This window comes from Astatotilapia calliptera, chromosome 17 (assembly GCF_964374335.1).
Source record: "Astatotilapia calliptera chromosome 17, fAstCal68.1, whole genome shotgun sequence".
NCBI classification, from domain to species: domain Eukaryota; kingdom Metazoa; phylum Chordata; class Actinopteri; order Cichliformes; family Cichlidae; genus Astatotilapia; species Astatotilapia calliptera.
This window is the reverse complement of record NC_137438.1, coordinates 14,248,956-14,386,038: the sequence shown is the minus strand read 5'-3', so window position 1 is coordinate 14,386,038 and position 137,083 is coordinate 14,248,956. Positions and strand designations below refer to the sequence as shown.

Sequence of the window (137,083 nt, the reverse complement as noted above, 5' to 3'; positions counted from 1 at the left end):
GCACTGTATACAACCGTGCCTCTAGAAGTACAGCAGGTTGTTTTCTAACTGGACTGATGGGGGTTCCAGCCCTGGATGCTCCAGTCTGCCTGCAAAAGTGCTTCTGTGCATATCAAACTGTTACAGACTGCCAAAATCTCACTGCTTTTATTTTGTTTGTGTTTTGGTTTTTTGCTTTAGCTTGTGAAATGGAACGGTGATCATGTCTGGATTCCATCTGAAATACAGACCTGAAGACAAAAAATTACAGTACAATATTAAATATTAAGTAAAACAGAATAAATACAAAGTGTCTTTGCAGAGTATGAGATGCAAAAAATGTTTGCATGTATCAGTGTTTGGATAGTTTTTTTCGTCTTTTTTTTTAATTTATCGATTTGTTTCATTATTTTGCAGAGATCTAGTTTCTTATTCAGTCTGTTCCTGGTTTCAGTTTATTCCTTATGTCCCCTTGTATTCTTGCTTCCCTTATGTTTCCGTATCTGTCCTTGTCTCATCTGTTTTGTCCTGTAGTCTCATGTGTGTAGTCAGTCTTGTGTGTGTTTACCTTTTGATGTTTAGTCTGTGTTTCTATTTCCCTCAAGTTCAGCCATGGGTCTGGCTTCTGTTATTTTCTGTAGTCATTTGTCCCTCTGTCTCATCTTCCCTGATTTGTTCTCTTCTGTGTTCCCTGATGTCTTAATCTCATCCATACTTGTCTGTCTCCCATTTCCCTTGTCTAGTCCTCCTGTTCTCATCTGTTAAGTTCACCATACTTTCTCATTCAGTCATGTGTTTTCTGTTTCCTCTGTCAGTCATGTCTGTTTTCTTTTTTGTCTATATCAAGTTTGTATGGCTCAGTCTCTGTCTCAGTTTTCTGTATTATTTTAATAGTCCCTCATACTGTGTGCACTGTTTTCAGTTTAACTACCATTGTCTCGCCCCTGCGGTTAGTGTCAGCTGAGCTCCCACCTGTTTCCTCTTCCCTTGTTACCTGTATGTATGTGTCTCAGTCTCCCTTTGTCCTTTGATGTGTTTTCCTTCATACCTATATACTGTGTGTTCCTATATCCTGAGGTTTTTTTTTTCCTTTTTGTTTCTAATTTCTGATTTTTTTCCCCTGTAGTTTCCTAGTTTCTTAGTCCTGGCTTCCTGTCCAGCTTGCATTGTTAGTTGTATAATTCATAGATAGCTAGATAGCTAGAATCTTTATTGATCCCACAAGCAAAAATGTGGTACAGCAGCATGATAAAGAGAAAAAATGTACAGTCTACTAGTACATAACAACACCTGCATTAAGATATAATACAAAAATCTGTTTAGGATCTTGGAAAAAGAAATAGAAGAATGTGATTCTCACAATGCCACCAATACCATCCAGGTGAAGAGTGAGCATGCTGCAACAGGTATATAACAGTATCACCTACCCCCACAAGAGACTGGCAGGCAAACTGAAGACTTCATTTGCGAGCTAGGTCAAGCAATAAACAGTCTCCCCAGCACCTTCATGACATGTGACTTCAAAGCAACTGGTCTGAAGTCATTAAGGCCAGAAGAGGTGGCTTTCTTTGTCTTCCATAGTGCTGGTACTTTTTCCTGCAGTAGACTCAGGTTTGATTGCTCAACAGGTTTTTGAGAAAATGGTGAGAAGCTTATTTATTTATGCCTCCTGGGGTACCGGCTGTAAACAAGGGCCCTCCCAAAGCCTCTGTCTTGAGCCATTCGGTCTCATGCAAGGTGTATCACAGTTGCTCGGTATCCCTTTTGGGGGCATCTTCACCATGCATTCTTTGGCCTTTCTATTTTACTCCTTTCTTTCAGGTTCTATGTTAGGACTTGTCTGGTAATGTTGTTGCCTTGTTTCTTGACTTGTCTTATCCATCTCCATCTTCTTCATCCGATCACTTCCTATGGAAGTACTTTGCTTTCTTTCCCCCTGTGACTGCAGATCTTGAAATGTTTAAATATGAAGCATTTATGTGGAACAACAATTTTGTTAATTTTTTGTTGTTTTCCTCCTGATTACCTTTTGCATGTCCATCTTTATTTTGACTGTCATAAATCACAACATGTTGGCACCCACGCAGAATACATCACAACTCCTGAGTTATATACAGAGTCAAGGCAGACCTTTTTACAGTAAATTATAATATCTGTCATATAGACCTGCATTACTAAATGAAAAAATGACTGGGCCAAAGTTTTTGTCAGCCATGACAGCCATAAGAGGTGTGGCCTCTTTTGGAATCAAGTTAACCAGCAGCGCAGACCGATTACAGTCATTTACCTGCAGTCATTACCTAAATGAATGTTGCCTTTTATTTAATTTGGGTGTTGTTTTGTTTTGCTTTAAGGCCTATTTTCCGATTGTTTAAGGGCTTAAAAATGAAACCCACCTTCCTGGAACTCCAGTGGAACAGAAACAGAAAACAAAAGCTCTGAAGGACTTCAGTGATCTGACAGCAGCAAAAAATAAGAGTCTCACTGTTTTGTTTTGTTTTAAGTTGTTTAAAACTCTATATGCAAATCAAAGAGTGCTAAAATTCATTCTGAGAGATGTGAGTAGACTGGGCGATGTCTTAAGGAGCAGGGTAATGTGATCCTTTTCTGCAGGTTTCTTAGTGACTTTTTATTGAACTACCACTGTCTAAATGGCTTTTGATAAATGTGTGAATAAGTCAATGAAAGAAAAAGAGAAAAACAACTTGTTCTTCGTTGATTCAGAATGTCAACTGAAAGGAGATTTTAACAGAGTTCCAGTGCACAAAGCCTTCTTTGCAAAGATGAATGCACATTTGAGAGTTCAGTGATGTAAAAAGAACAGGCACTGGTCTGCATTGATGTGGAGAGCACATGAGGCAACTCAGTGGTTTGATAAGTGCAAACATAATGCAAATCATATATAGTAGCCTTCAGAATCTAGATCTCACAGATAAAAAAACAAAAATAAAGGGACTGGTTAGATTGTTGTCTCCAACATCATTGGAAGAATGGTGTTTAACTCACTGGGATGGACACTCAGAGAATCAAGGAGGACTGAATCTCTCTTGACTGAGACACTATTTGTATTTTATATATTTATTTTTAAATTGTATTTTGGTTTCTACATGTTGTAATTGAGTCTTATGTTGTCCTTCATCACTGCACAATGAATCCAGTTGGTAGCATAACACAACTCCAGAACAAAACTAAAAACCCTGTGTCAAACAACCAGGACCCTGACAAAATCAGTTACGAAATATGGGAGAAATAAACTTGTCTTATTAATTTTTATCAGAATATTCTTGCAATTCCAAAGCTAAAAACTGAAAAATTGAAAGTGAATTTTCATGACAAATTTTCAAAATACAGTTTGAAAGCAAATAAGTGCGCATATTGCTCCCACAGCATGTTAATGTGGACTTGTCGACTTCTCATGTGGACCGTCATTGTGTATTCAAAGCAATGACTGAATGGAAGCTCAAGCAGTTTAATCAATATGATTAAATGCAGTGTGGCATAAACACACATAGCCCTTTTCCACTAGTACCTACGCGGGTCTCTGTTTTTCGGGTTTTCAATTAGGTGGTAGTACCTGATACCAGCTACTTTTTTAGTGCCTACTCAGCCAGGGTTCCAGTGATCTAAGTGATCTGAAAATTGGGCAACAACAGATTGCATTCTACTGATTGGCTAATCAGTGGCATTACTTGATGAGTCATGAGACAGACTGCTTGACGAAAATAAAAACCATTGTCAATCACTGTCACTGTCAAACCCAGCAACAAGGGAAATGGCTACATAAAAACTGACACCATGATCCCAGAGTCTGACAAAAAGCAAAACACCATGCAGCAGTTACACCATCGTTTTGGTGTCCACCATTGTTGTAGTGTTCAAGTCACATACAAATGAAGCCTCGGGACTTTCGGTCACATTGCTATAATGACCCTACACTCACAGAGTTGAGTCACATTGAGTCAAGCTGAGTAGGGACTAGTGGAAAAGACCAAATAATGAGTGAAAAAAAGTGAGTGAAGAAGAAACACGGGTATCCTGGGAAGCCCCTAGCAGGCTAGGATTATTGCAGCATAACTAATAAAAGATTCAGGGTCACCTGACACAAAAATCAATCCACAAATGTCTCTTCTCTGTGTCTTCTCTGTAGGTATACACAGTACCGTGCCACTACAGCCATACCCATAAGCCTAAGGCTGCTGCAAAGACCAGATTAGCAAAGCTAAAAGCCTTGTTTTAACTGTCAGGTTATATTCAGTGCTTTTTGTTTACTTTTGAGCAGTCACATGAAATGCTTGTGAAAAAAATAATATAATACAACAGATAGTATCTGTTTCTCATGTACACTGTACATTTACTTATAACAGGAAGTGGTTTATGATAGATTTGACGTTCCCGGCAGTGTCTATACATGCTGTGTTCCAGGAGCACAGTAAGAGTGCCTTTTCAAAAATGTTTTGCTGCTCTGGAAACTTTATATAAACAATTCTAGTAAAGTTAAACAGTGCAGGTTGACAGCAGCGCCGTGTCTGTGTGTTTGTATGTGCGCGAGTGTGTGCGTTGGAGGCACCTTGCATATAGGTCGGCGGGTGACAGACGGTGCTTTTGGCTTTGTCACCAGACCACCTTCTCACAGGTGCTGCTGTCTGCGGCACCTGTGACAAGGAGAAGAGTGCCTGAGGGTTCTTATACAGGGATTAGGCTGTACATATGAGTTTACAGTACAGTAGGAGAACAATTGTTAAGTGTACATTCAATGAGTTATATCATGGAGCCAGAACAAAGCTCAAGGTAATGTGATTTTGTACTGTTTTTAGTAGATGTGTGCTATGTCGTTGATGCATTGTCAAGACAAAAATCTGACCAGAACTCACAAGTAAGCAATTTCAACTAGCAAAACAGTTAATTTCAAAGAAACATAACAGACATTCTAACTGTATCAAAAGTACTTCAAATGAACATTTTGGACGCCACCTCTCTAATTACACTCTAGCTCTAGCTTTTGGTGCTCATAGGCAAAAACACAATGACTCCTTGTTATGATGCTACCTGGCATCAACCTTTTGTCATTATTTTAATGATTAGATCACTTACCCTTAATCATTGTTATGGGGAGCTTCATTAGACACAATACTTGTACAATAATAACCACTGCAGCTTCTGGCTACTGAAAATGTGACTTTATGAATGAACTAATCTTAAAATAAAATAAAAATACCTGGGTATCTGTGAACAAAACTCTGCCGTGGGTGATCCCAAGCCCTGATAAGAAAGGAGCCGCAGGTGCACATAGGGCTAGCAACTACACATAAAACCGTAAAACCCAAACTGCTACAGAAACATTGACAAGAGAACATCAAGTAGGCTTGATTTTGGAATGAGGATCTTCAGATCTAAAATTACTGATAAAGTCAAGACTTTTGGAAGCCATGGGACCAAAAATCTTTCTTTAATGCACAAGCATCAATATTCATACATAGACTATGAAGAGTTTACTAATATATATATTTGATACAATCCTGTTTATTATAATATATATGTAATATCTCAAAACAACTTCCCCTCTCACCCATATGGGCAGTGTATCCTTCAAGCTCGGGTCCTCTACCAGAGGCCTGGGAGCTTGAGGGTCCTGTGCAGTATCTTTGCTGTTCCTAGGACTGCGCTCTTCTGAACAGGGATCTGGGATGTTGTTCCTCGGATCTGCTGGAACCAATCGCCTAGCTTGGGGGTCACTGCATCTAGTGCTCCAATTACCACTGGGACTAATGTTGCCTTCACCCTCCACATCTTCTTGAGCTCTTCTCTGAGCCCTTGGTATTTCTCCAGCTTCTCGTGTTCCCTCTTCCTGATGTTGCTGTCATTCCCAAGTACTTGTGGCTGTCTTCAATGTCATTCCCATTTGTTATATTTTGCCACAAAAAACATTAGCCACAACCCATTTTATTCTCTTCGCAACCCAAAAGTGTCTGCCACCAAATTTCTAAAATTTCACGAAATTCCCTGTGGTTATACATGTGTCCTCTTGTAGATGCCGAGACAAGCAGAACACGGAGCCTCGATGACCCCCAGAGTCATTATGAATGCAAATCAATAAGGTGTTCTTGTACATATAGTTTCAGTCATGTTTTACATATGATGTCCCAGTTCATCTCTGTAAAACACACAAAGTTCATTTTTTTAACACTAAACCACCAGGGACTCTGTGTACATAAGAAGCACATATATGAAGCTCAAACACATACACACGTGTGCACACACATCTTTCTAATGCACTCATCCTGAAGTACAGATGAGTCATTTTCTGTTTTCTCAGTCTGCCTGTTGAGTAGAATCCCAGTTGGCTTGCACTGTACAAAGTAATAGCTATATCAACAGTATGTGAAAAACAACATTCATGTGACAAAAACTACCATAATTACATTTTGGATTACTAATGAATGTTAGCTAGGATCTGAACTGTGTGTGAATCCCACCCAGAAGGTTAGTGCCTATATTACTGTCAGATTTCAGCAGTTCATTTGGTGTGTACAAAAAAATGTTCTTTAACCTTTAGCTTAGGGCTGACCTCTTTTCTGTTTGTCCAGATTTGTTCCTTTGTGTACTGGTGGTGACTTTCAAACAACCTTCCTGTGTACAGTGTGTGTTTTCATTGCTAGACACATGCTGTTTGCAGCTGCATGGGGGCATGCAGCTCAAAGAGACACTACAAGGCTGTGAACCCTGAACGGAAACTGATGGGACTAGCTCATTCAGATGTGTCACGTATCCGCTCATCACCTCAGGACTTCATCGTCGCCCATATGTGACACTTACTTCCTCCTAAAATTCAAAATAAAAACCTCAGGATGATGTCGACCCATATGCGGGGGAAGGTTTTATGAAGATAAGTAAGGTGATTTAAGGGTTGAAACAGAGACAAAGTATTTATTTTATTATTGCTGTTAGACCAGACAGGCTTTGCTGGAAGGCACTGCTCTAATTTTTGCCTTTTCATCCTTATGTTGCCCGATATTTAATTCCTGTCTTCATGTTTTACTGTTTTACTCCACTGATGCCTCCTAATCAGTTAAAAGTGCTTTCAACAATTTCTGAAGCACTGTTATTAATATCAAATAAAAATATGTTGTAAATGAACAGATACTGACAAAAATAAAGACAGCTACTGACATTTACTGACATTTCCCCCACATTAAACAATTGTGCGTGTGTGAGTGTGCACACATGTGAGTAAGGCTCGCCCCAAACATAGCAAGGTACCGTCAATGTGGAGGAGTGTGCTCACTCCAAATTTGTGTTCAATTGAGTTGGGGTTTAGATGTTCAGCTGATATGTGGAGTGTTTTACAAATGATTTCACAGAGCTATTTGAAGGCTGGATTTAATTGTACTGCTGAGAGAGGTGTCCAGCTAGAAACACATTTAAAGATGTTAAAGAGGGTAAAGTGGTTGCAAGGCTGATTTGCAGGAAGAGAGGTGCAACACATTTACACCAGAGGAATAATAATGCAATGGTTTATCTGAAAATCACATTATTCTCTATTAGTTTTGTGTGCTGTTTGTCACTAGAAATTGAACTGAAGGCTAAAAAGTGACCATTTTCTGCTACTTTAAACAGCACTGTGTAAACGATTTGAGATGCCCTTCATATTTTTATAATTCGATAGGAAAATGGGAAAAGAGGGGAGCAATTTATTCAAACATGTAGAAGCATACATGTTAATACAATATATAGTGCAAAAACTGATTTTCTTTATTACTGCTTGAAAGTCATTATTTAGCAGGACCACTTTTATTCTTCACAGTTGGTACTCTCTTAGGCAAGATTTCTTGTAATTCCTTTAAGTAGTCAGGAATAGTTCGCCAGACTACTTTAAGGACATTCCAAAGCTCTCCTTAAGATCTTGTCTTACTTTTTTGTTCCATTCTCTGTCAAGATGATGCCGCTCTGTTTCACTAATCTTGGGCAGGCTATTCAATGCCTTTCCCTTTCACGTTTTATGTGACACAACACTGGTTCATGCCTTGAGTTGAGTGCCTTTTTATGCTTGAATTTTTGTATGTACGTACGCACACACACACACACACACACACACACACACACACACACACACTTGACTTAGCTTGTTACTGACTTACTTATCATTCTCCTGTGACCTCTGGCATAAGATGGCAACAGCAACAAACCATTTTTGCTCAGAGAACTGCAGCTCAATGAATAACTTATCTTTTTCAGATCATTCTATGTAAACCATAGAGATGGTTAACAAGCACTTGAACTTTTGCCTAATGAAGTGGCCAGTGAGTGTATTTCTGATATATTGTATTACAACTATTTCCTTGGCTAAAGTTGTGTGTGTTAGCATTAACAAATCTCACTGTGTTAATATGAGTTGTGTACCTATCATGTTACAGATGAATTAACAACATGTCACAGAAGTTCATGAGTATTAAAGCTCCAATAAAACTCTCTGCCAACACATTAGCGTCAGTGCACTCACACAGCTGCTGCATGTAGTTTCATTTTAAACTAATGTGTTCTAGCCACATTAACTGGTACAGCGAGATCCCCTGGCCTCAGTCATAATCACCACTACAGTCTGTCTCAATCAGCTTCTGCAGCTGCCAGTGAATGAGAAGATAAAATCAATGTTTTAGCGTTTTTCTGCCTGAGCAGCAGCACCTGAGGGTGTAGTGACTCACACTGTGGTCTCAATCACAACATCTCACAGTCAATCCAAGCATCAGATTAAAAAGGTACCAGCTGTGACCCTTAATGTGGTGTAGTAACATACCCACTATTTTTTTAACTGGCTACAAATCTGTTTAAGACAGCAAACTGAAAAAAACGTATTATTTTGATTTGGTCAGGATCACTTGTCTCAGTAACAATGAAAAGCTTAATACTTTTGTGTATCACTGATAAGAACTGCAGCACTCTCCAGTATCAGTACCTCTTCTCAAAGCCCTAACCCTAACCACATTGGAACTGCTCTCACAACAAAAACATCATTAAAAAGAAACATGATCAGCATTATTTTCACAAGGACCGACAGCAACAACAGCAGCTGTCCCCACTGACTGAGAGTAACCCTTCAGAATGAAAACTCTGTTTTCTTGTTTTTCATTAGACTGAGGTCAGCAGTCACAATGAATCACAAAAACTGAAGTGCAGGTAAAACAAAAAAAAAAAAAAAGAAGAGAAGAAAAAGGACAGAACAAAAATGAAAAAAGAGAAAATATGTAAAAATCCATCCATTTACTAACACTGAAGACAAGGGTTGTTGGCCTTAAGAAATATGAATGGAAATGTGAAAATTTAGGGCATTCAAGTGAGAGTTCTGTCTTAAAAGATTTGCACATTTTGTTTGTTTTTAAACATAATTTTAAACAATGAAATTCAAACTTTTCTTTTTTTCTTAAGTGTCTGTCAGGGCTGGAAGGCTGGTGCAGGGTGTGGACCCAAATGCAGATACAAAACGAGGCGTGAAACCAAAAGGGATGGTGTTTTACTTAGGCTGCAATGAACAGTAAAGAAAAAAAATGGGAGGGAGCTAAACTATAACTAAACTGGGAGAAGCTAAACTAAACCAAATTATACACTAAACACAGAGAACACAGAACATGATAACAGGAACATGGTGCATGGTGAACAGACTACCTGACAAAAAACAAAGGGACACTGACACAATATATATACAGAGAGATGACGAGGGAAGTGGGAACACATGGAGAACACAGCTGGAATGAATTGACATAATAACACAGGTGAAGCAAAACTAAACACAGGAGGAGAGACTGCCAAAATAACACAGGAAAAATGCAGACTAAGACATATGGGCTTGACACTGGGGCTGGGGTAAGAACAGACATGGGGACAAAAAGACTGAGGAGATAGGGAGGGTGAGAGAGCCAGGGACACAGACGGGTGAGAGAAAGATAGCTGGGGAAAACACACATGGATGCACATGTGGTAGACAGGGGAGGCATAGAATGGAAGCCTTGCATTTACAAATTAAAAATTATATCAAGAAATTTTAGAAATGAAATATCGGGGCTGCTGCTCTTGATCTGAAACTAAGATGAGTAATGCAATTGCACCCAAGCACACAAGTAAACTAATAGCCAAAAAATAAGTTTTGTGAATGTCAGAGTTTTGACATTAAATTAGTTCAGATGCTGCATGGTATGAGGGATAGGATTAAGGGAACCTTTAAAAACTTTGACATGAATACATCTAATAACAATAAATACATCAGTCCTACAAACAACTATAGGAAACATTTGATATGGGTTGTTAGTGTTAAGTTGTCCACTGTCCTGCTCTTTAACTGATTGTTTGGGGTGTTTCATAAATAAAAGACATGAAGAAGTCCATCTGTCCCTATGTTACTGTGTGTTATATGTAGAGTTTGCATGTTCTTCTTGTGCATGCAGGGGACTTAGTGGAAAAGGTTCACAATCTCTGATCTGGGCTCATTATGGCTTTAGGTCCACTTCCTGAGCAAAAAGCAGGTTTACTCAGCTAAAGTTCTCCCTACATTCCTATCTATGTGCAGGATTACTGTGACTGGACTTGGCTTCCATAAGCCAGAGGATTTTCCCTCAAGAAAACAGGAGAGTGTAAATTGATGGGCTCCAGGAGGGTTCTCCAGAGGTGTTGTGAACAGAACTGAACAGGCCTTTAAAGGTGAGTGAGTTATTCACAGAAAACTGAACCTGAACCTGAACACAGAAAACCTGAACAACACTACCACAAGAGCAGGTTAACAATCTGGCAGTGTACAGTGGTAAAGCCAGAGTTCAAATACTGAGCTTGATTGTTGATGGACGACAGACAGGCCTACCAAGAGTTTCCAAAGACCATGCCCACTGATGGAAGAAATTGGTTAATGACCATTCATGGTCACACTTGCTCAGACGGGGAAAAGGGATGGAGTAGCAAAAAGTAGAGGGAGAGTGAGAGAGATAGCGAGAGAAAGCAGGTGCCACCACAGGAGGACTCATACGACAATGACACAGCCAGGTGTTGCTGATCAAATGTACTTGATTAAATGATGTCAGCAAGTGTGACTGCCTCTATAAAAACACAAATTCTGGCAGTTTTCTGGTCTGGACCATTCAGCTGTGTGTGAACACAAGGCCACAATCTTCTCAGGAGTGGACATTTGTGCAAAGTCACCCCAAGGTCACACTGTGCAGTGCTCAAAGTAAACTAACAAAGACAAGCTCTGGAAAATTAATTTATCACCCCTGCTTGTTTAGATGGGTTTCCAGGATAAAGCTTCTTCTATTAAAAATAAATAAAATAAAAAAAGAAAGAAAGGAAGAAAGAAACATGGCAGCACAGCTTAGGTTTGTAAGTTGCATATGAAGAAATGACAAGAGTTTTAGGGTACTGACACCCAGACATATGAGACAAGAGCCGAGTGTTTGGCCATAATACACAGCATCATGTTTGGGGACAAAGAGAGGTGTGATGATTCTGCCTTGTTTTGCAGCCACAGGACCTAGACACCTTGAAGTCATTGAGTTGACCGTGAACTCCTCTTTATACAAAGTATTCTAGCATCAAAGGTGAAAAGGAAAAAGTCTTGGTACTGCAATGGCCCCATCAAAGTCCAGACCTCAACCCAAGTAAACTGCTGTGGTGGGACTTAAAGAAAGCTGTACATGAAAAAACTTCATTGAGCTGAAGAAATGTGGCAGAGAAGAGTTGGACAAGATTTCCACATAACAATGTGAAAAACTAATAAAGTCTATAGAAAACCATTACTTTAAGTTATTGCTGCTAAAGGTGATTTTACAACCTATTAAATCATAGGGTGTACTGTTTTCCACAGGACTTTGTGTAGTCCTGTGCGTAGTCTTTTTCACATGACTGTATTACAGGAATTCATAGAGGAAATTTCTTCAAATTTACATCCAAGAAGCATTACTTATCTGAAAGAGATTTGTACATGAAAGCAGCCAAAATTCCACCCTGTTGTTACATTGTCTTATAAACAACTAGGAAACATCTGATATGAGTTGTTAGTGATAAAAGAAGTTAAAGCAAAGGCAATTGTCCACTGTCCTGCTCTTTAACTGATTGTTTGGGGTGTTTCATAAATAAAAGACATGAAGAAGTCCATCTGTCCCTATGTTGCTGTGTGTTATTATATGTAGAGTTTGCATGTTCTTCTTGTGCGTGCAGGGGACTTAGTGGAAAAGGTTCACAATCTCTGATCTGGGCTCATTATGGCTTTAGGTCTGCTTCCTGAGCAAAAAGCAGGTTTACTCAGCTAGTTCTCCCTACTTCCCTATCTATGTGCAGGATTACTGTGACAGGACTTCGCTTTTCCCTCAAGGAAACGGGAGAGTGTAATTTAATGGGCTCCAGGAGGGTTCTCCAGAGGTGTTGTGAACAGAACTGAACGGGGCTTTAAAGGTGAGTGAGTTATTCACAGAAAACGGACCTGAACACAGAAAACCTGAACAACACTACCACAAGAGCAGGTTAACAATTTGGCAGTGTACAGTGGTAAAGCCAGAGTTCAAATACTGAGCTTGATTGTTGATGGACGACAGACGGGCCTACCAAGAGTTTCCAAAGACCATGCCCACTGATGGAAGAAATTGGTTAATGACCATTCATGGTCACACTTGCTCAGACGGGGAAAAGGGATGGAGTAGCAAAAAGTAGAGGGAGAGCGAGAGAGATAGCGAGAGAAAGCAGGTGCCACCACAGGAGGACTCAGACGACAATGACACAGCCAGGTGTTGCTGATCAAATGTACTTGATTAAATGATGTCAGCAAGTGTGACTGCCTCTATAAAAACACAAATTCTGGCAGTTTTCTGGTCTGGACCATTCAGCTGTGTGTGAACACAAGGCCACAATCTTCTCAGGAGTGGACATTTGTGCAAAGTCACCCCAAGGTCACACTGTGCAGTGCTCAAAGTAAACTAACAAAGACAAGCTCTGGAAAATTAATTTATCACCCCTGCTTGTTTAGATGGGTTTCCAGGATAAAGCTTCTTCTATTAAAAAATAAATTAAAAAAAAAAGAAAGAAAGGAAGAAAGAAACATGGCAGCACAAATGAGGTTTTTATGGTGATTCTGCCTTGTATTGCAGCCACAGGACCTGGACACCTTGCTGTCATTTGGCTGACAGTAACCAATGAGTAATTGAGTATGTTTGTTTTTGCATTTTCACATGATATTTTGATGAAGTTTGAAGTCCCTTCACTGTCCTTTTACTAGGTCTGTTCTTATGTGTACTTTGGATTTATTTCCAGCTCAGCTAAGCATGAAGTGTGTTGTGATCTTTCTGAAAGAGCTATTTTAAAATATAATATTATTTTAAAAACAAATGACAGGTTCAGTTTCTGAAAGTAGGTTTACAAAAAGTTCCCAAAACTTCACTACTGTCCATAAGGAAGTTTATTTTAAGCCAGTTTATTTTCTAAACACAGACTGACTGATGTCATAAACATAAACCTTTCTGCTGTGTTGTACCTTTTGGCACTACCGTGTTACAGTTCAGAAACCTCATTACATCTCCTCTTTGGGCTTAATGAGGATATCAGGTTGGCTCCCAATTGTGGTCTCATCCAAAGTCTGACTCATATACCTTTTAGAGAGGATGCACTGAGCTCCTCTGTTTAGATGTTGTTTCTCTAAAGAATTGAGCTTTCTGTTTTGTCACTGTTGCTATAGAGTTTCAGAGGTCTTGGTTTAATCAAATGAATGAGTCAAACCATACACATTTCCTCCCTTTCTAATGGTGTCTCTTAATTGAACACTCAAAGCCATGCATTCATCATCATTATCGCTGAAGGAGATAAACACATTCATTCCATTAGAATGGCTGCCATTAATTACCACTGCTTTAAGGTGCAGCATTACCTGGAATTGTCTGTCATGTGCATACAAGCTCACCGCATCAGCATTAACAATAGAGCAATGAAGCTGATGAACTACAGTGAAGTTGTAGAAAGTTATGAAGAGAGGTAAAGATTAGTGAGCAGAGTATGGATTCTGGCCACAAATAAGCAATACAATGTTTGTAAAGATTGCAGTTTCATATGTAGTAAAATCGTATTTATATAGCACACAATCTGGGGGCCACAGTTACAAAAGCTTTGTCTCCTAAAAGTGTGCCCACTTTAGGCTGACTCTGAAAACTACAGCTTCATCTCAGCTAAGTCCAGTCACTGCACTATACCCCTCATCCCTGCTAGTGCTGTTGGTACCATTTGGAGCATTTCATTGAGATATTGGTCCAATTTGTGCAAGAAGCACGTAGAACTCCTCTTGAAGCAGGAACTGTTCCTTAGGCAAGAAAGTTTTTTATAATACAGTTCAGAATAATATCATAGTAAATATTGACTTTCATGCACACTAAAGTTCTACAAACTTTTTTTTTTTTAATTATACACTGTATTGTCATATATGTTTGGACATGTTTCAAGACTGTTGTACACTACTGCATGTGTAGATGCTGCTTGCAATCTACCCTTTCATCCAAATATGAACCCTTGTAGTTAAAAACAACAACAACAACAACAACAACAACAACAACAACAACAACAACAACAACAACAACAAAATCCCACAACTTTAAAAATATCTTTGTAGGTTCTCAGTCATTCAGGTCATGGTAGCAGCAACTGGACTTCTTTAAGGTTTTTTTTTAATCCATTTCACATTGCAGAATCCAGTGACTGATGTCAGAATGACTGTCCAGCCTTAGTACTTAGAGATGAGGAGTAGTGTCGCATTAGGAAGTTGGCAGGAAACTTTCCCTTTTTCTGTTTGCATTGGTGATAGGCAGGCTGACTGAAAAGATCAGGCGAGTGTCTCTGTGGATGATGACTGCAGATGACATTTTACTCTGTAGAGAGAGCAGGGAGCAGGAATGGTGAGCATGTGAATGTGGATTCGTTTCAATTAAAGATCCACTTTTCAGTCAGCCAGTGACTTGATTCAGATGTGACCTGCTCATCGGCCTTGTATATACCTTATCTGAGTTCTAAGCCATTGCTGACCACCCCACGCCAAACTCTAGAAAAACATACAGTGTGGGGTTGACATGTTCTCCCTATGTTTGTATGGGTTCTCTCCAGGCTTCCTCCCAGAGTCTGAAGACAGGAGATTAGTGAGGTTAGGCTAATTGGTGATTCTATATAGCCCATAATGAATGTAAGTGCAAATGGTTGTCTGTCGTTCTGCGTTATTCCTGCAACAGACTGGTGACAAGTCCAGGGCACACCCTGCCCCTCACCCCATGTAAGCTGGGACTGGCTTTGACCCCCCTTCGACCCTAAATTGGATAAGAAATTGGAAGGATGTATGTTTTTCTAAGTCCTAGCAATATAGAAAGTAATAATTCTAACTGAAACAAATAGAAAAAATGCATAGGGGCTAGGGTTTGGGTTACCACCTATGATGGTTTAGCTCTCAGAGAGCTAATTTACTTTTGCTGTATCTTGATGTGTTGGTTTTAAGAAAGCAATAATACACTTTATTCTTTACAGTTGCCCAAAGTACTTTAGAAAGGCTGTAGCAAATTGATCCCGATTTAGGGAAAAGTCTGGGCAATGTTTTATTAGAAATATAAAATGAAATTGAAATTGAAAACAAAAGAAAAAGAAAAATATTATTAGTGAAAGGAATGTTTGGTGAGAGCTGGAAGTATCTCAGTTAAAGATGCCGAGATTAGTGTTGTGAGTGCCAAGCCTGGACTGAATTAGAAGTGAACATATAGGAAGGCCGTGGCCATTTGGAGGGACAAGGACAAGAGAAAGAGTCAAATGTCCCCAGGTGGTGATCCTTAATGCAAAGCAGAAGATCGTGTATACACCTGCACCACAACGGTGCACCAGCTAACATTACCACGGGCAAACTAATGTCACTAGAATGACTAAAAGCCTCCCAAAATGTACTCAAGTACAATAACATTTTGAGATGATTCTACAGTGTTGGTAGAGGTTAGTGCTTTCTGATTGTTTTCTTCAATTTTATTTCTTCATTTGGCAGATGTAACAGATCAGTCAGGAGAGTCTTTTTCATTCCAGACCTAATTCACAGAGATTTTCATGGTTCTGCCTTTGAAACAAGAATGCACCTTTGACTAAATGCATGTCCCTCAAAGCAGCAATATTAAGGTTGCAAATCAGTGGCTGCGTTATTCGCATGACACATTAAGTAGGAAATTACCAGTAAGCCACCAGTTGCATCGAGGATCTGCAGTCTGTGGGGGATCGATCTTTGGTGTCTCACTAAAAGCCACATCCCTTGGTCCCATTATGGTTAAACTCATCTCTGGGTTTATTGTGATGGATAAATCAGCTACAGCCCCACTGGGAAGGTTCTCCCTGAGTATGATATACACACAACATGCTTCCTTTATCAGATTTCACGCACCAACTTTCTACAGCCTGTTTTCAATCTTCTGCATCACACACAGTTCACTCCCCTCACAAATCTCAGCTGTCATGGGTGTTTGCTGAAGACTAAAGGCGAACAGAGACATATAAACCACTCAGGGGAAAGAAAAATTGAAGCTGCAAATTACAGGGCTAGAGTTAACCTTTCCATCGTTAAATTATGCAGATGTAACATCGCCAGCCAATAGTGTTTATAGATGGATGCAGATCAGAGTCCCACAGGAGCTGACATACAAATTAAAAAAATTATCTAAAGATCATCACATCCACTGTTGCGGATGAATGTCAGGCTGGGATGACAGCCAAAACCTTCCCAACCCATAAAGAACACTGTATTAGGCCAGCATGTGTGCTCTAATGACACATTTATGAATGTTAATACTGATAAGTAATTGGAAGAGCATATGGGTATGAAAGCCATAACTGACGTGCTATGGAGACAGGGAGCAATAAAAGCCTTTTTCTCATGGGTGAAGAGGAACTTTTTGTATTAAATGTGGGACTCACAGCCGAATGCTGATGTACGTAAAGCCTTTAATGCAGGTGTTAAGTAAGTGATTTATTTAAAGAAAAGTGGCCAAAAACTGGCATAATCAGAATTTGAAAAACTCTAATGTATAAAATAAAATAAAAAATATTACAGTTTAATAAAAAATAAAAATACATTAAGACAGAATGAAGCTGAAATGACACAGTAAGTCCTTCATGATGTGACTCTCGCTGATTCGTCATATCCTGCTGTCAAGAGGCTCAGGAGAAAGACATCACAGCGATTTCCAGTCAATTAAGAAGGATATTTGGTGTTCTTCCTGTTGGAAGCTTCCTGACTAAACACAGAGAAGATGAATGTGTTCAGATCGGAAAAGGATAACCAGTAAACACCATGTTTTACAGAGTGTAGTGCTATATTAGTAATGGTGGACAGTGTTTGTCTACTCAGGCTTGCATGGCAGCCACTGAAGATTCAAAGCGTTTATTGTTATGTGTACCAAGAAAAAGCATTTCTCTGTACAATGAAATTCTTTCTCTGCTGTCCACACACAGATGCCGGTTAATATGTACAATAGATAAAATACTGAAGAAGAATCTCATTTAACCACCACTGAATGTAGCGCGAGGTGAGATCTGGCCCTGTCTTTTCTAGGTATCAGCAAAGAAGAGAATGTCATCCAGCTGATAAATTTAAACCATTTATTAAAATAAAACAAAAAGGACGCATCAATTTCAGTAGTCCTTGTTTGTCCATACAGTGATGTGAATAAAGTGTTTGCCCCCTTCCTGATTTCCTGTTTTTGTATGTTTGTCACACTTTCAGATCATCAAACAAATTTAAATATTAGACAAACATAGCACGAATAAACAAAAAATGCAATTTCTAAATGAAGGTGTTTATTATTAAGGGGGGGAAAATCCAAACAAACATGACTCTGTGTGAAAAATTGACCCCTAAACCTAATAATAGGTTGGGCCACCTTTTGCAGCAACAACTGTAATCAAGCATTTGCAATAACTGGCAAGAGTCGTTTACAGCCCTGTGAAAGAATTTTGGCCCACTCATCTTTGCAGATTTGTTATAATTCAACCACATTGGAGTGTTTCTGAGCATAAACCACCTTTTTAAGGTTATGTCACAGCATCTCAATTGGATTCAGGTCAGGACTTTGACTTGGCCCCTCCAAAGTCTTCATTTTGTTTCTCTTAAGCCATTCAAAGGTGGACGTTCTGATGTGTATTTGGGATCATTGTCCTGCTGCAGACCTGAGGTGTGCTTCAGCTTGAGGTCACAAACAGATCGCTGGACATTCTCCTTCAGGATGTTTTGGTAGACAGTAGAATTCATGGTGCATTTACCACAGCAAACATTCAGCAAAAGGTTTGGTGTGGTTTAGTGTGATGGGTTAGGGCAAAATAGCCCTAGCCCATCACACTATCACCACCATATTTTACTGTTGGTATGTTCCCTTGCTGAAATGCTATGTTACTTTTAGCCACATGTTATGGGACACACACCTTCCAAACGTCATCAATCCACAGAGTATTTTCCCAAACATCCTTGGGATCAGCAAAATGTTTTCTGGCAAAACTGAGATGAGCCTTTACGTTCCTTTTGCTGGGCAGTAGTTTTTTTTTTATCTTGGAACTCTGCCATACAGGCCATTTTTGCCTAATCTTATGGTGGAGTCATGAACACTGACCTTAACTGAGGCAAGTGAGTCCTGCAGTCCACTCCTAGGAAGGTTCACCACTGTTCCACTTTTCTGTCAGTCGTTGCTGAGTCGTTGTTTTTTCACACAGGGCCATGTAGGTTTGGATTTTTCCCCCTTAATAATTCACACCACCTATATATACAGTAAATTCCCCTTTCGCCCCTGCAGGCGGACTTTATCCTTCAAGCTCGGGTCCTCTACCAGAGGCCTGGGAGGGTTCTTGCGCAGTATCTTTCCCAAGATCTGCTGGAGCCAATCACCTAGCTTGGGGGTCACTGCACCAAGTGCTCCAATTACAACTTGGAACACTGTTAACTTCAGCCTGCACAACTTCTCCAGCTCTTCTCTGAGCCCTTGGTTCTTCTCCAGCTTCTCCTGTTCCTTTTTCCTGATGTTGCTGTCATTCGGTATTACTACATCTATCATTACAGACCTTTTCCTCTGCTTGTCCACCACTACTATGTCCAGTTAATTAGCCATCACCATTTTGTCCACCTGTATCTGGAAGTCCCACAGGATCTTAGCTTGGTCATTCTCGACCACCCTAGGGGGCGTCTCCCATTTAGACCTCAGGACAATTACTCTGTTCCGTAGTAGGGATACATAGTCAGTCTTGCCAATGATCTCACTGAGGGGCTTCAGGCAGAACATCAGTGGGACAGCACATCTCCTTGGCAGATCCTGCACTGGCTTGTGCTATGGGCTTGAAGTTGGCCTCTAGTGTTGTCTGCCACATCCTCATTGAGTTCCTGAAGAAGGCTCTTAGGGTCCTGTTGATGTTGGGTCCTTGTTATCTGCAGGAAGCTCCTGAGGATGTTTTACCAGTCGGTGGTTGCTGGAGTACTTTTCTATGCTGTGGTGTGCTGGGGGAGCAGCACAGCAAAGAGGGACTCATCCAGGCTGGAGAAACTGATCAGGAAGGCTAGCTCTGTGGTCGGCATGAAGCTGGACACTCTGGTGACAGTGGCAGAGAAAAGGACATTAAAGAAACTGCTGGACATTATGAACAATGCTGGGCATGCACACGGCCATAAACAATCAGAAGAGTCTGTTCAGTGACAGGTTGCTTCTCCCCAAGACAAGAACTAACAGACTTAAAAACTCCTTTGTCCCACACGCCATCAAACTGTTTAACTCCTCTCTGGAGGGGAGAGGGAGGGGAAACAGGAGGACAAAGGAGGGGGGAACAACTAAGCTGTAGTGCCTCTTCACCTCACTGTGCAATACCTTTTGTGCAATACTTTTGTAAATAGTCAACGGTGCAATAGACTCAATACTTGAAATGTGCAATTCACTTGTATTTTTATTTTTTATTCCTATTTATTCTATTTATCCCCTTTGTATATTTTATTTATATTTGTCTCTGTATTTATATGTGTGTGTGTGTGTGTGTGTGTGTGTGTGTGTGTGTGTGTGTGTGTGTGTGTGTATATATATATATATATATATATATATATATATATATATATATATATATATAACAATTCTGTAACTGTAACTTCGGTCGTTGCTGTGCTTTTTGGAAGTCGAATTTCCCAGAGGAACCCACCCGAGGGATTAATAAAGTTCTATCTTATCTTATCTCTTACAATTCTAGGCATTCCAGGATCCAGGTATGGGGCAATAGAGTCATAGGCCTTCTTGTAATCAATCCAGGCAGTGCACAGGTTAGTTAGACTAGTCTTGCAGTCTCAGCTGACTGCTCTGTCTACCAGTAGCTGGCGTTTACTCGTTTCCTTATATAAAACTTGGTCAAGAAACCATATGGCAATTGATAAAAAAAATAATTGAATCAATAAGCATATTCGATAATGGCATTAGTATCATTAAACCCCTATCAATTACCATCCCTAGCAAGCGCATAACTCGAGATTGTCTGATCATTGTTTTTCTCCAGCATAGCATGACTAGAAATGTTATGCTGGCTTTGATAGGAAAAAGGTCTGCTGCTTTAGGTTCTGTGTGTTTTATTATGCAGTCAATAGCTTCTTTCAAAAAGCCTAGGAACAGTTCAACTATGCTGCTCAGACAAGCACAACTGTCTCCTTTATGTAAACACACACTTGCAGAATCTATACTTTTTTGCATAATAGCAAATATGCTTGAATATGCTGAGTATGTTTGACTATAAGGAGCCTGTGCTGTTGAGTTGCAGGGCCATGTATTAGGACTCAAGGCTGCCCTAACTGCTGCAGCCATCCGTGCCCTCGAGTATACCAAAGAATCCGACTCATCACAAAGCACAGCTCAGCGCAGCACTCCTAACTAATGTAGAGGTCATTCAGAGAGCTGATCACAGCAAGATGAAGGGGAAGCACGGTAGGCAGCAGGATCAAAAGCATCCGGAACGAAGACAAATATCCAGTTAGGCACCGACTGAAAGAAAGATGAGATAGGAGTCAGAGCTGAGGAGACGCTTGCACTTTAATGGAAGAAAACTTGCGTGTATTCACATCACAGCAAGTAGTAGTACGCGCAGAGTTGGACTGATGAACTGAGTGAAGCGGCGGTTGTTGGACTGCCAAGTACACCTCAAGGTCAACAATAGCAGTATTTTGTTGTCCATGTAGTTACAACAGGCATTTTAGATTCCAGCTAGGATCTGACTGTAAGACTCTGAGGTGTTATTTCCCTGCTCGTTCTGCGTTCCACTATTTTTTTTATTCACTAAAAGAAACACTAACATCAATGAAGTCAGAAAGAAAAGCATTGTTAATGAGAGCACTGACAGTGAAGGAAACGTGAATAACAGTATGGCTATTTATTGTGTGAAAAGAACAATATGAAAGGAATAATTTAAAGAGATAACACAAGTTAACCTTTTGAACATGCTGTGTGATATTAAAAAAAATATTTTACATCCTGTGAGACTATGTTCAGGCTCAAAGTGGAAAAAAAGAAAAGAAACAAAAATGTGTCAAGACTTATGCATGCAAGCTTACTCTTGGGAGAAAGAAACAGAGGTGGAAATGTTTTTAAATGGTAAATGGCCTGTATTTGTATAGCGCTTTACTTAGTCCCTAAGGACCACAAAGTGCTTTACACGACATTCAATCATCCACTCATTCACACACACATTCACACACTGGTGATGGCAAGCTACATTGTAGCCACAGCTGCCCTGGGGCGCACTGACAGAGGCGAGGCTGCTGGACACTGGCGCCACCGGGCCCTCTGACCACCACCAGTAGGCAACGGGTGAAGTGTCTTGCCCAAGGACACAACGACCAAGACTGTCAGAGCCAGGGCTCGAACTGGCAACCTTCCGATTACAAGACAAACCGCCAACTCTTGAGGCATAGCAGTTTGTTCATCAAGGAAGAACACACTTCCCTGCACTCTTGAAAACCAAAACATGACAACAGAAAATACACGAAGTGGCAACAACTGAAGCTTAAAATGAAGTACCAAAAAGTGAATCTCCTCTAATGGATAGTTGAGGCTGGTTCCAAAAGGAAATCAGTCCTCATGGACTCACATGTTAAAATTCCTGAATACGGTGTCAGTTGAACAGGCCTAGACACTAGTCAGAAAATGCCTGGAAATCACCGGTCACTGGGGTAAAATGGTTGATGCGTGGTTGGTGGAGTTTGCATAGTTGTGAAGCTGTATGTGTATCAGCACACTGTATGTCCAACTCTTTTAGTAAAGACAGATGATGAAAGGTTTTATTGATTGCATTTATTTATTTATGACATCTATTTTACTGAATATCAGAAGTAGTAATAGTAAAAAATAGAAAAAGGTCACAAGTTCAACCAGGACTCCCAAGCAGCCAGTCAAGCACAGTTTTCCACTGTGATATTATTCCCAACATCTTTTCGTCTCTTAGGTTGCTCACAGAAACATCTTTGTCAAGAATAAAATCATTGTTTCATTTTCAGGTGTGAAATTTAAATACCAGAAGATAAAAAAAATAAATCTAAATATATAAAGAAATCCAGCCAACATCCAAATCTGATGCCAAAATAACAGCAGCATATAACATAAGCTTTTAAAATAGAGCTGGTTAGATGGTATTCTTAATGAACCGTACTGAATCATCACTACTGTCTACTTTGAAGGGTTTTTCATCAGCAAAACTCATTTACTTTCACTATACAAGTTGTAAATAAAATTTAAAGTAATTACAAACATCAGCAGTAAACTGTAAAACTATTTTTACAGTGCAATATGTAATTTATGCCCAACACATGCTGCAAGCCAGTAATTATTTTCTTCAGATTATAGTGCAAATTACTTAGAAAGCAATGTCAGTTTATCCTCTACTTCATGCCATATTAGAAAATTATTGTCGCTATAATTTTTTTCCAGCACCCAAGCACCACACACACACATTTAAGATATTTGCATGTTAACAAAAGAAAAAAAAAAACAATGCAGCAAAAAGAAATTACACAAATAGCAAAACGTCCAGTGTGCTCAAGTTCCATCAGCGATAGAGGCACATAGTGGTGCTTTGGTACAGGTACATGTAGGCATCACAGAAGAGACGCTTTGCTACACCTTTCATATCTCGAGGTGCCTGGTTGGCCAGCTCGGAGGGGGACATTTCCAGGTATTCACCAACCTCGGGGCAGGGCTGCACCTCTGGAATGTTGTAGCCATCCATCTCTCCTGAACGCAATACACACAAGTGAGCCAAAATGCACTCAGAGCTAACTTGTGTATGCATATTAAATATCCCGCTTACCCTGTCTGTCTGCCATGCTGTCGAAGAAGATCCAGTCCTCAGTGTTTGGTCCATATTTGACGAAGGACACATAGTGGCTTGTCTCGATGCAGAGCACAGCGAACAGCTCCATTTTGTCTCTGATCATAGTGTGAGGGTTTTTACGTCCAACATAACCCTTTGGGATTTCCAGGGATGCTGGTTTATGGCTGCGACGCTGAGGATGGGAGTGCACCTGAAAACACATACACACTATTAGACCTGTAAATAGTCACTATTTTATATCTATGTAGCCACTGTTAAATTTCACATTAGTAACTTTAGTTCATTGTCTATAAATGATCCCTAAACCAAAGGAGATATTTGAGACAACTCTATAATGTTGTAAATAAAGATCCTATAATAGTATAGACACAATCCCTACAATCAATCACCGATGAGCAAGCATTTGGTGACAACATGAGGGAAATAAAGTTTTTTGTTAAAACAGGAAGAGACCTCCACCAGAACCAGGGTGAATGATGGAAGGAATGAGAAGAGAGAAAAGAGGAGCACAGAGAGACTACCAACACGAAACAGGACAAAACACATCTCCCCAAACAGCTTTAGCCTAGCTAAAGTATGACATTATTAGCTATCTCTGCGTCCAAATGCTCCTTTAGTTCCCAAAACCAAACAAGCACTGGGGCACCATTAAAAGTTTAAAGCCTCAGATTCTTTCAATTCCAATGAAATACCCAGTGGGACATTTTCCTAGGCTGGAGGATCAGGGGAAAGAGAAGACAGAAAAGAGAAACACTGGAGAGGCCACTAACAACAACTGGGAAAAAAAAAATACGCATTACAGGTCCCAAAGCACATCAGCCCTGTGCAAAAATGTAGCATGAGGGCTAAATTGGTCTCAATAAAAATATATGTTGATGGTTTATTGGCAGAGACAAATTAGACCATCTGGGAAGAAGAAGAAGACGGCGAAAATGGATAAAACATGAGCTGAAGCAGTGTTTTAAGAGAGACTGCAAAGCCTGAACCTTCTAATATATGCTGAAAAATTCAAAATTTTTGAAAGTGGTGTGTTTAGCGAAACTTCTAACAAATAAAAAATATATATAATTTTTTATTTATGAGTTTTGATTTGTATCAAATTTGATTCAAATAACATGTTTGCAATTTATTGCTTAAAAGTGTATTGTTAGATGTATTTAGGTTTTTCTGGCAAAAACTATGACACCGATGTTGCTGAAGTCACAAAAACTCATTTACCAAATATCATCCACTTGATGTTACAGAGCTAATTGAAAATACAACAAATAAATTCAATAATAAAATTGAAATTGAGAAATATTTTTCCTTGATCAGCTGCTTACAGCATTCGTTTACCACCATCCAGTTTGCTCTTCCTGAATGGAGTGCTAGCAGGTGCTCCAGAAGAGCTTTCTTGCACATTTTGCAGAGCATTGTGCTTTTTACTAAATCATCATCAGAGCCTCACACTCAGCTCTCACTGTTAAATATGTTTGGGCTTCAGTCATTGTAGTCATGGTGTTGCTATATCACAGATATTGTGATGTGACATTTTTATATCATGTAAAAATGTATGTATTCAACAACATGACAAGGCACAGCTCTAGTCACGCACTACTTAAGTGGATGACCTAGTTATCTGTGTACGTCCTTCATTTGCTATCTGTATGTATAAGAGGAAAGGAGGAAGACTTCACATACACTAGCCTACACTAGTTGATGTCTGACAAAAATTAATTTAAATATTTCATAAAATATTCAAATTTTCGCACAGTGTTTCATTTAGAGGCTTGATAGTATGCCACTGAACTGATATAGTGTTTCAGCAGTACTTACTAGGACCAACAGTTAAACAGCAGACGGTGAGCAGGTGATGTAATGCACCAAGAGCAGAGTTAATTAGCTGCTGTTCAATTCAGTGCACAAACTGATTCAGAAAGCAGCCAAGCATAGATTTTTATATATAGACAAGCAAAACAACACCATGTGTTGCAAAGCCAGATAAATACACAATATTATACACAATAATTATACAGTAATAATAAAAAAAATCTGAACAGGTAGCTAACAAATATCTCTCAAACCAACTGGGATTTCGGTCTAAAATTTGATGACCTATATTAAGTCAAAGTTCTAGTTTTAGTGCATGTTCAACACTGACAGACCACTTGTTTGCAGTACAGATCAGCCTTGATTGTGATTTAATTTGTTTCCTCTCTATATCTGAGTCCTACCTCCTAATAGCAGCTAAATCTGATGAAACTGTGGTGAGGTGGGAGGTTTCACATGGAGAAATGACGTCAATACATTCCCTCTACCGTGACAAATTAAGCCAAAGACAAACAAAATGATTCAGGTGTTAAAACAATGTGACAAACCTGTTTTGAACACTTCTCGCAGAAGACTTTGAATCCTGTCGGGCTGAAAAGGGGATCTTTAAAACAGTCGACGCACTCAACCTGTGCCAGGGTTCCACACAGCATGCACTGCTGGGGACCTGAAAAACACACCGTGCGTTGTATTCACTGTGTTAAATTTAGTCGCTGTGAGTTTGTATTCTTAATCTGACCTTCAGAGAGGAGGTCAGTGACATCCAGCTCCAGAGAGGGGATGATTTTGTCAAACATCTTGAATTTCTTCCCAAAGCGAGGCATCTGGAGGATGAGGCAGGACGGCACCTGGAGTGATGGTACGATGAAATAAGATGAAAGACCACACAGACTGAATACGCTCAAGTGATCAGATTCCAGGTGGTCTGCTCAGAAAGCTTCCCCACAGAGCCATCTACTGGAGAACCAACCATTACAAGTCTGTCTATTACATGTCTGTGAGAAAACAGCTAAATCATTTTTGGATTAATCTGTGGGGGGAAAAAAACAGTTTCCATTTTTTTGGTAACTGAAATATTATAATACAGGATTGTCCTATTCTGATAAATATCGTTATATTTTTAATTTGTTAAGCAATAAAACAAAAGTGAAAGTGGGACTTTAAAGTTTGTGCCTAACAATGAAGTGCTCTCACCTCTGCCAGCTTAAGACCTGCACTGTGGAAGGAATGTTCTAGTAGCTGCTGCACTGTTGGCAGAACTAGTCTGTGGTTCTGGTCCAGGAAAATCTGATAGCAGTAACTCTCCTGCACTTTACCTGCAGCTGATCTAAAATGGGAGAACACACAAGAATAGTCTGCATTCCAGGTATGAGTCTCAAAATGCATTATACTATACAGTACAGCAGGAGACAGTAATTTAGCTATAGTAAGTGTACAGTTTTAGCAGAGGATCCAGGGCGAGGATGTGGTGCATGATGACACTGAGGAACTCCTCTGGATCTGAAAGACAAAAGTAACATGAATACTTCAAACTCAACCACTTAAGACAAAACAAATGCCTTCCAGAAAAGCTTTCCCAAATAAGCAGACCCTTCTCATCTGTGGTGAATGATTGGCTGTAGCCATGTTTCTGCAGCTGCTGTCGTAGCTTCATGATGTGTCTTCCTTCCACAAAGCCGTTACTGCAAACGGCACACACAGAACTTTCATAACAGCAAAAATAAAATGCAATCCATGTGATGATTTGATCAAAACACAGACCTGCGGAGGGGGTTGACTATGTCATTGAGCAGTGTTCTCTGAATTGGGGCATCTTGAGGTGTTGTTGATTTGAACAACATGGAGTCCAACACGGAAGAGCAGGAAAACAAACTGAAAGCAAAGAAAGAAACTAAGTTAACATAAAGAACTGTACATTCCCTAACATTATGGATTTTTAAAAATATAATAAAAAGTCAGACTGGAATCCTTTCAGTATGCTTTGAAAATGCAGTTTTTTGCTATGTTAAATGCACAACTGGTTTCATCTCTGTACCCACACATTGAATGTACAGTACAGCATTCAATTGCAGTAGCTGGTATACCAACAATATAGTAGAAATGGAGACACCATCAAACAATTTCTAACCAGTAGAAGCAGGACAAGGCATCTGCACTGATGATGATGTCAACGCTAGCTAGCTAGTTAGCTAAAAGCCATTACAGGTAAATTCGTTTGTTGGGGAAGCTGTGCATTATTTAAAACTGTAAAACCACAGGATAATAATTTATTATGCTGACCTGAAGAGGGCAGCGTCCATGTAGCAAGAGTTACAGTGTCCTTGAATCCCCTTCATTCGTCCAGTCAGAAGCTGCTTAACCTGCTCTGTGCTCATAGGCGGAACAGTCTGCAACTCAGCTGTACAGTGGTCTGTTTGATCCACTAAATCAAAACATAAACAGCAAATATGTGGTTATGTATATAAACAGATAACAGATATAGATGTCCAAATGGCTGTTGTAAAGTGTATGCTACAGTCAGCTGTTGGACAAATGTGCAACTGGAGCACTGCATTTGATGCTGCTGCTAAAAATGCTTCAAAAATACAAACAGTAAACACTACTGATACTTTATATTAAAAAAAGACAAGTATAGAGAAAGACAAAATAGAAATGCATGTTTCAAGTAAGTAAAAGGAAACAAAGCTTAATTTTTGCAAATTAATTCTCCCTCTGCTGCCAGAAAAGTTCAAACTCAACCAAAATGTAGTTTGTTTTGTTTTGTTTTTTGCTGTTTTCAGTATAAAATAATCCTTTGTGAACAAGGGGTCACTCACGGCCAGTTGGATGTAAACTACATTGAAGAAAGCACCGGGACACTAATTACATCTACAGGAGCTCAGCTGTGGAGCTCCTGGCACAGTTTTTGTGCTGATGTTAATGCCAGAAGAACTTTGAAACAACAGAGCCACTTCATTGCTGTGGTTCCTAAACACATGCTCTTTGCAACAATAACACTTCTAGTAGATCATGGAACATCTGAGAGAGGAAGAAGTTCACAAACTTGCTGGAGTGGTGGCATCCTATTACAGTACTACACTCAAGTTCAGTGAGAGCTTTAGACCAACAAATTATTTCACAAATGTTTGGAAAAACGGACTGCGTGGCTAGGTGCTCGAGTCTTATATACCTGTGGCCTCTTGAATTCAAAGGATTAAGCTTAAGAGGTGTGGCCTAATACATTTTTCCATAGAGTGTAGGTTTGTCCATCCTGTACTAACCAGTGTCCTCAGGCTGCATTTTCTCATTGTGATTGGATGATGTGCTCTGAAAGCGTGAGTCAGGCCGGCATGAGCTCAGCTTCACAAACAGGGCTCTCTTCACAGGACATTTGAAATAACGCTGACCTTTAAAAGTACCATCACTCACTCCTTTGTTCTCATCCTGCAGATCAGAATACAGACTGATTATACCAATGTCTGAAATTTAACCCAACATTAAACGCAAACTAAAACATAAATATGCAAAACAGTTTTAAATGATGATGAGTAAAGACTTACCAGTTCCAAGCCAACCATAGTTTCACTTCGATCAGGCAGCTTGCCTATCCAGCGAATAATTCCATATGTGTTGCCTTCACCCAGAGTCACTTCTACCATAGAGTTCAAACTCAGACCCATATAGAGATAATCTGTATCAGCTTCTGGGGGTGTGTCGACATCCATGCTCTCTCCCTCTGCAATGAAAAATGTGTTTGGCTGAGGCATGATGCAAATGTAAAACAAACAAACAAATGTAAAAAGACCTCAAACCTGCAATCAGCTCTCCTTTGATAACCGCTTCTAATGGAACTCTAACTTCACCCCCCGTCTTCCCAGATTCATCTTTGTCCTGAAAACACCAACAGACAAAGGAAATATTACTGTCCTATACTCCACTACTACTGCTGAAGCAGTTTTAGAGAGTCTTAACAAAGTTTGGTTGTAACTGTAAACTCAAAGAAAAGCAGGAGCACGTAAATGACAGAATATCATCAGACAGGATAATTATCAGTGCACTGCTATTTTCAATTGGATTCAGATCCAGACTTTTACAGGACCATTCTGGGACAATGGCATGATTTAAATTACTCACTCCAGTGAGTTCTGAATCCCCATCTCCGATCAAACATTAAGCTATTATGAATCTAGCTATGACAATGTTAGCATTAGCATTTAGTAAACACTAGTCAGTCTGATGAATGTAACTTAAGACTGTGGTCTTTGTATTTGTGTTCTGCCACATGGATGTATTTTGTAGAGTGAATATCCTAAATGTGATTTTTTTTTTTATTAATCATTATAAAAATAAGGCATTATTTTATAAAAGTCATTTTCACACACAGAGCAGCTGTCAGTCGAGTGACCTGCACAGAATGTGAAGCTGGGTTTCAGCCAGTTAGACCCATTTTACAGCGAGATCTGTAAACAAAACAAAATCCACCAATCCAGTAGTACATCATACTGTATGGCACAACTGAAGCAGTAAAGTCATATACATGTAGCTCATGCTGGTTTATGTTCAGACACACAGCTGCTGATGCCAGGATGGAAAGGTAAATGCTTTAGCTCCTCTAAATTGTCAACAGAAATGTAATTAAGTGATTACTTTTACTAGATGAAATGATGATGCTGTAAATCTCAGGTGTGTTTCATAACAAAGAGTTTGCTTACAATTTAAACAGGTAATTATTTAGTCCCTATTATTTGTTATTATTTCTTTGAAAACATAAAAATCTGATTTTGTAGAATAAGCTTTGTGGATTTATGGCACAAAATTACATTTGATATGATTTTGGAATTAAAAAAAATGGAATATTACTTACCGTGGAAATCTGAACGAAACATTGTCCACCTATTTCCAGTAAATCCAGCACCATTCCATAGCGAAATTTATCATCGATGAAGCAAGTAACTCTGTCTCCCAACTCTAGCCTTTCTGACTGTAGGGATGGCTTATGGACAGGGGGTAATAAAGAGCTGACTCTGTTGAATGGGGTAAAAACGCCACAGTTTTTGTCACACTTGAAATATCTTTCACCCCCATAGGTCCCATCCCAGTAGCCCTTTCCTCTGTCTGGTCCCTGGAGAAAAAGAAGCAGAGCAGATTAAAACTGATGTCACACAAGACCTCAGTTAAATTTCTCTACCAGTTGTTCTGCTTTGCAAACTGCAATCATGCTGTGCAGTTGTGGAGTTGAATGGCTCCACCTGGCTTCAGCTTGTGAGGTTTTTACATTTATACGATTTCAATTAGTGTACTGTTTTACAAGACATTTTGAAACTTATTCAAAATAGTGACCTTACAAAGAAATTGATGCTTTTTCAAGCATGAAGCAGTGCACCCTTTCAACTTTGGATTGCTTGTGTTGTCTCCATACACCACTCCACAATGACAAAGCAAGTTAAAATACTCCCAAAACAAATTTGAGGGTATTTTAATGATTTATTCAAAAATAAATGGTTGAAGTATCATCTTTAGAGACATTTTTACAATACAGACATTTTTATGGTTCATACTGGCTCTGTCAGTTGTCCTTGATATGTTTCCACAACTTAAATTTGTCTGTGAGACAGGATTGTATCTGACAATCTCTGTGGCAATTTAAGTGCCCAAAAAGATGGCAACCCCCATTACTCACAGCTGGATACATTTCAAAATCTTTGTAGCTCTGCTTGACCAGCCAAGCTAAACCGGGACATCAATAATGTGGCAGCTCATCCAGCTCATGATCTATCACAATTCATCAGGTTATTGCCCATGAGATGACAATCGTGACCTTGACCCATAGTACGTTTGAGTTAACACCCATTAGGTGCTCAGGATCTTGATGCACATTGCCATGAAAACTTCTCCGGATCTGAATCCAAACGAGGTTCTCAGAAAATATATATATATATTTTAAATGACTGTGCATTCATGCTTTCTGAAGAACTGGGCTGAGCTTGAAAGAAAAATACAAGGGAGAGTTGAGGAAAATGTGCCAAGCTTGTAAGATTATTCTCAAAAGACTTACTCCTTTCAAAGGAACTTTAATCCAGTCCTGACCAATGGGTCTAAATATTTATGAATCTGGTAATGATTCAGTCTTATTTACTTATGTTTATAAATGTTCAAATCACTTCAAAAACCTGCTCTTGCCATTTAATTGTAGAGTAGTATGGTGTGTATATTAACAAACCCAGTTTGAAACACTACCACTTGTCTTTGCTTGGAGGCAGAAATCTCAAACCAAAATGAAACCTATAATATGTGTATATCTTCTGGATATGCCAGAAGGAGTAAGAAAAAAAACATCAAACCTGTAGTTCGATTCCAAAAAAGTATCCTGGTATGGGACAAGAAATAGATGCCTTTTTTAATGGTCCAATGTAGTGAATGATGCCTCTGAGCTTCTTCCCAGCTTCCTCCACAGTCACTTCAGTACCTATAGCAAGTTGCATTGCTGCTTGCAGATCATGTCGCTCTCTGAAACACCTCAGCCTCTCAGCTTCATCAGGCAGTGCCTGCAGCAGCTCAACTTCCTCTACACACAGCTGCTCCATGTCGTTGGCCTCCAAGTCATAGTCTATTCTAGAGTAGTTCATTAAACACATTCGTAGCTTTAATGGAGGGGGGGATTTTTTCATTTCTGAGATGTACTTATTTTCAGGCATGTAAACAATACTTCCAGCTTTTGCAAAACTGATCCTTTCTGGCTTTTTTGTTAAGATGAAGTACACATTTTCTGTTGATGCCATGTTGCCGAGCCAGGAGATGTAAAGGGGTACCTACTGTACAGAGACACACAGAAAACACACACAGCACAAATGTGTTGTTCAGACAGGTGTGAAAACAAAACAAAAAAACAATATACCTATTATCAATTTTGACACCAGCACTCAAGCTAGCTGGCTAACGAGCTACAATGTCAACTCTACAAATAAGCAGAGTTCAAACTGAAAACGGAGTCAACATTGTTTATAATTCTAAACCTTCAGACCGTCTGCATCAGTCTCTCCAGCGAGTATTTATTTATAAAGAAACCTCCGTTAGCTTTACCTTCAATTATTCAGCAACTTTAGAGATTGCTTTCCTTTCTGTCTTCTCTCTTCGTTTTACGTCCAATCAGCTGCCTTAACTTTCACTTCCTCTTTCATTTCATTTCGCAGCAGCGTCACTGGTACTTTGTTCATGACAGTTCATAGAAACATTTTTGGACCAGACGAATAAACTTTTGGCCCAAAACTACTTCCCCGAAGGGAATTCTAAACTTTATAAAGCGCAAATACAGAGACGCTTCCCGAAATGACGGTAATGTTTTCAAATCGGTTGTCAGCCAGCTGCGCATCAACGATAGCGAGGTTACGAAATGAAGCCCTTAGTACTGTCTTACAGACAGCTAACGGCTTTGTCAGTTGAATCTGACAATCCAGCCTCAAGAATGCTGACTGCATGTAGTACATGAAAATTGAAGCTTGGTTTTTTTTTATACATGTGTGCATATCAGATAAATTCTGGGCAATTAATTACCTTGTGGTGTGTGATCTGCCTTTGGAGCTTCCTTTTATTGTTGTTTGTTTTTGTAGCTGAAAGTCGGTTCATAGTTTGTTCAGTCATTGTGTTTGTTCTCACTGTGATTTCCATACAAGAATCAATACAGAAAAGTGGTCTCTTAGTTGTATTGTATTTAAAAATATCTTACAATTAACGTGTCTGAATAAGCCTGGTTAATCCAGGCACAGTAATGGGAGTCCTTTGCACGGAAAGTAGTTTCTGGAAAGGAGGCAGCTGGTTCTTCTTGCTCAAAGCACGCATCATGCATTGCCTTAACCAGGCAAAGTCATTTAGACATATGGCCTTACACATCTACATATACATGCAAAGAGAAACCACAGCCTTGATAAAGCTGAAGACATTTATCTTTGTTTATTGTGTTTTAGTAACATTTTAAGTCTCCAATAAAATTAACTCTGCTCACCACAACAGTAAATTAAATAAATAAATAAATAAATAAATAAGAAAATTCTACTCATTCTTACGGCCCACTTTGAGTTAAATGTCAAGCCTGTAAGTCAATACTGAGGATAAACATCGATGACTTTCTTCAGACTGTGATTGGCCAACATGAAATACGTCATTCTTAAGGGCGTCGCCATTTAATGACGAAAGGTTGTGGTCGTAAACATGGAGGAGAGAGAAGCACTTAAGAGACAAATTGACCTTTTACAAAGTAAGTCTCTCCCGGTAAATGTTGACAATTGTAGTTGTTACAGGCGGGTTAACAAAGGCTGTTTTGCACAACACGGCTGCTTGAAGCTTGTCGGTCGTACGCGTTTTGTTGAAGGATAACAGTTAGCGTTGTGCCACCTCTACGCAGTAACATACTTTTTAACGATATTCACGTGTCTTAACAGAGCCGTTAGTGTCCTTTGAAGAATGCTTCCTGTTTGCCTTTGGAAGCAAGTAAATGGCTGTTTATGTCGGTGTCAGCTCCCTGTAACAGCATAAAGGTTCAGTCCTGTTTATAGTCCCCCGCACTAGTGATGACAGCACAGCGCCATAACAAACCTGGTTTTAATTACTTAACTTTAAGGCATAGTCGTACATTTATTTACATAAAGTACTAAAATAGTTACCGGTATTAAAAATTTGCTAGATAGCATAGCGACAGAGCGGAAAACAAGTGTATAATCTTCCAGAAAAGCATAAAAAAACTCACTGCTACAGATTTTTCAAGTCTCTTACTCGAAGGAAGTAATGAGAGTTATTTGAAAGATGTTCTTTCCTTCCTGACACTGGTCAGTCTCCAGGATTTCCTATAGGGATCTGTAGAGTAAACTCAGCGAGTAAAGGATGGAGTATTATGAGCCTGTTCCGTTGTCAGTATGCTCTGACGCTGATTTGCATAGTGTTCCACTGTTATATTACAATTAACTGGGGAAGTAAACGGTCACCAGGACCTAAAATCTGAATGTTTCCAGTCATGTTTCCAGTCATCAGTCATATTTAGCTTAAATGAGTAAAAAGTGTTATGATATTTCCTTAAATCCTTAAATTACGTTTTGGGAAAAAAAAAAAGCCCAAAAGATTTCTTCTCCCTTAAAATAATTATACTAATATCACCGGCTCTGGTACTGTAGAAATTTCTGACTGGTTTCGATTCATGATATTTTAGGTATAGCACTCAAAATATCATGTTCCTTGTTCCTTTTGTATGCTTTCTTTGTGTTATGGTTACTATCTGACTACCTCTGTATTTGTATTTTGAGTTGATGATTAAGAGTGATAGATGGTCTCAGGACACAGTCAACCGCAGATAGACTGACAGACGTTGTTGTCAGTCCAGATTGGAGGGCATACATTTTAAGAATTCAGTGTGTGGAAATCCTGCCAGCTTAACCTGGAAAAGTGAAGTGATGTCATTGACTAAAGAAGATATATATTTTTCCCAGTTATTTTCTCTTAAATTCGTTTCATTTCGTTTTGTTTTTATTGACAAATTGGCTGTTTTTCATTTTTTGGAAATTTACAACTTTAACATTGTCAATTGTATTTTTCAGAACATTAACTCGCCTCTCACCCATTATTATTTTTCTTCAGTGTCACTAATATGTGATTGTTCTAAACAATAATAAAGTGAGGAATTTTTTTTTTAAAAGCATAAAAACAAATAAAAAATACTTTCTCCTTATCAGTGCCTGTGTCTCTCTAACCAGTCAAAGAGCTCCAGACTGCGTTCCTTACTTACATTGCTTTTTCACCAGAGACCAAAAGAGTTATGGAAATGCTAATTGAAGAAGCTAATCAAGTAGTTAATGTAATAGTTAATTAAGCAGCTAGTAAGAAATGGAAATTGAAATTGAGGAGCAGAGTCATTATTTAAATGTCAGAAAAAACACATTTGTATTCCTAATTTGCTTTTTTTAATCCATTTACTTTATTTGAAAGTCATTTTTTACATTTGTTTTGAATTCAAAAATGTTTTTAGTGAGATTTTTATTGAAAATTATTTTTTTCCGTTTAAAGCGTTCATCAATGGATTGATAATTAATTCAGAAATACTAATTTATAATTCCTCCTTCTATTTTATTCTATTAAGTTAACAATATTATGAACTTTATTAATGTCTAATTACATAATAGAAGTTCACGTTGTTGTTTTTTTAAGATTTGCTAATTCATGTTTGATTGTACAATTAATTATTAAATCACAAAATGCTTTGTTTTGATGTCTGTGACACTTGTGGTGCTCCATAGCTGCTGCTGTGTTGGTGGATTATCAGTATCTGCTGTTATTGATCCAGTTGATTGGTATTGGCCTGATTAAGTTTGTCAGTTGTGGATATTTAGCTTTTTTTCTTTTCTTTTTGATTTAGTTTGAAAAGAATGAGTAATACAATACATTAGGTTAAATAAAATGCACCTGGGTTCCAGCAGGTTCTTACAAAGTTGTCAAACATTTAACAATGAAATCAAGAATATGGAGGTCATAAAATGTGTTTTATTATATAGAGATTTTCTTTAGGTGTTACATTTTCAGATGTTGGCCACTGTAGGCTAAGCAGCCTGATGGTAGCCCTATACAGTAAATGGTGAAAACTACAAATCAAATTCAAATTAAATTCTTAAAAACATAACTTAGAATTGAGAAATGGGGCATAAATTGTGTTGTAGAGCTAATTTTAACGATTATTTGTTTGCATATTTTTGTTGGACTTTTTAAAATACTTTTGCCTGTTTTCAAATTTCCAGATCTCATCAACAAACATAAAAGTACCCATGGCGATACACCATTTACAGGAACTGAGCAGAGCCACACACAATCTTCAGTGCCAGCCAGGGGCCGAGGTCAAAGTGCATCTATGATCTACCCTCCCAGCTCCAGAGGAAGACTCTATGCTCCTCAGAGCTGTGGAAGTTGGAGGAAAACGTACTCTCTGAGAAACAAGAACCCTGAATCCTCTGCTGGACATCCCTCAGCTTCTGCCTCCTCCACTGTCCATCACTCTCATAGCATGTCACTGCCCAGCCTCAGCACGGGAAGCAGGACTGCCACTTTATCATCAGGGATATCTCAGCTGAAGAAAAAAGAACATATAAACAGCACAACGGAGAGTAGAGTTGTAGCAACAGAGAGAAAAAACAGTGATGCTCTTGGAAAAATGGGGTCAGCAGCAGAGTTTACGCAGAGGGTTGACAGCAGGAACACAGGCCTGCAGGGAAAGAAAATTGGTGTTTCTTTTGAAGTGGCCTCTTCAGCCACAGCCAGTACCTCAGCCATTCAGCAGAGCAGCTCCCAAGTAAAGATTGGACCTTCCCTGAAAAGCATAACCAGTACAGACACTCAACAGATTGTTGCTAAAACATCTCAGGTAACTCTCACTGCTGGTCTCTCTACTGCATTACAACAAGCTTCCTCTAACTCATCTTTGCAAAGCAGCAAAGCCCAGGTCAATACTTCATATTCAAATAAATCAAAGTTCACTTGGGTAAAGGGTCAGAGTGCTGCAGGAGCAGAGCTCAAACCACTGAGCTCTGTTTCAACACCGTCAGCAGTTGTTGCCCCAACATCTGTCTTGAAATCTGGAGTTGCCATTGAAAGCCCCCCTTCATTTGTAGTTGCTAAGAGAACCGCTGCTAAGAAGTTACCTCGAAAGCTTAGCCAGCCCACTGTAGCTGCCAAGACCTCAAAGTACCGCTGGGTGTCCTCTGCAGGAGCCCAAGCTAAGACATCTCGTAAGCCTCCATCTCCCAAACCCTTGACTCTCACACAGAGAAGTCTGGACAAAGGAGAGGCCACAAGGAAACTTAAACCAGGTTCTTCTCCTTCTGTAAAATTGAAAAAAGGTATTGCAGTGTCCTCTGCTGGCACCTCACAGAGTAGCCGCTATCGCTGGAAAGCAGGGGGCCAGAGTACATCTGTGGCAGGGACAGCAGGAGCAACAGCAAACCGCCGTAGATCTGCTTTCCACTGGACAGCTGAGAAAAGTAACAAAGGATTGAAAGGAGGGATTTCTGTGCCCCTAAGTTTACCTCAGCGCACTTCCATGTTGTCATCCTCCTCGCCTGGAGGGTTCAAGCTCCGCAGCAGGATGAAGATTATTAGAAGGTCTACTATCAGGTGAATAATGCACATGACATGATGGCTCTTGTTAAGGCTTTTTACTGCCCTACCCCCTAATATATACTGCATCCTTGTCAGTAGGGATCAGCCAAGCGTTCAGTGTGTCTTTGCTCATGTTTGGAGGATGTTTACACCGATAAGGTGAAAATGATTTACCTAATACTAACCTCTGGTTTCTGTTTGAGAAGGAGGGTTTAGTGAAAGCCCTGGATTTGTTAAGTCCAACATGAGATTTCTGTTCTAGAGCATTAATTTAAACTCTGGTTCAGTTATTGGGGTAACTGACATTCATCTTATTATCAATCAGATTCATGGTTACTAGGATATTTTTGGATAGCTTCACTTACCTTAACACCGGCTAATCCTACTTGGTAGTCACTTGAAGGTGGGTATCAGATGCAGATGCAGAAAGACCTCACATTATGCCTCGAGGGTTGCAGGGCATAAAACTCTTATTGATTGTGTGCTGTTAGAAATGACCGTGGTGATGTGCCCCAAGAAGAGGTGGTTCTGTGATAAACTTTGTGTTACTGTAGTAATCACTGTTTAAATATATGAATCTAGACCTGCATGGTATATTCCACTGATGTTTTTCTTGTTCCCAGTAAATGGGCACATGCATGTCTCAGAGTGAACATACTCGGAGTTGATATAAGGAACTTTGAACAGCTTTTTTTGGAACTAAACATTCAATTTCCCATCTCAGAGTTCATTAACTCAAAGTTTAGGATTTCTTATGTTTAATAGTTTTTTACTCCTCCTGACTGTCCTGTGTGTCTGCCTTCTGTATTGTGACCACAGTGGCAGTGGATCAGAGAAGGTGAGCCCACCAGCTGTGAAGCACTCTCCCCAGGGCAGAATCTATACTTTGGTCAGGACTCCCACAGGAGTTAGGAGGACACCCACCAGGGAGCTTGTGTCGTTTGGTAGACACAAGTTGAGGCGGCTTTCCCCTGTCTCATCAAAGACAAGTAAGAAGCACACACTACAGACCAAAGTAGAAAGTTGTTATTTTGCTCTGCTGTAAAGTTTGCTTTGACTAATTGCTGACGTGTCAACCATACATGGATGTTTACGCAGAAAATCCTATAGCTGTGGGTGATAAATCTTCTTTTAAACACGTGCGTGTCCTCACCCATTATTTGGTTGAGAGCAGTAATATTCTACAGCCATTTGGTGGTGCTGTAACAACTCCAAGCCGCAAAGTCACCAGCTGCATATCAAGCAAGCATACCTGTTTTGCTTCCTGGAGTTATTCATTATGCTTATGTTTTGTGTGCACTTTGGTCATGGTTAGGCATATGCTTAGTTTTAGAAAAACATGGAAAAATAGGGAAAGATGTAATTTATATGAAGATATAATAACAGGATAGAGTCCAAATAGAAATGCATTATGTACTGCTGTCTACCACACCTGCAAGAAAAACAAACATACACGACCTCGAACACAAAAATTTGAAAATGCTGATTTATATATCTGTGTAATCTTCTTGTGGGGTGTGTGAATGTGAGAGAGAGAGAGAAAGAGAGTGTGGAGTGTAAATGTGTATGTGTCTTTGCCACAAAATGTACTTGAAAATGAGGGTGGGAAGCCGCAATAACGTCTCCCAGGAGTCAGAGGCAGGCAGAGATGGATCCTGGAGAACTGGGCTATTTGCCCCCTCGAGAGTACTGAAGACCTAAGGCCACACATCCCAGCTAGCGAAGGAAGCTGCCCCTAGATGGGGTGCCCACGGCCAAGAGGTGGGAGTCCCAGAGGACAAGAGGCGATGGGCAGAATTCTCACCCCGCTAGAATTCTCACCCAGGACATGGCAGACCTCCCCTCAGACAGGGAAGAAGTCCAAGCCACCCCAGACCACCAAGAGAGTGGGTCCATACCAGAACATCCTGTCAAGCATCCTGGAACCAACTAGTACCCTCATCCCAGGAAGGGGGAGCTGATCCCCTCCCTCTATGACCATGTCCTACAAGGCCAAGGATCAGCAAGTCCCAGACCCAGGCCCAGCCATCCACGCATCCACCCTTCCACCCATTAATGATACACAGAGATACAAAATCAACATATTGATCAACATAGAAGTGCCAAAAACTGCAGACAGTCCCCAGACATCCATGCTTGAAGGCCAGCATGTGAGGTGAATTTAGCATGTTTACACCCTGCTGCTGCTGGAAAAAGAAAAAGATGGAAAAAAAAGTTTGTGGTCTCTACAGCTAATTTGCCCTTCTGTTAGACAGAGGGTGATTTAATTATTTATTTTTATTACAACTCACCTCTTTGTGACTCTACAATGTAGTAGTGCCTGAGCCAGGAAGGGTGTCCGGTTCAAAAATCTGCTAAATCAAATATGCAGAGACACTTGGTGTAATGACCCCCTGTGAAGCAGGGAGGAGCATTTTGTTAAGGCTCTATGTTGATTGACTGATTAATCAGCCGGGCTTGATAGCAGTAATAGCAGCGGTAATTTACAGATGTGGAGGCAGGCAGCACCACTGATTGGCTGATTAATCAGTCAATCAAGGTAGGTGTCTGTGCCTCGCACCAGTGCACTTCATGACTTAGTTCATCACCTTGGCAATCCATGTTCCTGTCTAAACTTTGTAACTGCTGTCTCCGAAAACACAACATCATGGTGGTGGCTACATCTATAAATTGTATATAGTATCTCACAGTTATTGTTAATAGCCAGTCTTTTTATGGTTCATTTTGAGAACCTGTCAGTAGCTAACCACAGAGCAGGTGCTCCAGAGGTTCTAACAGTAAGAGGAAAACATCAGTTTATCATGTTTGCATCGTTGATATGTAGGATAATAGAAATAATGGGCAAAACCAAGCTTCTTTCTGCTTGCTGTTTTAGTTTTTGTTCCACATACTTCTAATTGATCCAGTGTGAACACAATACATACTCTACCAGCCAGTGTCTGCTTTGTAATGTATGTAGAACTGGTACAAAGCTGCTAGTTAATTGAAGCCATGTCCAGCAGAGGGCAGCAGTTTCCATCCATGTCATCCTTGTAGGGGCTTTGTGTTGCAAGCTGTCACAGGGAGGTGTACAGGCAGACTATAAGAGGGGGTGGGTTAATTGATTGCCCAATTCAGCGGTGATGGCGAACAAGTGCCGATAGCGGGTAATTTGCAGAGGTGGAGGCAGGCAGCACCACTGCTATCAAGCCCTGGCACCACTCTCCTTCCAGTAGATAAAAAGGAGCTAATGCATAATTATCCTTTTGCAAATTGGATTGTTTTAACGAACTGTAGAATATAGGCCTAACCTGATGGAAAGCAATCATTGTTTTTACAGCCCCAACCCCGCTCTCCCTCCATTCCCCCCTTCCTGCTTCCACTTGCCCCTCGAACCCTCCGGTCATTTTGTGTGTACCCTACACGGCTCATGGCCATCTTCGTGTAATCTCCCATACTCAATGGAGTCAGAAGACATTAGAAAAACCATCACTATTAACATTAGGCTTTATTCGTCCCCATGGCTCTGCATCTTAAATTCTGTTCCTCTTTTTCTGATGCTTTAACACAACTTTATGCTCTTTTTCCCACACCTCCTAAATCATTTTGTCTTTTCCTTATCTTCATCTTTGCCCTCAGTTTTTTATATCATGTGATACAACAACAGGAACACATGCATCTCTAATTAAAGATGGACATTAGAGACTGAGGAAAGGTGGAATGTGGATGAGTGTGGAAGAAGATGGAGTGAGGAATGCTGCTCTTAGCCGTCTGTGCTTCTGATAAGAGCTGCTAATAAAGCGCAAATTGAATTACTAATGATGGGAAGCACATTCCCTATAGATGAGCCTGTTTAAAACCGACCTCATGACCACTCACACATGCATGATAATATACTCACAAACAATGTTTCTTAATTTCCTGCTCGGTATGCTAGTTTCAGCTTCCTGTCCACGTTCAGGGGACCGTGTTTTCTGAGGTGCGTGGTTATCTGAGGTTTAATTTAAAGAGGGCATAAACCTAAGTAAGCAGTTAGGACTGTAATGAATTGAGAGGTGTGTGTGTGTGTGTGTGTGTGTGTGTGTGTGTGTGTGTGTGTGTGTGTGTGTGTGTGTGTGTGTGTGTGTGCTTGCATGCAGTCAGAGACAGCCATGTAGCCCAGATAATCTAATAAAGCAGATAAATGTCAGGAGCGGACAGAACACAGAGAGGAAGAGTGCTGAGGCGTGCGTCTTCAGGCCCCATGTGACAGGCTTCTGGAGCGCTTTAGGTCTCTATCTCACTCCAGTTTCTTCCCTCTCTCACCATCTCTCATCCAGTCTTGCTCAGTCGTTCCCCTCGTTTTGGCTGTCTTCACTGCTCTTTTAAAATACCTTGTGATTTTATTTTATTTTTTTAAATCCCAGCGCAGTGGAGCATTTTTGCAGACTACAGGCGTTTTAGGTCTGAACTGTCCAATAAAGCCTTGAGTAAAAGAAACTTTTGAACTTTAATTTTCTAAAAATAAAACGACACTTATAGATCAACAATTTGGCATAGAAACTATTTTTGACATAATATTTATACTTGTACTTTTTCAAAACAAAAAACAAAATGACTGTTCCTCCCAGTCCACACACAATTCACTTCAAGCAAACACATAAAGAAATTTTCATAAATACAAAATGTTCAATGGTAATTGTCCTTGTGGAAGGTTTGAACGGAGGTTTGCCTGATTGTGATCTAACTTTCTTTTTTTTTTTGTTCCAAAACGGGGTCATTAACTTTTGGGCAGGTTCATTAATGTTCATTTTAGTTGTTCATCCTGTTACAAACTAAGTAGAAACTGCTTCAGTTCTAATGAGAAAATAAGCAATTTTCTACATCACTGTGAACGCTTCCCAAAATGTTGCAATCTGCCACATCCAGTGAAAAGGTGTGCGTTTAACCTCTGTGCATTTAGTGACACAAATGTTTTTGTTGTATGCAACAATTGGGTGCTTTTGTGTACAGAGCGGGTTTTGCTGCTTTCTTATTAAAACGCTCAACTATTTTCTTGAAGCATTCCCTACTCACTGTATTTATTGGACATGTTGGCCAAACAGAATGTGATTGGGTTAATGATTTCAGTGTGTCTTTGTGAGCTGGATGGATATACAGCCATGCTGTCCAGCCTCGATCTCATGGATGACTAAGCTGGATTTTTTATTTTTTTTTTTAATGATTCACGTTACAAGGTTCTTCTTAGCCTTCATGGTTTTCCTGCAGTTTGTGGTGCATTTTCAAGTGGTTGAACAAGTTAGTTGTTATTTCACAATACACACAGAATTCCACACTTCTCTTCACATATGATTTCTTCTTGGTTAGCGCAATTTTGAGCTAAATCTTAAGTATTTCCAGACCCATGCTGTCAGATTGGTGACCTGTTTGTGTGTTGTAATTGGAATGTCTCTCTTACATGCCTCTTTTGCTCTCTCACACAACATAGAGGCCATTATCGCCGCAAAAGAATCCTCTTTTCACACCCCCTGCTCCTGCAGAGATCCAGTCACTGTGCCAACACTGATGCCATTTGTTTTGTCCATAAATAACATGCACAGCTCTGCATTGAGACCCTGCTTTCTTGGACCTTTTCTACTTTATGCATACATCTCATTCCATTTACTTTATGTGGACACATGCAAACAGAAAGTATTAAAGTTCCTCAAAGAGATGCTCAGCCCTTGAAGAGTAGAGCATGACTGATCCATTCTATCCAGGTATAATCTTTTCATTGGCAGTGTGTTTGGGGAAATGTGGGTGGGAAATGCTTTCCAAGTGGTATTGCATGGTGGATAAAAAATCGGGTGCTACATATCTGTATTCATAACTCATCAGTTAGTTAGCTAAAATACAGTCCCAGACCGTGACAGAGCCTCCACCATGTTTTTCAGGTGGCCGTAGATCATAGGTGTCAAACTCTGGCCCGCGGGCCAAATTTGGCCCGCAGCCTAATTACATTTGGCCCGCGAAGCCATACCAAAAATACTATCAGAGCTAGCCTACTGGTATTATACAGCTAATATATATATTGTTTAGTATTAAGCTTTGCTTGCTCCATATTCAGTTTTTCAGCAAAACGTGTTTGAGTCCATAAGAAAAGATTCATTCTTATATCTGGAGGAATAAATATATTTCAATAAATATATTTCAATAAATATTAACGTTAGCCTGCGACTTTGTTCTAGTTTTGAATTTTGGCCCACTGTGTATTTGAGTTTGACACCCCTGCCGTAGATGGTCACTGTTGTGCCTCTCCCCAGACCTGTTCTGTATGTTATACAGACATACTGTCATACTGACAATGATTTAAACCAACAATATCAAATCTGGACTCCTTGCTCCATAAGACCTGTTGCCACTGAGCTTTAGCATAGTTCTTGCGTAATTTAGCACACCTCCGCCATTTTTCCCTGTTTCCCTTTCTTAAGATTAAGTTAAAGGGCTGTCTCTCTTCGTAAGGACATGACTTCCAGATACTGTTAATATGTTGTAGATAGTTCTTTAGGCCTCTGCTTGTTTGGGTTTCAGTTAATGTCTTTGAAATTCACCTTGGTGGTGCAAAATTCCTATTTTATAGCTATTCAAATACGTTATCTTTGACATTTTCTGTTCCTTCTGTTTTTAGAATTGTCTGTTATGTGTATACACGATATTGGTTCTTCCATTTGTGTGATGTATTCCAACGAAGTTGAAACTAGCTAGTCTGCAAGGAAAACACCAGACTTGATTGGTGTGGTGTTTTTCTTGCTGTGCTACAAACAAGCTAGAAGGCCACCCTAACCAGATAGAGATGTGGTTCATGGGCGAGTTGGGAGATTCAATACAGGGACTGCTTGTACTGCTTAGTTATTTATCATGTACTTAGCAAAGTAATTAGCAAATAAAATATATGCAGAGAATAAATTTAATGATCACCAAGCCCTCCATCTTCTGTTGCTGAAGTACTCCACTTCTTTTGGACTAAAACTGCACAGTAATCACACAAATATAGAAACCTTTTTGGGTCCTGACACATGTACACGCTATCTGCCTGTCTTTTTTTTTTTTTTTTTTTTAAACCTTGTTTATTTTTGCTTGTTTATTTGCATCACTCTCTGGTTCACACGTGCTCCAGTTTCTCCCACTTTTCCTTCACACCATGGCCACTTGTCCTGCGATCTTCTCACACTGACTCACTTTCCTGCATTTGCACACACAGCAGCAGCTTATAGAGGGCAAGAGATCACCGCTTGTTTGGAACTGAAAGCTGTGTGCTCTCTGTCACTCCATATAACATGTAAAGTAACATGTGTTTTGCACACTGTTTCTCTGAACTCTATTCTTTAAATGATTTTAATAGTTTGTGTGCGTTTATGTGTGTGCATTGTTGTGTAGGTCCCCCCAAACAGCTGCCTACATACCGCTCTCTAAATGCCATTTCCCTGTGCTCCTGTAGTATTATCAGTTGGCCCAAAGTATGGACATTAAACTAATGTGCGCGCACACACACACACACACACACACACACACACACACACACACACACACACACACACACACACACACACACACACACATGCTCATTCTGCTCATTCCTCTTCACTTTCTCAGGCTCTCTGTGTCAAACAGGTGGACCTCTGTCCTCTTTCTGTCTGTGCTGAACTGTCTGTGGCCTTCTCTCTCTCTCTCTTAATGCCTGTCACCATTTGTCTCACTCACACACATTCTCTGTAAGACATGTGCGCCCACACACACAAACAAAACACATGTCCACAACTGTAATGTTGCCTTAATGATTTAGACACAGGCTCATGCAGTTGTTGCAGACAGAAAAGAAGAATAAACCAACAAGAATGTCAGTGTAACTTCCACTTGTTACGTCTGGCTAAACAGAAGCAGTGCCATGAGACCTCTTTGTGGACTTTTGTAATCTTCACACTTTTCTGTGCATACACATAAAAGGCAGAATTGACATCTGCGTCTGCATGCATGCATATATATATATATATATATATATATATATATATATATATAAGTAGTATAGCTATTCAATTGCATGAATGGTCCAGTTTCTCATGTAAGATTGCATCCTGCACATTACTGGCTTAGTATAGCTCTGTACCATGGTGCACTGTAACATTTGGCATTTTGATTAACCTCCCAGTGCCCAGAGAGCTGTACATGCCAATGATCTGTCTGATCCCTGAACGTACGGTATGCCCACATGAGTAACTTCACCCTAACTTTGCTGTAAGGCCTCTCCTTCTCCCCTCTCTTGGACTCTCATCAAACTGTCAGCTGGCAATAATTAAAATTTTCACTCATTTGAGTTTAACATGCCTCTCTGGCCTTCTTGAGGACACTGACATGGTTGAGAATACTTGGTCTTTGCTAAACCTGCTAAATGACAACAGATTCAAATTGCTTAAGGCGTGCTCCAGATAATCCAATCATTGAATCAATATTCTGTTATTATTTATATTTTTTATAACAAGTTCTAAGATTATTTGTGTGGTGTTGTGAAGGGGTGTCTTATTTTTTGTCGGGTGGGGTGGTGGGGGCGCAGCGGGTGTTGAAAAGTGTCATCAATGCTACCAAGTCCAGAAACTTTATCCTGAGATGATTGTGACTCCTTTCCAGTTAAGGAGGTAAATGTTTTCTTGGTATCCAGAGGAGTGGCCCATGTGCTGGGCTGTCTGAATAAATCACAAACCCAACAGGAGGCACACAGCGCACTGCTAATTATTTGAGAACACGTGGCAGGCTATATGGGTGTCGCTTATTGGTAAATGGGTTGGCTGGACCAATGGGTGTTGCCATATTTAGCTATGACAGTATAGACTTAAAATCCTGCCAATAGTAATGTGTACTAGTAATAGTAATTGTGACAATGATAATAATATTGATGTAATTATAACAATGGTGGCAGTAACTAAATAGTCGATACATTAGCAGGAATATTTAAATGTAAGGACAGATTTTCAGGAAAACTTTACCAGATGTGCAAAATAGAAACAGATTTTTGAAATTGTCCGGTGTATAGATTGGGATCCATGTACTTTTGGAAGGATTAAAATCAGACATTTGTCATTATATTTTCACAAATACATTTGACACTCAAATGAGAAAAATAAGGAGATAACATCTCGATGCTGTCAAGAAAATATCACAAACTGATCTAGATATTCTTCTTGGATGGTTTAGAGGGAAAATTTCAGCACTGGTGAAACTTCAGAAATTGGAACTGGCAGTATTTTTTTTTCTTTATTATTTACCATTTAAAATTTTCAAGGGACTACTTGAGGGTTTCAGCCAGTATGCTACAAACCTAAGAGGCCTGATTAGCCCACATGGATGCATTTTGTTCAAATTAATGGCCTGGAAAACTGTTTTTATTTCCCAACCAGCAAACTGGCCAACCACAACTTTAAACCACCATCCAAATATTGTGTAGGTTCCCATCCTGCCAAAATAGTTTTGACCATCCTGACATGGACACGGGACCTCTGAGAGGATCTTTTAGTGTCTGCCACATGGATGTTGGGTAAAATGCTTTGGCTCCTGCTGGGTGCAGGTTAGAGGTTCTTTGGATCAGACTTGTTCCAGTGCATCCCGTGGACGCGGCATCAGAATCCTTGAGCCCTTTCCAGGAGAACTTTACATTGAAAAGATCAATGTTATTTCCTCCACCATTCAGGGGTTTGTGTTCTGGCTGCTAATTGTTTCACAGCTATCATTACAAATCAGTATTTGGATGTACTTCTCACTTTAATACTTTAAAATATCTGAATTTGTCATGCCATTCTTAAAAACAAAAACAAAGGGTGAAACTAGAACTCCGGCAAGAAAAATCCGTTTATTATCAGAATACTGAAATACTGCAACAAAGTTTGCAGACTCATATAACAAATACTAAATAAAACAAACTGACAGAAGTAACTAGGTCTCCATTCATTCTTTAACTTCAACTGATTAATCAGTCCGAGTTATTCCTGTGCAGTTAGGGGTGCTGTTGTGTTACATAAAGATGTATTTGTCATCGTAACAGGGAGGGGAAAGTCTGGGGCTGTTAAGAGCTGCTCCATAAATCTTCACCTTTTGTTAGTTGGTAAAGTTGGCCGGCCACTCGCCCTGCTGTACCCTGACCCTATGACAGTAACATTATCCGGCCCCGCTCCCCTCCATATGTCTGCACACACTGACACATTGCCTCAGTAAGTGCAGGAGGTTTGCTTGGGAGGACGAGAAAAGATTCTGAAGTGTGCTTGGCACGTTATGTCCACCAACTCAGACACAGTATTAGCAGATGTAAGCGCACAAGACAGGAAAAAAAAAACCCCCAATGTTAAACAAACATTATGTTGCTAATTTTAGACTTTCTGAATTGTTTTATCATGATATTCTCTACTGGATCAAACTTGGCAGTTATATTTTATCTTGTACTCTGCAGAACTTTTCATTTAATCAGGATGTAGACCACACGAGATAGCTTAAAATGGGGTTTCCACTGGATAAAAACAACAGAAAAGATGCTTTGAAATCCAAGGAACTAGTTAGGGCCTTGTCCCCTGATTTGAAGCAGGGGCACAAGTTCTGGGGACTGTAGGGACTTCTTTCGCCACCCAGGTTTTCTTATTAGAAGAGACTCAGATCCATTTACTCACAGTGAAATTACCAGCACAGGTCAAGATGTAGCACAAGGCTATATGTGTGACTTCCTCTAAGTCCCAATGTACAAATAAATCTAATTATTTGGTGCAAAGCAGTGTTTTAGTGTCGCGAGAGCTCCCTCGGCCCAGGTTTTAATAGTCAATTTAATTAATTTAATTTTTTTTTTTTTTTTTTTTTGTGTAGTGCCAGATGACAGCAACAGTCGCCTCAAGGCGCTCTATATTGTAAGGTAAAGACCATACAAGATCTTGAAGATCAGCCTTGTTTTTGTGCTGAGGGAGGTGTAAGCAGGGACAGGTATCAAGACGGGGGGGGGGGGGGGGCAACTGTGTAGGAATGCTTAATGCTTGAATAAACATGGTTGAGTGCATTACTTTTCCTTGTAGTACATGCCAAATGTTGGTTGATTGGTAGTATTGTTTCAATGCCTGAGGAAAGTCCAGCTTTGTTCTTAGTGTGTTGTTTCACCCAGCTCTGGTTCGGCCCCCAGTCTTTTCACTACCAACTAGATGCATGATTCCCACACTGTGTGAATCAGCAATGTTGTACTGTGCAATAGTATCATTCTAAGTTACAAATCTTTGATGGAACTATATCTGAGTCTCAGCTCATAAAGGCTTGCACATGAAAACTGAGGTAATCCTAATCAAGGCTGGAGTATTTCTGTGTGGAGTTTGCATGTTCTACTTGTGCTTGCATGAGCTCTGTGGTTCTCTACGGCTGTCTTCCTCCCACAGTCCAAAGGAAGGTTAGGCTAATTTGTGAGTTGTGAATCTAAGTGTGAATGGGACACAGAATCTGTCTCTGTGTTTACCCTGTGACAAACCAACAACCTGTCCAGCATGTGTCCCCCCTCTCGACCTGTGCCAACTGGGATAAGCTTCCGCTGTCACAGAGGGATAAGCATAAGAAATGGATAGATGGATGTCATATATAGTAGATTGTTAGCTCTGGGTATCAAATGTACTAAAACCTGGTATCATTTTATTTCTTTACATTATAGTCTACTAGTTTTAGACTTTTTATTCAGACATAATAATTACAAAATATTTTAGGCATTTAACATTAGGAGAGGTGTTGGACCAGTAACAGTGAAATTTTCTGTTGAACCTGTTACTGCAACTACCATCTAAATTCTTATAGGCACTATCACTGCAGAGGTTAACCACATCTTTACTCCATTTATCTACTTATTTCTATTTCTCTACTTCTCTCTACCCTACAGTGGAATAAAGCTGTTTCCCATATTGATGGGGCTTGACTGTATGTCTTAGTAGGCTGGTAGAGCTAAGTAGAGATTTAGTTCTTCTTCTACTTCTTCTACTTCTACTTCTACTTCTTCTACTTCTACTTCTTCTACAATTTCATCCATATGCCCTTCTCAAATCTGTCTGCTCTACCTGAGTCTCCATACAAGACTCAAAGCTAAGCATCAGGTTCTCAAGTTCAGGGTCCAAGCTGAGGAGAAACCTGACCCCTCATCTTGAAGATGTTTTTTTTTTTTCTCCTTCATCCAAGCTTTCCAACTTTCCATTTCCATCCACCTACTGGCCTGGACATCTGAACCCCTGCAACTCTATTCTGGTCTGAGTGAGGTATTCACTGGCCGTCTACTGTCTAGCCCACCAGTCCCTAATGCTTTTTTTCTGTCCATTTAAATATCCACATTACTCTCTCTCTCTTCACCTACCTTTTGATCAGTTTTTGGTGTCTTTTTAATTTCACCAGTGCTGCTTTGTCTGATGGATAGATTGAGGGGCTGAACTGAAACTCAGTTCTAATGATGTAATCTGCCAAATGTAACCCTAACCCTGCTCAAACAATTAGAGGAACATTTGAATCACACATCAGATAGTAATGAATGAATCATAAAAGTTGAAACTGTTGATAAACTTTGTGTGGAGAATAAAATTACTTAATGGCCATTACACACCAAAAACATTAACCCTTTTGATGGCTAGATTCAAAGTGACACTGCAAGTCAAAATTTACCATTAAACTCACAGGCTGATCCAACTTGAATCATAATGTGGCTCATGCATTCCTACCTGGGTATGCTCCTGATGAGATGGCAGATGGTGTCCCAGAAGATCTCCTATCAGGGCATCAATAAGCTCATAGGCAGCCTGTGGTGCTATTTCTCAGTGTTAGCCTTGAGGCAATTCAGTTCAGTTTTATTTATAATATATAGGACCAAATCACAACAGTTACCTCAAGGTGCTTAAACACTGCTTAGCTGTGCACTCACACACAATGTTTCAAAGGTTCTGAATTCATTTCAAGTCTGGAGAAAGTGATGGCCACTCAGTTGCATCAATGCCTGTCATCCTGGAACAATTTACATACTTATCCTCCTGCACCTGGAGCACCCAGGGTCCAGTGCACCAGCATATGTTCTGACAATGGGTTTGAGGATATTGGCCATGTACTTAACAACAGTCAGGGCAGTGTTAGCTAACATTCTTTCACATCTGTCATGTATGGTCAGTGTGAACCTGCTGTCTCAATGGAATAGGGTGCCAGTGGTGGACCTGGCAGGTTTGTTCCTTTTTCTTTTTCTGGCAGGGGCCAATCAATATGCATGATGGTGAGTCTTGAGCACTGGTGCAAGTGAAGGATGTTGGGTTCTGTGCCACCATCATGGAGTCTGAGTCTATCAGTTTGGTCAGAAGTAGTCTACTGAATTCCTGGCAGTGCTCCCCCTTTTCCTCCTTGCATAAAGTAGCAGACACAGGTCCTTCTGCTGGGTTGAGGTCCTTCTGTCATCTTGCTTGTTTAACAGCCTGCTTCCTGGTATCTCCTCCTTACTCTTGCGAGTGTGCTGGAAGGAACTGCAAACATGTGAGGGGTTTGAGGAGTTGGACTACCTGTGCAAGCTGAAGGGGCAGTACCATCTCATGTTACCAGACTAAACCGAAACTAGAGAAAAATCAGTCAGGATGGGTAGGGAAGGGATCAATGGTCTGTGGTACCAGTACTATCAATTTCTGTGTACCCATTGCTGTTCCCGTCCTCCTCCCACAGTCTAGGATGTGGTTTGGTATTTAATAATAGATGATTGTTTTGTGTTTGTCAGTTGCTACACTCTTGTTAAAGTCCTTTAAGATAACTGCTAGGCATGTATTGATTAGCTATGCCTGGGTTGATTGTTTTTATAGCCTGAGAAGACACTGCATTCCCCTCATCACCACCTTCACACACTTCTTCAGTAACTCATCAAGAGTCCCCTACTCTCTGTGTGTTTGAATAATTAATGCTTAAACTCTTTAATTAGGGAGATTTGCTCTGAACAGATGCAATGTAATTAAGTCTTCAACTCTATGTGTGGCTGGAGTGAAAATGTATTTGGTTTTATTTGTTTTTCTTGCCCTATACAAACTGAAGACACAATAAAATATAACTTATCATGTCCTGCTTGTTGAAACATCTCAGATGATTTCCAGTATGTGTTCAGCTTTGGTTTGACTCTCATTGTGTTGGCATTCATGGTAGTAAACGTGCAACTGCTCTGGTATGGCAACTCTGGTAGCTGTAATGGGTGGAAAGACTATGAGCTCCGAGTGTGATATTAATAACCGGCACTACACGCCAGAACAATGATGAAAGATTTGTCAATCATCATTAGTGTAGTAATGACAGCACTCTGACCCTGCATTCTAATGCTAAATGTTTCATTATTCACCATGCATGTTTTCTTCCTTGTCACCTTTATAAGGGGATGTTGTTTAAGGTATTGTGCTGCCACTAACACACCAACACGTGTGGTATTTTATTTTGGGCACTGAACAATGTGATTAACACAGTGTGTGTACAGACGGTGTTTAGCTTAAGGTTGTGGTTAAGGATGTGATCAGTTTTAACAGTTTAACAGTCTAATTTCATACTTGTCAACTAGTCAGACATTTGGTTTTAATTTTGTGTTTTCCTCATGTTAAACTGGTTACCAAATTAGTTCCCAGGACTATCATGGGTAAATGCTACAAAATGCCTCATTCATTTTTACAGTACAATTTCTAGTATTATTTTTATCTTTGTAACATTTTCAACTTGAAAGATTTTTTCAATCATTTCTTTAATTTAATCTTTTATTTAGCCCTTTAAGACCTACCATAGAACCAAGTCCGCCAGAGCTTATATTATATTTTTACATGGTGTGGTGCCATTTTTGGGAGCATTTCAAGTTGCTATACATCAATACAACAATTATAACCCAGATTTTAATAATATGTATTCATTAAGTGCATAGTAATTACATAAATTGCAAAAAAGTGCAATAAACTACAAAAAAATTTAAAATCGTTTTTGCTTTTTTAACATATATTTCTAGTTAGAGAAATTTAAGAGGCTTATCCCTCAAAACTGTAAATACAAAAAAGTTGCACAAAATAGTTTCCTACCACAGGAAATTTATTTTGAGTGTCTTCATAGTTTTATTTTTGAAATACACCAATTTTTATATATTGCAGAAAAAACGAAAATAAATATTATACTGCAAATTTGCATATGCATCAAAATAAACTATTTCCAGCAGTGCAATATGAGTCCTAAGCATCCCAGAAACGATACAGAAAGTCATAAAGTCAAAGATAACTTTTAAAAACACCAGTATAGGCCCTGAGGCCCTGATGGTTAAAAAAAAAAAACTACATTTCCGCGAAAATGATGTCACTTCCTGTTTCGGGCAGGTAATGGCAGACATGCAAAAGTTTGCGCTGACGTCTATTCCAACGTAGGAAGTGTTATGAACAGCTGATCGGATCGGCAAAGCGTGTTTCTGGAATATTATGTTTTTGTTGCTGCAAGTGCTTTTTATGCAGTTTTTGCAAAGCTATATGTGGAAGGAAACTGTGACCTATGACAAGCTGATGGCATAAGATGTAAGTACAACTCCTCCGGTTTCATATGCAAAAAAAACTATTGCGCTAGCTTACGTGGTTGCAGAGCTACCGGGATTTAAAAATAGTTACGCAAAACAGAGCGTGCCCACTCCGACCGGCTTTAAAGGGTTAATTGTTACACAGCTACTGATGCTGCACTTGTAATTTGATAAATTAATTTCACTGTTGCATAGCAGAACAAAAATAAAATTCTCTATAAATATAATAATTTGATGACCTGTTGATGATTAGTTGGTCTGCTCCAAATATGAAATCCGGCCGGTGGTGGGTTATCAGCTGTAGTCTGCTGGCAGTGATGCTGGTTTGACTGGTCAGTGGAAGGCAGCTGGCATGGATTCTGTCATGTCTTTTTGGGCCAGCACAGAATTAGCAGGGACCTGCAGAATTTGGGGTCAGTACTATTTATACTCACCTGTGAGTGGATCAGAGTGTACAGCCAGATTGAGGATTCACTCGTATGCACCACCCATACGCTCACCAGAGTGTCCTCCTTCTGCACTGCTGCCAATGAGCTGCAGAGGGGGCTCTGCACATGTGTGCTGCTGCCTCAGCATGTTAAGCAGCTGATGAACTTGTCCCTCACTCAAGCTGAACCTACAACCTCTAACTACACAGCAAATGTGCTTATGGTTTGACATCTAAAATCACTGGCAACCATGGCAACCATTATAAGGATCCAACTTGACACTCAACTTTATTAATTTTTAGAAGATCATGACCAAAGTATTATTTCTTAATAATTTTCTAACTTTTTTGCCAACACGTAAAACTCATTCTTGCAATACTTCTGGTTCAGCTTCCAGCAGTTATGATTTAGTCACAGATTTATCTCACTCTCATTTGTTTCTCACTGGCAGATGAGAATCCAGAGAGTAGTCTCTTTCTGTTCTCTTCCATGCGAATGGTGGGGGATGACTGCAGCTAGTAAACATTAGGGTGTCGTGGAAGGATGTAGAAAATATAGTAGTGGTGTAGGGTTGTGCGATATGACCAAAATCTCATATCCCAATATAAGATATTTATCGTCCTGACAACGATATGAATCACAAAAATGTAACATTTTCTGTAAATTCTGTGCATCTCGGGCAACTCGACTTGCGTGAAGTGTTTTCAGCTGGGCGTCCTTTACCTGGAGTCGAGTATTTTAACCGATGCATGAAACTATACATTTTTAGACATAAGTAGTAACGGCCACCATTTTCTTTGAAAGTTTGAGTCTAAGGTTTAGTTTTTTAGCACCTGACGTGATTCAGTTTATTTTGAAAAGTCTCAACAGGATCTTGAGCTTTATTGTGAAAGTGTTAACTGAAAAACAAACAAGCAGAGAACTTAAGGAACTACAGTGACCATCAAAAAGATGAAAACATATTGCTGCAAACAGTTTATTTTACGACATCACGAAACAAACGATAGCGTAACAGGAAACGATAGGTGTTTTTATATCGTCATCCGGTATATGTTGTTATATCGAACAGCCCTTTAGCGGTGTGGAATTAACACAGAGCCAGTGTATAAAAGGCTAAGATCTGACCTCAATATAGGACTGCCACAAACGATTATTTTGATAGTTGACTAGTCACCGATTATTTTTGCGATTAGTCGACTAATCAGATCATCATCCATTGGACGTACAGCGTACAGCTTATTGCACCAGCATGCATCTGCTCTTATATAACTATCATTAGCTGACAGCTTTAAGTGTTTCAGGTATGTGCTAACTAAAAATAAAGACAAGATGATAGTTTATTAAATTTTAATGAAATTTGCAGATTGTTTTGGTGAAGTTTAATAAACTCCTTGCTATCTAAAATATAACAGGACACTGGAGTATATTCTCGAGCATCTCACACTTCTGATGATCAGTTGTCTGCTTGAAGTTTATTCAGCTGTATAAAAACTATAACTTTAATCTCAGCCAAACCGATTTACTCAGGAACAAATAAAATACTAAAAAAAGCCAAACAACAACATTCTTAAGTTATCTAAGTGACTTATATTACATGTTTAACCGGAGTAGCGAAAGACATTGGTGGGTTTGAAAACTATTTGCCGGGAGTCCGGTGTTCTCACAGGCTCTAGTGAGCCGTGCCCCCGGCTAGCTATCGAGCTGGTGGGTAACAGACCTCGCCGAAAACGTCGGAGCGCTTTTGAAAATATGTGGTGTCTTGATAAACTGAGCAGATATTTGAAGTTTACACAGCTACATTCTCACCTGAAAATATGTTAAACGTTTATTTTGTGACACAGAAAGAATAATAAGAGTAACATTAAAACTAACTAGCTGCCGCCATTGTTGGAAACTGACCTCGGCTGAGCTATGAATTCTGGGACACAGCTTCTTCTTCTTCTTCTGGGTTTAACGGCAGCTGGCATCCTTGTACATGCAGTGCTGCCATCTTCTGTTTCAGTCCGTTATTACACTCTTAAATCCTACTACTTATTCCTGCGTCTTTTGTGATCTTACAAAGCTTCAAACAACACGTCGCCTATTAAATCAGTCGTCGACGTAATCGTGACTAGTTGACTAATCGTGTCAGCCCTACCTCCATATCAAGTCTTTTTCAATGTTGTGGGACAAAATCTTTGGTACTCAAAGCTTCCTGGTTTATTATTTTGGACCGTGTGCTATTGAGTCATCACATTTGAGCATAATTTAATTAAAAGCAGGTAAACAATCACCTGGAGAACAAGAGGTATTGCTTTTTTCTGAAATAAAATCTCAAAGATAACCAGTTAACATGTCATTTTATTACCTTTTATTTTAAGCACACACTTGAACAGTGATGGTATTTCCCACACATCTACAATCCGGAGGAAGTACACTTATCGCACTTGCATCGCTTGCAAGTATTTGTGCAAATGTTTCTGAGCTCTGTAAAGGGCCTTTGCTGCTTATTGCTTTTTCTTCTGCAAACATGACTTATCATGTCCATTGTGAGTAATAACTGAGCAATATGATCAGCTGCCTCTCAAGTGAGTCTCTGGCACACAAACCTGCGACTGTTCTTTCATGCAGTGTCTGATTTGAGTTGCTCTGCATTGCACAGCAGGAGGAGGTCTGCTGGCTCAGTCCACTACAGAGGACATGTAAGCCAGCTGTGGCTGGCTGATTGAAGAGACTAAATGAGAGCAGAGGCATTGTTTGTATAAGTTAATTTCATTGCAGTTGTTCTCCCAGAATGATTTCAATGAATGAATGTTAAAATAAGTTCCTAGAATATCCTCTGGAAACCTGTCCATGTAAACTCTGTCTTTGGAAAACTAAATTATCAGCAAAGGTCTTGTCCAGATATCTACTGGCCACTCTGAAAGAGGCCCAAGAATTGTCCATTGCCCTCAAAGTTAGTACACTAGATCATGTGTTGCTAGATTGTCGAATTCTATATTACTAGGGCTCGAGTTAATGGCTTGAATTAATGCAACTTGTGACCATCATGATCCTCTAGTTACCACACTAAAGTGTGTTTCAGGAAACATGTTTTCAAAAGAGCATCACTGAGATACATCCATCCCATATCCACATTACCTCCTCCCTTTGTCTCTACTTCTTAAACTTTTTAGGATTTTTCAGAATGATGCAGTTGGTGGAGTTACATTTTTAAGACATGATTTTCCTTTATGCCATCACGATGTGTAATTAGACCCAAAGTTTGTCAAACTGTTGATCATTTCAGTCTGAACAAACAGAAGTTGTCAGGTAAGATGAAATCAACTATTAAGGATTATCTGTGTGAAGAAAAAAATGTGCAGGAGTATAATGCATTGTAAATTCAGTTGGGTCAAAAATGGCTTTATTTCAAGTAAGTCTGTACTACTGTGGGTATATTTCATTTGCAGGCCTTATGATCCAAGTAAATAGTTTTATTTATGAAAGCAGGTATTGAGTTTTATTGTATTGAAGCTGCATGAAAGCAGGCTGACTAACCCAGAGCATGATAAATTACCAGGCTGGATCATGAATGTTAACACAGAGAAACATTTGTACATTGGCTTTATTAGATAATGCAATTCACTTGTTGTGAAAGTCTCAAAAGAAAAGACATGCAGTCTTTTCTTTTTTCTTTTCTTTTATTGTCTTAGGCTTATTCTAGTCAGTGCAAAGAGAGTCAAAGAGAGTCATTTTATTTTCAATTCTGAAATCAAATTAAAGCAGTGTCTTTTTCACAGTGGGACACTTTGCTGAGTGTCTGTGGTGGAGAGAAGCGTGACTGTGTGAAAGAGTGCAGTATTGATCTGGGGCAGTTCATTTTCTGCTGTCCCTGGTGAGTTGCTCTGGGGGAAATGGCTAGTTTGTCTCCTGTCATTATAGCTTCAGAGTTAAAGAGGAGTGAAGAAGGAAAAAAGAAAAAGGGAGTTGGGGGTAGAAAGCCACTTGACTAAAAGAGAGACAAGCATCATGACCTCATAGACCAGCGTTGCCACAGACAAATCAAACTGTCCTCATTTGAGTCTTAAAATGTTGTGTTTACACAGAGAAAATATGGATTATGTCCTCGTAACTTTGTGTAGATACATGGTATATGTATCTAGATGTGGGGGTAATATTGCGTGGGTTCTCCTGAAGAAGGCAGTATTGATCGTTTACCATTAACTGTCCCCTGCTCCCTTGTGAATTGCTCTGGGGGAAGTGGTTAATTTACCTTGTGTCCAGAGGGCTTCTTCTCACCGCGTGTGTGTGTGTGGTTAATTTGTGTCCAGTCTTTGGGTGGCTTAGGTGTTAAATACCTCACTCTGTCTCTGTGGAAGAACACACAGATATCATTGATCATCTTGTTCAATGACAGTAATCCTGGCCAAATGGCCTCCATTAATAGTATAAACCCCGACATAAACACAGAAAGTAAAGAAAGACCCAAGTAAAGAAAGAATTATTCCTAAATTGTCTGTAAGAAAGATTAATCTCTGTGATGACTGTCCTTAAAATCACAAAGTGCAGAACTGACTTGCAGTGCAGAACTCCCAGTTGCTACCATAAACCTGTATTGGGTATCTAACCTAGCAACCAGCTGGCAACAACCAGTTGATAAGAGAAAATCTGTTTACCCTGACCAGTTGGTTGTTGAATGCAGTTGCTGTTAAATTAGTTGCTAAAACCGCAGTCAAGCTGACACAGAGACAGAGTCAATGCCCCTGACATCCACAGGTCGCTAGGGAAATTCCCCAACTGGTTGGCTAATGGTTGCTGGAGGTTCAGTCCAGAATAGTTTGCAAGGAAGATGTGGACTTAACTGCAAATATTTGCACTATTATCTAAGGGTTGTAAAACTCATTCAGGTATGGGTGACTGTTTTCAGTCTGCTAGTGACCAAAACAATCACACGGAGATTTCAGTTCAAAATTCTTACTGTGACCAGTTAACCTGACAACACCCAGCAATATCCAGCCATAGAGATTGACAGACCACGTGACTTTCGCGCATTGCATGCCGTGAACTCGTGGCAAAACAATCCAAGTACCTGCATCAAATGCAAGCATTTGCAGCACCGCAAAACATTCATTCTTGGGTGCGACTGTGGCTCAGGGGTTTGGGAAGCGCATCTGTAACCGGAAGGTCACCGGTTCGATCCTTGGGCTCTCTGTCCTGGTCGTTGTGTCCTTGGGCAAGACACTTTACCCTACCGCCTACTGGTGTTGGCCAGAGGGGCCGATGGCGCGATATGGCAGCCTCGCTTCTGTCAGTCTGCCCCAGGGCAGCTGTGGCTACAACCGTAGCTTGCCTCCACCAGTGTGTGAATGCGTGAATGAATGAATAGTGGCATTGTAAAGCGCTTTGGGTGCCTTGAAAAGCGCTATATAAATCCAAAACATTATTATTATTATTATTATTATTCTTCGGTTCCAATGCTTTTTCTTTGCCCCCCAAAAAGGTATGTACAAAACGAAGGAGAACAGTGCCGGTCCGTACAAAGACAGACTTGATGAAAAGTCAAAGAAAAGATACGAGGAAAAAAATCAAACCAGTGAAAGGGTCAGACCCTTACGAGCACACAGAGGGACAAAATACGTTAGCGTGCTGCCCAACTTTCACCACGCTCATATTTATAATTATACGGTTCTTGGAGTGAGTGCATACACTTGTGAAGTTTAGTAACTTCAGGTCACTGCAACAAGCCCAGGTACAGTTTACCGACGGATGGGTACAGGACCTTGAAATGCACCGTGTAGAAAGTAAAGACCATCGTACGTATCATAAGTTTACCAGTCTCACAAATCGTCTTCATAAATACACATTCGTTAACCGTTTATTAATATAACCTTTGAGCTCAATGGTAATTAATTAGTAGTGGAAATAATTTCTGGTACGCGTTACAGAAATGTAGCAGTGACAATAATATTGTATGCTGTAATCGTACTGGGCAATTAGTGATACAAAACAACTGTTTTATCCTGTGAATAAAAGTATATGTTTTTGTCAGTGTACCATGGTAATAACAGAAGCGAAACACAATATTGTGTCAGGACAATTCACTATTTATGCACAATAAATAAAGGAGCATAGCGCGACAATTTCTGTTCAGCGCCAGACTTGCTTGTAACCTATATCACCAATTATGTTATGAAAAATGACGCATTAACTACAACAGCAGACTGACCTTTGGCAGACTAACCTGTGAGCTGGAGTGTTCTGGGACGTTATATTTTGTCTTTGAATGGCTGCAATCCAGGCCACCCGTTGCCTCTTTGTTACTTCGGAAACATGGCTCGAACAATTTCTCTTCAACGACGTAATCCGATAACAACCGATCTCTTTACCCGTCGGCTTCCCGTGGCTGTCATGCGACCGGCTATTGCAGTTAATAATACAACAGCTTCTTGACATTTTTTGTGTTTCTTTTTATCGCTGTGTAACTGATTTCAATTGAAAGCCAGCGTGCGCTAGTACCTCTTGCCACGAGTTCCCAGAATTCTTTGCGGTTTTACCCCTGAGTGACGTCACATTTTCAATCTCTATTGGCCAATCGGTCAGGAAATAGACAATTTTCCCTAACAACCACAGGTTGCCAGGGGGTCACTGTGAAGTAGTCACACTCGAACGTCAAGGAAGGTGGTAGGGAAGCAGACTATGCAGACATTTTGGGTTTCCAAGGTGAGCAATTTATTTGCAGTTAACTTAATTTAATGTATAACTTAACAAAACTTTCCCCAAATCAATTCATTTAACAAAACTCAACATAACATGGCTCTGGTGACACAGCTCACCTCTCCTCTCTCCTGCATCTGTTAGAGACTGGCTTTAAATAGGGCCATCAATTTCCCTCCAATTGCCCAGCCAGTACCACTCACTCAACTGAGGGATCTAAAACTCTACTCAGGTTATCTAAAAACACAAAACCTCTACACACTTCTAATATGCACATTTACACAACTAAATGGCAGTATTAACAAAAGGAAAAACATTCAACAAATCCCTTTAAACATTAACACAAACAAAAGGAAGCATCTCTCTGGAAAAAGAAACCCCTTCACATGGTTTGACCTGATGATGTCATGTGTGACATGATCAGGACTTTAAAATGAGGAAATGCCAAGCGGGCGTTTCCCCACACCTGACACTCATGATGACTGAAAAGACAAACAGAGTAAGTATGAACAAATGACTTAATCTGTAACATAATAAAGTATAAAGAAACATAACTTAGTATTTGTCTTAATTTGCAGAATGTTTGATTTGCCGGCAACAAAACGCTTACACAAACAAACCCGGGATAGTGAGTGAAGCAATGTTACTTGACAAATAGCAAATCATAGCAAATACATAGAAACAGAATGTGTACAATGTGCAAAAAAAAGGTAAACACATATGGGACAAATGGAGAGAATTACAACTGCTTCTCCACTTTGTCACACTCCCCCCCCCCCTTAAGGCACTCACTCCTCCATGGAACGGGACAGAAAATCGGCCACCACATTCTTGTGCCCTGGTCTATACTGGATCCTGAAGCGAAATGGCTGTAGGGACAGATACCATCTAGTGATTCTGGCATTAGAGTCTTTCATTCTGTTCATCCATTGTAATGCACGATGGTCAGTTTCCAAAACAAACTCATCACCCATTAGATAGTACTTCAATGTATCCAGAGCCCATTTTATTGCCAGTGCCTCTTTCTCAATAGTGGAATATTTCATTTCCCTAGGAAAGAGCTTACGGCTTATATACACCACTGGTCGTTTATCCTCACCCTTACCCTGCAGCAACACTGCTCCAAGTCCTTCTCCGGAAGCGTCCGTCTGCAAAGTAAATGGCCGGGTAAAATCCGGGCACTGCAAAACAGGTTCACTACACAAACAGTTTTTAAGATCAACAAAAGCTGCATCACACTCGGCAGTCCATTTAACCTTTGTGGGGCTAGATTTGCGAGTAAGGTCACTAAGGACTGCTGCTCTAGCAGAGAAGTTGGGAATGAAGCGGCGATACCACCCCGCCAGACCCAAAAACGATTTCACTTTCCGTTTGGTCGTAGGAGGTGGGTAGGCACTCAGGGCTTCAATCTTTGACACCTGAGGGCGGATGACCCCACCCCCGATGACGTAACCCAAGTACTCCACCTCAGACTTAGCAATGTGACATTTGTGTGCATTTATGACAAGCCCGGCTCTCTTAATCCGTTGAAAGACATCAGAAAGATGCTGAACATGATCCTCCCAGGTCTCGCTAAACACCACAATGTCATCAATGTATGCTGCAGCATACCCATCTGCACCTCTCAAAACCTCGTCCACCAACCTCTGAAATGTGGCTGGTGCACCGTGCAGACCAAAAGGCATTGTTCTGAAGCGATAAAGTCCACTGGGAACTCTAAAAGTTGTCAAATCTTTCGAAGACTCAGTCAAAGGTACTTGCCAGTAGCCCTTGCAAAGGTCTAATGTCGTAAGATACTTAGCGTTCCCCAAACGCTCAATCAGTTCCTCTACTCTTGGCATCGGATAAGCATCAAAAGCAGAAACAGCATTGAGTTTAGAGAAATCCACACAAAATCTCTGTTTAGGGTCATTTTTCTTCGGCACTAGAACCACTGGACTACACCACTCACCTCTAGATGGCTCAATGACCCCCATGTCAAGCATGTCTTCCACCTCTTGTTTTAATGCTGGCATCAGCTTCGCAGGAACCCGTGAGGTGGTGTCCCTAATAGGTTTTTGATTGGGACAGTGGAGACGTATCTCATGTTGGATGAGATTGGTGCAACCTGGTTTGGTGCTAAAAAGATCAGCAGGCATAATTGCTTTCACCTCTGTCTGTTGTTTGGAAGTAAGATGACTCACATCAGGAACTAGTTGTTGACCTGCTGGAGAAGGAAAGAACAGCTCCCGTGGTTCCTCCTCTTCGACCACGGCACGAGCCCAACACTCTAGTGAAGATGCTGGCCGATCACACCATTCTTTCAACAAATTGACATGAAATATCTGATGCTTCTTGCGACGCTCAGGCATGTACAGTTCATAGGTAACTGGACCCACTTTCCTACTGATCACATACGGTCCCTGCCACTTGGCAAGGAGACTGTTCTCAGATGATGGAAGAAGCAGCAAAACCTTTTGTCCCTCTTGAAAAATCCTCCTACGAGCTGCTTTGTCATAACTCTGCTTCTGACGTTGTTGGACACCAACCAGATGAGTATTGGCCAGCTCTTGGAGCTCCTCAAGCTTATCTCTCATTTTCAGTACATATGAAAGAACATTGCATTGTTTTCTGGGATTTGGAGCCTCCCAAGCTTCTTTCAACACATCAAGGGGACCCCGGACAGCGTGGCCATACAAGAGCTGGAAAGGAGAAAACCCTGTGGAAGCTTGAGGTACCTCTCTGTAGGCAAAGAGCAAGAAAGGAAGCCACTGGTCCCAATCCGCTCCTGTATCTTTCACAAACTTCCTCAACATAGCTTTAAGGGTTTTGTTGAAACGTTCAACAAGGCCATCTGTTTGTGGGTGGTAGGGAGTTGTCTTAATACCTTTGATCCCCAGCAATCTATAGACTTCTCTCATGAAGTTAGATGTAAAGTTGGACCCTTGATCAGTAATGATTTCTTTTGGGATGCCTACCCTCGAGAACATTTGTATTAAGCAGTTGGCAATCTGACGAGCTTTAACCTTTTTTAAGGGGAAAGCCTCGGGATATCTTGTAGCGTAGTCACACACTACCAAAATATACCTGTGCCCTGCACTGCTCCTCTCTAATGGGCCTATGATGTCCATCGCAACACGAGAGAACGGGGTGTCTATGACTGGCATAGGGATCAGGGGAGCCCTGTCACCTTTCCTTCCGGGTGCTGTTAACTGACACTCGGGACAAGACTTGCAAAACTGCACAGTGTCCGTAAACTGCTGTGGCCAGTAAAATCTAGTTGACATACGAGAGAAGGTTTTGGCTTGACCCAGGTGTCCTGCCCAAGGGACTGAGTGAGCTAACTGCAGTACTGTGGATCTTAAACTCTTAGGCACAACCAACTGGTCTCCAACCCTACTACGGCGATATAATAGCTCGCCCTTTAGGAAAAATAGCTCTCTGCCTCTCTCAGTGACCTCTGTTGCGTTTGTGACACTCTTTAAAAACAGGGGAGCTAGAGATGGATCCTCTCTTTGAAGCTGAGCTATTTCATCAGGTACGACTAGTAATTCATCACATTGTGGCACTGGAACTGGTTCAGTGAACTTTGTCCCCCTGCTTAGCCTGTCGTCTCTGGGCTCTGCTCTTTCTTATGCGACCCTGACTTAATCCTTCAAAATCAGGAACATCACTGTTAGCGAAAGGAAATTCACCCCAACCTAAACCTTCTTCCGCGTGATGCTTATATTTTGACCTGGTGACTGCTACCATAGACTCAGCTGTAACACTTGGGTTGATTTCCTCTCCCCTGGCTATCAGATCTCACAAAATGGGAAGATCACGGCCCAACACAACCTGATATGGCAGTTTACTCATAACTCCCACGGAAAGTAAATACAGCTTGATGTCATGTGTGACATGATCAGGACTTTAAAATGAGGAAATGCCAAGCGGGCGTTTCCCCACACCTGACACTCATGATGACTGAAAAGACAAACAGAGTAAGTATGAACAAATGACTTAATCTGTAACATAATAAAGTATAAAGAAACATAACTTAGTATTTGTCTTAATTTGCAGAATGTTTGATTTGCCGGCAACAAAACGCTTACACAAACAAACCCGGGATAGTGAGTGAAGCAATGTTACTTGACAAATAGCAAATCATAGCAAATACATAGAAACAGAATAATGTGTACAATGTGCAAAAAAAAGGTAAACACATATGGGACAAATGGAGAGAATTACAACTGCTTCTCCACTTTGTCACAGTCACCATATGTTCTCTAGGCCTTAGTCACCTGAAATGGTTTTCCAACAGTCTTGAAGGAGTTCCCAGAGATCCTGAGTACTTGTTGACCCTTTTGCCTCACTCTGCGGTCCATCTCATCCCAAACTATCTTGACTGGGTTTAGGTCAGGTGATTGTGGACGCCAGACCATCTGGTGCAGCACTCCATCATTCTCCTTCTTTATCAAATAGCCCTTACACAGCCTGGAGGTGTGTTTCGGGTCATTGTTCTGTTGAAAAATAAATGATGGACCAACTAAACACAAACCAGATGGGATGACATGTTGCTGCAGAATGCTGTAGTAGACATGCTGGCTCAGTGTGCCTTCACTTTTGAATAAATCAAAGAACACCCCCAGATTTGTTACGAAGGGAGTTCTGGACTTTTCCAGAAGTCCAGTTCTTCTCAGCCCCTAAAGAGAAGAACGAGGGTCCAAATAGTATAACCTCAGTTTTTTTTTTTTTTTTTTTTTATCATTTACATTGAAACATTTTAATGCCAACCATGATTTAATGTCATCAAGGCAGTCTGGCAAAACTTTTAAAGAGGCTGTAGAATTATTTTTAAGAGGAAAGTAGAATCATCTGCATAACAGTGAAATGAGAAATGAGAATATATAAAAAAGTTTTTGAAAAGAAGATGTTGGCAGAGGGAGAAAGCAGATGTTTGTTCCAGAGCAACAGAATGAAGATACACACTACCCGTCAAAAGTTTAGACACACCTTCTCATTGAAGTTTTTCTTTATTTTTATTACTATCGACATTGTAGATGCATACTGAAGATATCAAATATATGAAGCAAGATATATGGAATTTTACAGCAAAGAAAAAAAAGATAAATAACTCTAAATATGTCTTATATTTTAGATTCCTGAAAGTAGCCAGCCTTTGCTTTGTTGACAGTGCTGCAAATCCTTGGCCTTCTCTCAATGAGTTTCATGTAGTCACCTGAAATGGTGTTCACTTCACAGTTGTGCCCTGTCAGGGTTCATTTTTGGAATTTCTTGCTTTCTTAATGGGGTTGGGACCATCAGTTGTGTTGTGCATGTATCACCTGCTTCTGTGCATGTGATACATAATAGCATAGCTGCTCTTCTACAGTTAGGCTTGTATACTTAAATTTCACGACCCCACATCTATTTTAGAGACAGTTATTCTACTGCTGTTCCTCCATTTGTCTGTCTCACACTGGAATATGTCTTTTATTGCATTCCTGTTTTAACGTGTTTGTGTATATATAGTGAAGAGTTTGGAATAACCTGTGTTGATTTACCTCAGTAATGATGTTCACAAAAAACAATTCCCAAAATTGCATGTTTTTTTTTTTTTTTATAATGCTGATTTGCTATTACAGCATGGAGCTTCATGACACAAGGCTTCAGGCCACTGAAACCTGGAATGTCCTCTAGCAACGAACTGTCTGCAACAAAGTGGTGTGCAGTGAGCAAATTGCTTTCTGTGTGGATGCTCTTATGTTACAGATAGCTGGCTTAACCATTGTTAAAAAATGCTAAAGCCAAAACTTACCCTAATTATTGTGATGTCAAACATTGACTTTAGCCAACAATAAATTAGCAGTACAACATAAATGTACATAACTAAGCAATATTTAAAGGTAGAATGGGAGGGAGAGCCTTCAGTTTTCAGGCCCCTCTTCTATGGAACCAGCTTCCAGTGTGGATTTGGGAGACGGACACTACCTCTACTTTTAAGATTAGGCTTAAAACTTTTTTTTTTTTTTTGCTAAAGCATATAGTTAGGGCTGGATCACGTGACCCTGAATTCTCTCTTAGTTATGCTGCAATAGGTGTAGGCTGCTGGGGGATTCCCATGATGCATTGAGTATATCCTCTTCAGTCACATTTCTCACTCAACATGTGTTAATAGACCTCTCTGCATTGAATCACACCTGTTATTAATCTCTGGCTCTCTTCCACAGCATGCCTTTTATCCTGTCTTCCTTCTCTCACCCCAACTGGTTGCAGCTGATGGCCGCCCCTCCCTGAGCCTGGTTCTGCTGGAGGTTTCTTCCTGTTAAAAGGGAGTTTTTCCTTCCCACTGTCAAAGTGCTTACTCATAGGGGGTCATATGATCGTTGGGTTTTTTTTCTGTATGTATTATTGTAGGGTCTACCTTACAATATAAAGCGCCTTGAGGCGACTGTTGTTGTGATTTGGCGCTGTACAAATAAAACTGAATTGCATTTTGTGTAATCGACAAAATTAAAGGAAGATAGAAACGGTTAGCCAGCTAGCAGTAACTTTTGTATGATAATGTTGTAACTTTGTTGACACTGGTATTTAGGTATATGGTAGAATATAGAGTACATAATATGGTATACTGATCCCAAATAATCAGGACAATGCTGTAGTGCAACATAATCGACAGTCATGTAAGTCTTGGCAGTGCTTTTGCTGATGCTACCTCGCACACCGAATGTGAGCAACAGAATGCTTATACAGCATTCTGATGAGGACAGTTAACCTAATTGCTGCAGGCATCATCCGTAACAACACATGCTGTTTGCAGAGAACTTTTCTAGTCTTGTTTTTTTCTGAGTTTTTTTCTCTTTTTTTTTAGTTAAAGACATAACTGACTGAGCTTGTCTTGAGATTTACTGATATTATTAATACTTGACTTAATGACAACTTAAAAATCTGATCAAGTGACTGGAATCTGTTTCTATACAACCTGCTAAATAGTGATGGTTGCAGTATTTATTTTTTATGTTTTTTGGTGTGAAGCATGTCTCATGGATAAAGTAGTTTATTTTTCAGCTGGTCCTGATCATACTCTCTGGTGCTGTGCTCAGTAAGCAATTTTAACATGACGCAAGAATTGAAGCATTTATCTGTGACTTTGAAGGACCTTTAGCAGTGTTTTTGCTGCTGTGTTGTGTATTTGTGAGTGGACCATGCCAGTGGTTTGGTGGCAATCTCTGCTTCTACCAGATGCCAACTTCTTCTGGTTGTGATCAGCATTTTAGCAGGCTGATGCCAGCTCTCCCTTGGCCCAGAGGGACCAATTAGATTCTGGCAGCTGCACCCAGAATGCCACCATGGAATGAAGCAGGGGCTATGGGTGGGTTAGGATGCTGCACACAAAAAGGACAGATAGAGCTGCGGACACCTACGCAGACATGGCGAGGAATGATCCATTAAAACTAAGGAAAGGAAATTTTAGTGATGATTGGTGATGATTACAGGTGGAAAGCATTCAAGAGGGCCAATTTTTTTTTTTTTTTTTTTTTTTTTTCGGGGGAGGGGGGGGGGGTCTTCCATAGAACACATGGTTGTTTTCTCTATAGGATGGGGTAGTGGAATCCTCTCAGGCTCTTCCCCTCACCAAATTGGCAAGCCAATAAGAGACTTGGCTGTGTCTCATCACCCACCCCCACAAACCCTTAGTTTTCACCCTGGTAATGCAGTGCCTTTACTTTACTGAGCTGATCATGGCATGGGGCCAGACTGTACTATCAAATGCAAGTTGTGTATTATCCCAGCAGGCAGTCTTCATGACTTTGACAGTCAGAGGTTGAATATCACTGTCATTGCCCAGGGCCATCTGTAAATCTATAGTCTGTATATTACTGGATACTTAAAACTTTACAGTAACACAAGGACACTTTCTGTTCATGTATGTAGCATCCTTAGTAAAAATAAATAAATTAACAACTTTGATTATTATAGAGGGAGAAGAAGTCCTAAAAGAAGGAGGAAGATTTTAATATAGGAGTGCTTACAGATGTTAATGTAATTGGCATCCTAAGAAAATGCCTATACATTAATTACAAAATCAAACTGTACTACAAATATCTGAAGTTTAGCTAAGGACTAAATGTAATATCCACAGAATAATCACAAACTGCAAAAGTTTCAGTTAATGAAAGAGCCCAAAATGTAAAAGTTTAGTGTCTGTACAATTATCTTTTTTTCTTTTAGCCATACATGGAACATGCAGAAAGGCATCATTTAGTTCTTTCGTAAGTTTCAAACTCTTGCCCACATTGATGTTTGCTGACTTTGAATGAGTGCGAAAAGTGTAAAGCACATCTACTGTAAATGCTCCTTTTTTGCACTGGCATTATCTGTCCTATCCGGGTCCCTTTCGACAGCCTGACCACCTTTTTCCACAGCCTTAGCTCTCTCCCCTTCTCTTTTAACTCTAACACATTCATGATGCTTGTGTGTCTCGCCGTGGGCTTGTACATCACCTCCTTGTCTTTCATTCTGTGGCTGAAACATAAGTTGAGGGCCGGTGTCCAACCGGCTGACTGGGTTCCATCACTCACTGGCCCAAAAGAATCGGCAGCATGATGGATGTGCGTCACGCTGGCATCTGCAACCAGAACCTCAGTACTGCTTTAAATCTCTACCAGTGAGTCACCTCTGCTTCTTGTGTGTGCAGTGACTGACAAACTGCAAGACCCTGCATGTGTCTTTAACCCATCATTCAGTAAGACGAATCAACTAAGTCAAACCAACACACACAAGCTCGTGTCTCTTACAATTCAAGTGCCGGTCCTTCTCCAGATGCGATGTCATAAGAAGCACAAGATATTTGTGGGCACAACAGCAAGACCTTTCAGACTTTTTAGACACCAGGGAGGTGCAGAGCCCCTCTCAGGGAGTCTGAGGTTGGCAGGAAAGAGTGTCTGCCCGTGCCAGATGACCTTCATGGTCAAAAACACCCATTAGTTTGTGTCACCCATGACCTAAGGGATACACTCCTGGTAGTCTTCTTCAAGAGCTAATAGACTTGATGTTAGGGACAAGGATTTAAAGCAAGAATGCTGTTAGATATTGATTGAGAAACACTGCCAGTCTCTGGTTTAAAAGAACAAAGAAAGAAACCAAAAAAAATTGAAAAACATAATAATATAAAATGCAGAGAAACAGTCCGGTTCAGTAAACTGTTTTAAAGTAATCTAATGAAAATTCAAATATTATAGAAGCTTCTCCATCGATTTGTATGGAAGGTTTTGCAGGGTCCCTGTCCACTGCCAAGGTGCCTTCCCATATGGAAAAGATGTATATAAATCTTATAAAGTTTGTATCTGTCTTGTGTGAAACTTGTATGAAAAGCATACAAGAGTAAAAACAGATATAAGATCCCTTGAAAAATTATGTAATGAAACTTGTATGTTTTGGATACTTACTAAAACAATATATGAAAGTAATGAAAAAGTGGCCACTTTCATGAGTAAATCATATAAGTTTTCACTATTTCTTTTCCATATGGGTTGGTTCACCACTCAGGACCTTAACAGTGGTTTTGTCCTGGTGGTCACTCTCTGTGCATCCAGGATCCGACTCCTCACACTTCAGGAAGAACCTGGGGTTATCTTACCATATAATCTTGTCACCATGTTGACAGCTCAGTATTACTGATATAAAATATTTCATTTCCAGACACCTGGAGATGGCTACATCTTGGTTAATGCTGCAATATAAAAATCCAAAACAGAAGAGCATTTGATTAAAAGCCCATTCGCTTTCCCATTCTCATTCTTTTCTTTAACTCAATCACTTTTTTTTCTTCTTCCTGTGCCGTGGGCTTTTTCAGCTGTTGATGTGTGTTGCTCACATGCCTCATTGAATCTTAGGTTGCCCTTGAGAGGTGTTCCGTTTGCACTTCAAAAAGGGTTTTATAAGATACAGTACATTTTAACCTCACTCTTAGTACCCACACAAACACACCTACTCTATACTCACAAAGACATGCACATATAAGATATGGTATAATAGCAGTCCTTAAGTGGACTAAGCCCCAGGCACTTCTTCTTGATGTGTCTAATGGGATATGTTGACTGACAGCCAGACTTTGACCCTTTGACCAAACGTAACATGGTGTGTGTACCTTGGGACACGTATGAAGCGTTTGAAGTGAACCTGACCAAGTCCCAATCACCACTAAAGATTTTGGCAGCTTACGGGTGTGGGGTCAGGGTCAAGGTTGAGTTCACAGGAAATGTATGTTTTCACCATGTTGTATTTACATTATTAATGTTCTTTATGGCCACAAGGGCATACATGTACACTGGAAAAACACACACAGGTGCTATTAACATTTAATTATTCATCAAGGATGTTGTCAAGCCTACTTAAATATTATTCAGCATTTGAAAAAAATACTTAAGGATTGTGCTGTGTTTTCTTCTTCTTGAAGGGTGGCCACAGCAGGTCATCGGCCTCCATGTCACTCTGTCCCTAGCATCCTCTTCTTTCACACCAACCCTCCGATCTTTCACTACATCCATAAACCTCTGAATTCTTCCTCTTTTCCTTCTGAATGGCAGTTCTATCTTTAGATTTTCGACCCCTCTCTCTTCCTCTCTCTTTTCAATATGTCTGCTCTTACATCTTTACTTTTCCACCTGTCTCCCTTTCATTCACACACATGTATTCTGACTTTCATTCACATATCTTCTTCACTACTCAGGAACCTTCTCTCTCTTCAAGATTGTCTTGAACAATCTTGTTAAAAATTCCACTGTCCTCTCTCTAACTATCCTCTGTCCTCATCTCTCGCTCTATTTCATTTTATGCATTCATCAGCCCCTAGTCCTTTTCTCCATCTTTACTCCCCAGCCTCACATACAATTTACTTTAAGCTGTTTCCTTCGTCTTTGCCACCGTAGCTGTATGCCTAGTCTCCCAGAAACTTCCTGACTATCCCCTTTTTTCTTTGCTAAATTCTTCCTTTGAATACTGAATATTTTCATGTTCCTTCTCATTCAATAACCAAGTCTCCTTATCCTCTTCCTCTATCCAAAGGATACGCCAAACAAATTCTTTGGATTTTCCCTCAGAACTACAGCTGTAGTTTTCCAGTCATTTGGTAACTCCACCCTACCACCCAGAGCTTGTCTCAACTCCTTCTTGAACTCTTTGAATGAAGTCTTCTTTCTTCAGCTGCTTCTTCTCTTTTTTTCCGTCTTTCTTGCCTGTCCCGTTTGGTACTTTAGCAATCAGAATTGTTGTCTGAAGGCCAGGAAAGATGCCCAACTGATTTATTTTTTCAAGTGGAGAACATATGGCAACGCCATATTGGTCCACTTGATTGATCTATATTATTATTATTTTTTTTTTTTTAATTTTAAGTTATTACAAATTGGACAGACAATTAGACAGAAAGGGAGAAAGAGAAGGAAAGAAAGGAAGAAAAAAAGAGCGGAACGGGGGACAGTAAGAGAAGACACTGACAGAATCCATTGGATCACCTGTTAAAAGAAGAAAAAAGGAAACAAACAACAAGCGAACAGTTCAAAAGGTTTGTCCATGTAACGATCTGCTAGAGGGTGTGGGGAGCTATAGCCCTGCCCCCCAGAGCATGAAGCAGACATGGAGGAGACTCAGGACCGGACATCCACAGGCCCCCCAGGGTCCGACTGTACAAGGAGGACCACTGGAGAGGCAACCGCATCACCGCGACCCAGTCCCAGACCCCCCCCCCCCCCCCCCCCCCCCCCGAAGGGGCACAACCCTTCAGAAGTGTAAAAATATCACTTCGTACCTTTCTGTTGGGTTTGGGCTGAAATGCTGGAACTAGATAACTGAAACTTTTACATGCACTTTCAAAAACAGTATCAGAAACAGTGTAATGTAGCTGTTCTTGTTTTATACCATCTCATGCATTTGTGCTTGCACTTGGCTGAATGGGAGGATTGCCATTCCTCTGGGCAGCCTGTTTCCCAGGTCAGCTGGATATGTTACAGCTGATAGCACCACTATGATGACGGACGAGGCCACAAGCCAGTAGCCTTCCCCTTTCTCTCCCTCACCACACTCCCTACTCCACAAACCACATTCTCCCCCTTGAACACCCCTCTTTGTGGTGACATCACCAACACGCTGGTTGACAGCATCTGCTAATGGCACTCACCACTAATGGAGCCCATGAGTATTCATCTAAAAAGATTGTAGGTCCATCATACAGAAATACTTTGGTAGATAAAACATTGTACCACTTGTATCCAAGTGTTAATTTGGTCATGAACTGAAGAGCAATTTGTTAACACCATCTGTCTGTCATCACATTTATTGTAGAACTAATTCTTCATCTAGTTTTTTTTTTTTTGCCAATTTAAAAAAAAACAAACTTTTTTAATCTATGGGAATCAATCCCGGGTTATAAAGAGAATAAATTTACATAATTAAAAATACACACATATCCTCGTGAATTCTTAAAATATTTTTTGATCTTTGAATTTAGTTTAAAAAAAGACTGTAAATGATTAAGGTGATGTCCCCACAGCAGAGAGTGAAATAGCTCCTGTCAGCAAGGTTTAAATAAATCTGCCCAAATACTTCTAATTTATTTTCCCAAACCACGCGGAGCCGCACTATAAGGCCCCTGCTCTAAGGGGTGTCCATCCACACAAATGCCAAAAACAGAGGTTTCTTAGCAGTTTGCTGCTCCAAGGTGATCAGTGTTACTTGCTTCAGCAGTAAGTGGTTTTAATAATGTGCCTACTCAATCCATATAAAGCATTAAACAGACGCAAGCACACGGATCACATGTCCTGAAACAGTGGACATAATAGACCCTGTTTATAATTTTGGTTTAAAAACGGATAAAGATAAACTCTGCCTGTCCTGACAGAGAATGCTTCAAGTATTAAGTGTTACATGGAAAAATGTGAACTTTTTATCATCTGTTGGCACATTTCCCCATCCTTCTTGATTTTCCTAAAACAAGATGCTAAACTTGTTCACATGCAACATAACCTACAGGGCTCACATTCTGCTCATACTTTGTGAGCGGATGATACTGCTGTCTTGGGAGTTACGAGATGCTGTAATTCCAAGACCATGGAATGCAGTTCTCTTGGTAGGGCGGGACATCAAACTCTGACGTCTCTGGCTCATCTGTCAGAGAGTGTCGCTGGGTGTCAAACACGCAGAGATCATATTATCATAACTGTGTTGACTTTCAGTGGGTTATTAAATTGTGGTAACTTGCTTGTTAAGTCTGATGTTAGCATGGCACTGCTGTCTTCTTTCAGAGAGATGGAGCTGTGGGAGTCAGAGGATGAGCCCCAGGGGACGGGAACATGTGATGGCAAGGGGAACAGGCACTGTCAATAATAAGATTTATTATCCATCGGTTAGTTCCAGGGAGGGGGCAGAAGGAGACTGCTGTTCTCTGGAATTAGCCGTCAGGTATGGAGAGGCAGACTGCTGGGTGATCCCTAAGAGGATGCAGGATTGGAGGTTCAGAGTGGTGCACTGTCGGGATGCTGAGCTTAGGATAGAGTGTAAAAAAGAGCATGGAAGACAAGTTTTCTTAAAGTCTAGTCTATGATACGGGGCTCAGTCATCTTAAGGATAGAACTTGAGCTCAACACTTTCAGATCCACTTAAGTGATCTGTCTCTTCATGTTGATGAAGTGGGATCTAAAATGAAAAAAGTGAATTTGTCTGCTGGACTGTTATAATCAGAGGGACGAAGTGAAGGGAAAAAAACCTTGATTTCTGGTTTGAGGTGTTGGTTCACTCAAATTTTCAAATTTTAATGCCGTAGATATGCAAATTGTTATGGGTCTATTTAAGATTTATCCCGTTTCTCTCGTAACTGCGTTGCAACAACGAGCCAAATGCCCAAAGAGCAAGAAACACAAAACACCTAAGCAAGAGCTTTTAAAATTAAAAGTAAGTCTGTTTAGCAAGGTTTGGTGTTATTCTAATATTGAATACTAGCCCTCCTCTCTGATGGCTGCTTTTACTCTTAGTTTTTTCAATATGGTATATAGTTCAACTACGAGCATTTCAATTATCCGTTTTGGGATGTGTCTAAATGAGTTATCAGTGTTGTCAAAGGGTCGTAAAATACCTTAATGTCTGAAATGCACAAAACCACATTTAAACTTATTAACATATTTAGTGACAATAAATGACTGAATTTCACCTGAACAACTGAATTGATTGCAAATTCAGTGTAATGGTCTAAAAACCATAACTAAAGCTGCTTGAAAACCACAGACTTTGTGATACCGTTTGCTTGGTTGCTTTAACTGATTGACAGAAAATAAATAAATACAGTAATTGGTCATGTCATGCCTGATGCTCGGTCTACTTAATAGGGATAGAAGTAGCATTGTTATTATACTAGGTAGACATATACTGTCATTAAACAAACTTTCACCTCTGTACTGGGCCAGAAGCACTAAACAAGAGTATTCAAAGGGATAAGTGGAAAACTATGTTATATAGTTAATGTGGCTCTGACTAGAAGGCAAACCACGTGCAAAAGGAGCGATGAGTGCAGCGTGAGGTGACGAGAGTAGATTATCTGTAGATTCACAGCAGCGAGTCAGTGAGAGATGGATGGATGGATGGATACGAGCTGCGTGCGTCTGCAAATGGTGGCTTCACAGTGTAGGGCGCCACTTGCAAGGCAGGCCACTGTCAGAGGTCTATTAAGGGAAGATGGAGACCCCAGGTGTATGTATGTGAGTAAGTGTGTGTTTGTGTGTGCGTGTATGTGTTCACATGCTCATTGGTCATGGTCCTATAGTGGAAGATTGAAACCCCATTGCTCCAAGAGCCACTCAACCAACACAACCTGCAGTGGTTTACAATCAGAGCAACACCGTCCATCCATCCCTGCTGACATGCACACAAACGAAAACACCAACAGCACAACTCACTATAGATGTCATTAAACAACAGCAGGAGTGGAACAGCTGTGCGACAGCATCTTGGACACGGTTGATGTCATGATGTTTGCAATGAGTGCTTAGAGACACATTGAGGTGTTAGTTGGGAGGGAAGGTAGGTGAAAGTGGGTGTATGAGGTTGCAGGGTGGGAATCGTGGCAGCACCTTTGACAAGCCCTATTTGTCATCTCCCAGGATGCCCAAATAGCTCAGACTGGAGTACAGATGGATTGTGGGAGAAAAAGTGACTAGAAGCCAGGCAACTAATCCTGTACAAATGACTACCCCCACCCATATTCCCCCTCTAGGGCTACCTTTTGTACTGTCTTATTTTTAAGCTAGGTCTTTCTCGCTCTCGCTCTCTCTTATTTTAAAGTGACTTAATTTATTTCAGTTTTGTCATGATATTTTAGTTTTTTGACATGACAAAAGTAAATTTAATTCCTGTTTACAACAGGGCAATCACTAATCAGAATGGATCTCTGAGAAGTAACTACACACACAGAAATGATTGGTCTGTGTTGTTTAATTATTGAACATCTTGAATCATTTAATAAAAAAATATATGTATTATGGTCGAAAACCTGTTAAAAGAATATTTTTATTGCATTGCTAACAGTATAATAATACCCATAACACTTTATATTGAAAGACTAAAGACCCTACAATATTGGAGAGAAAAAAAGCCTATGAGCAACCACTTGGTGACAGTGGGAAGGAAAAACTCCCTGTTGACAGGAAGAAAGCCCCAGGAGAGCAATGTTCACACTGGGGCAGCTATCTGCTGCAACTGATTGGGAATGAAAAGCGAAAAGAGGAGAGACAGCAAAGGGAGATGAGACAAAATACAGACTATATTAGAGACATAGTTTAATAATTACTGATACTGGTTTAAGACGGTGAAAAAAAATCACACCCAGTACATCAGGGGAAGCCGCCAGCAGCCATCCGTAACTAGCCCATAAGCATTACCAAAAAGGAAAGATTTAAGTCTGAGCTTTAAAGTAAGATCGTGCTCCATTCCCCAACAGCTTCCGTGACCTCGTCAAAGTCCTTGATCCGAGGTACATAAGCACTTCAGTAAAGTCAAGTTGCCTTGCTTATATGACGCATGCCGGGCCAAAGTAGAGATGGATGTTTGCAGTGTCGTGCATTATGCCTTGATGACTGACTTATGGACGAGCAGAGATACGCCCTACATGAGCGCAACCATCCATTTCATTAACAAAGACTGCACCCTCTATTGTCGCTGTTTACAGACTGCGTACTTTCCAGATGACCACAGGTCAGGTGGTATATCGTGATATATATCGTTATCGTGATATAAAATAATTCATATCATGATAAATCTTTTTTCCATTGCAGTCAGCTGGCACAGAGTGGGTAATGAAATATTTTTCCCACTGAAAACCCTGCATCCAGTTGAACAGAATCACCTTTTTTTTTTTTATTCTTTACATGTATTATTGATACAATTTGATTGTTGATACAGTGTGAAAGCCTTTTTTCTTTTCTTTTTAACACACCAGTCATGTCCCGTTGCACCCTCTAGCAAGGAAAGGGATGGTGAAAAAATGCTACCTTTTAAAAAATAAATAAATAACAAACTTAAACTGCTTGGTGTACTAATGTAGGGTGTGTGCTTGTGTCTATGATCGTGTTGTAAACCTGTTGTCAGTATTTCAGCCCCCTGCCTCCCCCCTTCCTGTGATTTGTTGAACAGTAAATGTGTGTCTGAGATAAATTCTCCAGCTGATCCAGAGCTGCATCATGGCTGACAAATGAAACCAGCATCTCCGAACAGGACGAAGAATGAGGGGGAGGTGTGGCGAGAGGGAGAGAGGGAAGGTTGAATGAGTAGAAGTGGAAATGGAATCATTTCATTATTCTTCACCACAGACCTTGTGACAGTCACGGTTTGTTATTGGGCGCTAATTAAAACAGCAACAATCCTAACAACTGGCAGTTAAAGACTTGTAAAAGAGGTGATGGGAAATGAGTTCTGCACTGAGTGCATAAACTCGTTCCTAATTCCCCCCTCTAACACCTCTCTTCACTCTTTTCTTTACTCATTAGGAAGACTGAGTGCTGTCGCTGACCACTGCATTGAATGATTGGTAGAAGGGGGAAGAGAGTGCAGATAATGACTTCTTTTTTCTTTAATAGTTTGATTGAATACACTGAGCAACTGACTCATGTTGCATTAAACCTTTTTTTTTTCTTGTCTGTGGTAGTGGGAGATTGTTGCTTTTTCTTCAAATATCATTAACATTAGCACCATTAAATCCATGCTTGCTGTCAAATTACTTGACATAATTTGTGAAGAAGAAACAGATTAAAAAAACATTAAAGTTAGAAAATCCTCATTTTCTACAGGCAGTCATGGCTGCACTCAGTGATTAAAACGTAAAGAAAATGGGTGTAGGTAACTGAGTTTTACCAGTTTGACTGAGTTTTATTTATGACCACATGTGGTCATAAATAAAAGTGACTAAAGTGTTTTTGTAGCCTGATAGATGATGGGCTCAAAGAACTTTTGATGAAGGTCAAACAAAGTTTCTTCATGCTGCTTATTGCTATCACAGTGATTTTGGTCAGTATTTAAGCCACTGTCATCCAACCAGTTTGAACACTGAATTTCAAAAAAACTTATTTTGAAAAGTAGATTTCACATGAATGCTAAAATTGAATTCAGCAACAAAAGCCAGGTTCAATCTATTTTTCTTCTCAAATCAAATCAAATCAAGATTTATTTCTATAGCACATTTTAAAAACAACATCAGTGTTGTCGAAAGTGCTTCATAATCATCCAAAAAGAGAATGAAAGGTTAAGAACAAAGCATTAACAAGCAAAACAGATCAACAAATAACACAGTGACAAACATAAAAAGCAAGCCAGATTATAGCCAAACTTGTTTGAATTCACTCTTCTGAATAAAAACAATTGCATAACATATAAATACATAAAGCCACTTTTAGCTGTTCCCAGTTACAAGGGGATACCACAAAGGGTAGCTCTGCATGTCTGAACTGGCAGACTTTTATCCCTTCCTGACGTATTGCCAAAGGGGGATCTGTGTCTCTTGCTAGAATTGAACCAGTGTGATTTGATTAGATTAACTCTATTACAGAGTGATTCAGGTCTATATTCAGTGTAGCTAATTGTACTGAATGAACAGATTTTTTCCATCAGTGGATTACTTTTTCTTTTTTCTTCCCTTGCATATTCCAGGACGACAATGACAGAATTTATTGTGAAAGAATGGTTCAGGGACCATAAAACATCATTTTCACTCAATCCTTGGCCACAATTGACTCCAGACTTCAACGGCATTGAGAATCTTTGAGATATGCTGCAGAAGACATTATGCAGCAGTCCAACTCTCTCATCATGAATACCAGATCTCGGGGTGGTGGTGGGGGGTAGGGTTAGAGTTAGACTGCAGACTGTGATGAGACCATTGACAATGCTGACTGGTTGAAAAGTTGGCTTGAAAAGGAATGTGAACACCAGCACGTTGACCACGTCAAAGACTCACTCGTAATGTACAGACGAGTAACCCAAACAGTGGTTTTAGTCTGCAGGTGGCATTATTTTAACACAGCTTCAGGCTTCTGCAAAGAAGTTCTTTATGTTGTATTTTCTCTCTTCTCAGTGGCAGAGGCTAAAATGAAGAACCAACTACAGCACAACCATGAATTAGAATACACTACTACATTTTTGACACTAACCCCTGCTGTTATTATTCATTATTGGGTTTTCATAATAAAAGGAAAGTAAAAAGTAAGTAGTTTTTCAGAAAAATACATTTTATAGAATAGAATAGAATAGAATTCAACTTTATTGTCATTGCACATGCACAGGTACAGTGCAACGAAATGCAGTTTGCATCCATCCAGAAGTGCTTTAGTGATATAGATATATTACAATATATATTAGCAATAATATAGATATATGAGTATATTACAGAAATGGGTCTATTATGGTATGTTATAATGTACACGGTATGAAGTATGTTGTGAATATTCTATAACTATAAGTATGTACAGGCTGTAGTGAGTACAAGCTATGTACAGGCTATGAACAGGATATAAATATGAAAAACTATACAGAATATGAAATAAATAACTTTATCTGACATATTAGTAACGACTGCCAGTAACTACAGAATACAGAAGTGTGATCAACAAAAAAAAACCTTTTAGAGGTATTCACAATGTCTTTGCAATTTACCTTCAGTGCACAGGCCTTTGTAGTGGCTGATGTTGATGTGAACAGGGACTCCAGCGATCCTCAATGCAAATTCTGTTCTCTGTGCGTCAGCCAGCTTAGGCCATCATAAAATAACTTGATGGATAAACAGTCAAGATAAATAAATAAATAAATAACAACACTAGAGCCCCCCAACCCCCTTTCCGATCTCACTGCTCTTATGCCTCTTCTCTGATGGATTTGTAAAATGATATAACGAATGAGACTTAAAGTGAGAAGGAAGGAGGGAGGCTGGGTAGGAGAAATGATGGCAGCGAGGAAGGAGACAGAGCATATGATTTATTAGACTCATAAAAATTCTGCCTTTGTTATTCCCTCTCATTTTTATATGTGAAGCTTATTAAAGAGCACACCTGCCAGAGTTCTCAGACAAACTTATGTGTGTGTATGCACACATTATGCATTCAGAATGATGTCAATGTGCATTTGTTCACACTCACTACCTGGATGCTTAACTCTGGCTTCTGTTTCTTAATCATCCCTGCCCATAGATGCCAACTCTTCCTCCCATCGTAACCCCGCCTCCCAAAGGGTGTTCAGGACACGCTACAAGATGGTGACCCATCTGGGCTCCAGTGCCATGCAGACCCGCTATTACAACCCAGCCCTTTCCTGGCGTGCCAAGAGGCTCCAGTCTGCCAGGTAATCCACGTTATCAGATACTTCCTCAGGTCTGGCTTTAATGTGATTCAGTCTCTAATATCTTTCAGTGCAGAGTGAATCCCTGTCTTTTATGTTACAGTCATGTGTAGCATGAGTGGTAGGGGTCGAAAATTTATGGTGTTCATTTTTACACAGTAGATAACCCAGAGAATAAACCATTTACAATAGTGTGCTCCTCACATTAATTTATACCAGCAGGGAACACATCAAATCCAAGACGGATACAGAGAGAGAGAGGGAGCTGGGTGGTTGGGTGTTTTTATTTATTTATTTATTTTTTAATGTCATTGCAGCCCTCATCTCTCACTTTTTCTTTATCTTCATTCATCAATCTTTCATCTTTGTCTTAGTACTTCTGAGTTCACAGTGAATGCATGTTAATTGGACTCACTGGTTTTATCATTCATCTTTTTTTGTCCATCAAAATTGTCATTAAAAATGCAAACTGTTTCATTTCCAGAGTCACAAAGAGATCTCTTTATTGGTGTTTTCAAATAGATTCATTGTATACCACATTTGAAAAGTTGGAGCCAGAAAGCTATGTCAGTTAATCAGCTAGTCATTGCAGCACCCATATTTTAAGCCCTCTAACAAAGAGAATGGAGGTTGTTTTGTGTCTTTTTGATATGGTGCTAAGAGGAGGTCAAACTCCTCTTTATGTGATGTGATATCCAAGGTTTTGTCACTGAGAAAAATTCACTCTTGAATAATCTTTTCATAACCGAGACTTGTAAGCTTAGCTTAAACACTGAAATCCCTGAAAACATGGTTGTTCCAAGGTTTTCCACAATTATGTTGTTGCCTTGGTTCCCAGGGCGATGGTGGTTGGGTGAGGTTGTGTATTTTATTCTAAATGCGACTGGGATTTACAAAATTAACATGTTATGTTAAAGAACAAGTGAAACTAGCAGTTCAGAAAAAAATCAAGAAACATTTTCTCATAGACTTCTTCACAGTCAGACCTCGTTTTAAAATTAGTGGGTTCCCCCCTGCTGGCCAGTTTCAAGAATGCATGTTTAAGACGCCTAACACTAAGATCTAAAGAATAAAGAATGTGATATATTTTTTTTATGTGTGTAAGATTATGTCCTATGTTTTTTGTTTGCCAAGACTTGGAAGAACAGTTTAAATATAAACCATAATTCAATTCTCTGGTTTCCTAAGAGTTAGATTAGGGGTGGTTTGAAACCGAGATGACATATCTGCTTCATTTCTTTGTTGCAGTATATGAGATTAACTTGTTTTGTACACATAGAAAGAATAAAGGTTTGGCCCATGCAAAAAGTTTCAGTTTAACATAACAAAGTTTAGAAAGAATCAAGTTCAACTTTATGCCTCTGAATTACATAGTGTGTCACAGACCTTAGTGAACAGATTTCATGCTGCTCTGTAGTGCTAGAAAGGAGTTCGATATGTCTACAGCTGTCACTGTTGGTAAGTTCAACAGTGCTGTCTTTGTCATTTAGATTGTGCGATCTTGTAATTTGTTCGCGTAGCCACTTGTAATGAAATAATTTTGTGTATTTGTTTTGTGTGTTGATGATGAGCAGAGTTAATTTGTGCAATCCAGATTTGGTGAAACAGAAGACCCTGGACTGTGGCTGGACTCAGCGTCTGGTGACTTATTACTATTCATTTAGCTGCTGCAGTAAATATTGATTCATCAAGGGATTTTCAATTTGAGCCCCCTGACATCCTGTGAAATATCACCACATGTGTAGAAATGAGGAAAGAGATAGGGAGGGAGGGGGACCCATCGGGTCCCCAGGGAGACTCGTACCCCCACCCCACCCTCATACCTGCTCCTTTTTTATGCTTTATCTATCTGTTTAACTCCAAAGACCACCACCACTTTTATCAATTTGAAGCTATTGAGTGCAGCATGAGCTCATATTCTTTGCTCTTAACTACTGAGTACTCCTCTTCATCTTTGGCCTATCAGACCCGTTGGTCTCGCTTCATACCTTCTCAACTCTTATCTCTGCCTGCCACAGCTGCATCTTAGAAAACATACCATACATACCGTACCTGACCGCTCAGTAGTCCAGAGGATCCCAATGTGTTCAGATAACCTGTAGAGAAAAGCCATTGATTAGATATTTAAAAGTGATGTGGTACCATTTAATTCATTTTTGACATTCTTGTTAAGACTTAATTCACTGATATGCATATATTAAAAAATATATATATATATTTTTTGTTTTTTAAGAAAAAAATCTAAACACATTTTCCCCTAAAGTTCTGTCTGCATTCAACAAAAATGATTTCAAGGACTGAACATAAAGCTTGCCTAAATAGCATGCACTTGTAGGCGCATTTATCTGTGGTTTGGTAAAAGTCATTGAGAAACATTTCTTATCTTGTCCAACAAAAATAAAATAAAGGTGAACTTTGTGTATCATATATGTTGAGAGTCAAAGTGTCACTGAGTTCCAGGCCGAGATTTGTGAGCAATGTTTTGGTTGCCTTAATTAAAAGCACGGGGATGTCCTGGATACTATTATTGTTCCCACTGGCCTCTGTTCCAATCACCCATCCTAGCATTGACTTGTTTAAACTTTTGAAAATTGTTCTTGGTGACACATTTTAGAATGGGTACTAAGAGTGTTAAAGCTGAAACATGCACCTGCAACACTGAGAATATTCTGCTTCATGGGCATCTTGCATCCCCTAAGGATTTTTTGAGGCTGATGATGGTGCCTCTATTGAGAAGGGGGGGGTTGCTTAAGGAGTTTAATTTAACTAGTTTTACTTAGTTTTTGGTTTTAAAAAACAGTTTATCTGTAAATATGTGACTGGTAAAACTGATTTTATTTTTTTAAACTTGTCCTTCTCGTCCATTTAGTTGCACAGATGTCTTGCTCCCAGGCCCACAGGAAGTGAGGTTGCCTCTGCCCAACATACCGTTCTCTCTCCTAGTTTTAGCCATAACAGGCATGGTGTGTGATTTAGAGCTGGGTGACAGTTTGAAGGGGCGGGGGAATCGGCTGCAGTATTTCAGGCTCCACCACCAGAAAATAGATATAATCTCAACATTAACTCCATTAATAGTATCAGGAGTTGAATTAAGAAAGCTGTAAAGCATGCACTCTGGAGGATAAATTACAGCCCAACCCTCCTTTCATCTCCCTTGCTATTTTTCTCCCCGCGAACCACTCTTTAATTTTCTGTCCCCCTATGTTTGCTCTGTTGCTGTTCTTTCTTGTGTTTTATGTCTTTCTGTTTGATAAAATTTCATGTCAGTCTTGCAAATGCCTCCATCTTTCTCTTCTTTATTTCTGGCATAAATGTTAAGGCCCTCATGCATATACATACATACATACATACTTTTGTGTATATATGTATGTATATATATATATATATATATAATATGTACACACACACATCTGGTCCGGCGCTCATCTCCTTTAGTGCTTCAGTATTGATCAGTACAGGATGTAAGAGACTGGGCAATAAAGTGAAGCAGCGCTCCCTCTTCTTCACTTCTCTCTTCTTTTCCTGCATTCACCACCCCATTCATTCCGCTTTATACCGCAATTCATTCCTTTGCTCATTACTTATCACATTAGTCATCCACCTCCCACCATACAGTTGTGTGTTAAGATTCTCTTCTGCTGCTTTTTAATGCTGAGTTCTCAATAAATATGTTTTATTGTTACTTTCTACACTACAGTCAGTTCCCCTTACGTTGGATTTGAAAGGATCCTGATGCGTAACTCGGCTACTTTGGTTTCCTTTAAAAGTGTGAAGAAGCAATGCTCTCGGTTAGAATTAGCCAGACAACTGTTTTTGCTGTGCTCTGTTTCAAGGGTAACTGTTTCCCAATATGAGCTTACTAATGCTGGGGTTGCAGACAAATAAGACAAGGGCAGCATTATTCTGAGCAGTTGCGCGACCCTCCAAATTCTTCCTTGTCACTAAAACAAAAGTCGGATCATTCATCAACGGCACCGGTAGTGCTGAATCGCGCTCTCCTTTATCTGTGCATTGCATGGTCAGAGCACCGCACATACACACACCTGCATACACATATACAGAGTCAGACATACTGGATGGTCTCAAGAGAGTTTCTTTGTAGCCTTGCCCTGTCCTCTAGTTCTCTTGTTTTTTCACACCATATTTTTTGCAGGTTTTTTTTGATGAGTTTAAGATCTTTTACTGTCTGTGACCTCCAATCTTTATTTTATGCTTTCTAGCACACTTAAAAGTGTAAAGATTACATAAACTGTGCTTCAGGGCTGAACAAATTTGTTAATTTGTAGAACTTCAATCTAAAAGTAAATTTAATTGTCCTATAAATTAATCAAGCAAAAACGCCTCCCCATTCTCTTTGAGCTCCTCTTATGTCTGTGTAATTTTAATTTGTTTGTGGTTTTGACTGTTATTGTTCTGCTAGTTATAAGATATTTAAAGAAAATTTTATTTTCAGTTGGTTTGAGAAATTGATTATCACATTTTTACGCACCCCGGAAAATGATATTTTGAGATTTTAGCAGTTCTGTGCAGAGAGAGAGATGAAAAAGAAATGTAAACTCAAACCACAGTTTGAAATAATTTTTACTAGTCACAGAAAAAACTTGTTGGTATTGCAGGCAGGAAAAAAACTGCAAAGTACAGATTTTTATCTCTATCTAAGCTCTCCCACTAACAAAGGGGCGCTGCTGCTGACACATGGTGAAGTGAACAAAGACCGGCATGGATTATTTCATTGTCACAGTATCTGAGCCGCCTTGTAAGCTGTCATCGGATCTGTGAGCTGCATCAATTGGCTGTATAAGTGCATTGTACAGATGGAGATAGCTGCTAATTATTATGAAGGAAGGACCAATAGAAACAATTTCACTCACCAAAACTGAAGCATAACTTCTTTTTATCGCCTTACCATAGCAAGTCATATTATTTGTCAGAATATGTCATTAAAATGCTCCAAGAAGCACCAACAGCACAAACACAAATTACCAGAGGTGAGACCTAGCAGGCCCTGTGCTGGACCGGCAACATCCCCAGTGACAGCCCTGTGACAAAGCCTTGAGAGCCTCAAGTGGCCATTTAAAGAACTGCAGTTAAATGCTGGCTTCATTTTTTGTGTTCTCTGGAACTTACTATTATGTTATTTGTGTATAAACAAGCCATGTGTGAACCAGTGTGACTCATTATGTGCACTTCCGTGTGTGCATGCAGTTCAGAGCTGCTCTCATTTTGTCTAAGAAAAGACGTTCTTTTGAGATGTTTTGTCTTGGTGTTGCCAGACGGTTTACCAGCCCAGTCTTCAGCTTTGAGAATGGACTACATTACCCCCAAGTGTCCTTAAAGATGAATTATAAAACCCACACAAGATTACGCTCATCAAAAATGAATCTGTTACATCACAGTGCTGCCTACTTAAAAGTAACTCATTAGTTAATATTTTCATCACAAGAAAATGGTATTGCTTTTTCAGAACTTCAGCACCAGCAACATTTTCCTCCTCCAATGTTGTAGATTAATTGAATCTTTTTAAATGGACTCCTGTGAAAAAACTATTCAAATTCAAAAAGCACTTTATTACAGTAGCAACTATTCTATATGCGTAGCCTGACTGCTTTCATAGGAATTAAAAGAAAGAAGAAAAAAAAGAGGATAAATAGCAGCCATATGCTGTGTTATCAAAGGCGGCATGTGTGTTAAGTATCAGTAAATATGGCACCTTTATCTAAAAAGGAAAGAGTTTTTGTAGTTTTCTCATATAGAATATTCAGGTGTGTGTGTTAACACAATGACACAATATTCCCAGGAGTGGACATCCCAGTGTCTTCACCCCAAGTTCAGACCAAGCAGTGCTGAAATAAATTGCAGAAAAACCCAGTATCTAAATCTCTGACTCAGTTAGCACGTTAAGAGTTAAAGTTCATAACTGTTTATAACAATTAGAACAAGACTGAATATGTATGGCTTGTTTGGAAGTGTTTCTAGAACACAACCTCTTCCTTCTAAAGACAACATGGAAGCAGGGCTTAGCTTTGCAGAGTTGCATCCATCTTCCTCCTCTCACCCCTACCCGAGCCTGGCTGAGTTCTGCCATAGGTCTCTTCCTGTTAAAAAGGAGTTTTTCCTTCCCACTGTCCACAAGTGCTTGCTCAGTGGGAGTCATCTGATTGTTGGGGTTCCCTCTTTATTACAATTTATAGACATGACTGTTATTATAATGAACATAAGGATTGAACAAAGCTTGAACAGATCTTAGTTTGCAAGATTAGAGGTGTGTACATCAAACAGTTATAATTTTTGTGCCAAAGGGAAGAACTGCTCTGTGATGGGGATGGCACACATGAAAGTAGTCATGCACAGACATGTGAAATCACTGGGACGATTGCTCTGACACTTAGACTTGTATGAACATATGAACCCGGTGAGAGAACATCCTAACGTCACCCCTTGACTGCAGCCCTGTGTCAGGGTTAACTGCCGTCTGTGTTAACTGTTCATGTCATATCCCCATTAACCTCCATTGTGGCTCCCTAGGCCACCCAGTCCTTGTTTAAGCCTCCCTGGGTGGCAGTCAGTGCTCCAACATTAGCCTCCATTACAGCTCCCCTGGCTGCAGTTGCCCTGTGTAGGGCGTCCACTGATCTTGTATCAGTGAAACTGAGTGTCTGTGCTGCTGAGTTATGGCACACAGTCTAATAGAGCGTGCATGTGAACACAGCTGATGGCTGATATTATTTGCAGCAGTGCAGCAGCTCTGCACGTGTTAAGCATCCATGTCAGTTGTTTTGTGCGCGCCATGCGTTTGGGGTAACCCTCTCTCTCTTTTCTGTAATGGGAGGCATGAACTCTCGCTCTAAACCCATTTCCAGCCCATCTGAAATACGGCAGCAAATTACCTCCAGCGGCGCCCTGCACACTAGCCCAATCCGCCCCAAATAGAAGTGACAGGACAGCGCAATTTATCGCCATAACCCCTGCACCGCCCCACCACCACCCAGAAGCTCCACACACACTGTGGACTCGCACGTACAGATGCCGCACACATACACAGGCCAACCGAGGGACTCCTGAATCTTGAACCTGTGTGCAGAGGCCTGCGATTTTGTGTACTATACATACCATAGTAGGAATGTGTTGTAATTCTGTGTGTGTGTGTGTGTGTGTGTGTGTGTGTGTGTGTGTGTGTGTGTGTGTGTGTGTGTGTGTGTGTGTGTGTGTGTGTGATCTCTACACTCAAGTGTAGGGGCCAACCGTGCTGCTCTGGCCCCCTGCCCTGCCTATTATCTCATTGATTTCCTTCTCTCCTCTTTTCAATTCTCTCCATTTCCACACTACCGTCCTTTCCATTAGAGGAGCAATTTAACAGAGTGCTGTGACATGAGAGAGAGAGAGAGAGAGAGAGCGAGAGAGGGGGGACTACAGGATGGGAAACATAAAGTGAAGAGAGGGGTTATACTGAGAGAGCTGGGGAGAAAGGATGGGTAAAAGAAAGAGGGTGAGCGGAAAGTCTTCTAGCAGATGGTTTTCGCTCAAAGCAATGCATGAATGAAAATTTTACAGTGTATTAACTGGGCTGAGTGGATAATTCCAAGTAGCAATAAACCAGAATTGGGAGTAATTTGATTTCCTCAAATGTTTCCTTATACCATCTATTCTTCTTTTATTTGAATCCCTCTTTCTCTAAGGAGTTTCCTTCAGAGCCGTCTTCGAGCTCCCCACGACAGACACCCGTCATCCACCCAGCAGTGGAGAGGAAGCAGCATGTGTTGGATTCGTGGGTCCTTATACCGTGTGTCAGCCAATAAGCTGTCCCGCACCGTAGCAGCGAACATGTCCATCAATCGAACAGGTATATGTGTTGTGTGTTCAACAACTTCTGAAGTTCAAAGAGGACTAACAATTCACACAACCACCGTGGAAATTTATAATGTGCCTGAATGAGCCTGCCTCAGTGTTTTCCTCTCACAAGCAGATGTCAAATACATTTTCCTAATTAAAATATATTTAAAAGAGACTTAATTTCCACCATTGTAATCTGAGTATAACAAGGGCACAAATGTGACCGCTTGCTTCACATTGTATTTAAATTACCAAAAAATGGCTGGGCCAGTATTAGGCACTATGTTCACATTTTCCCCTCAGTTCTTCCTATGCTGAATGACACTGTTGTCTTTTTTTTTGATTGGTTGCCACTTGCAAAGAAGGTTATAAGGTTATAACAGGAGGTGGGTAAAGCTACTGTTGTTTTGAGAGTGGTCCTCTCCTCAGCCACTTCTCCTACAGAGACATGGAGGCACGCCCACCCAACCCAAGATATAATCTCCTCAGCATATTCTGCGTCTTTCCTCGGGTTCTCTACCAGTTGGACATCCTAAAATGCTTAACGTAGGGGGTGTCTAGGAGGTCTTTCAGTGTGAAGGAGTCCCTCCCAAAGAACCAAGCTCTTCCCCTGATTTCTATGACGGAACCCAGACACCCTTCAGTGTCTGGGGAATGCTCATTTTGTCTGCCTATCTCATTCTTTCAGTCACCGTCTAGAAGATGTGGCCATAGGTGAGGGTAGGAACATAGATTGGCCGGTAAATAAACCGCTTTGTTTCCACACTCAACTCTTCTTGCCTCTCCTCTTCATTTGTTTTGTAGCTGCAGAAAATTTAGTTCTTAAAGTACAACACTTCTCACTGCTATATTCATGGTTTGGACATATTTCAGTTGACATAAAATTATACAGATTAGATACCCTGCATTTAAGACATTTAGTCAAAGAACATGGCAGTAAGTGTACAGAGAGTGTATATTCACATTTGTGGCTGTAGCACCGTTCACATATCCTCTAACAGACTTAGGGGAACTGGCTGGATTTGCCATCTGAAATAATAAAGTTGTCATCTGTCAGAGAGGTGAGGGGGAGGGCCTGGAGAAGTGAATGGGGGAGATTAAAGCCTGGATCTGCCTCCACTTTCTTCCTGCTTCTCTACCTCTCTTTTACACATTCTGCTGTGACTAAAGCTGCAGGTGAAATTGAGAAGCTCCAATCAGTTCAGCTCGTGACCAGCATCACAACACAAATTCATGCATCTAGAGACACGTCTCGGGTGTCTTCCAAGTAGGAGTTGTGATTTCACATCTTTGTAGCAAGCTTCGTATTTGTTCTTGGTACAGAGCCTCCGGACTGTAATCCAGAACACACGCTTGACAAGAGACTTAACAGCCAGAAAAATGCCAAATTTAGAGGTCTGAGTAAGATTAACTGCCGTTTGTAACCACACCCTGCCCATCTCCTTGTCGTCTTATTCATTCCTCATTTTCCTACACTATTTGTGGCGTGCATTGGGTACATAGTGTTTGTAATATTCTCAGACAGAGCTGGATGACGCATTTGGATTTGGCACTAATGCGTCAAACCACCCGAGTATAAATAACCAGTCACATATTTAGTTTTTATTGCTTCTGGCTATGCAAAAGCACATACAGATAGCTTCCTTTCTGTCATATCTATTGTAGATACTTTGAATACTTTAAAATTACTTTAAAATTGTTACATTTAATGCAAGACTTAACATCAGAACAAAGCATTTTATAGAATTATAGTAAACAAAACCAAAAGCTACCCTTAAATCTTCATTTATATATGTGCTGATGTATTTATTACTAGGACGACTAATTGCTTGTAGATGGTAGACATGAAGAGAAATGGATTAGAGACAATCTTGAAGGAAGAATATGTGAATATTGTTGTGGAGGTGAAGCATGTCAGACAAGATCATGAGTTTGAAAGGGTAATGTTGAATGTTGCCACTGCATTGGCACCACAGATTAGATGTCAGTCAGAAGAGAGAAAGGAATTCTAGAGTAAGTTGGATGAAGTGGGAGCGAGTGGTGATTGGAGCAGACTTTAATGGACATAAAGGTTCAGGAAGGAGTTGAAACTGACTCTGGATGGTAGGGAAGACTTACCAGATAGAAAAAGATGGAAATGTGTTAACAAGTGAAGAGAGGTTATTGAAAAATGGAAGGAATGCTTTGGGGAGCTGATGCATGACTAAAATGACAGTGAAGAGGGTGGCTTTTCAACAACAAGGGTGATGTGGAGAACTGTGGTAACTACAGAGTAAAAGGAGTTGCATTATGTCGTTGTGGCTCTCGAGATATGATAGGGTACCAAGACAGGAACTGTCGTACTGAACGAGGAAGTCGGGAGTAGCAGAGATGTATGTGAGGCTAATGCAGGAGATGTATGAGGACAGTGAGACAGTGATTAGGAAGGACAGATGGGTTCAAAGTGGGGTTTGATTATATCATGTTCCAAGTCCCTTCTTGATTGTTGGGGTGATGGACAGGTCAACCACTGTGATCAGACAGGAGTCTCTGTGGATTATGATAATTACAGATGACACTTTGGTCTGTAGTGAGATTAGGGAGCAGGTGGAAGGTGTTGATGTGACCAAATAGAATGCTAGTGATGGGGTGAGATGGAGTGAGATGATTCACTGTGGTGACCCCTAAAGGGAGCAGTTGAAAGAAGATAATGATGACAATAGATTTCTTTTAGATAAAAGTGATGTTTACACCTTTTTTTCAGTTTCTAATCAGTTTGTGTGAAAGCATTTTTTTAAACAGCCAGATGTTTTTGGATTTTACATTACATTTTTATGTAAACGGTTTGATGCTGAATTCAGTTATATTAGGTGGGGAAGTGTGGTTAAATCTATACATTTTTAGATTCAAATAATGGCAGGGATTTATATATTGTTCATATATAAGCAATTCCTGCATCTGACAACTATAATAAAGCCATGTTCTTCCTGCCCCCACGTGAGTTCTCTCCAGGGACTCTGGCTTTCTCTAACTGTTACTTTTTCACATGGGTCCAGGTAGTTTTTATCCTCCTAATAAATAAATCCTTAATCATCATTTAAAAACTGCATTTTGTCATTACATGTTTTTTGTTTGTCTAATGTTAAAAATTAAAGTGTGACAAACATGCAAATTAATAAGAAATCAAGGTGGGGGAAATGCTTTTTCGCAGCACTGTAGGCTTTCTTTAAATCACTCATTTGTCTCTTTCCTCCACATCTAGGAAGGTCCTCATGCTTCCAGGTCTCCCACATGGTTCCCGCCATGGCCAAATCCTCCAGCACTCGTCACTTAGCCAGGTAGTGCTGATAGCTCCCATCTCTAACCATCAGACACACATATACAGAAATGGGCATGTATGCAAACCATCCTGTTTACTCGAAATCTTATCCAGCTAGGGCTTTTGCGATTGAGCCTCTGCACTCTCTCTCTGCACTAATATTAGTTGCTTTTCATGACTGTCAACTAAGAAATGAAGCCTGAAGTAATCTTGTAATATTAAAATTGGTATATTTTATATATATATATATATATATATATATATACATAAAATATATGTATGTATGTATGTATGTATATATATACATGTATACATGTATATGTGTATGTATGTATATATATACATGTATACATGTATATGTGTATGTGTGTATGTATATATATATTTCTGGGTAAAGGTATATATACATACATATATATATATATATATATATATATATATATATATATATATATATATATATATATATATATATATATATATATATATATATACCCAGAAATCATCGCAGGGTGTTAGCTGCGAGTTTAATCCTAACCTAGTTTGTTATTTAGTTACTACCAGCTGGTTATTACTTACTGTGGTTTGTGTGTATTTCATAAATTCAGCCGTGCAGTCCAGCGGAGTCTTGCCATCATTCGCCACGCTCGTCAGAAGCAGCGGCAAAAGCAGTACTGCATGTACTACAACCGCTTTGGCAAATGTAACCGTGGAACCAGTTGCCCCTTCATACACGACCCAGACAAAGTGGCGGTCTGCACCAGGTGACTCAAACACACACTGACATCCAGGCTATAGAAATTAAATGCAAGGTAAAGTTGTGAATTACTCGCTCTGACCTTACAAATATCATGGAGACTCGAGCACAGTATGGGAGGATGACCACACAGTCACTGCAAGAGAACAGCATGACTCAACAGCAACTTGATTTTTGTGCATCGTTTGTTGAGTGTTTTTTGGTTGAATTTGGGTGTTTAGAGGCTTTGACGAAGCAGGTTCAGCTTTAAGTTTGTAGAGTTTATTGCTTTGTATACCTTGGATCGTGTGTCTTTTTTTTAAATCAATGAGTCCCTGCTGTAATTGGCATCTATCTTTCAGCTTTTAGCTGTGTCCATAGTAGAGATGGCACGATACCACTTTTTTATGTCCGATACCGATACCGATATCATAAATTTGGATATCTGCCGATACCGATATGAATCCGATATAGTGTTTTTTAATCAACAAAACTGTTTTTTAAAATATCTTGCTGCATTTTGCAAGTCTGCAAGTTCATACTCAAGTTTAAAACAACAACTACACTAAAGCTATTCTGTTATACCTGTATACAAAAAAAATATTTCATAGTTCAGCAATACTGATCAATCTAATAAACTTAGACCTACACCATCCTCCCTATTCTGGTATTTTAAAGAGTACTTAGCGTAAATATTAAGCAACCTAACTAATAGGGTTCCAACTCCCAGCAACAACAAAAATAAATAAATAAAAAATAGGGAACCACCCCTCACGCGCCACCTCATGATGCTTAATCGATGTAATCAACCTTAATTTGATGCAGTGTGAAAAAAAAATGCACAGAAATCAATTATTTTTCAAGAAATATTAAATAGATTCAACATCTTTCTTCAACAAAATTGCAGACTGCACAGATGGTACCTTCCCAAAGGAAAAAGTACTATAGCTTACTAGGGTATATATATTAGACTTAATAGTCACTATATACAGTAATTGACTTCTATTCATTTTACATCAAATTAAAACTTTGTGTGTCAGATAATTATTTATTAAAAGCTAGACATTTTAAATGAGAATAAGAAAGAAAAGTATGTCTTTGTGCCCCCTTTTCCCTGTTCATGCCCTATCGGCCCCCCTGGCTAAACTTTGCTAGATCCGCCCCTGCACAGTTACCAGCGTCAGCTACGTAGAAAAAGATCCTCGAGTAGAAAGTAATATTAAATACATTCTAACAACAGCTGATCAAGCTTAAACGTGCTGCTGTTGTTCAGCCGCTGGTTTCCTCTTTCTGGTGCAAAGTGGGCCAAAAACAAAGACGGACTCGCGACAGAAAAGCCGATCAGCTGATCATTTAAGCAGTTTCACGATTGAAGTAGCAGCCGGAGAGCGAGAGGCAGTCGCTCGTTAAGCTTAACGCAGGAATGCTTTACAAACATTCAGAGGTGGACTTACACACTTGCTTTACTTCTCTCGGGGATAACTTTGTCGGAGATGAAATGCCAGGTTACTAGCGAAGCTCCAAATGCTATCCAGACCACCGACAGGTCCCGCATGCCACAGCCGCTCTATCACGTGATGCATACTGCTCCGACTGCTAACGTTCTGAGGTGAGTTACGCGTGTTGCAAGTTTTGTGAGATGCTTTCGTGATATTTAATGGATCGGATTACATTTTTTATTTTTCTCCGATATCCGATCCAGTCATTTAGGTCAGTATCGGACCGATACCGATACGTAATATCGGATCGGTCCATCTCTAGTCCATAGTGAGTATCTTTCCCTCTGCACCATCTTCTGAGCATTTCACTGGACAAGTTTACTAAATATACTCCATAGAGAAACAGCATATATCACATAGAGATGATGTCGTTTGCTCGTATGTGCATCTTTTACATGGACACTGCAGTAGAAATAAGAGACTTTTGGTTGGATTCTGAAACGTCCATCAAATGATTCCTGTTTCCTTTATTATTACTGGTTAACTTGATTGTCAGCTGTGAGACAAGAGCAACCAGGGATCTCATGGTAGAAATAAATTTGTTCTGATCAAAAGTGTAGTCAACAATAAAAACAAGCCTGTTCACCAATTCACCAATAATTTCAAACAACATTGTTTTTGCATTATCTGCAGGTTTCTGAGAGGGACATGCAAGCAGGCAGATGGTACCTGTCCGTTCTCCCACAAGGTGGCAAAGGAGAAGGTGACGCATGCACACACACATGCACACACCAACACACACGCTCACTCATACTGGACAACATAATTTATAGCATTTCACTGCAAAGGGTTGGGTACAGTGTGAAACTATACGATGACACATTTTTGGTTACAGTCATCATGGATCGTATTTACACTCTTGGCATGCCTCCTGTTTCCATGGCACTGACAGGAGTGAGGAAAACCTGACCTGATTGTGGGGCGGAGTAGGGGTGGGGGGTCATGACTAAACAAGCAGCTTAAATGTTAGATGTACAACCTGTTCAACTGTTCCATCTGCAAACCAGCTCCTATCTTGGAAATCTGTGAGGGGCTGTCATGGTTTTAGTTGGATTATTGGTTTTCTCTAATGTGAGAGTGAATTGCAGTTTGTAACAGGAGAAAAACGGAACTACCCTGCAGGGGGGTCATGTGAGTGGTTTGATGGGTATTAGCTAGACTGATTAAAGTGATAAATGCATCTAAAATAATTTTTTTCCACAGGTTGAGTTTGGCCAAATCTGGTGCTCTTTTTTTTTTTTTTTTTTATCTGATCTTTTAGGAGGAAAAACAGCAACTTTATCTACTAACTACTGTGAACAGATAAAGGTTTTGCATCATATCTTCAGTACATCTCAAATTGTGGGAAAAAAAAATATTGGAGACATTATCTTGATTTTCTCTTGAAAATATTACACACCAATCTGTATCCACAAACACAATTCATCTGTCGTTTGGAGGATATTGTCACCATGGCAAAGATGTGCAGTATATCGGGTGGCTGTAGCTCAGGTGGCAGAGCAGGTCAGCCACTAATCAGAAGGTCGGTGGTTCGATCCCAGGCTGCCTCCTGGCTATTGACAGGAGGCCCAAATATCCTTGGGCAAGATACTAACCCCATGTTTGCCTACTGGTGGTGGTCAGAGGGCCCGGTGGCGCCAGTGTCCGGCAGCCTCGCCTCTGTCAGTGCGCCCCAGGGCAGCTGTGGCTACAATGTAGCTTGCCATCGCCAGTGTGTGAATGTGTGTGTGAATGGGTGAATGACTGAATGTAGTGTGAAGCGCTTTGGGGCCCTTACGGACTAGAAAAGTGCTATACAAATGCAGGCCATATATGAATGTTCTTGTAGCCGTTTTAAAAGAAAAATAGATACATTTTATTTGTTCACCAACACCAAACAGGGAAAGTGTTGAAACTAAAAAAGGGAAAGCTTTTTTTCCTCTCTCTTTGAGACAAGTAGCCCTCCAACAGGTGCTCTGCTGCCTCACCCTTCACACACACAAAGCTCTGCGCACATGTGTGTTGTCACACCGCTGCCTGTAAGTGCTGAGAGCCCAGCTGTCTATTTGTAATGCCAGTTTCCCCCACACCCAGACCCCCACCCCAAGCCTTTGGCCCCTCCCTTCATGGGATACACCCGCTCTGATTTCATGCAGTTTCCTTAAGCAGGACTGTATGTGGACAGAAAGGGGGTGCAGGCTTATGCAGCTAGCACCCCTCCGAACTTGATCCAGGCACTAGTGTAGAATCCCAATTCCTGCACCCCACCGTCCAGTCTCCCCATTACCACAAATACTTCGAAACCAAATACCCCTGAACCAACTCCACCTGGCATGGCCCCCCAACAACCATCTCGCTCACCACTTGCTCTCCACCCTTGGCTCAGTCTGCGCACACATCCAGTTCACATAAACAAATCATGAGAGCTGGACGAGCTTCAGCCTGGATAAATATTTCTGTAGCAGTTAATTAGGTAGAACTGATCCTATCTCAACGAGGTGGAGTCCCTCTCACAATCCGCCTCCTCTCTCATCTTTCTTCACTGAATCCCCCTCAGAGGTATATTTAGACCGGTCACCACCAGGCTCACCCCTGCACCCAAATCAGTCGATCTCTCTGCACACATGCTGTCAAGACACACATTCACTCTTGCTCCGCTGCTGTCAACTGCAATTAAGGTCATTTAGCTGCTCGGTGTGACAGATCACTTGGCACACGGGACACGTCTAGTGGTGGTTTTTAGAACTGCATGTCTGTTTATAAAGTTGTATAATCTCATGTCACCTCATCACCCCTGCAATCTTCCTCTCTGTGATGATGGTTTTACATAAAACACTGCTGTGAAATTATGTATTGTCATTGGGTTCTCTAATTCATAAACCATCCTCCACACTTTACTTTCTGCTTGTATGTACTAAGCACTGTGAACATTTGTCAGGTTCACATGGTATACACGCACATGTCTGTCTCTTCCCAGATGCCGGTGTGTTCCTACTTCCTGAAGGGCATCTGTAACAACAGTGACTGTCCCTACAGTCATGTCTACGTGTCCCGCAAAGCTGAAGTGTGCCAAGACTTTGTAAAAGGTTACTGTCCTGAGGGAGAGAAGGTAAAAACTCAAACAAATGCACAAAAACATTTTTAATTTGTTAAAGGGCATTAGATTTTACAGACTCTATGCCACAGTTTGTTTATGATCGCAGCAGGTTCTATCATGATGGTGTGTTGGTAATCTATAGATTTTACACAGAGCTTTTTAAACCCATGTCCACATGGTGTAGGTCTCTGCTGCACACTGCACATGGAGCAGCATCACAAATGTGTAAAACAACATAATTTGCACTTGTGCTGTTCATTAGTCCCTGCAGTCGAAATGACAGAAGTCAAAATAGACAAAAAGCTTCTTTCGGAGTGAAAATGAGTGTTTAAAAACTCCTCACTCCAGCCACCATGTATGCTTTTGGGATCTCTGATGTTTTTTGTTAATGTGTCACTCTCTTCATGGTGAACTTGGCTGTTTCTCTTTTCTGTTTAAGCTAATTTTTGAATTAAGTAATCAGAATTGAGTCTGGATTTGGCGTTACTGCCATCATTCTGCTTTTTGCATTCAGACTACACTGATAGAATTTGCTCAGTGGGTAAGCATGGATTCATGCTGAGTTAACTTCTCAAATTTAGATGTGAAGGTGACGTCTGTTTTAAAGCCATGACTGCCTGACCAGATTTAGCTAGGAAAACAACATCCATGAATGTCCGGTGCTTGGGGATTATTTCCTGTCACTTTTGTACTTTCTCTCTCTTCATTGGTTGAGCTGGATGTTGTAGGGACACCTTTTGGCCGGTTATCAGTGCAGGTGAGATTAGAGACACGTGCAATGATCAGTTGAAACTCACAGGTTTAACGTGGATCACGGTTAAACGTGTGAGTTTGGCTCTAAATTTGGTTTCAGTCCTGCACTGACGCTGTGATCTGATTTCAGAGTTCTTTCTTTAAGCTGTGCTCCTCAATTTGAGCATACGGATTATATAACATGTATAAAGTTTCCCTGAACTTAAGGCTTAGGTAAACAAGTGGTTCCACCCCCACCCCCGAACACACACACAGAAACGCACATGTACACACTGACACACAAGCAGGAACAGCTGCAGGGGGTGGTGGTCCATAATGGCATAACTGTAGTGTCTGAGTGACACATTGAGGGTCTGATGGGTAAGAAAACCACTTCCACTGAACTCACGATCCTTAAGTCACCACACGCACTTGCTGCCCGCGTGTCAACCTCAAACACACCCTCCACTCCTGCCCCCACCCCACCACCTCCCACCCCACCCTTGTGTTTTTGCATCCATCTCTGGCTCCCTTCTCTTCGTTGTGCTTATTTTTGAGTGTGAAACAGATGCTTTTTCACACTGTCAGACCTCATTTAAATATTGCATGGGGAAATGAGGATATAGAAAACAAAAGGGATATTAATATTTATTCTATTAGCTGAAGTGCTTAGGTCTGTGATTTTCCCCTGTGTGTGTTTGTGCCTGAGTGCGTGTGTGTGTGTTTATAGAGCGGTGCGCTGCGATGCTCTGGCGGCTCTATGATGGATAGCAGGCAGTAATTATAGATGGGAAAACTGCTGAGGATGGCACTATGGGCCAGGCAGGCAGACACTTCAGCATCTCAGGGGTTAAGTCTGCTCCTGTCCTCCATCCTCCTCCCCCTTCCTCATCCTTCTCCTCGTAGACCCACTACCATCCTGTATCATCCCAGTGTTGTCTCATGTGCACCCCCTTTGCAGCTCTTTCTCTGCTTTCCTAAATTTCTCCACTGCATCTTACTCCCCGAATTTAATTTTTAGTTGGCTGTAGCTCCTTCATGAGGTCTATCTTCTTCCAGGTTTCTTAACACATGAAACTCACAGTCACCTGTGATTGTTGGCCGTGGCCAGTCATCCATAGTTTTTGGAAGATTGGCTAAATAGTTGGCTTTCATAGGCTCTTCTCTGCTTCAGGTGGTTGAAACAGCATCTGAGCCAGTGTGCAGCAGAGAGCTGTCTGAGCTGCTGTTTGGCCTCATGATAACGAAAGCGAATTGAGCCTTTTTATATGCACCTTCTTCCCACCAGCGGGGGAAAAACTGTATATACGCTATTGGTTTGCTCTCACCTTCAGTCTTTCCTTGTCTGTTCAAGTGAAAATAAAAATAAATATAGGAAATAAAGAGGAAAACAGAGAAAAAGTAGATATAAAATGTAGAAAATGATGAAAAAGTTAAGGGAACAAGCCCATAAAGATGAACAAACATAACTGATTTGACTTTGGTTACCAGTCAGGATCATGTTCTGTCTGTCCTCTCTGAATTCATCATTCAGGGTGAGATTGTTGATACAGAGTTCCTCTGTTCAATGATAAAACATCTTGAAGTTTGCTGTGTGTCAGCACACCTGGGTATGGGCCAGGACAGAGCCCAGTGAAAATACTAATCTCTAACATTATTTGGCTACTGGAAAACAGACTTTGCTCAAAAACTGCTCGAGGTTCAGTTTTCTTTTGTAGTTTGCTGCAAGACTTCATATGGTTTGTTACTAATCTGCTACACAGAACCTGACTGAGTCCATCTTAATAACTCAATAACTCAAAATGTTAGAAATATTCCAGTGTTAGAAAATCAGCACTGCTCAGGGTTAGCCATTGTTAATCTTCAAAACTGACTAGGTTACTTTTAAACATATAACACTGTCAACAGTGTTAATTTAACACTCAACAGTGTTGTATTTAACACTCAGAGGAGTGGACCCATATAGACACTCTCTAGTGTTAATTTAACACTGGAGATTTTGCTGTGTAGAGGTATATCCAGGGTCAACACTTCGGTTTGAGCTCCTTGATGCACGGCCTGAGAGAAAGTTGGTTTAGTGTGTGTATTTGGGCCCTATGCAGCTGCTTTAGAGAGCACAGCCTCTCTCACTGTGCGTTGTCTGTCTTGGGCTTCTAGTGGCGATGTTGTGTTGGTCTTTGAAGTTGGGCCACGCTCCAAACTTTAACAACCCATTTTTTCTTGTACTGTGATATCCTGATTTTTGTTTTTCGTTAGTAAAAACTCAAAGGTTTGTCTTGATGCAGTTGTGCTGTTTATATATTTTATACGGAGATAAGTTCTGGTCTTGGAGGACTCGCTTGAATTTCACATCCTTGCCAAATCCTGACACCAAGTGACCAGATATTCCTAAAGATGTCGGAGCAGCTTTTATTTCCTCCTATCTAAATGATCATTTTGTAAATTAGTGAGCATCAAGAATGTTTGCTGTACATAAACGATAAACTAATCACAGGCAAAAAGATCTTAGAATTGTGCCCAACAAGTGAAGCCAGGTTCCCTTTTTTTTGCTAAAATTCGATGCAACAGGAGCGCTTTGCTCGTTCGTAAACCTAAGAATTCTGCATCGGCACTCGCACTGCATTATTGAAATAAATGAGGAGGATAGTAATGTCGATCTGATCACAGCCTGAAGTGTAGCGACATGGTAAATTCCTCCTTTTTCTCCCTTTTTCAGTTTGTAATCTTAGTAATATGTCAACCTGTGCTCAATTATTGTTCTCTTCCATTCACTGTAAGTTGCTCTCAACGATTGTTGGCTTAATGCCCAAGTTGTAAATGCATATGATATCCTCTTTTTTCATTTTACTGTCTTTTCCATCTCCCACCCTCCCTCCCTTCTTCTCTTTCTTGCTTCTTTTGCGCCTTCTTTCAGTCTCTTGGTAAATGTGCTGACTCTTCCTGGTTTTGGCCCAGCAGAGAGCTCTCTAATAGGCCCCAGAGACATCCCAGCATTCCTTAAATCAAGTGGAAAATTGTTAACTTGGTGTGGGATAAAGATGTTCTGTCCACTTTAGCTCTTTTCTCCCATTTCGTCTCTTACTCTCTCTCTCTCTTTCTTTCTCGCTCTTTCTGTCTTTTTATGAAAATGAGGATGTATGGAGCTTCAGGAAAGACGAGTGAGCTTTTACAGTCCATTTCTCTGACACTTTGTTTCAATACAACTACCTCCCTGTTTTAACTCTTCAGTTTTAACACAGCCTAGTCCTGAGGACTCTGTCCTCTTTCTTAATTGATAGATACGTGGCAGTTTTAAGAACTTTGATAATAGGGTTGCGAGCACATGCTGGGAGAAGTTGATGTATGTGACAGAGACATGATCCTTTTATTACATACATTGTGTATTTAGATGTGCAGAGTGTGCAGAGTTTCCCGTCTCTGCATAGCTGTCTGTCAGTTGTCAGGACTGATCCTAGCTTTCTTCCAAATTGTTTTATATAAGCAATATGAAAGAAAGTTAGAAGGCAATGTAAAATGTAAAACACAACACAATGCTATAATCCAAAAATCATTAAAGTCCTGTTTTTCATTCTAACTGATGAAAAAAACAATACATCAATTTGATAAAAAATTGAATTATTTTTGAAAAAATAATATATTTCAAATATGAGACCAGCAACACATTTTTAAAAAAAACATGCGAGCAAAGGGAAAACTAAAGAAAACCAGTTATCCCTTTGCACAACTGGTTATTGTATAATTATTTTCTGTCCATCCGTCTATTTTCTCCCTCTTATTCACTGCAGTCGCAGTGGTGCTGGAGCCATCCCAGCTGTTACAGGGCAAGAAGCAGGGTACATCCTTGAGAGGTCACTAGTCTGTGGCAGGCCTAGAGTATTGAGACAGACAAGCATTCACACTCACACCTAGAGCCAATTTAGAATCACCATTCAACCTAACATGCATGTCTTCAGACTATTGGAGGAAACCGGAGTACTTGGAGAGAATCCACGCTGGCACAGGGAGACCCTTGTCCTGCCCAGGACCCTTTGATTGTAAGGCAACAGTGCTAGCCGCTGTGCCACCCTGTGTAATTATTAAAAGGAAAATATCAAATGTAATTCAGATTAGTGCCTTGAAAACATTTAGTAACTTGCCAAATTAAAAACATCATGAAGCAAGCTCTGAAATGTTGAGACACTGTAGTCTTTAAAAGAGGAGATGCAGCGCAGTAGTAAATATGTCCATGTTTCAACTTTTTTTTCAAACCTCTTTTTGGCATCTAAAACAAATGGAGCGCATTGATTTTTTTTTTTTTTTTAAATACAATTTATAGTTTTGACATTAGACATTAGATTTGTTCTTTCTGTAAATGCAAATCATTTCATTTTGTTTTTATTTACATTTTAAATAGTGTTAGAACAGCACTGAGCACTTTATCCGCTACCAAACTTTCTGAAAAATATTTGCTCAAATTTGATGTCACAAGAGTCATCCAATATCAATGTTGAACTGAAAACATGACCTTTATTTGTGTTAGGTAACTTTTGTCTCTTATAAACCAACTGTTTGCCAAATAGTGACAATTATATTTGTTTTGGGACTAATAAAGTCTTTTAAAAACACAAATAGTATGCTTAAAAAAGTGCATAACAATGTGCTTTTTGCAGCTACCATCTGCTTTAAGTTTTTATAAAGCAGAGACTTGTTAAATTTGGAGAGCATTAAAGCAAGTCTGTGATTAGTCAGGCAGTTTACCTGCTCGGTGCATGCTCAGCTTAATGCACAGCATCGCTACAAACAAAGCTGTGGAAGTGTAAGAGAAGTTTGTGGTTTTGCAAGGCTTGTGAAGACTTGCCAGTGTTTCTGTCCATTTTGGTAATGTACGTCAAGTGAAAATGCAAAACAAAATCTGTCAAAGTCTGAAAATCTAGTGATTTGTATTTTATAGTAGTATAACTTGAATCTCTTTATGATTGCAGAATTGTTTCAGTACCAGTAAAAATGAGCTGAATCTATTAAAATGATGCCTTGTGGTACATCATAACAGGAGACCTGTTAGGTTTCATGGTGGCGTCATGCACCAAATGGGAATCGTCATTATGGGCCCCAGTAGAGGACCTGATTAGTTTAGAGAAGTGTGACAAAACCGCAGCCCTATAAGTTGATCCAGGGAAACATTTGACAGCAAGCTGATCCTGGGCCGTCCTGGCACCAAGGGGTGCAGGAACATCAGTGTGAGGATGGTGAGAGGAGCTCTGATGGCAGCAAGTCAGGGCCACTGGGCTCCAGAGAGAGTTGACCAAGAGTCCACAGTGTTCTTGGAAAATCGATCCTGAGATCCCTCACCCCTACACACACACAGACACACCAACCCTTGGTACACGCTATTTCTGGTGTGCTTCCCAGTCCTGCACTCGTCATCCCTCCACAGATGCGCACAAACACACATGCGCGCGCTCCCTGCAGCCTGTACCCCAGAGTGAATATAATTAGCTTTTCTGACAGGTGGGAGGGATCGGATCTCGTGGAGAATGAAGCTACCAATTTACACCCGTATTACACTGTCATACACACTCACTTGCAAACATGCATCGCTCTCTCTTGCACACTACTCCCCAGAATGACCCACTTTCTCAGCTTGCATGTAAAAAGAGACGGGTGGCACAGACATAGTCTCTTTAAAAGAGGTAACTTACAAAGGAGGGTCATATAAAGCACCTAATCAGGAGGTGGGCCTCACTTTTACCACTTAAAATCCTGTCATAGGCCTGTTCAGTATATGTGAAATCAGCTGACTACTCAGAAATGGATTTCTGTCTTTTACGGTTTCCTTTCAGATCTTAAGATTGAGCCATTAAAATGACTAAAATGCTGTGCAGGTCTTCATGAAGCAGTCTTTAATTACATCTCAAATAAAGTGTCATCTCTTACTGTGTTTTTATACTGGTGCTGATAGTAACTTCAATACCACTACACATACAGAACAGTGTTGTTTAATATTCCAAGCTGCCAAAACCGAGTTTCATAATGTTCTAGATTAGTAAAATTTTGTATCACATCAGGAAGAAAAATAAACTATGGTCAGAAATTCATTACCATCCTCCAATAAGTGAAAGTCTTTGATACTTAAACTATACCAGTCTGCCCCTTTATTTATGCCACCTGCCTGAAATTGTGCAAGTCCCTCGCATGCTGCAAACTGACTTGTTGGGCATTGACCCCTGAAATCTTTGAGGGGTCCTGTGGTTTCTGGCACCAGTAACATAGGAGCAGATCTCTGGGAGGACTGCGTGGTGTGTGTGGTTCCTGGATTTGAGATGTTTTGGGTGTAGAGTGTTTCTCTAAGAGACTTGAACCTGAGGAGTTAGAACGTGTGGCCCATCCCAGACAAACTCAAAACAAAAACACCCCCTTAAATAAGTGGTTGCATTATGCAGTACAATCTCAAGATTGATGACTGTAGTGACAAGCATGACAGTAGTCAGCGTAATATGAATATTTAACATGTCTCTTATGTGGACAGACAGACTTAAACAAATAAAGGTACACTAGGTCACATGTTTTATAGATGTTAGACATTAATCCACTCATATTGACCATATTTGTGATGACACAAGTTGTCACTTTCTTCATGTCTGCAGTGAAACTACAAACCTGATTGTGTGTGTGTTTTATTATCACCAGTGTAAGAAGAAACACACTCTAGTGTGTCCAGACTTCTCTAAGACGGGCTCCTGCCCACATGGCTCACGCTGTAAGTTGCAGCACCGCCAACGAGTCAAACGCCGCGCCAGCAACAGTGTGACCCCTCCAGCTAAGAAAGCACGCACCAAGGATCCTCTGAAGAGGTCTAAAATTTAAATCGATCTTTATCATGACTTGTAAAACTTTGGTCATGTGACTAATTATGTTATGTTTTGTTTTGTTGGCTTTTTTCCCCCCTTCTGTCAGACCCCATCTGTCTGTTGTGATGCCACAGGATTCTCAAGCATCACTGGGGATGCCCTCCACAGGTTCGTTGGTGCTGCCCTCATTTATCTCCCTCTCCAGCTCTCCAGAGGAGGCAGATGCACCAGACACGCTTCCTACTGATGCAGTGCAAGTCAAAGGTATAAGCATCAACAACAAAACCCAGAGAGCAATGGTCACATAAGTTAACATAGTGCACTGTATGGACAAAAAATACCAGGTCACCTTCATATTACAACTACAGGAGCTGCTCAGCCAAAGAAACAGATGTCACGAATCCCTCAGTTCAGTTTTTGTCGTTTGTAGTTATTAAATCAGCAGAGAGTCAGTGACTTTTACAACTCAGCACTCTGAAACCCCGCTCTGTAACTTTACGTAGTGTTAGACTTCCTGTGGTTCATTAACACTTCACAATTAAACTGCTTACAGCTGATCGTGAGATATCTTGGAGAGAAGACATGTCATGACCTGACTTGTTGCAATGGTGGCATCCTATTACAGTATCAGAACAACCTGTTCTTTCACAAATGTTTGTAAGGGCAGACTGCGTGGCTAGGTGCTTGATTTTATACACCTGTGGCAATGGGACTCAATTCAATGAACACCTGAATTCAAACATTAAGAGGTTTAGTAGAGAAACACATACAGTCTGACTGATGATTATTGAGAAGCCAGAAGGGACAAGAATAACCTTCTGGCTCTAATAATGCAGTCATTGCTGCATTATTTTTGCTTATTTGCTTTTTATACAGTAGCAAAGATTTTGCACTATAAATTAATGAGTAAAGGTGCATAGGTCTCAGTAAGCACTTAAGTCTTTTTTTTTTTTTAGACAGTTGGACGCAGTTTTTGGAATTTTGTCTCTGTATACCACCTTGATTGTTTTTCGTCAAATAATTAAGATGCAGTTGAATTGCAGTCCCTAGTTCCAGAGGTTCAATTGTAACTGAATAACTGATGGACAAACAGTTTCATGGAGTCCTATTCTGTCATTATCTCGTGGCAAACTGAGCAGATTAAATATCTGGAATTTATGGAGGTGCTTATTGTCTTTCCCCTCACTTAGCATTAAACTGCTGCAGTGCAAGCTGGAGGTCACCACCTCATGAAGCTAATCAGAATCAGCATATTTTATTAATCCCTAAGAAAATTATTTGGGTTACAAAGAACCATATCAACTATAAAAAGCAAAGGCCATCAGAGATAAAGTCTACCACCTGCCTATGCAGGGCTCTAGACTAACCTTTTGCCACGTTTGCACTGGCGCACCAGTACAAAAGTTAGGCGCATCCAAATTTTTAACCCGCATCACTTAACACCACAGTTTTACATGTGCACTTTTTAAGGGGGGAAACTGCTGTCCATACAGACAATATTGATTTGTAAAGGATTAACTAACAATCTTGCCAACACAAAGTTCTTTATTTGGAGCACAGTTCTACAAGAAAGATAAGTTACTGAAAAAGTGCTTGTGCTTAAAGTGTTTTGGCATTCTTTGACGATATTGTAGGCAATGTTAAACTTAATCATCACATCAGCCTCCTGTTACGACCTGTTTGGTGATTCGATTCAATTTTGCCTCAGACAGTCATAAGTATTATATTTCTGATCATCTATCAGTACTGACACTGTGAGACTTCATCAGAGGTGTGAGCATCACAGCAGATGCCTTTGTGTCAAAGTAACTGAGGATAAAACAGAAAAACATGAATCAGATTTTCCTGGCCTGGCTTTTTATAGCAGATAACCTTAAAAATATTCTGCAATTTTACATAATTTTAAAAAGTATACATTTCTTCAGTATTGAACAGCAGAAATTAGGCTCTCTTGCACGAGGTTATTTGAGTTCTAAAAATATATATATAGACGGCGGCCGACAGCGCTGTAAACAACGGTAGACTGGTGTGTAATAAGCGAATGAATAATGCTGTTTTGCTTCATGGTGGAAGCAAAACAGCAGAAGTCAGAGGGAATTAATGACGACATTTATCAAATGTGAAGCACAGTTCGGATCTTCTTTTGCTGCTGGTTCAGTGAATTTTGGTTGGAGAGAGACAAAACCTGCAGCTCAGAATCTAGCGCAAAAAAGATGTAAACGCAAAGCGCGGACACGCCGACACATCAGAATCAGTGAGCTGTCGGCTTCCAGCCCCAAGGGTGTGTACACGTACGTGCCATCGGGTGAGAAAACCGAGAAAGAGAAAGCTGATTCTGATGCGTCGGGTCCGCGCTCTGTGTTTACGTCTTTGTGCAGAATCTGCTTACCTGTTCTCATTTGCTATTTGGTGGTTGTTGAAATAGTTTTGTGAGCGTTTCTGGCAAAATACATTAATAAAAGTCGATTCAGGATTTAATGAATTGATATCGCTTTATTCAAGCTACTCACCTCCCTCTATCCACCTGCACTTTTGAACGTACACACAAAGGACTACAGAAATATCTGGACCACGGCCAATCAGAGAGGTCCCGCCGCTGACTATCTCTGATTGGTTTAGACCACGATAGAGGCATAATGTGTGTATGTTGTTGACCACACGGAGACTCGAACAGCTGTTGGTTGCACCGGTGCAACCTAGAATTTTTGTTAGTCGCACCATTGAAAAATTTGGTTGAATTTGCGATCAAATTGGTCGCACTCTAGAGCCCTGCTATTCCTAGATATTCTGCCAGTTAAAAATTCTGAACAGATTCAATGAAAAGGGGCAGCCTTAATGGAGTCCAAAACCCACTGGCAAGGAGTCCGACTCACTGCGGCTGTACAGGGGCCAAATGGTGCTTTATAGCAAGCCAGATACACCATACTGCCGAAGTGCCTCCACCGGATACTGCGATGTCCAAGTCAGTAAGATATATGTAGACTGTGCAAAGTCTCCTCAAAAGGATAAAGAGCTTGTCCAATGTCCAAAAACCCCTTATTGTTCCTCCTAAATCTGAGGTTCAACTAAAGGATGGACTGTCCTGTTGAACAGGGAAGCCATCATTCAAATCTGCTAATCTAGAGGCACCTCCCTAGATTTGTATGCAACATTGCAGAGACATGTCATACAAGACAGCCTCACAACATCCAGAGTCTTAGGGAATTGAGGGCGAATCTCATATACCTTCAGTTGAAGTCAGCAGCATCCCAACTCCACTGTATACAGTGTGATTAGAGTGCTGCTTTTCACTCCTGACTCGTCTGACAGTTTGCCAGAATCACTTTGAGGTCAATCGAAAGCCTTGTTCCATTGAAGTTTTTGCTTAAGGTACTTCCAGAGCAGCGGCCCCCTTATCCTACCAGTACCTATTAGTTGCTTCTGGAGTCCCGCAGGCAAACAAAGTTCAATCACATATCGTTTGAAAAGCAAGGTGGTGTACAGAGGCAAAACTGCAAAATGTGCCATCGTCCAAATACTTCTGATCCCATCTTTATGAACTATCTGAACTCAAAGCTTCTACACACTGGTGTCCTGAATTGTCTTTTATTAATAGTTGTCCAGTCATGTTCTGCTACAGTGATGTGCACACAATAATGTTTCATTCAATGTTGTGGGGATCAACGTTTTTCCACTTGTAGATAATCTGGTAGATTTTTTTACAACCATAGATTCTGAGAGTCATTGTTACTTCATATCTCCAAATGTGGTAGAATGTTTAAATTAGCAGTCATGGCAAAAGGTAAGCTGTCATAGAATATTCCTTAAGAGGACTAACTGCGATTCATTTGGTGTAAAAGTGCTGACACAGAGGTGTATTGTCCACAGATGCTTTGTAGGAGGTTCTTTTTTGTCATGAATACATCATTGCTTAATTCGTGGGACTGGGGAGTGGTGGTCTGTCTGAGCTGTAGACAGATAATAATGATCAGGAGGTGAGCTTTAGAGTGTGTCTGGTGACGCTCAGTGGAGGAGTAATAATGCTCAGAGGACAGAGGTAATAATATTTCAGTTTATGGCTGGATGGCACAGCTGAGCTCTCTGTTGACAGACTTGAAAGATAGTGGATTAGGACAGAGGCCATCCCATCCCCCTCCCTTGCTTTCACCAGGCTTCACCCATCCACCTGCCCCTGCCTGCTAAACATACACATACTCACCAACTGGTTGTCACTTCCAGTGCAGCATTTGTTTGCATCTAACATCTGTGTTCAACCTGTTTGACCACACATTCCACAAATCTATCTTTTCACACAGTTTGTGTTATGATTTCACTAATTTTGTCTGATGATTTAAACAAGTAAAAGGCAATGGATAATTAAGAGTGACGGCAAAAATGACTGAAATTAGAATTGGACAGTTGGATAGTCTCCTTGCTCTAAGTATCCATTTAAAAATGACATTTTCTCCTTGATAAAGTCATTATGCTAAAGAGTAGTTCAAGTCATACAGAACCAGTCACGACTCTTAATATCAATAAGGCAGTTTTCTACTAAACAGTAGAAAACCACCATTTTTCTACTGTATATAATCTTAATATCACTCACTGCAATTCTAACTCAGCTATTCTCACTGAAGGCATGAAAAACTTTTTTGTCACTTTCACGGTGCGAGAAAACTGCTAAAAAGTTAGCTAAGCACACTGTGGAAAAAATATGTAAAGTCTGTGTGCCACATGAAGACTTTACTTAGTCCAGTATGTTTAGAAATGTATGTCTTGATTTTTTTAACTCTTACTTTTTGAATGTATGATGACAAAATGATGTTTCCATCAGTAAGTCATTCAAGAAAGCCTAAGAAAGGTACTGCATACTCCTTTTATCAAATATAATCAAGCAACCCAGTTCCTGCATAATGTGGAGACCATTTTCAGCCTTGGCACAGACTGCTCTTGCTGCCAGTTTTGATTAGCTGTTCATCATTTCATTGACTAAAGGGCCAATAAAAGGAGAAGAATCCTGCTTTTTGGGATTCTAATGACATGTCAACTTATGTCAGTAACTTTCACAGCAGCTTGTTCCTATTCCTGCTGCATATTCATAAAGCTGGTGTTTTTCACCTGAGAGAGTCTGTTTCTCATAACCATCCATCCATTTTTTTTTAATAATATAGGATTACAGAGGGGAGGGGGTTGTCATAGTGCAAGATGCAGGGTGTATACCTTGGACTAACAAAGTCAGAGTACACTAACATGTCTGTGTACTCTTTCTCCCACAGTCCACGGACATGCATCTTAGGTTACCTGGCAGTTCTAATTTCACCCCAGATTTGAGTGTGAATTACCTGTCCAAGGTGTACCCTTCGTCTTGCCCTGTGACAGCCCCTCAAATAACGTACAGTTGCCACACAGAAAGGCCCCAGCCTCATCTTACTTGGAATCAAGCAGCACCTTTGACTGACCTGGGTCATCTTGACCTCTCACCGTATCCAGTAATACACAGTCCCAGTCCAAATATTTTTTAATAATAATCTTGCAGTAGACACTGACAGGTTTCAGCACGGCTGCAATTTTAAGATCTCAAAATAAGTAAAGTCACAACGACAAAGTTCTCAGGCAGTTGACTTTGAACTGAAGATTATAAGTTATGTAAAGGTTTTGTTTTTAAAGGGACTTTTGAAAACTTTTTGATTACTGCCTTCATATACAAGCGGTTTATATTTCTCGGTGATTAGTTACAATAAAGTTAGTTTAGGTGAATGAAAATGGTGGTGTAAGATGTTTTAAGATGGCTGTCAAGACATGATTTTCGAAGGACTTCGGTGAGTATGGAAAGAAGTGTTATCAGCTGGAAGTTTCTCCTTGCAGAGTTCCCTCACATTGTAAGAAACATGTAGAATTGTAGATTGAAGCGACTCAGAAACACCTGGAAACTAGAAATCAAAGGTGTTGTTTTGTTTTGCGCTATGAAGAACATTTTAGACTAGAGCTTTGTCCTGTGGGTGCCAGGAAAACACACACACACAGACCATCACTGGCTCATCCGTCCACCCCCTCTGTCCAGTTGGTTTGTGCTCTTAAGTAATACTAATGACACACTGGTCTCTCACTAACACACTGCACCGCCCAGAGCCTCATTAAAGGTGGAACTGAGCCAAACAAGTTCCTCTTCACTTTGCATAAATTAGCTCAGATGCAATGTATCACTGCCAGGCTACACACACACACACATTCCCACCTACCTTCATTCATCGCTGTTGTACTGTTTCTATCTTCTTCCTCATTTGCTCATCAACTGAGATGTCATCACTCAATGTTTGAGCAGGATTCAACAGAGTCAGTTGCACATGAGCAAACACACAATTTGTCATTTTCTAACTGGACCTTTTTGTCATTTAATTTTTGCAAATACTCTTTTTTTTTTTCCTCCTAATCTTCAGGGTGTTTTTTTTTCTTCCACAGAGAAAAAACTGCAGATCAAGCCTCGTCTGTAAGATCACAGAAACCAGTGGGACTGGACACGAAAGGATTTTATCAGGTTTAGTGTTATGTGAGTTCTGAGCTCAGGCTTGTCCTGGCACATGTATCCATCTTGAATGAGTTCACTCAGGGCCTGAAAGTTTTATGCTTTTTGTCTATGAACATGTTTTGCATATCAGTTAGATGTTTACAATGCCAGTTTTGTAAAGAAATAAAGTATTAACTCTGAATGTGTGTTGTCAGTTGTTTTTTTTTTGGTTATTTTTTTAATCTGAATCCGGATCTTTATCTTACAATCTAAAGCACTTTGGGATGACTGTTGTTGTGAATTGACAAGACAGAAATAAAACTGAATTGATTTGGAGTTGTGGTGTTGTGAAATGACCCTAGAGGGTTTGTGGGAGCTTGGCAGGTGGTGGCAACAAAAACGGTTTAAATTCTGGAGATGAGAAACATAAGCACACCTTCGCCACATTGTGTGCGCCTGTGTTTGGCTCCTAGCCACTACAGCTTTAACACATAAAGCAGAAAAGACACTTTCTCAAAGAGGCTGAGCATCCATACACAGTAAATAAAGTCATGCTCAGCTCCTACAGTGGCTGCACATCTGCAAGACACTTTGCAGCTCATCTCCACCCCAGCTCCTCCTTTCATGTAGTGCCTGACTTATCAAGGTTCAAGGTTCTTTATTCGTCCCATGCATAGTTATACAAGTAAAACACACAGTGAAATGTAACCTGACACGCTCCTCGACTTGTGCAAAAGCAGAGGGGGGGATTATATATAATATATACATTAGGTAAACGTGCAGTAGTAGCATGTATGCAGCAAGCAGGTGAATTCTGTACATTTCACAATCTATTTTACAGAATAGACAATATAAACATATTTAAAATGAAAGGAATTTGAAATGTACATTGTGCCAGTGGGTTTAGTGTCTAGAAGAGGGTCCTATCTCAGTCAGTTATGGATGATGTGAGAGGGCGTGTGTGTGTGTGTGTAATGGGGGGGGGGAGCTCCATGATGCGGGACCTTCTACCGGATTGCAGAAGTTGGAACAGTTTGTGCCAGGATGGGACGAGTCCTTCAGTATCTGCGCTGCTCTAGTCCGGCATCTCCTGGTGTAGGTGTCCTGAAGCGGGGGGAGAGCAATCCTGCAGCAGCGTTCTGCTGTACGGATCACTCTCTGAAGAGCTGTTTGGTCCTTAACACAGCTGTTCCCAAACCACGATGTCATGTTCTGTGTGAGGATGCTCTCCACAGAGATGTCATATCTGATGTCACTGACAGCTCCTCTGTTCTGTGCTGGGATCACGCTGCTCCTTTTCCTACATTTAAATTCAATGTATGCGCTGAGCTGCCAAATATATAATGTTTCCATTTCAAATGATCTTTTGACTACAGTGGTCTTGACTGAAGTATACATGCACACTCTTATAGACTACTTTGTTAGATAAACCTATTCTACCTCATCTCTAATCAGCCAATCACATGGCTGTGACTCAGTGCATTTAGGCTTGTAGGAATGGACCTGTTTAAGTTCAAATGAAGCATCAGAAAGGGGAAGAAAGTAGAACATCTTGTTGCAGTATTACTGCTTCACATCTGTCATGAAACACTGTGTGGAGGAAAAGCTTTATGGACCCTAATGCAGGACTCTTGAGACAGGAATACACTTCAAACAAGCTTTAATGCTTCTTGCTCCAGAAAATCCCAAAGTCCAAAATCCAGATGATAACCGGGCACCACATCAAGGAGTCCAAACATCCAGAAAATGCATTGGAAACTCAGGGAAAGCAGAGCAAGGGAGACACACAGCAATGTGGACAACGCAAAGAAGGACAGGGGCAGACTTGGACAATATATACACAAGAAGTAAAACTAATTACAAAGCACCAAAGATGCATGCCTTTCAAAATAAAACAGTAAGCAACTAAAAAGGAAACGCAAAGATGCATAAAAGAAAATACAATGGAACAGTAGAGAAGATGGATTAAACTCAAAGAAGTAAATACAAATGAATACTTAAAATTTAAACAGCAGCCAGAATACAAATGGAACCAGAACTAAAGATTAAAAATAAATAAATGAATAGGATACAAATGTTAAAACACTGGATGAAAGACTCAGGACTATGTCAGCATCGTAGATGTGCAGCCAACAAATCTGCAGGAACTGTGTAATGCTATCATGTCAATATGGCCCAAACTTCTAGTTCACCCTCCGTACAACACACAATCTCTCACACACTGTATAGAGCTAAGATATTACACTTGTCCAGTATCTTATCTTGCACCTCTGTTTTGTTACACATATGTTCCTCTTGCCATTTTTATTTTATGTATGTATTTATTTGGTTTTTAAAGGTACACCATCATCTCAGTTACTTTAAAAAGGTAACACAGTTAATCTCCATGTTGACCATACTCAGAATATTCCTGTAATGTTGAAATCACCCCACCTACAGTCCGAAGCCTCAACACTGACATTGTGTAACACAAGCACTACTCTAATGTAGTATAGGATGCCCCCTAACACACAGTTAGGCACACTCTAAAGTATAATTATATAAGTATAATAATTATATTAAACCTGACTAAACCTATTTAGTCAGGTTTACTAAATATGGCAAAAAATTATTAACTCGAGGTCCACGTGTGTTTTCATGTTTAAGTGTTAATAGTTCCCTCTGACATTGAAACAACCTTCAGCACTTACCTTCCAGCCGTCTCCATTTTTGTAATAACACTCAGTTGCATTGAATCTATAATACACACATTTTTTTGTGTGTGAGTGTGACAAGTGTGGCACCTTATCCTGTGGTTTATGAGGCAAACCTGCAATTTAACCAAAGCATTGTGATGGCAACAGTCAGTGTGACACATGTACTACTTCAGCGGTCCCCGGGCCACGGACCGGTACCGATCCGTGAGTTGTTTGATTCCGGGCCATGAGAGTTGAGGCTCGGGTGTGAAATTTATGGTTTTCTGGGTTTTTATCGGTTTTTAGTGTTATTTGTTTAACACTAAAATGTTTATCACTAACTTGATTTCCCTGGGTCTTTTCCCGTGTGTATGAATAAATCTTCTTTTTTTTGGTACCAGTATTGGTTTTATTTTGTTGTATTTATCCGTGACACCTTAAAGGTCTGTGAAAATATTGTTGGACATAAACCGGTCTGTGGCGCAAAACAGGTTGGGGACCGCTGTACTACTTCATACAGTGGGGCAAAAAAGTATTTAGTCAGCCACCGATTGTGCAAGTTCCCCCACTTAAAATGATGACAGAGGTCAGTAATTTGCACCAGAGGTACACTTCAACTGTGAGAGACAGAATGTGAAAAAAAAAATATCCATGAATCCACATGGTAGGATTTGTAAAGAATTTATTCGTAAATTAGGGTGGAAAATAAGTATTTGGTCACCTCAAACAAGGAAAATCTCTGGCTCTCACAGACCTGTAACGTCTTCTGTAAGAAGCTTTTCTGTCCCCCACCGCCCGGGCAACAAAGGAGTGGCTCCGTAAGAAGCATTTAAAAGTCCTGGAGTGGCCTAGCCAGTCTCCAGACCTCAACCCCATAGAAAATCTGTGGCGGGAGTTGAAAGTCCGTGTTGCTCGGCGACAGCCCCAAAACATCACTGCTCTCGAGAAGATCTGCATGGAGGAATGGGCCAAAATACCAGCTACTGTGTGTGCAAACCTGGTAAAGACCTATAGTAAACGTTTGACCTCTGTTATTGCCAACAAAGGTTATGTTACAAAGTATCGAGTTGTATTTTTGTTATTGACCAAATACTTATTTTCCACCCTGATTTATGAATAAATTCTTTACAAATCCTACCATGTGGATTCATGGATTTTTTTTTCACATTCTGTCTCTCACAGTTGAAGTGTACCTCTGGTGCAAATTACTGACCTCTGTCATCATTTTAGGTGGGGGAACTTGCACAATCGGTGGCTGACTAAATACTTTTTTGCCCCACTGTATATTTTGAAGCCTTTTAAAATAAAAGTTGAAACTTGTGCACCTAATACTTGTTTTTAAGGTCATTGAAGCTCATTCGGCCATGGAAAAGGTTCAAGGGAATCATTATAAGCCCCAAATTACCATGACATTCATGCCCATCATAAATGTGCGTAAACTTCTTACCACGACTCTAAATGTGAAAGCATGTCATTCTTGAGCCAACAGTATTATAATTCTGACAATCTAATTTAAAGTCTTACTGTAATTGAATCAAAAAAAGACCATGTACCTCTTGAGCCAGTTCAAATTCTCTAACACAAAATGCAGAAATATCTCATATTTAAAAAAGCATATTGTGAGTTGCTGACTTTTGCTTTACTGCCTACCATACTTTTACACTCTGGTTGACTGTGTGTGTGTGTGTGTGTGTGTGTGTGTGTGTGTGTGTGTGTGTGTGTGTGTGTGTGTGTGTGTGTGTGTGTGTGTGTGTGTGTGTGTGGACGGGTATTAACATCTTCATGGGGACCAAAAATTGTGTGTGTGCGTTTTACAACATAAACGTGCTATTTAACCTTGCAGTTGTGATGGCAACAAAAAAGTAGTTTGACACTTAATACAACTTTGATACACAGCTAGATCGTGACTATACAATCACATATTTATACATGTCTTGTGCCCTAACAGCCTCCATCCAGCACATGAAAAGAATCACATAGAGGCATTGAAGAGTGTTTTATTGTATGTCTGAGCACTTCTTCTTTTTCAGATCAGATATTGATATTGTGAGATGTGTTTGGCAAAACACAGCTAGGTGTCTTTTCACATGATCCTATTATAACTGTGTTACTTTTAACTTTTTTATTCTCAACAGCAGCTCCTCTGAAAGTCAGCTTTTCCTTTTAACAAGTGTTTATGCGCAGGTACTCACTGCTCTCCCCGGTTATGATCAACACAATGGAGTTTATTATGAAACAAGCCTCTAACTGAATATCTATCCTGGGAGAGTATCTGCATGACAGAATGTCACTGGACTTGATGACGCACGTCTATGTTTACACTGCTTTGCTAATTTGAGAAACTAAATAACGGATTAAGCCCCTCTGGCTGTGTTGATGGCAGCAAGGGAGCATGTCACCTAAGTGGTTGGGGGCGATCGTGGCTCAAGAGTTGGCAGTTCATCTTGTAATCGGAAGGTTTCCGGTTCGAGTCTCGGTCATTGTGTCCTTGGGCAAGACACTTCGCCTACTGGTGTTGGCCAGAGAGGTCGATGGAACGATATGGCAGCCTCGCTTCTGTCAGTCTGCCCCAGGGCAGCTGTGGCTACAACTGTAGCTGGCCTCCACCAGTGTGTGAGAGTGAATGAATGAATAGTGGAATTGTAAAGTGCTTTGAGGGTCTTGAAAAGCGCTATATAAATGCAATCCATTATTAAGTGTGACAGTGTGGCTCATTTCTGAGTTTTTCAGTGGAGAGCTGGAGTTGTGTATTTTGTGATGTGACAACAACTTTGGAAATTAGTAGGCTATATTGTATAATAGGGTGTGACAATATACTGAAACTAAATGAATAATTCATTAAAACTATGCGTATGTGTAGTTAGGGTTATGGACACCTTCCAGTTTAGCTTGGATCTCTTTCAGTCACTACTTTCCTATAGCCTCACCGTATGTTTCTGTTGCTGTGGCAACTTGTCTAACTTCCCACAACAAACTAAGTCACTCACAGGGATGCAGCCAGGTTGCTGCTTGAGTCAAGCTCCTCCCTCCACCTTGACTCACAGATGGCTCTACAGTTGGTGCTCTGCTGTACTGTCATCATTTTTATGTGCAATTTAAGTACAGCACATATTGTTGACAGTTGTTCATACTAGTAAAAAAAACAACAACTTTTTATTGATACCATTATTTCACATTTTCTATAGACTTTGAGATCTATATCTTTTATAAAAATAAAAAATAAAAGAATCACTCAGTAACTCTTGTTGTCAGGAGTGTCGTGTGTGGAGGCGAGGAAGTGACCCAAATGCAGGACTGGTGGATAGTGAAGAACTGAAGATGGTTTATTATGAATCGTGGATGAACAGGCCAGGAACGAAGGACTGACTGGCTGGCTGGCTGGCTGGCTGAAAGACTGGATGAATGGCTGGCTGACTAACTGAATATACATACGGAGAGATGACATTAACATCAATGACACTACAGTGAACGAGTGGAAAAAGAGGACTTAAATACACAGACTGATGAGGATGATAATGAGAGACCGGTGAGTACACAGCTGAACATAATCTGGCTAATAACACAAGAGACGAGCTGACACAGGAAAAGCAGGAAGTGAGAACATTGATGTGGCAACATAACCTAAATGTGACAAAACTAAAAACACTGGGTCACCGACCCAGGAACCCTGACATTTGTATTAAAAATCTGATATTGTGAGATGTGTTTGGCAGAACAAGGTATTGGAAAACTCTGTGTATCAAAGCTAGTTTTGCTTCGTACCCATCACTTAGATTAAATAATGTCAGTACCTTACAATAACCATTTGTAATTGTACAAAAAATAGGTTAAAAAAAAAAACTGTAACAATGTTTTTTTAATGTTTTTTTAATGATTACACAACAGTATTAAGTCAATGCTATTTTACCCAGTCAAGGTGTAATTTGGTGTTCACTATACACTGTATACATTCTCTCTTCGTACTTCATGCTGCATAACCAACTATAGAAAGTAGACAGTGCTAAAATCCTCTTCCCACCAATAGAGATTGACAGACCACGTGACTTTCACGAGGAAAAAAATCAAAGGAGTGAAAGGGTCAGACCCTTACGAGCACACAGAGTGGACAAAAGACATTAGCGTGCTGCACAACTTCACCACGCTCATTTATAATTATACGGTTCTTGGAGTGAGTGCACACACTCATGAAGTTTAGTAACTTCAGGTCACTGCAACAAGCCCAGGTACAGTTTACCGACGGATGGGTACAGGACCTTGAAATGCACCGTGTAGAACGAAAGACCATCGTACGAACAAAGGTAAGTTTACCAGTCTCACAAATCATCTTCATAAATACACATTCGTTAACCGTTTATTAATAGGACCTTTAAGCTCAACGGTAATTAATTAGTAGTGGAAATAATTTCTGGTACGCGTTACAGAAATGTAGCAGTGACAATAATATTGTATGCTGTAATCACACTGGACAATTAGTGATACAAAACAACTCTTTTACCCTGTGAATAAAAGTATATGTTTTTGTCAGTGTACCATGGTAATAACAGAAGCGAAACGCAATATTGTGTCAGGACAATTCACTATTTATGCACAATAAACAAAGGAGCATAGCGCAACAATTTCTGTTCAGCGCCAGACTTGCTTGTAACCTATATCACTAATTATGTTATGAAAAATGACGTATTAACTACTACAAAACTCTGACCTTTGTGGAAATGCTTGGAGCAGACTAACCTGTGAGCTGGAGTGTTCTGGGACGTTATATTTGGTCTTTGAATGGCTGCAATCCAGGCCATCCGTTGGCTCTTTATTACTTCGGAAACATGGCTTGAACAATTTCTCTTCAATGACGTAATCCGATAACAACCGATCTCTTTACCCGTCGGCTTCCCGTGGCTGTCATGAGACCGGCTATTGCAGTTAATAATACAACAGCTTCTTGACATTTTTTTGTGTTTCTTTTTATCGCTGTGTGACTGATTTCAATTGAAAGCCTGCGTGCGCTAGTACCTCTTGCCACGAGTTCCCAGAATCCTTTGCGGTTTTACCCCTGAATGACGTCACATTTTCAATCTCTATGGCAGTAGCCAACAGGTCTAGTTTGGTTTTCTTGATTTATTTCTTTATTTTTGTTTGGGGGGTTGTTTGCTTGTTTGTTTTTTATTCCTCCAAATAATTCTTCATAATAAAATTGGACCATCAGGTTCTGCTCACCAAAAGGATCATAAAAGCAGGAAGCTTACAACACAAGAAACAGATCTTTCAGATAGCATGTGCTTACAATAAAAACCTCCCCCAGCACCAGAGTGGCTGGAGAGGTGGTCAGAGACAAAGGAATGTCTTTGATCACACAGTTTGAAACAATAAGCATAAAAATGACAACATTTAACAATTCACTTTAACAAGGTTGTGTCCAGATTACAGTGCAGATGGCATTCTTAAGCTACCAAGCAGTATCCATTATACGAGGGTATCGCACAAACAGAAATAACAGCTAACTTTTGCCAAGCAACGGACCAATAAATGCATTAAAAGCTGCAAGCAGAGAGGTCTAATTCAGTTATTCAAATTAGCGGAGGTGAGGCCTAATGCAGTACATCTATCAATCAAAGTGTCCATGCCAGCCTGAAGTGGTCGGTAGTGAAACTGTAAATTTTAAAATACAACATTTTTATTCCAGTTGTTTTCATTTTGTGCATTTTGCTACTTGCCATCCAACTTACCTCACCTGCAGTGTCTCTAAGCCCATCAGTTTAAGAACCACTTATTCTGATCCACACGATAACGTGAGTCTGTTGTTTACTACTCTGGAAAGGTCCTCACTTTCAAATTTACAGCACTAATGGATACTGAGAGTGAATGTTGAGCCCAGTTAAAAGTATTTCTATTCAAATAGACAAGAGAACTGCTTTCTTTAGGATACTGTTTGTTTCATCAAGGACGTACTTGGGGTTGAGATCCTTCAGATGATGAATGTGACCAAGTTAAAAACTTTTGCTCATGTACAGATTGCCACAAAACTGCCAGTCAGACTGTGATGAATACATTTTGCTAGGATAGGTATTTGAGTTGTGTGTGTGCATGTCACTTTTCACTTGACTTCTCTCTCAGTGGTATTGACAGCAGCGAGCGGAGATGGAGAGCTTAACATGTTTCTCAGAAAAAGCAGAAGAGAGGGAGCCATCACTCTTCTCTTCTCACCACACATCCCCTCCCTCCCTCCCCTTCCTCCCCCCTCCTCACCCACGCTGCTCTCTTACGCTGAAGATGTAAGTGCCTTAGACAGATGTCTGCTGCTTCTTGTCTAAAACCCTCAACATGAGCTGCTGAGCTCGGCAAACTCTAATTAAGATCAATATTTCAATTTTTAGTAAAAGCGCACGAGATGGAGAGAAGACAGGGAGAGAAATCATCTGTCCATGGAGACTCGAAGAGACAAAAAGAAAGGTCAACTGTGATCCTTCATCGGGTGTGTGTTTGTGTGAGAGTGTGTGTTGGAGATTTGACAGAACTGGCTTGTGAGAAAGTGCTCAAGGGTTCTAAAAATCCTATTTATTTTTCTTCTGGGGTTTTGCTGTTTAGTTTAAGTTTCTATGCCCTGTTACTATAACAACATCATCACTGGATGGACCGACAGGTTGAGCTGTCAAAAAGGAAAGCTGCGTGGCTGTTCTTGTACGATTACAGGAACAAGCCAGATAGATCATGAGACATGGACAGATATATGAATACACAAAATATTAAAATATATTGCAATTGTATACATGTGTTTAGACAGACATGGAATCCTGAGCTACAGTAACACATGCACTGCAGCCTGAACAGTACGCTAACAGTACGCTAAAGGTGTGCCTAATCCAGTCAAACTGGCCATTAAAAGTGAAATGTCACATACACACTGATATGACAACTGAGTGGTAAGCAAAAGTAATTGTACTTGTTTGTCATTTGTTGGGTTTAAACAAGTGCTATATAAGAATCAGTCCATTTACTATATCCATAACATGAATTAGATTGGTGTTAGCTCTGGTGGGATGAGCAGAGATGTTGCTTGTTTCAACGCCATAAACTGTATAAAAGATGGAATCATGTAATCATTGTGACATCACACAATTTTTTGGCCTCTCCTGTGGTTGTTTTCTTGGAGACAGAATTAAGCATATTTAGATAAGAGGGTGGAGCTCTAATTACTAGCTAATGGTAGCAAACTTCAACCTCAAACTGGCAGATGGAGTGACTAGCAGAGAGCAACTGGCACGCCTGTAAATTAAAGTAGCTTCGCTTTTTATTGCAAATCCAAAATCAACTATTGTACATTTTTTATGAAGGGAGTAGCTATGTATAGAGTCCAAAAATGTTTTTGTATCTTTTGTAACAAAGCTTCCATTTCCTTACATCAAAGTTAGTGAGATTTATCACTGTCATTTATCCTCATCCATCTGTACTGCTTATTCTTTTGGGGAAACCTGCAGTCAGATTAGACTGAAGACATCATTTGGAAGAGTGATGAACATTCATTCCACTCAAAATTCTGCATCCAGATGAACAGAATCAACTTTCTGGGATTTCTTTACCTGGATTGTTGAGCATGCATGAACATGGCACAGCCATTAACATGGTTCTGCTAGAGGTTTCTTCCTGTTAAAAGGCAGTTTTTCCTTCCTACTGTTGCCAAGCACTTGCTCATAGGGCATCATCTGAATGTTGGGATTTTCTCTGTATTATTGTAGGGTTTTTACCTTACAATAAAGCACATTCAGGCAACTGTTGTTGTGATTTGGGGCTATATAAAGATAACTTAATTGAATTGCATGCAGACAACATCTTGCTACAATCATTTGCTGGGATGCTGGGATGTCCATTCTTCCTAGGAGCTCTTGTTTGGAAAAGCTGCCAGGATAAAAAGGTCATGGCAGCACAGCTTTACATTGCAAAGTTGCACCTGAACAAAATGCAAAAATCAAACCATAGCACAGCTCATCCGCAAAAACACTTCATACCAGCACCGTATCATACAGCAAACACGGTGGAGGAGGCTTGATGATTTAGGCTTGTTTTGCAGCCACCGTATTTGGGCAACTTACAGTGATTTAATCAACTATGAACGCTTCTGCATACCAAAATACTCTAGAGTCAATTGTGAGGACATCTGTTCAGCAGCCAAAGCTTAGTTTGTGGGCATTCATTTATGAATGCCCACAAACCGCAATGAACTGAAGCAATGTTATAAGGAAGACTGGGCCAAAATTCCTGCACTGCCATTCTGTTTGACACAATGATGTGAGAGACTCATAAAGTCAAACAGAAAAAAATTACTTCAAGTTATTGTTGCTGAAGGTTTTCACAGTCACCTGTCTCCGCCACCCAAAAAATGTCACTATAGAATTTAAGAAGTCGACTCACCAAAACAAAAGAAAACCAGACAAGATATGGTATGCTTGTTCTCCGCCACACAACTCTAATGAGTGTTTGGATTTGCCACAAGAGAAATGTTTGTTTTTGTTTTTTTTACTTTAAATATTAAAGTAGAAATTATAAATGAAGCAAGAGCAGAATTTTACTGTGTTTAGACAAAAGTAAACATAACTCAATATAAGAAAACTATATAAAGTATAAATATATAAAGTAAATTTCAACATCTTTTACCCCTTTAACTCTCAATTAATTTTACATTTTCTTAGGTATAATAATTAAACTTTAACAACAAAAAGCCAAAACTGATAAAAACAAATTACTTAAATAAATGCAGTTTGCTGGTACTGAACTCCCTCTGAAGTTGACACTCTGTCACCTTCATCTCTCCATCCAGCACCTCATCCTAATTTAGCTTTCCTTTCCTTGGTGTCTTTCCATTTTTCACACAATGCATTTAGCAAACTGAATGTTTCTGAATTTCTTCCACAGGAAAACTAGAGTTTCTCTTTTCCCAAAGTTTCTGTGATCATCGCTAATGGATTTCTTAGTGTGCTGAGTTCACTCGCTTGTTCGGACAGCAGCCATAAGAATGTGCATGCTGGTGGGAACAGTTGTGTTGTGTGATTTGGTCTTTCTACGAGTGTCTGTGGACTCAGTGATGGCACGGTGTCAAGTCTCGCACTGAGCTGAAATTCAGAGCAAAACAGATGTGTGTGTTGTTTGAATTGCTGTTCTGCTTCTTTGAGTCCTTTTCATCGCCGTGGAGAACAAACATGATTTCTATACATGCCAGGCCTTGGAAATGTGGCAAAACTTGCTGTCTAAAGTAAGCCCCCTATCAACTTCACTCTTAATGCTCATGCATGTGTGCGTGTGTGTCATATCCTTTCCTTGCACAATTAAATCTGATTCCTCTGCAGCGGCATTAGTGACAAAACCCCCAAAGGCCTCAGATAACCCTCAGCCACCTCCCGGAGCTGGTCTGGATGCTGGCTACCTTGGCTCAAAGTGATCCTCATAGATCCACCACCTTGCTGATGTCCATTTTGCTTAAATCGGTAGAACTGCACTTGCAGCGAAGTCCCAGTATGCAAAGACACAATGAAAACCCTGACTTCAAAAATTTATGTCTCAAGCCCTCGGCCGCAGACACTCCCCTTCCCCTGACAATGAATGGACACAGCAGATCTTCTTAAATGCGCTATTTCTATGCAGACTGCTTAGCTTGGCGTTTGAGGGCCAGCTCCTGCTTATTAGATTTTTTTTTAAACCCTCTAATAATGACTTAGCACACCTAAACTTGAAATACCTTGATATGATTTCCGTCCCTTCATCTCACACTCTTCTTTTCATCGTTGCCAGCAGATTTGAGGCAGAGGGGGCGCGTATTTCATGGCCGCTTCGGACTGGAAGTTAAGCTCAGCAGCTGTGCAAGGTTTTGCTTTTCACATCTGACCAAGTTAAACTTACTGCCACCTGTTTTTCCCGCAGATCGGCACTTTCTCCCGCACATGTATCACTCAAGTGTCGGTGAGATGGTCCTCTGGGATGCGGCCACTGCTGAGGAGGCTAAGCGGGTCAGGTGCAGCGATGCTCCGTTTAAGTCCTATTCCCATGATGCTTATCGACATCTCATCCTGCTCAGCCTTGCTGTTATACCCCCGCCGAATTAATAATACAAAAAAAGACTTATGCGTCCCAGATGGAGACGCGCGCAGGGTTTAATTATGCGTGGATCTGCGGAGATGAGCTGAGATGATGCAATTTGTGCTTAATTGCGAATGAAAATAGAGCCTGTCCAATCTTACTTAACCCCGCGCGCAGATACTCCGCGGCCTCCTCGTGGACCTGCGGAAACGCGGATTGATTTTCCTTTTTGGCAAAGGGGCGCGCGGCCTTAAATCGATCGGTGATTGATAGATTTGGATGTGTGTGGTGTGTCCGGGATCTGGAAATGGAAAGTGGGTCTAATACATTCTTCTCATTGTTTTATGCGTTTGATGTGCGCTCCCACACTTAAACCTGGACTTTTTTCTTAAATTATTATTATTATTCCAGTAGCAGTTTGAAATTCTCTCTTTGCTTTATTTTTTAAAATTTCTTTTATTACTTGTACTACTACTTAATCCGTAGTTTAGCTGGATTTCTCCGCTTGTCCTTTCTTTTACTACCTTTTTTAAGAACTATGTTGTTCCACGTGGCCTATATATATATATATATATATATATTTTTTTTTTTTTTTACCGGGTATATTCCCGGTCTTAAGGCAGTTCGTGAAATAGTCACGAATTGTAATCGATTCGTACTGGATTTATGAACTCCGTAAAAGTACTGGCTGTCAAATTCTATAAATGATTATATAGTGATCCCGGGGAAACAGTAACACACACACCTTCTTACATTCATGAAGCTCAAATGTAAAAAGTGTAAAACGGGTATCATTACAGGAGCTCCCCGCCTATAAGGGGGTGAAACAGACCTCCAGAAATGAAAGAGGTGGAGGTCGTTCTCCTTGCTGGGACTCTCAGCAGCCTCTTTACATCACAGACCGCTTCGCTCACAAGTCTTTCTCCTTTCTGAGTAAACATGTTTCCCTCCGAGAAACTCCGGTAGTTCTCCTCTTACTCCGTGCGGTCTTCCGTGCAGTAGCGTTTGCTCGGTCACTAGAGGGGGGGATCTGCTGCACCTGTTCTCCCCTTCGTGTCCCCCCCCACCCCACCCACCGCCCTTCGGCTGCATTCGGCTATCCTCGGCCGGCCGCTGCTAGACAATTGGGAGGCTCTTCCCTTATAGGAGAATGCAAATGCGCGGCTGCCAGCTCCTCCTCATTGGCCCGTCGCACCTCCGTGTGGGAGGGTCGTGGGGGCCACGCTGTCTTTATAAGTGCAGAGTGCCTTCCAGCGACTCAGTTACACTGCGTTGTTGCTGTGAGGAGCTCTGTGAGGGCCGTCAGACACAAAACAGCTGGAATTTATCACCTCTTGTATAAAATTCCACACGAAAGGTCAAAAGTGCGACCCAGCGAGAGAGAGAGAGGAGGGGGGGCAGCACCGAGGGGACCGAGCCTGTAAGTAGGCTGTTTAAATTCATAAATGGACTGACCACAAGAACCAGGGACAAGCCTCCTCCTGTCCCTGCAAGTAAGAGAACTGTTTGCAACTTCATCTGAATCCCACGGGCTCTGTAACCATCCGCACGCGTGCCATACCGGCTTGTGGATTCCTGGGACTTTTTGGTAAATCTTTATTTTTTATTTTTTTATTTTTACTCGCAACCCCGAGCAGCTCCCAGCGCCACACTGCTAGATGTGACTGTATGAGAAAAAACTTTAAGTCCGGGCCATGCTGCAGTGACTCGAGCCAGCAGCCTACAGGAGCTCGCGATCAACTTGTAAACAGCGGAGGAGGGATGCTTGGAAAATATTTCTAATACGGCCGGAGAGCGGAGGAGAAGAGATCTGTTCCTGTCACTCGATCGAGCAGAACCGAGGACTGTAAATCACAGGGAGGCAAGTGGGCTGCAGAGGTGAAGCGAGGACAGGACAGGTTGGTGGTTCCAAATTCACTGGGCTCGAGTTTCAAGCACCCCGGGGGGGCTCCTGGTATTAAAGCGTGCATTTGACCTGGGATAAGTTGTCAACAAGAGCAGGGAGCGGAGGCGAACTGGCAGGTGTACAAGTTCATTTACATGCAGAGGTATATTCACGCCACTATAAATAGAAGTTACTTAGGGACAAACAACCTTAATAAGTTTTCTACCCGCTTGCTGGCCCTGCAGTAGCCCCACGCACCGGGCGTGTGCGTGTGTCTATTTATACACCATACAACCTTTTATCCCTCTCCACAATCTGTATCCGAGAGGACTGCCCGCCGTCGGTTTGGCTGTGAGGGCAGGAGTCGTCGCATGGACTGACATGGCCACCGACCTCGCCATGAGCGCAGAGCTGCCCAACAGCCCTCTGGCCATCGAGTATGTCAACGACTTTGACCTGATGAAGTTCGAGGTCAAGAAGGAGCCGCCGGAGGCCGACCGCTACTGCCACCGCCTCCCGTCGGGCTCCCTCTCCTCCACCCCGATTAGCACCCCTTGTTCCTCCGTGCCTTCTTCGCCCAGCTTCTGCGCCCCGAGCCCGGGCGCGCAGCCGAACCAGGGCCTCGCCAGCGGCGTCAGCAGCAACGGCAGCAGCAACAACAGCGGCGGCAACAACAATCACAGCACCGGGGGGAAGCCCCAGCTGGAGGACCTGTACTGGATCCCCAGCTACCAGCACCACATCAATCCGGAGGCGCTCAACCTGACGCCGGAGGACGCGGTGGAGGCCCTCATCGGCAACGCGCACCACCACCACCACCACCAGACCTACGAGGGTTTCCGCGGGCAGCAGTACGTTGGCGAGGACCTCTCCGCGGCCTCGGCGGCCCACCATCACCAAGCGCATCACCACCACCACCACCACCACCACGGCCACCACGCCCGCCTCGAAGATCGCTTCTCGGACGAGCAGTTGGTCAGCATGACAGTGCGGGAGCTGAACCGGCAGCTCCGAGGCTTCAGCAAAGAGGAGGTGATCCGCCTGAAGCAGAAGAGGCGCACGCTCAAGAACCGCGGCTACGCGCAGTCCTGCCGCTTCAAGCGCGTGCAGCAGAGGCACATGCTGGAGACCGAAAAGTGCACCCTGCAGAACCAGGTGGAACAGCTGAAGCAGGACGTGGCGCGCCTGGTCAAGGAGAGGGATCTATACAAGGAGAAGTACGAGAAGCTGGCCAGCCGGACCTACAATGCCGGCGGACCCGCGAACACGAGAGATCCGTCCGGGAAACAAGCTAACGCCGAGTTCTTCATGTGAGAGGGGCTGCTGACCTGTAGCGCCTCACGCAGACATTCATTCACGTTTGTTCTTCGTTTCTATTTTGTTTACACTTTTTTCCTCCACTCACAAGACTTAAGCAGTAGCCGTGCACGGACGCGATTTTCAGTCTTAAACATGTTTAGGCGAAACTTCTGTAAGAATGCCGCAGCCTGTCAGGTGGGCACTTGGGATCACTGTTAGCCTGTAGACTTTTATTTGTGTATCCTCCGGTGCAGCAGAAGCTAATCACGAGTCTTACTGAACTAATATGACACGTGACTGTCTTAACTCAGAGAGAGCAGCGGGGTTGGTCTTAAAAACGAGGCAAATGTGTTCTGTTTAAAGGGGGAAAAGTCTGAATGAACTGAAAAGAAGAAGCAATACACCACCGGCGAAGAAAGACTGTTTATAAGCCTGTAATGCAGAGACTTTTCAATAATGCAAGTCTAATAATCCCCCCATCCCAACTCCCCCCATCCCCATTTGCAACCCTGCATGCAGGACATGTATGGTAACCTCTCCCCGAATCTTCCACGTGTATGGAAAGCATGGCCCACGGTTCGCATCTCCTCTTCCTCCTCTTTCTCTGCCATCAGTAAGGCCTGGGTATGCGGAAAAATAAAAAGCCAATGACCCCCTCTTCCATCCTACACCCCGAGAGGTACAAGGAGAGAAAAAAATGGAGAACAATCTGCTGTAGTGCGTAAAAACTGGATGCGTCTTTAACTGCTATTTTCAATCAATTTTTCTATTGTTTTAAAAAAGAAAAAGAAAAAAAAACATGACAAAAAGAGATTAACTGAGCCAGATTTTAGACTGTATTTATTTCCACCTGTACATACTGTGTAGAGAAAAGCAGTAACCTGTGTTATTTTACCCTCTCCCTCTTTCTCTCTTTTTAAAACAACAACTTGCTTTTTGTTGCTTGGATTCTTCGAAATGTCTTAAATACAAATGTTTGTATGTAACAGCATGCAAATCGTCTATGATATCCTCGTCCTCCTTCTACTGAACATGTGTAATGTTAAACTGCACTAAGAAGAGATCAAACTGGACATTTTGTTTTCTACTCATAGGACCTTTTGATCTGTTTAAAAAAAACAACCCTGGATGTAAATTCTGTGAGAGGGAAACCCTCGGTTATTACATGGACTGCATTCGCTGCTAAAATTCTATGCACCAACCCGACGATTAAAAAAGACTTAGGGTTTCTTTTATGTTTCTTTTCTTTCCTTTTTTACGTTTAATATTGTAATCAAACGTCTTGCAGGGGCTGTGGGTTTAAACTGCAGTCTTAATGAGCGCTAATAGAAAAGTCTGATGGTAGAGCTTCCTGTTCTTGGAGTAACTCCATGCATTATTCTGTCAACAAGAAACCCCTGGTTCCTGCTACATCGATATATGTGCAATATTGTGCAGAAGTGCCCGATGCACAGACTACCTGTTGGAGGGCGAACCGTGCAGGGAGAGAGACTGGAAGTGTTTGATCAGGATGTCAGGGCAAAACAACAACAAGCTGAAGAGAAAACTGAGAAAAATGTGATTCTTCCAATTTTGTATCTTTTTATGGGAACCAAAAAAGGGGAGATATACAATACAAGTCGATTCTTGCGAATTATTAACAAATTAAGCATTTCCAGTATGTAGACAAACATCAGATTCTATCCACCTATCTTTCTTATTTTAATTAGATTTTTTTTGTCTTTTGTGTAAATCTCAATTTTTCTCATATTTACCGAAAGCAACAAGAGCTTCAAAAAATGTGAAGTTAAAGAACGCGGGGAATAAATGCAAAACAACTTCTGCACAGTGCTGTAAATTTATATCTGTACATATGATTTCTATATTTATTCAATGAACGTGTCCTGACTGTCAACAAGTGAAAACCATACAAAGTGGAACGTTGTTGAGAATCTTGTTTTCATAATGTTTAATAAAAAGTTCTGTCCCAAATCCGTGCCAGTGACTGCCGCTGCCATCATTCTCTAACAACAGCTTTTATGTCCTATAAGAAAAAAAGAGATTTATGAATTATTTATAAAACGGTCAGAAGTCTAGCAAGGTTTTATTTTTCTCAGGTCACAATGTCCGTGTTTGTAAAATAATAATGTTCGATTGCGGGTTATTAAATGTGACCAAAGTCTCTAATTAGCGAAAGAGCAGCAAAAGAGCTGAACGATTTAATAACAATGTCGAAATATTTATAGCCGCTTAAACTATAATAGAAAAATGTTAGATAATTAAATATTGAACAATTAAATATTAAAAAATTTAATGGAAATTAAGAAAGAAAAAATAAATACAATAAATGATTTTTTAAATAAAATAAATAAATAAAGAGGAAAAACTCATAATATAAAAGCAAAGTTGGCGCTATATTCGTGCTGGAACTATTATTATTATTATTATTATTATTATTATTATTATTATTATTATTATTATTATTACCTACTTATATTTTCAAGGGTAAAGTCGGAAACGTTTTACACAATTTCAGTCGTGTAACTTTTATGAATCGTTCCATAATTGCACTTCGGTGTTTTTCAGGAGCGCCGCTCTGCTCTGGTTTGTCCGATCACGCAGAGCCTTGTGGACGCAGAAAGCTGCTCTTATCTCCTGCATCAGGGTCCAGACTTCCAGATTCTTTGTGTGTGTGCGTGAGAGAGAGGGAGAGAGAGAGAGAGAGAGAGAGAGAGAGAGTGGCTGGCTGAGAGAGGCCACCCTCTTCCTTTCCTCCGCTCTGCTGCACCGGCTCTGGTCGCCTGTCAGCGGGCCTCCGCGCTCCTGCTCAGCCGGTGACGGATGGATGAAGCCGGGGTCTCTGATCCTCGCCAACGACTCTTTCTCACTCACTGTGTTTTGAGCGCGTCCACAGGGCAGCTTTCCCAAATACCCGGGATGTCCACGACGTTTGTGTACGTTTATGTGTCTGCGCGTGCGTACGTTTGCGCGCGCACTAAGCAGCATTAAGTGGTCTTTTCTCCTCTCAGGGTGGAATCACCATGGGTTTAGACACATGCCAGCCCGCGTTGGTGCTGATGCGACACGGCCGTCAGGCCCGCTGGGTATCGGCTCACTTCAAAGACATATCATAACTCTCTCTCTCTCTCTCTCTCTCTCTCTCTCGTGTGTGTGTGTGTGTGTGTGTGTGTGGGGGGGGGGGGGGGGGGGATCCACACAGTAAAGACCTGTAGAATGCTGGAGGCGTGAAAATCGCCCATCTGGATCTGCAGCTTCATCTTTAAACATTCGGTTGTACCTGTTCGCATGGACGCACACTTTATGATTTATTGAATTTTAAAAGTTTTTTCCCTGCACTGTCAAGATCACACCAAGCTTTAGGTGTGACACTTTGTCATTTTTGGATTTCAAACACCTAAAACAGTAAAAATCTAATAGCTTCACATTTCACTGTAGCTCATAACAGCACCTGAAAGCAATCGTTACCCAGTCGTTGTGTGTTTTTGTGCGTGAGTCAAACGACTGAACAGGGACATGGAGCGCTTCTTAGTTTTTCTTTCTGAAGAGTCTTACTGCTTAAAATCTATTTTCACTTGTTCCGTTCTTTGCAGCGCAGGACTTTAACCTTCCGTCATGAATAGAATTACGAGCATTCAACCTTCTTGCTCGCATTTTGTCGCACGCTCATACACTAACTTGTCAGTTCATTAGTTATTCTTAACAGTCATTTCTGCAAATTCCACCTGAACACGTGCTCTCACTGCTGTCATATACTGTGTACCTCATGTCAGAGTCCATCATTTCTCCGCTTCCCCAATTCAGAAACGAATTCATTTACAGTCTTTTTTTCAACTCTCACCGATCAGTTCAAACCCAGCGTTTCTCTTAATATCTTTCCTTTTTCGCTCCCTATCCTCTGCCACCTTTCAGCCTCTCCATCACTCTCCTCCTCCTTCCTGTTTTTGCTGAGTCAGGGAAAACTGGGAGCAGCGTGACAGCCGTCACTTCACCGAGAGTCAGAGTGTATTTTCTGCTTATAACACGCACACGCACACACACGTAGTGGGATTGTGGGGTGTGTGCAGAGGAATGAAGGCGTGCTCTCTCTCTCTGTGTGTGTGTATGAGGAAGAGAGAGATATCACCATGACTACTCAGTGGGCTTTTCTTTCCATACATCAAGGCAGAGTCCATCTGAGCTGCATCTGAGAAACAAAGCGAGTGAATTGAGAGAGAGAGGGAGAGAGAGGTGCAGCGTGTCTCTGGCGTCTGGAGCTGCTCTGCTGCCGAGATTCAACACAGTCAGCGTCTCTTTGGCTCAGCTTACCTACAGTATACCCACACACACACACACATACACACACACACACACACACACACACACACACACACACACACACACACACACACACACACACACACACACACCATAAACAGAAAGTCCAGACAAACACACTGAAAGCTGCAGCCTCCACCACCTTTACCTCATGGTGTTGTGGCCTGTGACACATCGTTTTCTTTTTCATTCTTTTATTAAACCTGGAAGAGACCTTGGACCTCAGTGCATCATCGCAGACAGGCATTCCTGCTGTTCTTAATGGACATTAAGTCTACCTTCTTATTACACACTCAAAGTGGCCCAAATCTGATTTGCTGCATGCATTGGCTGCATGTTTGGAGCATCGCTGCTTGCATGTCCATGAAAACTCCAGGTTAGATTTTCATAACTCCTTAATGTGTCTTCTTCCTCGATTTAAAAAGTCTTAAAATGTTAGAATATGTAGGATTTATTTCTCTTGTTTTTGTTGTCCTAATTAAAGAGTTTGGAGAAACCCACAAAGCTATTTGGTTATTTGTCAAATTACCAAACTATGTAATAAAAATTTAAATGTGCATTTCTTCTGCTCAAGAAAGGTTGTTAGAGTTTCTTTGTTGAAATCTTCAAAGTGTTGCCTTCACTTTCCAGGCATGAGGAGATGCTGAGATTAATGTTCTTTGGAGCTGCAGAATTTGTTCCATATTGTTTACAGGAGCATGTTATCATTGTTATAAGATAGATTTTGATCAAATTGTACACACTGATGGCTCACAGATTTGATAACTGACACACTTAACTGACACACAGAAAACCTGCAGCCAGGTTGTGCTAAAGCATAAAGAATACACATAATGAAGCTGCAATGTGGTTTCTGCTGTTTCCACTGTACTTGCTGGCAGTTATGGGAAGAAAACAAGTCCACAGTTAGTGGATTTTTCATTGAGAATGAAAGGATGAGGATATACCATATTCTAATTTTTCTTGTTAAATCCTCACAGATAATACTGAATTCACAATGTAAGAGATGCTGTGTATAGCATAAAAGAGACTGGAATAATTCTCCAGTTATAGGCCCAGACAGTCCAAAGACAACTTACCAAATGTTGAAACTGAGAAAATGAAGCATTATTGGAAGCATATAATTACAAATTTGATCCCAGGAGCATGTTTCAAAGAAGTAGAGCGAGGGTCAGCAAAAGGATGCTGTGTAAAACACTGTGTGGAGTGTGCTGCGGCTAATAAGATGATTTGGTAACAGGTCAGTAGCATGATAGCAACAAACAGGAACATCCCAAAGAGGCTGAGTATTCCACCCATTCATTTTCTTCTACTTAGGCAATAGGGGCGAGAGCCTGCCCCAGCAGGCATGCAGCTTGAAATACCCACACAGACATGGGGAAGGCATGTAAAGGCCTTGATGTACGACAACAGTGCTACCACCAGACCATCGAGTCACCACTGTGAAGCTTGCCACTCTGTGTGTCTGTGTGTGTACAGTTCAGTGATTTAAGAGAAGAATTTGTGTTTCATTAAAAGAAAACAAAAAAAAAAACACCCTCTTTACACAAAGAAAATGGTTCTCAGGAAACACTGTTTAGCATCCTGTAGTGAAAACCATCTATCCATTTGATGAATCGTTTATCCGATTCAGACACGAGTACCCTGCCCCCTGCCTCTGTCTCAGTTGTCACTGGGTGAGGGGTGGAGGAAAAACCCTGGACAGGTCGCCAGTCTGTCGCAGGGCTTTTCTGAAAAACCACAGTCAGTGAATACGGGTTGTCTCTGTGTCCACAAGTGCAAATTAAAACTTCACCCTGTGAAGAAATAAAGGAAGCAGAATAAACCAAATGCTGCCTCTCTGCATTTGCTGTCATCTCACAGCAAGTAGGTTCCTGGTTCGAGTCCCAGCTTGGGACTCTTCTGTGTAGAGTTTCCAGGTTCTCCCTGTGTGGCTTTCCTCCAGTTACTTCAGCTTCTTCCCACAGTCTAAAGATGTGTTAGCTTAACTTCTGAGTCTAAATTAGTTGTAAATGTGGGGCAATAACCTATAGAGAGCACAATGTATGGTTGAAATGTGGCTCGTAGCCCTTTGAGTTTGTAGGAGTACAAAAAGCGTTACCATGTCATTACAATTCATTAACCATTCATATTTGTGGAGGCCCCATTAATGCTGAAAGATATTCCCACAATTTAACCTCTTAGTTCTAACAAAAAATTATTTCAATGCCCTTATCTAACTGAACAGAGTCATAGCTTTTAATGTTCACGGGACATGAAAACTGCACGTGTACAGTCCCAGCGATTTTACAGTGATTTTAAAATAAGGTTCAAAATGTGGATTCCCTCTGAAAGTACTGCTGGTACTACCAGTTTCACAAATGGTCATCTCTACTGAGCACATGCATCAACACAATACCATGACTGGTCAACACTTTTCCATTTCGACTGTTAACTGGTTTGCTTTTCAGTCATTGTGTCTTATATAACATTTCTGACTATACCTGACCTTGCCAGGTCTCTCTTGGAAATGCGATTTTAAATTTCAATGAGATTTTTTACCTGGATAAATAAAGGACTAATTTACAAAAAAAACATCTATCTATCTATCTATCTATCTATCTATCTATCTATCTATCTATCTATCTATCTATCTATCTATCTATCTATCTATCTATCTATCTATCTATCTATCTATCTATCTATCTATCTATCTATCTATCTATCTATCTATCTATCTATCTATCTATCTTGAAACTGTTAAAACAAACTGCTTAAATACTACATGAAGCAAGATAAACTTTTACTGTCATTTTATTCACATTTCACAAAGTTAATTTTATTAGGCCAACTCAATTAAGTGTTTCCAAAAATGTAAAAATCACCAACAGATAACACCTAACAGGTAAAACATAATTTCTTTGGATAAATGTGATGTTATTTACAGCTCTTACATATTTAATAAATGCTGATTCTGCCAACCTTAAGGCTACATGTGCTCTTTGTTGTTTGGTGTGGGGTCCTAACAGCATTTTCTTGGTGCAGAGATCAGTAACTTTAACCAAACCATGACTGCTGATATGTTCTTGTCTGTATAACAATAGCATCTAAACTAATGACAAATTAAAACAGTCTAAAAATGAGTTGTCTTGTATTAAAAATTTCTGCCTCTGTGTCTTTCTTTTCATTTAGCAGACACAACCTCCATCAAGCTCACGCTCCAGTTGGACGTGCTCCCGAGGGAGGTGTTCAGCTTTAAAAAGTTGTCACCCTGCACAAAATGTAATCGACATTTTTGATAAATCACCTGCACACTGTTAACACTCATGGGGTATTAATAATTATTACTCCTGATCTGGTGATGGAGTTAGTGACCTGGGGCCAGGAGCGCCTACAGAGCATGGGTGAATGAGGGGTGGAGGTGGTGGTGGTCTCCACCCAACACAGCCAGGAAAAGCAATTTGGCGCTGTTGGCGCTGTGCTTCTGCTGCGACCCCTGACTGAGCGTGTGCCCTGCCTCCACCGGCTCCACGCTGTCACACAAACACACACACTGAGACACACACACACACACTGACATGCTGCATGCTGAGTAGACAAATTCAAACATGCTATCACAGGAGAAAATATGCCCAAACAGCAAATCTAACCTTGTCCTAGGCTTTGAAATACAGTAATAAACTAACTGGCAAACAAACAAACAAATAAATGAGAGGGCTGGGATGATGTGCTGATGTCTAACAGGGTAGCGGTGGGGGTAGCGTGTCAGTAGCAGAAAATAAGCTCCTTTTTTACCTGAAAGGGGAAAATACAGACTTTAAAATGTGCCACAAAGGCAAAATTACCTCTTGATACTCTCACAGAATAACTGTTATCAAAGTCATTTGCACTATCACAAATAAGCTCAAATTCTATGTTTATGTATTGTTTCTGTGCCTTTTATTTCATACATTTATGGCCAGCAAAAATTTGATGCCAGGAATTTACTTAAGGAGAATTTCCTTCACACTATTTTATTTCCTGTTGACGCTGGTCACGAGGCGATTTACTGAGTCAACCTTTTAACGAGGGGTTGAGTTCCTGCTGAATCCCTCAAACCACCACTATCACTTCCCTTCATGCCTCACTTCCTCACCTCTGTGTGTGTCTGTGTGGGTGTGTGATTCAGCATTTTTTTGTTCTCTCTCTCTCGCTCTCTCTCTCAGACTTCATTTTTCATATGTCACAGGTCACTCGGGCCTTTTTAGCTTTGATAGTAGCCGCTGGTTTGTACTGTGGTTTGCGGCCAGAGGGATTACACACATGCTGTGTCATATGCATACACACACGCACAACACTGTAAAGATGCACACATGCTGTTGACCAGATGAGTCTGTGCAGTAATGCGGTGGAGAGGACTGTCCTCAGCGGCAGTGGAGGGTCAATCGGCAATCAATTATTCCACTCAGACTGGACTGCAGCCACACCACAGATTCACTTCCTACACTGAAAGTGTGCATGCACACACACACACACACACACACACACACACACACACACACACACACACACACACACACACACACACACACACACACACACACAGACAATGTACTTAGATTCCTTTGATCCTGACTTTGAAACTGCTGGTCAGAGTTATTTAAATGACATTACCTACTTGTCAACATAATGCCATTACCTCATTTAGCACGCAATTAAAATAACGAGATAAAAAAGAAGCATGCAATTTTTTTTAGCAAATTGATGCTTTGCTATCCTTGTGTAGCCAAAATCAGTGTTAACATTTGACCAGCCACCATGAATGAAACTCCTGTTGATTATCGTAGCTTTGGTATATGTAAAAGTATGTATAATAGATATAATTTGTTCCAGAACAACCATAAAGTTACTGTTTAGACAAAACAACAGTTATAAAGATACATCCAGTGACTTCATATGTGTGTTTGTGTGTGTGAGACTGTGTCTGGATGCAACATGAGAAACTATAAGCAAGTCAAATGAAAGAATGAAGAATGAAGTTAAATGATGTTAAAAAAGTTAAAATTCCCATTTCCAGATACCTTTGTGAGACCCAGACTCAGTTTTAGACCATCTAGTCTGTTGATAGTGTTGATAGTTAACACTTGGTTTTAGGAGTTAGAATGTCAGCAAATGTCTTCAGAAATAATGTGCCTGCCCGTACGCACAGAGTGGAGCTGGCAGCCGTCAGTGCAGGAGTAGCACGGGAAATAGTGAACAACTGAAGCAAAACTGCATTGTATTTAGAAATAAAAGCACTATATTTATGAACCTACGTGGATGACAAGTACCCTCTATTTCACTACTGCCACTGTCCCATCTGTGGTTTAGACAACCAAACATATTAAACGTTTGAATATTGTTTTTAGATTTTTATTCAAAATTATCATTTAATATCCATTTCTCTCTCACTGTGAAGAAGTGGGCTGTGTCTTATAGTTTGCTTTAGTTAGAAACACTGACATCAGCTAATTATTTGGCTTTCTGCTTTATCATGTTTGATCAGCGTTATTTTGTGAATACATTTTGCTGTTTCAGTTCTGACTTTTGAACTCTCACTTTGTCTCTACAGATTGTAATAGCTCTGCGCGTTTTTTTATAGCACACTGACTGATGCCTGAGGAATCTGAATCTCCATGATAAAACTGTTTCTTTGCATGATCTGACAGACGCTTCTGTCTGAAATGACTAAAAATAAGTGCAATTAAAACTGGCTGTAGAGAAGAGCTGTAAACACATCTCATTTACATGAGATGAGATTGAGAGGAGCAGTTTGAGAAAGTGGGTTTTTCTAATGACTCAGCTGGGCTTGACCATGTGTTGAGGGTAGGAAGTTTCACTTCCCATCATTGCCTTCTGGGCCAGCTCCTCATTTCTGGAAATTGAAAGGAACAAAACAGCCTAACATTGCACAACAGAAACTGACCCCCCCCCCCCCCCCAACCTATAATAGTTATAGTAATAGTTATTATTTTTATTTATAGAGCCCTTCAAAAATGCAAAGTGCTTGACAAGAGCAATAAAATGACACAAGCCAAAAGTCTTGAGATTAAAAGGAGTGGTTCTTAAAGACCCAGACAATGAATTACAGAAATTCACTGTCTCTGTGTTTATGTTATGTGTTTAGAAAATCACACCTCACTTAACTGATAACTTTACTTATCTTTTTAAATCCATTAAATATCTTTTTAGAGACACAGAATTTCCTGTTGGACAAATATGAAGAAAATTAACTGTGGCAGATGTCACCACCCAGAGGTACAGTCATCTGACAGAATGCTGTATAATGTCAAAGGATGTGCTACGGTCCAGGAGCATATGCACTGAACATGTGTTTTTAGCAGCATCTATTAAGAAGTTGTTAGTGACCTTGAAAAGTAGATTCATGCATGTTCTTAGAACTCAAATGGGCTTCTCCAGGTTCTATAGAGCTCATTTTAAATAAAATGTTCCAATATATATCTGTCTCCGGTTTCTTTGGACAAACACACAGTAGTAGATCACCACAGAGATTTGTATTTGAGACTTTATGTTTTACCTTTTTACAAAAAAAGGAGCTCTTTCAGTCCCTCTGTCTCTCAGCAGCCTGTGCTGTCTCTAACCAGGACTGTGATGTCACACCACCCAAACCAGACTTTAAGCATACTCTCATCTCATGTGGCAGTGGAGTA

The 137,083-nt window shown here is 40.5% G+C and overlaps 3 protein-coding genes across 6 annotated transcripts; 2 read left to right on the top strand and 1 right to left on the bottom strand.

The window, feature by feature from the left end:
• Positions 1–22,283: 22,283 nt before the first annotated feature.
• Positions 22,284–34,020, bottom strand: cyldl (cylindromatosis (turban tumor syndrome), like). 3 transcript variants are annotated; one of them, XM_026147022.2, is made up of 15 exons: positions 32,203–32,484; positions 31,464–31,934; positions 29,987–30,244; positions 28,935–29,013; positions 28,683–28,858; positions 28,404–28,566; positions 27,424–27,565; positions 26,905–27,015; positions 26,734–26,825; positions 26,580–26,643; positions 26,338–26,470; positions 25,883–25,991; positions 25,692–25,810; positions 23,311–23,524; positions 22,284–23,234 (listed from the first exon to the last, which is right to left on the bottom strand). In XM_026147022.2, exons 2-15 carry the CDS (start codon positions 31,899–31,901, stop codon positions 23,050–23,052), a joined length of 2,283 nt encoding a protein of 760 aa, XP_026002807.2. In that variant the 5' UTR covers positions 31,902–31,934; positions 32,203–32,484; the 3' UTR covers positions 22,284–23,049. The 3 variants fall into 3 exon arrangements, with proteins under 3 accessions (XP_026002807.2, XP_080147760.1, XP_080147759.1); XM_080291634.1 differs by lacking the exon at positions 32,203–32,484 and adding an exon at positions 33,889–34,020 and having other exon boundaries at positions 26,580–26,825; XM_080291633.1 differs by having other exon boundaries at positions 26,580–26,825.
• Positions 33,224–110,385, top strand: zc3h3 (zinc finger CCCH-type containing 3). 2 transcript variants are annotated; one of them, XM_026147021.2, is made up of 12 exons: positions 33,224–33,373; positions 35,895–37,263; positions 38,068–38,237; positions 79,554–79,704; positions 87,378–87,541; positions 90,773–90,848; positions 91,438–91,593; positions 93,698–93,767; positions 96,021–96,152; positions 103,539–103,702; positions 103,806–103,963; positions 110,138–110,385. In XM_026147021.2, the coding sequence occupies exons 1-12, from the start codon at positions 33,328–33,330 to the stop codon at positions 110,167–110,169; spliced, it is 2,688 nt and encodes an 895-aa protein (XP_026002806.1). In that variant the 5' UTR covers positions 33,224–33,327; the 3' UTR covers positions 110,170–110,385. The 2 variants fall into 2 exon arrangements, with proteins under 2 accessions (XP_026002806.1, XP_080147758.1); XM_080291632.1 differs by having other exon boundaries at positions 90,773–90,851.
• Positions 110,386–124,026: 13,641 nt separating this feature from the next.
• mafaa (MAF bZIP transcription factor Aa) lies at positions 124,027–128,072 on the top strand. Its single transcript, XM_026147038.2, has one exon. It carries the CDS (start codon positions 125,184–125,186, stop codon positions 126,114–126,116), a length of 933 nt encoding a protein of 310 aa, XP_026002823.1. The 5' UTR covers positions 124,027–125,183; the 3' UTR covers positions 126,117–128,072.
• Positions 128,073–137,083: the final 9,011 nt, after the last annotated feature.

Coding starts and splice junctions, on each gene's coding strand:
- mafaa (XM_026147038.2), top strand. CDS start 125,184: ATGGCCACCGACCTCGCCATGAGCGCAGAGCTGCCCAACAGCCCTCTG.
- cyldl (XM_080291634.1), bottom strand. CDS start 31,901: ATGGCATCAACAGAAAATGTGTACTTCATCTTAACAAAAAAGCCAGAA. Junction 30,245..31,463: donor TTTTTGGAATCGAACTACAG/GTTTGATGTTTT, acceptor CTTTTTCTCCAG/GGACCAGACAGAGGAAAGGG. Junction 23,525..25,691: donor GCGAGAAGTGTTCAAAACAG/GTTTGTCACATT, acceptor ATGTGTTTTCAG/GTGCACTCCCATCCTCAGCG.
- zc3h3 (XM_080291632.1), top strand. CDS start 33,328: ATGGAGGAGAGAGAAGCACTTAAGAGACAAATTGACCTTTTACAAA. Junction 38,238..79,553: donor CCCTGTCTCATCAAAGACAA/GTAAGAAGCACA, acceptor CCCTGCCCATAG/ATGCCAACTCTTCCTCCCAT. Junction 96,153..103,538: donor ACTGTCCTGAGGGAGAGAAG/GTAAAAACTCAA, acceptor TATTATCACCAG/TGTAAGAAGAAACACACTCT.